At 38.3% G+C, this 144,179-nt stretch overlaps 1 long non-coding RNA gene and 1 pseudogene across 1 annotated transcript; one reads left to right on the forward strand and one right to left on the reverse strand.

Annotated features, from left to right (window-relative positions):
• Window positions 1-12,155: 12,155 nt before the first annotated feature.
• On the reverse strand, window positions 12,156-73,677 carry LOC113935354. Its single transcript, XR_003524027.1, has 4 exons — window positions 73,556-73,677; window positions 59,819-59,892; window positions 59,058-59,227; window positions 12,156-12,229 (listed from the first exon to the last, which is right to left on the reverse strand). It is a non-coding gene; the product is annotated as an uncharacterized LOC113935354 (long non-coding RNA).
• Window positions 73,678-89,975: 16,298 nt separating this feature from the next.
• On the forward strand, window positions 89,976-90,581 carry LOC113936611 (annotated as a pseudogene).
• The last annotated feature ends 53,598 nt before the right edge of the window (window positions 90,582-144,179 follow it).

The following is a 144,179-nucleotide window of genomic DNA, read 5'->3' on the forward strand; positions in this document are numbered from 1 at the left end:
AGATGGTTACCCATATGGATAAGTGCTGAAACTCAAATGAAAATGAGTGGTATTTATAATCATTTCATAGGGAAGGGCAGACAATAATTGAGAAGAGTAATAAAATCTGTCTTTTTTTTTTTTTTTTGGTGACAAATATTTGCTCCCTCTTTTACATGCAAAATACTTTCCTCTTTTCTTTAAAGAAAACACCCAAACACTCAGCCAATCACATTTCAAAACTCAAAGCACTGGATCTCATATGGATCCTCTTGGCCCAGACACTTGTGAACTAATAAGCGTAGTTACTTGCCCTCACATGCCCAATACATAGTGGTGGAAGAGGGAGGGGCAGGGTAACTACAATAGATATTCCCATTTAAAAGGGAAAGAATGGAGGAGCGTCTGGGTGGCTCAGGCATTAAGCGTCTGCCTTCAGCTCAGGTCATGATCCCAGGGTCCTGGGATCGAGCCCCACATCGGGCTCCCTGCTCCGCGGGAAGCCGGCTTCTCCCTTTCCCACTCCCCCTGCTTGTGTTCCTGTTCTCGCTGTCTCTCTCTCTGTCGAATAAATAAATAAAATCTTTAAAAAAAATAAAAATAAAAAGGGAAAGAATGGAAATCATAGAGCTGTCACTGATTCTCAACAATTTTGAGATTTTTGTGAGGGGACATGGTGAAGTACCCTTAGGGGTAGGGACTGTTTGTTACTTGGGCTCTTGTTCTGCTTCCTGGAGGAGCTTCCTAGTTCATTGTTCTCCATTGTTCTGGGCGGTCCCTTCCCCCCATTATTCTGAAAAATATGTTCTCTGTTGTGGCTTGGCCTGTTTTCTATAGAAGTCTGGGAACTTCAAAGTCATTTTTGTCATAATAGTCATATAAAAAACAAACAAACAAACAAACAAACAAACAAATGAAAAACTCTAGGGTGGTGGCTCTTTGGGAAGCGTTGCAGTCTTATCAATATTAAATCTTCCAATCCATGACCATGGGATGGCTTTCCATTTATTTAGGTCTTTAATTTCTTTCAAAATATTTTGTTTGTAATCTCTTTCAAAATATAGTTGGCTTTGTATCTATTTGATCCTGGGCAAATCTATATGTCAATAATCAAATGCTCAATTCTTTTTGAGACATGCCTCCCTCTAGACTTGATTACAGGTATCTTGAGCTCTGAGTTCCGTGGGAGAACCAGTAATTAGTCAATCCATGGATGATATCAGAGACCATGAACTGCCTGCTATGTTTTGAACATATTAGAAACATGAGTCTTGTTGTACAAATAAATACTGTCTCCAAAACATGGGACAGCTGAGCCTATTTGTAAAAATAAGAACCATTCCCTTTAGTCCAGTGGTTTCAATCAGGGGTGATTTTGCTCCTGAGGGGACAATTGGCAATGTCTAGAGAAATTTAAGGTGTCACAACTGGGGGATGTCACTGGCATCTAGTGGGTAGAGGGCAGCAAAGGTGTTAAACCTTCTAAAATGCACCGGACATCCCCCTTCCTGTCTCTTCTGTCTCCCCAGTAAAGAATTATTCAGCCCAAAATGTTAATAGTGCTGAAGTTGAGAAACCCTGTTCCTAACAGTACCATTCAAACAGAAGTCCCATTAATACTCCTGATATACCTCTCCAGAGCAAAAACAGATAACATATTTCTGTGTTTACCCCACCAGCCAGATCTATGTTCTTCAATTTTTTCTTCCCCAGAAGCAAAAAGTAGGATCAGAGAAACTATGAAAACCTACTTGTTTTGAGACTTGAAGGAATCACAATTTGTTTTTTAACTTTCCATTGTCTATTGACCACCACATCTCCATCCTCCATTTTATTTGTTAAGATTTTTTTTACACAATAATCTTTTGATCCCTTCCTTTAGCTACCAAAGATTGTCCATCATGTTAAAACACATTCTTCATTGAGATGGATTTTATTTCTCCTTTTTAAATTCTTAGTGCAGCCTTTCTTTAGCTACTTTTAGAAGGATAACCAGAGCTACTGGGAGGTCCTATTCTGGTTTATAGTAATGTCTGGTTTATCATTATTATTATCTAGCACCTCCGAGAATGTTCCTATTGTTATATAGTGTTTGTGAAGGCAAGCTATCAGGTTTCACACTAAAATAGGGGACACCATACTTGAGGGGGCAGGGGTTTCATGCTCAGGACCTTAGAGCCCTCAAGTACCAGGGAGGTATTTTAATAAAAATGTGCAGGATGTTTCAGACAGAGATTAGTTTAACAGGAGAAATTAGCAAAAGGGAAATTATAGATGCAAAAATCCCTATTAGGTATATCAGATCGATCTTTCCTCAGAGAGCAAGGTAGGCTGTACCCTCTAAGGATCTAGATTCTAGGAGAAGAAAAGGATATGCTGGTTTAGTCCTAGTTTTAGCTATGTCCCTAATTGAGAGCCTAGGCAGGATCTCAGTGACGACAGTGAGAATCCATGCTTGAATATGACTGAATTGTTCTAATACTTCAGATGAAAATATATAGAGAGAAACAGAGCAGTGTGACTTTTGCAAGCGGCGTTTGCTTTCTTGGCTAGTTTCAAATGTCTCTACCACTTTCCTTAAAGGACAATTCTGCCTTCTAATAGAATTCCTGACTAGGTAGATCACTTTGTTAGACAGATGTTCTATTAACATTTTGCTTTCCTTCATTTCATACCATTTTCCATTTTATTCCTTTGTATCATGGTTGAAAATGTATATGATTCTTATCTCTTCCTCAGGTTTTTCTTTTTTTCATTGTGACATCTGTGCATTAATCACTGTTTAGCCAAGCTGCAGAGACCTGATTCTTTTAATGGGAAGACAGCATGCTGCCGTGGAAAGCATGGCAGCTTTCAAGTTAGCCGCCTGGATGCTAGCTTGGCACCTGCCATTCTCTGGTTGAGTGTCCTAGGACAAGTCACTTCTCTGTTGTTTTAGTACAATTAGGGTGGTTCCTACAATTAGGGTGGTACCCAAATATCTCTAAGGGGTCACTTTTATCTCATATATTTTCTACATGTCTAATCTTTTGTATATGTGAAAACAGTAGCATGGTAGCTAAATTTTTTCTCTGCTTATTTTGCAACCATCTGTTAAGGTATAGTGTGTGTAAGCGTGTGTGTGTGTGTGTGTGTGCATATGTGTGTATGATGGTGGTGAAGGTGGAAGTGGAGAATGGGGAGAGAATGGACTAGTTAACCTTGGTAGACAATAACAAGGTGTAATAATCTGTAAACATAACTTGTGTTGAAGAAGATATGCAGGTATTTAAATACCTCTGTTAGAGGAAATATGTAAGCATTCATCATGGTTACAAAATAGCATTCTCAGAAATGTCATTCTCTCTCTCCCCCAGGACAGATAAAGCACCTGCAGACTTTGACTGGTCACTGAAACAGCCATGAAAACCCTCATGCTTTTATAAAGCAGGACAAGGCTTTGAAGCTTCAGCTTTAAATCGCCCCAGCATCTCCCAGCTATAATGAGGACAGCATTTCCCTAGTCAAAACATCCTGGTTCTATTTAGAGGCATTCACTTATCCGAATAATAAACAGAAATAGCAGGCTATTCTTATATCATTTTCCTTCAACTATCCTACCATTTAATACAATGACAACAATTTTAAAAAATTTCAGAACCACAACACGTAACAGTGGGTTTTAGTTAATTACCTTAGAGAAGACACTGACCAATGTATATTTGAATAGCCGAAGTCTTGCAATAATGTTTGATTGGCCTTTGTTTACCAGGGGTTTCCAATATCTCCCTTGCTATTTCATGGGGGAAAATGTTTCAGTCCTTTAAATGGTTCCAGAAATATCCAGTCTCCCCAGGTGGAAGGGAGGCTGTGTTCATTTGCTAGGTACCTCCCTTGGCTGATGTTGCTTTAAATAAGGACGGCAGACAATACAGTATCCACGGAGACAGCCACAATTCACTTCTATTCTTTCTCCAGTGTAAGTTTGTATTAGGTTATTTAATGGACCACAATAGATTCAGTAGGTACAGAATCCATGCCCCCAAACGGCTGGTGCTTAATTCCATCCCTGCAGTCTGTTTTAACTAAGACGTTTTCTCCTGTGCATATAATCTTCATTATCATAGAAGTTATTTTTAATTTATAATTAACATAGTTTCCTTCTCATTATGGACGCCTTGATCGACTTAGCCCCTCCAGACACATCTTGTCTGGCGCGGTGCAGGCTACGTGCTGCAGTTCTCTCAACGAACATTAGGGGTCTATCTTGGCCTTCCCTTCATCCTTCCTCCTCCTCTCGTCCCTGACGCTGTGATATAGTGCATAATTCCAAAATGGCAGCTTTTTGAAAATTCACCTTGATTATCAGACATTAAAAGTGACTCATCCCGCAGTGACTGTCTGGCAGAAGGGATGGGATCAGACAGCAAGACAATGAGGGGACTGGGAGCATTAGCGCACTAGATTACAGAGCCCATCAAAAATACCTTTGTTCTGTCAAAGATCCAATCATTTACTAGTTGTGTTCTGCAGAGGAGAAAGAATGAGAAGAAGAAGAAAAAAAAAATCCACCAAACAAACAAACAAACAAAAAATCCATCCAAGAATTTAAAACCTCCTCAGATCATTTTCTCCTAAGAAGGGAGGGAAGTGTCTGATCAGCCGTCTCAAGAGGAGGCAAGATGGGGATTGTACTTCGGAAATGGGAAACTACAGAAGCCTTTCTTTCAGTGGCTATCAAATTTTCTATACTAGATTCTGTTCTTTGGGTCTCGGTAAGAGGGAAATTGGCAAGTGAACAGGGTTTGGTTCTGCCCTTGGCTGTGCTCAGGCTAATCTACAGCAGAATATTTAGTAGACAAAATATTTCACAATTAGAACATTCATTTTCATTAAAAGAAAGCTTCTGATTTCTATCATATCACAATATAATGCTAACCAAGAAATGTGTGAGGGTGAAGGGAAAATATGTGTAAGGGCTGTTACTGATAAATATAAGCATCTAAACAAGCCCATATGAAAAGGCAGCAGGAATCTCTGAAAAGATAGAGCATATGAATTCTTGCATTGAGCATGTGTGTGTTTGTGTGCAAAGGGGAGGAGGGAACTGGAGGAGGTGGGGTGAGAGATGAGGGCATTCATGTTGAGCCCTGTGTGGGTGTATAACTGGGTGAGATGTGTGCTGAGTCGTCAGCATGACTGCAAGCCTGGCTAGCTTGTCTAATTCTCTAAGGAGACAAATAACCAAATGGGAGGTTGGTGCCTGGCTTTCTTCTTCTTTTCTTTTATCATTTTTATCATTTGCCTATGAACTCAGAGGAGCAGTTTATCAGTCTTGAAAAATGCCCCAAAGGGGCCCAGATCAAAGGCAGGCTTTACATTGTGTACTTAGGTGGATCTCCCTGCCAAATACGTTAATGCGATTAAAACACAAATTCCATAAACAATTATTTTCCATCTGTTTAGCAACAGCAATAGTGATGCTACGTGCCATCAATAGAATCCAGAGAGGTAGCAAGTGAATTCAAATGCTCTTCTGCACATGGATGCTGCAGCACTTTGGGAGGATTTGGAGGGTCTTATCCGCCCTCAGGACAGGAGAGTAGCTGCTGTTAACATGCAGGGATCTCTTGATAAGACTGTATTTTAACCGACTGTCATTTATTAAGATAGATTCATTAAAACAACTCAACACATTTCATCAATTGTGCATTATATTTGGAGGTTTGCCTTCATATTTATTTCTACTGTCAGGTACAGAAAATATATCCCCCTTTTTGCCCCTCTTAATTACCCCTAAATGACTTCATTCCTTTATTGTTGGAGGAAGGCAGATTCAGCAGGACTGCCTGCCTGGTCAGTGGGACTCCGTAACAGTTACACATTCAGAGACCCGTTAGTGTTTGTTTGGATTCACAACACATACTCTGAGTAGGAGAAAGAGAAATCTAGAAGCTTTAAAAATCTCTGCCTAAACCTGACCAAGAGATTAAAAGGGGAGGGCCCGGACCAATTTCCACACACCAGCGCTCGTAACAGAGGGATGGATTCATGAAAGAGAAAAGAGTTTTCATCAGTGGAATTTTAATGAGCCCTAAAGGTTAGCCTTTGACTTTGTTAACAAACAGCTCTAGAGATAATTTCCAATTTTCTGTGTTTATAAAATAGTGGTTCCTTGGTCATAATCAAATTCTGAGACTGTTGAGAACCCATTCTGCATATCTAGCTGATGCTGAAACACAAACCACCAGAAATTATTAAATGTGTGTTCAAAATCAAATGTGGAAGAAATAAAATGAAAAAATTTTGCAAATTAAGATGATCGCATTAATCTTCTCTGATGAAATCAGTCAAATGAAAAATACTTATTTTTTAAAAACCTGCACAGATATTTTAGCTGTTAAAAGGGTAATGGTTATTCTAATATTTGAATGGACGGAGACAAGAAAAAAAAAAAAGATGACTTCAAAAAACAAAAGAATACTTCTTTCCTAGGAATGAGAGACCAGAGTCCCTGGTACGTCGTGAACGGGTTTCAAAAGTGTAGGAGAAGGGGCGCCTGGGTGGCTCAGTCGCTAAGCGTCTGCCTTCGGCTCAGGTCATGATCCCAGGGTCCTGGGATCGAGTCCCACATCGGGCTCCCTGCTCAGTGGAAAGCCTGCTTCTCCCTCTCCCACTCCCCCCTGCTTGTGTTCCTGCTCTCACTATGTCTCTCTGTCAAATAAATAAATAAATAAATAAATAAATAAAATCTTAAAAAAAAAAAAAACCAACAGGAATTTAAAAAAAAAAAAAGTGTAGGAGAAAATATAGAAGCACAAATTAACAAGATTGACACTAGATTGGTCAGTTTTCTGGGAATGTGTCCTGTTGTCACCTCTCCTTCTGCCTCCCCCTTCTTCCCTCTCTCTCCCATCTCTACTGAGTGCTTGCAGAATTGCCAAAATTGTACCAGGAAGGGAAAAAGTACGACTAGGATTCCAGCCATATAGAATGAGAGAAAAAGGTAGTAAGACAAAGGGCCACATCCAAAGACTTGGCTTTTCCAAAAACTGATTGCAGTGGTAAATGGAAAGTGGACCACTTGCCCTGCAAGGATGATCAGTCTCCTAATGGTGGAGACCAACAGCGGGTGCTTGAGCTATAGATGCTGAGAGGAACATTCTAACATTGTGCTAAGTTTTATTTCCTCTAATGCAACAAATCCCTTTTCACTTCTCAGGCTTGCCACTTCTCTTCTTGATCTGCAGAGGGATGGAAGGGGTTTAAAAAAACCCAAAATAAAGAGTGGCTTGAGACTGTGCAACTCCAAGAGTGGGAGAGATTAAGGAGTGAGACGGCCAGCTAGGTGATGCTTTGTTCAGTTTTTGGCACATGGAAGGGCACAAAAGGCACAGCATTAGGGGCTCTGTAAGACCTGGGTTCCAATTCTGGTTTTGCCTCTTACTCCTTATTCCCAATGTAATCTTGGTGGAGGGGGTGGGTAGTCAAACCCTCTGAGTTACAGTTTTCTCCTAGGATAAAAGGGATTGGAAAATTCAGGCAATGTTAGAATTGGGAGGGAATTCAGGGATCATTTAGTCAATTTTCCTCATTTTATAAACAGAAACTAAACAGTGGTAATAATAATAATAACTAATATTTTCAAGCATTTAACATGTGCCAGGCACTATTCTTAGTGCTTTATAAATATTATTCCACTTTCAAAACAGCCTCATTTGTTAGGTGGTATTTTTACTCCCATTTTACAGATAGGAAAACTGAAGTCAGTAAGGTTAAATATCCAAGGTGTTATAGCTGGTAAAAATGGTGGAGCTGTTTCAAACCCAGACAGCCTGGCTCTGGAGGAATATCCTAGTAAGCTATGAACTCCTCATTGATTCTCACTTGCACTGGGGGTAGCACTACCTGAATTGGTGCTACACATGGTCCTGAAAGCATAGACCCTATAGAGAGGTGTTCCCAGTATCAAGGCAATGGCTGACAAGGGCCACTCTGTTTCCTCCAAGTTCCCTGAGATCACATGGTCCCTCCAAGCCAGGTTTTGTGCAGGTGCCCTGTAGTCCTCCTAAGATGCCCTGCCCTATATGCTGCCCTTCCCAAAGTCAGCCACCAGTCTGTAACTATCTGCTGATCCTTACTCTCTCTCTGACCATTTCCTTGAAATTCACTTGAGCTGCTATTACACCTGTATTTGAATATCCAGCATGATACTCTTTATTTCTTTGCTCTAGCATTAGCACTTGCACATCTTTTATTAGCCACGTGGATCAAAACTGCTTCTCAGAGCAGAAATAAATTGCAGGAAGAGAGATCATGGCAGAATAAAAACCACTGGTGGGACAAACACTCAACTGGGGATAGTATGGTAGAGCACTCGTTGGGTAAGACTGGTTACAGAGTGTTACACTGTTGCTCATTGGTTGAGAGAGGAGACTACAGTTTGTCATATTAGCTTTTGTTGGCTAATAGCACCCAGTGCCTGGGAAAAACACATTAACAGTATGTGGTAATGGACTGTTGTTGCTAAAAGGAGAATAATATTAATATAAAATTACTGCTGCATACAGAAGTGTTAAATAGACTATGTATACTCTGCACCCAAAGGAGCTTGTTGACTTGTTCAAACACCTGGATAAGGGTGTCTAGGAGAACTCTTCTGTGTTTTCCTCTTTTTACACTCATAACACTTCTGAAACACTTCTGACACCAGATGTGTGGGTTTTTCACACCAAACAATTCTCCAACACTAGATGACTGTCCTATAATTCAATTCAATTCTGACACTAGCCAAAGTTAGCACAGGCCCCACAGGTTAAGGGCTCATTCCCATAAGACTGTTCCTTTTTCTGAAGCCAACTTCAAGTAGTGGGTCCCTAGGTTACTCACAATTTCTGTCCAACATGGCTACAAGTTGGAGGCTGCTACCACCCCTTCCTCAGGTCCAGTCATTTGCTAGAATACCTCACAGAATTCAGAGAAACACTTACTTACATTTACTGTTTTATTATATAATAAGGAATATGATAAAGAATATAGATGGATTGCTAAATGAAGAGATATATAGGGTGAGGTCTGGAAATGTCCTGAGTACAGAAGCATCTGTTCCCATGGAGTTGGTATGTGGTCACCAGCCTGGAAGCTCTCTGAACGCCATACTTTTGGGATTTTTTTATGGTGGTTTTATCACATATGCATGATCAATCATTAACTCGATCTCCTGGAGGATGGGAGGTGGGGTTGACAGTTCCAAGCTCCTAATCACGGCTTGGTCTCTCTAGTGACCAGCTCCCAATCTGAAGCTACCCATGAGCCCACCAAGAGTCACCTCATTAGAACAAAAGACATTCCTATCACCTAGGATATTTCAGGGGGTTTAGGAACTCTGTGCCAGGAATCAGGAGCAGAAACCAGTGTATATATTTTTTCTGTTATTTCAAAAAGCCACATAAAATTCATTCTGATCTGGCCTCACCTGCCATTTTAGCCACATATTTCACACCTTGATGCCCTCACACCTGCTGTCCCTTCTGCTTGAGGCAACAACTTCCCCAATCCCATTTCAACATCCCCCCTTCTTCAGTTGTAAAGATCTGTTCATCTTTCAAGATCTGGACCCAAAGTTACTTTCTCTGTGCAGCTTCCTGACTTCTTGGCGTTTTCTGTAGTACACATAGTTAGAGCACTCATTGCATAGGATTATAATTAATTGGTTATTCTTATTTCTTCTCTTTCTAAGCAGGGAGTTCCTTGAAGACACAGACTATATTTCCCTTATCTGTGTACCTTTGGTGCCCAGCACAAGGCCTAGATCATCTTATTTCCTCAATGAATATAGAAGGAAGGGGGTAAGGAAGAGAGGGAGAGAGGGAAGATGTGCCCTTCTGAAACTACAAAACATTATGAAAATACAAAGAATCACTAACCAGAGAAAGATGTCTACTGTTTGAAGCACTCATACTGTGTAGGAATGAGCTTATTGTCTTCATAGGCACAATGCTTAGGCACAGAATGGAGGCCAATGACAATGCTAGCCAGAAGCAGACCTCTTATTCCTCATTTATCTGCTTGATGAAGAGGTAGGTACACAATTTTTCCCAAGACAGGATGAGTGCTCTTAACTAATGTCATTCACTAACAGTAATTTGGTTAGCTGACTAAGCACAAAACCTAAAGAACACAGAGACTTAAGGAATTGTTTAATTCATAGTACTAAGATATTTTATCAGGTGGCATGTAGTTAAGTGCACTTAAACACAATCACATCGCGTTTTGTTTGGTCATCCTCATCTGGGATATTAGAAGAACCAGTAGAGAAAAGAAGCCTCCTCAGGGATTCTTCCTTACAGTACAATATTTACAAAAAGCTGAGTGTACAACTTGCAAAATAATAAGCTTAGGTGATAGTACAAGCTTCAGCTACAATTATCACAAAGAGCAAGTCTGGCTGCCCATGCTCCTAACTTATCCTTGTGACTACAGAACGTCCAAAGTGTCACGTTCAAGTTGAAGTGACTGCGGTCAATTAGGTAATTTCCACCAAATTGGGTCCATTAATAGTTGGGCATTATCTTGAGGGAGAAATAGGAGTCTATGACAAGGTGCAATGTCGTCTGTGAAATATTAGTTTTGGACAATCGCAAATCAAGATCCAAGGTTGTGTTAAATTATTCAGCATTCTTGACCTCGTTATTAAGTGACTTCGTATGGGTTTTTGCTCATATTCATAAAATCTTAGCCTCCGAGGAGCTTGATTTTTTTCCTTCCCCTAGCCACTTCCCCATTTCATCTGTGTTTTGGCTTCTCCACTCTTCAGGTATCAGAAGTTTAATGTATATCTCTTTCTATTTTTTAGTCTGTTTAAAAATTTTATAAACTAAAGGAAAATGGCTAAGGTTTTGTTTGAGAAAGACACAATGGGAACACTTGCTAATACAAGGACACATTTCAGAAATATGAATATGAGTTAGGAATTGGGTTCCCATGCCTTTCTTTGCAAGTACACTACCTCAGGTAATATAAACATCTTCCAAATTAACATCTGTGTTGGTCCACCTTGTATGAAGCAAGAGTTATGATTTATGATGTATGGTCAGAACTTTATAAATGAATCAGAACTTCAATGCCAAGTCTGTTTCTGGAAGTGTTCAAAAATGATAGCAACACAATTATTTTCCAAAATAATGGGAGAAAGTCACAAAAACACTCCAGGAAGATCATGTACCCAAGATGTTTGTTGATTCCAATTTGTTTCAGAGATGTTTGGAACAATAGGTAGTTGATGCTGGCAGGATTTCTACAAACTGTAAATATGTTGAATGTTCAATAAAACTTTAAATTGGTGTTCTTATAGATTGTAAAGAACCAATTGCATAACTATCCTAAGAATATTTCTAGCAGATATCCTTTAAATTTATAAGTTAAAATACATCAAGGGGGCAAAGCAACAAAATGGACTTGGAATGTCAACATTGCTAGATAACGTGACTGAAATAGTGAACATCTGCCAAAAGGAAGTTTTTAGGCTGGTGATCTTTATGAGATTCACAAAAGAAATTAGGTAACATTAGGCTTCTCATGTTACAATGTGTATTAGGTATGTGTATTTTGTAATGTTGCCCATAATTCAAACAATAAAAAATACTCTGAAAGTAGAGACAGAGAATTCCATTTTATCACACCCTAACCAAATGGGACCAGAACAGGTGTAATCACTTTAAAGTGTTCTTCTCTATAAATCAACTTCTGATACTTTCCAGAGTGGAGCTGTCAGCCCTTACACACCCACTGAGGTTGAGAATTTTTGGAAAACTAAACACAGGCATTAAAATAATGTTTGAATTAATTTTAATCACAGTGGCCTATATTCTCATGCCTCCCAGGACCCTACTGTATCTCTTCCATGTGTGAGATGCATGGGAGGGCTGCACATGGGCAAAACTCACCAGAGTGCAGATCAGGAAGGAGAATTTAGGTCAATTATCTTTTGAAGTGTGATCCCTTTAAACAGCTACTCAAGGTAGTATCTTGCTAACTGTGCTGCCTATAATAAAGGTGACCTGTGCTGTTTCTTTAAATACTGCTTTTTGGTTATAAGCGATCAAAGTACTAAATTTGTGTAAGGAAAAAAAAGATCAAGAGAAGTGCCATCCATGTTCTTTCTGGAATCTATTGGAAGGACTGGGTGTATGTTTTACCTCTCTGAAGGCCTGGGCTTGAAAGTAGGTGCATCCATTTCAGTATCTCCCAGTTGGGTCTTTGTTTTCTTTACCTGTAAGTTAAGGAGACAAGTAATTTAGATGTTATTTCAGAACCTTTGGTAAATACTTAAAGAAATTTAAAAAAATCATGGAGTAAATAAATATATGGAGGGGAGGGAGATGGAGGCAGGGAGTATTTGGTATGGATCAATTCTCCAAAGCTTAAAAAAATATATATTGTGTGTGGATATGCATTTAATTAGTTCTTGGAGGGAAAAAAAGAACACTGAATAAATGGTTTTGTGGTTTAAAAAATTTTTTTTGATGTGGAAAAATCTTAAAGAGTCTTTCAATTAGTACAACACTTCTGCTGCTAGTATCATGGCAGGGCCTAAGAAAAAGCAAATAGATTCAAAGCAGTATAATGAATATAGGGAATACCTTCTATGGATCTTCAAAGAAAATGATTTAAAATTTCTAAAAATTACTGATAAAATTAATTGTTCTTGTGGTTATAAAAACAATACACATTTGTGGTAGAGAATTAGAAAAATATGCAGACATTAAAAAAATAAAAATCACCCTGGATCTTACGGTTTAGAAATAACAACTTACCAAATTTCCTTCTAGTATATAATCATACAAACATGCACACACACATACACACATTGAAAAAAAGCTTAGAAGCAGTTACATAGCTTGTGCATTAAAAAATTTGTTTAACTGTTTTCAAGGTTTTGTATCTAGCTACTTTTCCTTATTATATACTGTCAGCCAAAAAAAGATTTTTAATAAAGTGAAAAAAGTGAGTTCATTTTAGGCCTATGAAGAACTATACCAAAGAAATGATAAGAACCCGTTTTCTGTCATTGCCTTCTTCCAACAGGCTTATGCGTTATTAGAAAGTTTAAGATGGCTTTCAGAGATGAATTAGTTCCACATGGAATTTGAACAAATATCCAACAGTAAGAGCATAGCACAAAATCCATTAAGCCTTGGGACTGTTCATTATGAAATTCTGAATTTTAACAATCTAGAAATGTAATCCAAGCTTAGATTTATTTTTCATCCCTTAAGACTGTAAATTCCAAATAGAGCATGGACCTCTTTTTTGGACCTGAGAGGCTACAAGTGGGCAGAGGAGGAAAGAGCTCCTTTCCTTCCCCCTGGGTCTTCTGTTTCCATGCTTGCCCAGCACCACAGATCAAGCCTGTGGGTGGCTAGCAAATAGGGTTATCATCCCCCCCACACACAGGAATATTACACAGCCATAAAAAAGGATGAGGTCATGCCATTTGAGACAACATGGATGGAGGACCTAGAAGGTATTATGCTAAGTCAAATAAGTCAGACTGAGAAAGGCAAATACCATATAATTTCACTCATAAGTGGAATCTAAAAAACAAAACAAAACAAATGAATGAGTAAACAAACAAAAAGCATAATCAGGCCTATAAATACAGAGAACAAACTAATGGTTGCCAGAGGGGATGGAGGTGGAGGGCAAAATGGGTGAAGGGGAGTGGGAGATAATAGGCTTTCAGTTATGGAATAAATAAGTCACAAGAATAAAAGACACAGCATATGGAATATAGTCCCTGATACTGTAATAACAATGTATCAGTGTAGGTGGTACTGATACATATGCGGTGAACATAGCATAATGTATAAACTTGTTGAATAACTATGTTGTACACCTGAAACTAATATAACACTGTGTGTCAACTGTTATTAAAAAAACCTATGAATTAGTGGAGCATACATTTTAGCGAGGGGAACAGACAATAAAGATAACATTATAGAATGGAAACACCATAGGAAAAGAAAATAGCAGGGTAAGAAAAATTGGGAATAGGGAGTGGACAGTGTGTGGGATGATCATTAGAAACCTCACTGAGAAGGTGGCATTTGGGTCAAGACATGAGAAGGTGAGGGGATAAGCCATTTAGATATGGAGGGAGGGCTTTCTAGAGGAACAGCCTGTGTAAAGGCCCTGACATAGGATCAGGCCTGCAGGGTTGGAAGGGGGTGAAGGAGTGGAGATAATGAGATCCAAGACATAAGGAGTGCGGAGGGGGTATGCATGTGGGACCTTGAACTTTTGGCTTTCCACTCCGGTTTGAATCTTTGTACCACCATTTCTCAAATGTTACAGATTGAGTGACTCTGAGCTTCCATTTGCTTGTCTGTAAAAATGGGGATCTTATTGACGATACAGTTATTTTAAGGATTAAAATGAAATATCAAGCACAGTGTCTGGCATGTGGTATGTTTGCAACAAGTGTTCATTCTTTTATTCCTCTGGGTATCATTTTGTGTATTTTATATCTATTTTATAAATGTACACATAAACATAAAAGGGTGAGGTAACTGACCAAAAGCTACCAAGAGGTAGGAATCCAAGTAGATTTGAACTTTGTAAATAAATAACAATTATCCCCAAAACAATAAAAGTCACACTATCCCCTAATACAATCTGTATCACCAATACAAACTAATGGGTGGGTGGAGAACTCAAGTCAACCAAGGAAATAAATCTTGGATGTATTAGCCATTAGTGAGGACTGGTATATTAGCAGAAATGTACAGGCAAATCTCATTATTTCCTATTTCCATTGAGTGTCTATTTCAAGGTTAGAAAAAATGCTATCTATCCTTCTGGGGGGCATCTGAACATTCAAACAATACCAGATAAAATGGTCGCTTGCAAACTTTTGAAAACACCATTGCCTGCAAGGTTGAAAGGGCCTCTCTTAGACATCAATTTGCCCTGCGTTAACTTTTTTTATATGATGGTGGCAGTTTTTCTCTCATGTGGTGGTATCATTAGAGTTTCACCTGAGTTCACAGAAATCATTTTCTGGCTAAGTTTCCACTCAAACCCAGTTGCTATAGAAGTTGAACATCAGTAGGGGAGGCAATTAGTTAGCTAGTTATTATGACTTTACTTACTTAGTACATTTTTAGCAGAAAGAAAAATGACAAAAACCTAAAATAATTCTATAGAAATATACAAGTGACTTTTTTTACCCATGGATCATTAGCACAGTAGAGAGGATTTCAAAGATTCTACCAACACCTATAACATCCTCTCCTGTTGTATTATTATGCAGTTGTCATCTGTTAATAGGGCCAACAGGAACCATTCTAATAAAAGTTACACGGTACTTAGTGTTGGAGGCCTAAAACTATGAGACGAATTAAAGATGGATTCCTCTTTGTAGGTCAACAGCAACTATATGTAAGTTATTGCCGAGACAATTAGTTATACCACTTTTGGATATTCTGCTGGTCAAAGGCACTTCTGGGAGCTTTAAAAAATATTTGCCAAAGAACTTCTCCAGGGGAACATTAGTCTCTGTTGACTATCCTACAAAGTTTGCTCTTAAGCACTAATGTATTATTTGGTCTCTATCCTCTGGTCTGGATTCTGGAGTTTATAAAAATTCTGCATTATCTCCACCTAATCAGATAAGGGTTTTTCCTGAAAAATTTGTCTTACGATTTTTGTACCATATATTAGGAGCCCAATAAAATGCCTATTGAATGAATGAGTAGAAAAAAAAAATTCTTTTTCCTTCTCCTTGTTCTGTTACAAATTGAGGATTGAACACACATACTGAATATTTTACCTATTGCAAAGTATATGCATATACTAACATATACATAGATATGTGAAGTCTGACTTTTTTAAAAAAAACACACACACCAGAATTTATAGCTCAAATGAGAGTTGCTTTCTGAAATCATTTAAAGAGATAATCCATTTATTTCTCAGATGAAAGTAAAAGCTTCGGGAACTTTGGGTAGTTCTTTCCTGACCTCTGGTCATTACTTTGGACATTGATTTGTCAGCAAATGTTCACCACTTGATAGTAGATTGGATGTCTAAAAATAGCTAAAAGTCAGTTGGAACCAAACTTCTGAAATAAGGAAATGAGCAAGTTGGATAATACTATTCTTTATCTAAAAATATTGGGCAGGGGGTGCCTGGGTGGCTCAGATGGTTAAGTGTCTGCCTTCGGCTCAGGTCATGATCCTGGGGTCCTGGGATCGAGCCCCACATGTTGGAACACTGTTGGAGCCTGCTTCTCCCTCTCCCTCGGCCTGCCACTCCCCCTGCTTGTATTTTCTGTCAAATAAAAAATAAAAAAATCTTAAAAAATAATATTGGGCAGGACCATAAAGTAATGGGTTAATACTTTTTTTTTCATATGGCTCTTAAATTGCTTTTTAAAATTAAAGCATAATTAAGACACCTGGCTGGCTTAGTTGGTAGCACATGCAACTCTTGATTTTGGAGTTGTGAGTTCGAGCCCCATGCTGAGGGTAGAGATTACTTAAAAAGAAAAACAAACTGGATTTTTTGGGAAATAATTCACATACCATATAATTCACTCATTTAAAGTGTAAAATACAATTATTTGTCAGTATATGCACAGATATGTGCAACCATCATCACAGGTAATTTTGAAATATTTTCATGTCCACAAAGAAAAACGCTGTATGCTTTAGCCATCACCTCTCTATTTTCCTACCCCTCCCTCCCCATTCTCCTCAGCCCTAAGCAACCATGAAATTAACTTTCTGTTTCTACAGATTTGCCTATTCTGGACACTTCATATAAATGGGATAATATGTTGTCTTTGTGACTGTCTTCTTAACATAATATGTTCAAATTTCATTTATATTGTAGCATGTATCATTCCTTGTTATGGATGAATAATATTTCACTGTATGGCTATACCACATTTTGTCATTCTTTCATCTATGAATGGGCATTTGGGTTGTTTCCACTTTTTGGCTATTGTGAGTCAGTATCACCATTTATATACAACTTTTTGTTCAAATACCTGTTTTAAATTCTTTTGTGCATACACCTTGGAGTAGAATTGCTGGGCCATATGACAATTCTATCTTTAGCTTTTTGAGGAACTGTCAACCATTTTCCATAGAATCTACACCATTTTACATTCCCACTAACAGTGTCTGAGGGTTCCAGCTTCTCCATTACTTTGCCAAAACTTATTTTCCCCTTTTTGAAAAATTATGGCCATCCTAGTGGGTGTGAAGTAGTATCTCATTGTGATTTTAATATGCATTTCTCTAAAGGCTAATAATGTTGAGCATTTTTTCATGTACTTGTTGGCTATTTGTAGACTTTCTTTGGAAAACATTTTATTGCCTACTTTAAAATTCGTAATGGGCACTTCCGGAAGAGAAGACCCAAATGTTTTGAGCAATAGTAGCACTGTTGGAACAAATGCATAGTCTCATGGGGTCACTAAACTGATGTGTAACACATCTTTGATCATAAGAGTAAAGAAACAATTAATCAATCACATCACTTTAAGCTGATTCTTCATCTTACACTTAGCAGTACAACATCCATGGGTTTTTACAACAAATATTTACACATCTCTTGCACATTCATAGACAATATACTGCTTTGTGTACAGTAGGGACTTACTAAATAATTCTAGGGGCTGCAGAATTTCCTTGAAGAAAGGGTTTAGGGGCAGAGTCTAGTTGGAAGAAGGAGAGAAGGAGTACACTGAAGCTGTGTTTGTGTAATACTTATATATGACTATCAAAATATTATTAATCTACAACAAAGAATAGGGGAAGGCTGATGAAGATCATGGCAACTTAAAGCTTCTCCTTTTCCCTCGTGTCTATAACCAACTGAGAATCTAAGGAACTATAATTGGAGAAGGAAACATGCTTTCTCAGATTTACCAATGGCTAGTCACATTAATATAGGCACATCACTCTTCCCTCCCTTTGCTCCAAGCATGCATTTATATACAAGCAAACTGATGGATAGATATGTGAAAGGCCATGTGGATTAGTAGTAGGAGGGATAAGCAAGCCAATAAATGGATGAGAGACAGTAGCATGTTGATGGGAGAAAATGGACTGATAAGTGGGTAAAAGTATGGATGGGTAGTAGAGAGGACTTCTGCTTAGTGCAGCAACCCTGCTAGCAAATAGTAATCCAATATAAATCTTAATAGTCTAAGAGATTAGTGAGCTGAACCACAAAACCAGGTTCTGATGGAGTACTTTTAAAACATTCAATTTCATCTACCCTGGTGCCTCTGAAAGTTAAAAATTGCCTCACTGGGTCCAAATGGTTCTGACTAATTTTTCCCACTCAGTTCTCTCCAGATCTTTGGTGTGGATCAAAAGCTCATGAGAAAAAATGAGCAACAGGCTACACGCATTACTGGCAATCAATTACCTAAGGTTTTAAACTGGGGGCACAAAATGGTGGCAGCTTTTCCCAGGGCTGCTCTATGAAGAAAGGACAATCTATGAGAATAGAATAAAAACACAAACTGACAGAAGATGGAATTTGTGACCAGCTTAGGGATTTTCTCACTCCTCTCTAGGGTCTTCTGTTAGAAAACAAAATCAAAATTATGTAATATGATTCCTTCCATGCCTTTCTCTTGCTCGGAATTAAAAATCATCTACTGAGGACTTTCTCACTTCAAAACCCAGTCAGGCGCTTTCTACTATCAAGGAAGGTGCCCGAAGAATAAATTGCTCCTATCAGAAATAAAGCATTTTAGTTGTGCCACAAGCAGTGAGATCTGTGTTTATAAGTCTTTCCAAAGACAACTCCATTTTTGCAGCCCTCCTCTCATTTTCTTTTGATGCATAAAACCTGTAGACTGGAGCACTGTGATTGCATTCGGCTCTGGAGCAGTGTAATTGTAAATATTCATTGGAATTCAAGCTAGCTTTCCCAGGTCTCTCCTAGGGCTGTGCAGCTATGCAAACAGCAGCGGTGCCACATTAGCTCACAGCCCGGAGGCCACCTATTTCCCCACAGCCCCTAGGACCCTTTCTGTAGAGTGAGCGCATGCAGAGAAACTGGCCCTTAAACACCATCTCAATCTACGATTTCACTTGTTTCTCCCTTTCTCCCCATGACTGCTGACCCTTAGCAATTCTGTCTGTCAGTCCCAAATATGCGTTAAAAAGACAACCATGTCCTCCTCGACTAAAACTGAGTCTGAATGCTCTTACTGTGCCTGTGCTCAACCTATTTAGAAGATTAATCAGATTCTAGCCATTCTGTGAATGTATATACAAATATACACAGACACACAGATACACACACACATGAACGCACACACACACATACACAGAGGAAGCTATGTATATTATGCAGCAACTCCAGAAGAAAAACTAGGATAGATACCTACTCCCATTAAGATATAAGAGCATTCATGAGTTATTCCACCCTTCTCCAAGTTAAAATCTGAAGGAATCCAAAATAAAGTAATATGGGCCTAGGAATAGGCTATTAGTTATAACAAACTTACAGTAAAGAGTTATTTACATATTTACATATTTAAACATATAAATTGGGCCAGAAGGAACCTGTGTTTCACCATGCTGATTCAATTCTCAATGTATTGCCTATAAGGTTGAAGTTGAAGGTACAAGCTAGGCTCCCCAGACCACTCCCCAATATATCTTCTGAATGCTAGATGATTAGATTCCAACAGGATTTATGGCACCTGCAATATTAACTTCAAAATAATCCAAGAAATAGATGGATGCATAGAAAAATCACCTATAGAAAGTAATTTTTAGAGTTAAGAGGGAGATATGTTATTAATGTTGAAATATTTCAATGCAAAAGTAAGTCTAGATTGAAATTCTTTGGGCCTGGCCAACATTTTGATTTAATGATGAAAGTGAAAAACTACATTAAGTGGCAAAAAATACAAAATGGTCACAACATCATATCTATAAGGAAATTTATTTTAATTTTATTTAACTAAGTGAATTCATGAGCAAATGGCACTCTGCTAGGCATTTTGAGGGCTACAGAGATGAATGACATATGTATCTGATGTCTTGAGAGCTTTAGAATTTAGCAGCAGAGAGAAAATATGCATAAATAGCTATGCTATTAAAGAAGCAAAATACTGAGAGGGAGCGGGGAGGAGAGAGAGGGAGAGGAGAGCATGAGTACGTGCAAGCTAGTGAGCAAACTAGAGAGATGAGAGAGGGACCAGGAGAGAGACCCAGAGAAAGAAAAGAGGAAGCTGAGCTCTGTGAGGACTCAATCTCCAACTTGTTTCAATTCATTCATCCTTCTCTTCTCTCTGCCTCAGGGAAGTGACTGTGGCTCTTGGGGCCTTAAAAAAGATGGTGGAGGAGTAGGGGACCCTATTCCAACCGGTCCCGGAATTGAGCTGGATATCTACCAGACCACACTGAACACTCATGAAATCAGCCTGAGATATAAGAAGATAGATCTGGATCTCTACAAACAGAATATCACAGGCGGTTGGTTTCAAGGTACAAAGTGGGGAGCCATGATTTTACGGGCAGATATCGAAGGATAAATGGAAGGGTGAGGGAGCCGTGGGGATTCTACACCACTGGTGAGCAATAGCCTCCCACGCTGGGGACCAGGCACAGACTCGCAGACTGGTAGTGGCGGGGAAAGGACTTTAGGGCAGCCCCCCATTGGGAAACCTGAGTGGTGGGGCTGCGCCTGTGAACTGGGGGTGGTTGGTGGTTTTAGAAGCACAAAGGGCAGAGACGGGCCCTGACCTGGAGGCGAGGACTGGGAGCACTGCTGAGGGGCGCACAACCCAGGACGCTGCAGTTTATAGCAGCACAGACAGAAACAGAGATAGTGTGGCCTGGAGAGCTCACTGAAGAACAGACTGGGGTCTCTCTGCTCTGAGGCAGAAGGTTGGAAACGGTCTCTTCTGCTCTCTCAGAAGAGATGCAGAAAGACAAAAGACACCAGGGAAAGCCGCCAGAGAACAAAAGCCCCCCAAAACCGGTTTTCACTGAGCCCATCCCCCCCCCACAGGGGGCAGGGCAACTGTGCCCAAACAGGGTTGCCTGAGTAACAGCCTGGCAGGTCCCTCCCCCAGAAGACAGGCTGGGAGAACAAGAGACCAGCAACCCTAAGGTCCCTATAAAACAGGTGCATCTTGCTTGGGTTGTGGTCAATAATTTGGACTCTATACATTTCCTTAATCACCCCTCAATAGAATGACTAGGAGGAGGAACCCCCCAAATAGGAAAGATTCAGAAACTATGATTTATGCCACAGATTTACAAATGGATTCAGATATAACCAAGATGTCGGAGATGGAATTCAGACTAGCAATTGTGAAGACAATAGCTAGAATGGAGAAATCAGTTAATGGCAACATAGAGTCTCTAAGGGCAGAAATGGGAAAGCTGAATTAAAAATGCTATCAATGAGATCCAATCTAATCTAGATAATCTAACAGCTAGGGTAAGTGAGGCAAAGAACGAATTAGTGACCTAGAAGACCATTTAATAGACAAAAAGGGAAAAGAGGAGGCCAGGGAAAAACAACTCAGAATCCATGAAAATAGAATCAGAGAAATAAGTGACACCATGAAATGTTCCAATGTCAGAATTACTTGAAGGGGTGGAGAGAGAGAGAGGACTAGAAGATATATTTGAGCAAACAGTAGCTGAGAACTTCCCTAATCTGGGGAGTGAAACAAACATTCATGTCCTAGAGGCAGAGAGGACCCCTCCCAAGATCAAGGAAAACAGGCCAATACCCCAGCATGTAATAGTAAAACTCGCAAATCTTAGAACCAAGGAAACCATCTTAAGGGCAGTTAGGGGGAAGAGATTCCTTATGTACAGAGGGAGGAACATCAGAATAATGTCAGACCTATCCACAGAGACCTGGCAGGCCAGAAAGACCTGGCAAGACATATTCAGGGTACTAAACGAGAATAACATACAGCCAAGAATACTTTATCCAGCAAGGCTGTCATTTAGAATGGATGGAGAGATGCAGAGCTTCCAAGAAACTGGAAGAATATGTGACCACTAAGCTGGCCCTGCAAGAATTATTAAGTGGGGTTCTATAAAAAGAGAAAGACCCCAAGAGTGATATAGAAAAGCAATTTACAGGGACAATCTATAAAAACAAGGTCTTCACAGGCAACATGATAACAATCAATTCATATCTTTCAATAATCACTCTCAACGTGAACGGCCTAAATGCTCCCATAAAATGGCACAGGCTTGCATATTGGATAAAAAGACAGGACCCATCCATATACTGTCTAAAAGAGACTCATTTTGAACCTAAAGATACATCCAGATTGACAGTGAAAGGATGGAGATCCATCTTCCATGCCAACAGACCTCAAAAGAAAGCTGGGGTAGCAATTCTTATATCAAATTAGATTTTAAACTAAAGACTGTTGTTAGAGACACAGAAGGACACTGTATCATTCTTAAAGGGTCTATCCAACAAGAAGATCTAACAATTATAAATATCTATGCCCCCAAAATGCAGCCATCTACATAAGCCAACAGTTAACCAGAATAAAGAGTCATATTGATAACAATATGTTAATTGTAGGAGACCTCAGTACTCCACTCTCAGCAATAGACAGATCATCTAAGCAGAAAATCAACAAAGAAACAAGAGCTTTGAATGACACACTGGACTAGATGGACCTCATAGATATATACAGAACATTCTACCCTAAAACAACAGAATATTCATTCTTCTCGAGCACACATGGAACTTTCTCCAGAATAGACCACATACTGGGTCACAAATCAGGTCTCAACCGATACCAAAAGATTGAGATTATTCCCTTCATATTCTCAGACCATAATGTTTTAAAACTGAAACTCAATCACAAGAAAAAATTTGAAGAAATTCAAATACTTGGAAGCTAAAGACTACTCAGCTCAAGAATGTTTGGGTCAACCAGGAAATCAAAGAACATAAACAATTCATGGAAATCAATGAGAATGAAAACACATTGGTCCAAAACCTATGGGGTACTGCAAAGGTGGTCCTAAGGGGGAAATACATAGCCATCCAAGCCTCACTCAAAAAAATAGAAAAATCCCGAATTCACCAACTAACTCTACACTTTAAAGAACTAGAGAAAAAGCAACAAACGATGCCTAAGCCATGCATTAGAAGAGAAATAATAAAGATTAGAGCAGAGATCAATGAATTAGAAACCAGAAACACAGTAGATCAAATCAACGAAACTAGAAGCTGGTTCTTTGAAAGAATTAATCAGATCGATAAACCACTGGCCAGACTTATCGAAAAGAAAAGAGAAAGGACGCAAATTAATAAAATTATGAATGAAAGGGGAGAGATCATGACTAGCACCAAGGAAATAGAAACAATTATTAGAAATTCTTATCAACAACTATATATCAATAAGCTGAGCAACCTGGATGAAATGGATGCCTTCCTGGAAACTTATATACTGCCAAGACTGAAACAGGAAGAAACTGACAACCTGAGTAGGCCAATAATCAGTAATGAGATTGAAGCAGTGATCAAAAACCTCCCAAAAAACAAGAGTCCGGGGCCTGATGGATTCCCTGGGGAATTCTACCAAGCATTCAAAGAAGAAATAATACTTCTTCTCCTGAAGCTGTTTCAAAAAATAGAAACAGAAGGAAAGCTTTCAGACTCATTCTATGAGGTCAGCATTATTACCTTAATCCCCAAACCAGGCAAAGACCCCATCAAAAAGGAGAATTTCAAACCAATATCCCTGATGAATATGGATTCCAAAATCCTCAACAAAATCCTAGCTAATAGGACTAACAATACATTAAAAGGATCATCCACCATGAGCAAGTGGGATTTATCCTTGGATGCAAGTGTGGTTCAACGTTCGAAAATCAATCAATGTGATAGAACACATTAAGAGGAGAGAGAAGAACCATATGGTCCTCTCAATTGATGCAGAAAAAACATTTGACAAAATACAGCATCCTTTCCTGATTAAAACTCTTCAGAGTAGAGGGGTAGAGGGAACATTCCTCAAGTTCATAAAATCCATCTATGAAAAACCTACAGGGAATATCATCCTCAGTGGGGAAAAGCTGAGAGCCTTTCCCTTAAGATCAGGAACACAGCAAGGATGCCCACTCTCACCACTATTTTTCAACATAGTACTAGAAGTCCTAACAGCAGCAATCGGACAAGAAAAATAAATAAAAGTATTCAAATTGGCAAAGAAGAAGTCAAACTCTCTCTTTTCGCAGATGACATGATACTTTATGTGGAAAACCCAAAAGACTCCACCCCCAAATTACTAGAACTCATACAGCAATTCAGTAATGTGGCAGGATATAAAATCAATGCACAGAAATCAGTTGCTTTCTTATACACTAACAATGCAACTCTAGAAAAAGAAATTAGAGAAATGATTCCATTTATAATAGCACCAAAAAGCATAAGATACCTCGGAATAAACTGGAATAAACCCAACCAAAGAGGTAAAGGATCTATACTCTAGGAACTACAGAACACTCATGAAAGAAACTGAAGAAGACACAAAAAGATGGAAAAACATTCCATGCTCATGGATCGGAAGAATAAACATTGTTAAAATGTCTATGCTACCCAGAGCAATCTATACCTTTAATGCCATCCCGATCAAAATTCCAATAACATTTTTCAAAGTGCTGGAACAAACAATCCTAAAATTTGTATGGCATCAGAAAAGACCCCAAATCACCAAGGAAATGTTGAAAAAGAAAAACAAAGCTGGGAGCATCACGTTGCCCGATTTCAAGCTATATTACAAAGCAATGATCACCAAGACAGCATGGTACTGGCACAAAAACAGACATATAGACCAATGGAACAGAATAGAGAGCCCAGATATGGACCCTCAACTGTATGGTCAAATAATCTTTGACAAAGCAGGAAAAAATATGCAATGGAAAAAAGATAGTCTCTTCAATAAATGGTGCTGGGAAAATTGGATAGCCACATGCAGAAGAATGAAACTCAACCATTCTCTAACACCATGCACAAAGATAAACTCAAAGTGGATGAAAGACCTCAATGTGGGACAGGAATCCATCAAAATCCTAGAGGAGAACATAGGCAGTAACCTCTTCGACATCGGCCACAGCAACTTCTTTCAAGATACATCTCCAAAGGCTGGTGAAACAAAAGCAAAAATGAACTTTTGGGACTTCATCAAGATAAAAAGCTTCTGCACAGCAAAGGAAACAGTTGACAAGACAAAGAGGCAACCCACAGAATGGGAGAAGATATTTGCAAATGACACTACAGATAAAGGGCTGGTATCCAAGATCTGTAGAGAACTTCTCAAACTCAACTCCCAAAAACCAAATAATCAAGTCAGAAAATGGGCAGAAGACATGAACAGACACTTCTCCAAAGAAGACATACAAATGGCTAACAGACACATGAAAAAATGTTCATCATCATTAGCCATCAGGGAAATTCAAATCAAAACCACATTGAGATACCACCTTACACCAGTTAGAATGGCAAAAATTGACAAGGCAAGAAACAACAAATGGCAAAAATTGACAAGGCAAGAAACAACAAATGTTGGAGAGGTTATAGAGAAAGGGGAACCCTCTTACACTGTTGGTGGGAAATGCAAGTTGGTACAGCTACTTTGGAAAACAGTGTGGAGATTCCTCAAAAAATTAAAAATAGAGCTACCTTATGACTCAGCAATTGCACTCCTGGTTATTTAGCCCAAAGACACAGATGTAGTGAAAAGAAGGGCCATATGCACCCCAATGTTCATAGCAGCAATGTCCGAAATAGCCAAACTGTGGAAAGAGCCGAGATGCCCTTCAGCAGATGAATGGATAAAGAAGATGTGGTCCATATAGACAATGGAATATTACTCAGCCATCAGAAAGGATGAATACCCAACTTTTACATCAACATGGATGGGACTGGAGGAGATTATGTTAAGTGAAATAAGTCAAGCAGAGAAAGTCAATTATCATATGGTTTCACTTATTTGTGGAACATAAGTAATAGCATGGAGGACATTAGGAGAAGGAAGGGAAAAATGAAGGGGGGGATTGGAGGGAGAGATGAACCATGAGCGACTATGGACTCTGAGAAACAAACTGAGGGTTTTAGAGGGGAGGGGGTGGGGGGATGGGTTAGCCCAGTGATGGGTATTAAGGAGGGCACGTACTGCATGGAGCACTGGGGGGGTTGTATGAAAACAATGAGTCATGGATCACTGCATCGAAAACTGGTGATGGATGGTGACTAACATAATAAAATCTAAAAAAAAAAGAAGCAAAATACTGTGTTACTTAGAGGGAAGGGGTGAGGGGGATTTATGAACAACCACATGGCAGAGGTGAAAATCAACCAGACTCTGAAGCAATAGAAGGATTTTGACAGAGGGAGTTGGATGGAGGGAGAAATCCATCTGGATTTCTCCCTCCATCCAACTCCCTCTGTTATGAGATATTGTTGAAGTTCTATTCACCAGAAGTTGTGAATATGACCTCATTTGGAAATAGGATTTACAAATATAATCAAGTTAAGATGAGGTTGAACTGGATGAGGGCTGGTCCTAATTCAATGACCAGTGTCGATATAAGAAGAGGAATATTTGGACCCTCTCCTGGGTAGGGGAGAAGGCCACATGAAATGGAGGCGGAAAGAGACTGGAGCGATGCATTTACAAGCTAAAGGAACACCAAGGACTGCCAGCAACCCCCAGAGGTTAGGAGAGGCAAGGAAGGATTCTTCCCCTAGAGCCTTCAGAGAGAACATGGCCCTGCTGCCACCTTGATTTCAGATTTCTAGCCTCCAGAACTGTGAGAGAATACATTTCTATTATTCTAAACCACCCATTTTATGATGCTTTATTATAGCAGGCTTAGGAAACTAATATAAGAAGAAAGAAGATGTGGCTTAGCCGTGGGAAATGTGGGACTTATTCTGAAAGGTGAAGTTTGGATTGTCTGGAGAGCAGTGTATGTAAAGATTAACATTAGGAATTACACCTGGGAAAATAAGAAGGCCCAGATTGTGGAGTTTGGGCCACTATCTATAGTATATAAAGCATTATTAGGGACTGATGGAAGATTCAGGATGAACTGGAAGAGTAGACTAGGGAAGAAGTGGGAAGAGCTTATAGGCTGTTGTGGTATTTGAGATGAGAAGTGACATCCTGGGTGGTGGCAGTGGTTATGGAAAGGAAGCTATGGATTTGAGGGGCAGAGGTAGAATTGATGGAATGTGGGGACTAATTAGATGCAGGAGGCACAAAAATAATTTGAACTTTGAAGTCTGGAGGCTGAGATGGGAGGATGGAGATGCTAATATCAGAGGCAGGAAACCCAGGAGGTAGAATTGGTTTGGGAGAATGTCTTGAGAAGGAGTCTGGGTTTTAGTAAATGGAGAAGTCCAGCAGAATGATGGAAATGTGGACTTACAGCATGAGAGGTCTGCTGGGCTGAGAATATAGGTCGGGGGCCATCTGCACTGAGGAGATTGTCAAAGGCCTGAAAATGGTTGAGATCACCAAAGGAGATGCGTGAGCATAAAGGGAAGAGCTGAACATTGGGGGAGCACCTGTATTGAGGGAGATGGAAGAGGCAAAGACAAGTTAGAGAGGCAGAGGGTAACCAAGATCGACCCAAGTCAGGGAAGCCAGAGAATGTAATGCGTGAAGGGGAGGGTGATCAGAAATATAAGATGCTATAGGGAGACTGAGGAGGACAAGGAACCAGAAAGAGTCATTGGCTATAGGGATTAAAATGTCAAGGACAGTTTCAAGCTAGTGGTGTGAGAGGTCATTTTAAAAGGGTTTAGGAATGATGAAGGGGTGAAAGAAGCTAATATTCTTTTGACAGATTTGGTAATGAATAGAAGGAGACAGATAAGAGGTTTTTTGTTGTCCTTTTTTTTTTTTTTTAAAGATTTTATTTATTTATCTGACAGAGAGAGAGACAGCAAGAGCAGGAACACAAGCAGGGGAGAGGGTCAGAGGGAGAAGCAGGCTTCCCGCCGAGCAGTGAGCCCGATGTGGGACTCGATCCCAGGACCCTGGGATCATGACCTGCGCCGAAGGCAGACGTTTAACGACTGAGCCACCCACGCGCCCCGTTGTCCTTTCTGTTTTAAGGTAGAAAAATATATGAGCATATTAATATCCAAAGGGGAAGGAATCGAGAATTTGGGAGAACTGTAAAAAACAAAACAGAGCAGATAACTGATGGAGCAGAGCCCTGGAAGGAAGAGGGATGGATTGGGATCTAGATAGAGAAGAATTAGCCTTAGAAAGGAGATGGGATACTTTCCCCTCTGAGGCAGGCAAAACGATAACAGGAGGGATTATAAATCATTTGGATGTGCAAAGAGGAAGTTGAAGGAGTTCATGTTAGGGAGTCTCATCTCAATAAAGCAGAAAGCAGGTCACCTCCTGAGAGAGAGGTGTGGTAGAGTGGGTTGCAAGTTTGAGGGATGGGAAAGATGATATCTTTGGGGAATATGATAGAGAGTGAAAAAAAGGCTTGCTAATAAGCCTAGTTGAGGTGGTGGCAACAGTGCTAATTGACAAAATGACTTTTAATTGATAAGATGTAACTTCCTCTTGTAAGTTCTAACAGCATAGGAAAGGTAGGCAGGTGGAAAAGCAGATGGTAGGGAGAGGCCAGTACTGGTTAAGAGCCAGATAATGACAGGAAAGCTGAAAGCCAAGGGATCCAGGTTATAGTAAAGGCTAGAACAAGCATTTTTTTTTTAAAGATTTTATTTATTTATTTGACAGAGAGAGACACAGCAAGAGAGGGAACACAAGAAGGGTGAGTGGGAGAGGGAGAAGCAGGCTTCTCATGGAGCAGGGAGCCTGATGAAGGGCTCGATCCCAGAACCCCGAGGTCATGACCTGAGCCGAAGGCAGAGACTTAATGACTGAGCCACCCAGGTGCCCCTAGAACAGGCATTTAAAAGATGTTTTGAGTAGGTATCAGTGTCCTTGTGCTTCAAAGTTATCTAAAAATAGTGATGGAATAAAGAATCAAGAAAAAAGGAAAGTAAAGGATAAAAATTATGTTCCTTTCTTCCGTTATACATGCCTTCTTTTCTCTCGTTAATTCATTCAACAAACCCTTGCCGAATGCCCATCCATGACCAGGCATGGAGAAAGAAGGCAGGTGTCAGGTCTGTAGATTAGGTTTCTTATCCTTGGGAGTCTAGAATAACAAGAACAACGGGGCACCTGGGTGGCTCAGTCGTTAAGCATCTGCGTTCAGCTCAGGTCATGATCCTGGGGTCCTGAGATCAAGTGCTGCATCAGGCTCCCTGTTCAGCGGGAAGACCACTTCTCCCTCTCCCACACCCTGCTTGTGTTCCCTCTCTCGCTTTGTCTCTCTCTGTCAAATAAATAAATAAAATCTTTAAAAAAAATAAAATAACAAGAACAACAACAATAACAAAAAAACCACAACCAAAAAAACCCCGAAACCAAAAACCAAAATCAAAACCAACAAGAACAATAAGCACTCAGCTCACATTGTCCACCAGGAATCACCTTAAGTGCCTATCCACATATTAACCAGTTGGTACCTTGACCCTCAGATGTAGGAACAATTCTTATGTCTAATTTCACTGATGAGGGTATTGAACTGCAGAGAAGTTAAATGACTTGTCAGGGTCACACAGTTAGTTGCCAGCAGAGCTGGGATTTGAACTTAGTGAGTCTGGCTCAAGTCTCTGCCCTTAACGACTATGCTATATGAACTAAAAAGATTTTGAAATGGGTTATAAGTAGGATGATTACATATTCCAATCCATTTGGGACAGACCCACTTGATGGCTATTGTCCCAGTGAAAGTATTCATTGTATCCCCTTTCAATCAAAATTTTGAAGGATAAAGTATGTAGTTCTCCCCAATTTTAAGAGAAATTAAACAATTGCTGGGCTTTTCTTTAAACAATTAATTGTTGGCTTACATGATGAATATAGACAAAGAACTGAAAGTCATTTAAGGAAAATAAATGAAATGGCTATCTCTTACTACGATGCACAGCCTCACAGCCCGCAAAACCCAGCTTCTTTGATCCCCTTGGTAAGACCACAGCCCCTGTTCCATTCCTAGTGCCCACCCTGTCCCTCTAAGCACTTTAACCCTACTGCTGAAGGAGTTAAAAGAGAAACACAGAAGGGTGCATTCTCCAAGCTGCTACCAATTGGACTTCTGCACACCCGTTCTTTAAGCAGTAATGGAAATTGAACCACAAAACCCTAGAGTGAATTTGCTCTCCCTATCTATCTCTTTCTTAATTCCTTTCCTTACCTCCACCCCCAAGTGAGTACTCCACTATTTCTTCCAAACCAGGCGTAATGACCACGTGTCATGGGGATATGCAGTCTCAGCTAGAGCTGGTATCAGGCTGATGCCAGGCCATTTGCAATGATGTTGGTTGCCTTGTGGCTGTTGGTAATGGCTTCACATCATGAGCTACCTCTCCTTATTGTCTTCAGCCTCCAGTGGGAAGCAAGGAAACTGGTACCAGCCAAGGTGGATCTGGTACCCCATGAAAAAATGTGCTCTTGTCACCGCCAAATTAATCCCCTTGGAAGATTTAGAGATGTACACTCAACTCCCTGTGGAGAAAAAAATGTATGAGTTTTCTAATGCTCACTGATGATAGGCACTTATACAACATTGTGATTGGCTCTTAGTTCAGTAATGCCGTTTAAAATGCTGCAATGTGCAAAAATGATGGTAATGCCTAGGACAGAGCAAGCAGAGAACCAACTCAGCAAACTCAACAGAAGACATCCATCCAGGGTTTTCAATATCCTGCTGAGCGGCCATTGTTTTGTAAGGCTTTATTATTCTCTGAGGTTTTAATATGCTGGTCCACAGAATGCTCTTATTTCTCTGACTGTGTTTTCTATTGTTTCCTCTGTTATCGGCCCTCTGTTTTTCCTTTCTCTAGACTCACTTGTGCAGTAAGTTTATGCATTCATAGTGATTTCAACTACAATTTAGATTACAAAATGTTCCAAATATACGTTGAAGCTGCCTGAAGGGCATTTTACTCTTTCTCCCTTCCTTCCTTGGTAAGCTCATCCTCTAATATGATTTCAATAATAGCTAACATTTATCATGTGTCAAGTACAAAATTGATGTTTGGAACCCTGCAAGGTAAGTACTATTATATCTTTGTCTCTCAAAGAAGGAGCTAGTAAGTGGTAGAACTGAGATTTGAACCCAGAAATTCTTGCTTCAGCCCCTACGCTCTTAACTACCACGCTAGGATGCCTCTTCACAACCATTTGGTTCTCTCCCTTGTGACGAGATATGCCAACAGCTTCCTAGTACTCTTTCTGACATCAGCAAAACTCAACACCATTTTTCATATGAAAAGTTTACTGTGTTCTCTACTGATCAAATATATTTAAAGTCCTCCAAAGTTTTCTACTCACTTCTCTGTCACCCAAGCCCATTCAGAATCGATTCCAGCTAAGGAGATTTGTGTGCCAGGCAAAGTGTTTTTACCATTTCTTTAGGCTATTTCTCTACCTAAAACAGTCTTTTCATCTCCTCTCTGGGAAATCTTTTACCTCCTCCTTTAGGATTTACCTTTTTCAGGGAGGAAAATAAATCTAATCAGGGATGCTGTGTTCTATTTCTTTATTTGTCCTGCAGAGTCTAGTAATGTTTATCATCCATTGATATGCAGTAAAGATGGTTAATGTACCCCGACATAACCATCCTAACCAACACTGGAAGGAACTCAGGCCTGATAGCTGAGAGGCACAGCTTAGTAATTACTAAAGATCAAAGAGTAGGTCTTTATCTATAGAGAGGCTTCTGTTTTGTTTCTAGGCTGTTTCCTATTTGTGTTCACTTCCATTCCTCATTCTTCCCTTGTTCTGCTCTGTGTAGCTGGGAGCTGAACCCCCTGCAGGTTGTATTTCTAGGCTCCAAAGTCAAGTGGTTTACCAGCTAGGTTTGGCCAATGAGAGGAGCTGGAAGGAGAATGGAGTGTGGGAGGGAGAAACCAAGCACATTTCCCTCTTCTTTCTGCTTTGGGATGGGACTCCAGCAGCAACTGTGTTTCCTCTGTAGCTCCAGCTCTACTCCATAGGCTTGACATGATTCCAGTCCCTGGACTCTGATAGCCCGACCTCCTCCCTTTGTCTCTGCAGGAGGGTAGTGGCTTCCTGCCGTTGTTAACTGCCCCACCCCCACTGGTGTCTCAGTTCTCCCATGTAATTCCTTGCATTAAATTTCCTCTTGTGAATACTTGAAGTGCTTTGTTTTCCTGGTTAGACATTGAAAGAGCAAGCGACCTTTTTTTTTTTTAATCCTAATAGAATCATGGAAAAATTCTCCTGATAATCTTTTTTTTTGGAGAAAGAGAGAGCAGAGCAAGCGAGAAAGAACACTAGTGGGGGGGGAGGGGCAGAGGGAGAGGGAGAAGCAGGCTCCCCACTGAGCAGGGAGCCAGATGTGGGGCTGGATCCCTGGACCCTGGGATCATGTCCTGAGCCAAATGAGCCACCCAGGTTCTCTTCTCTTGGTAATCTTAAATCCTTGTAGAGCTGTCCTCTCATTGTTTAGGAAGTGATAACTGGCCACATCTAGTAAGTTAATGGAGGAAAAGATGAAAGTGATGTGGTTGTAACAATGGCATTAAGCTTCTAAGATAGTGCTGATGCAATGTGTTTCAAACTTACAACTCTTCCATTCTTGACATTCTCTATTATAAATAAATTTTGAATATACACCACAAATACATAGCTTTGTAAGTAGTAAGGTAAGAAAAATGATTTATTTATGATTTCATAGGTAAATGAGACTAGCTCAACACTATCATATTATTTTATTGGTATATTTAAAGGGACTTGTTTAATATTTAATGTTTGTTAACAAGCATTACAAAGTTAACAAAGCATGTGTTTACATTGCTATAGGAAATGGGACACTTTTAAACTTAATGCAAATGTCCAAGGTAAAGCCTGACCCTAAGATGAGCCATAAATTCACCCTGTGCCAATCTAATTAGAGCCATGTGGTGAGCAAACAGGACAGATGTCATCTGTTCATTCTTGTTCATCCATTCACCCATAGCCTCAGTCTGTCCTGTCCCCAACTCTTTTCTCAACTATGATATCTGAGGGATCCTTGGGAATTTCTTTTTGAAGTTCCTGTCTGGATATAAGTTCTTTGATATGGAGGAAAGGAAATAATCAATTTAACTATTTGATGCCCCTGAAAGTAAGACCTCCCATGAACCAGGAGTCCCAGCTACAGCAGAATTTAAGCTATGATCTCAAGCCGAGCTCCAAGCCATTATAAAGGATTTTCAAGACCCAAAGAAGGATCAAACTAAATTTATAGAAGAATTTAGGATTCATTTTGGAGCTTATGACCCTGGGCTCCCTGATTTGTACCAATTGGTTCACATGGTGGTAAGTCCAAGAGATGCCCAAAGATGGCTCCATGCAGCAGATTAGAAGGACTCCTCTAGAGACTTGGAGGACCCCATCAAGTAGTCCTCAAAAGATGGAATAAAAAGAGAAAGAAAATTAGATTAATTGCTCCATGAAGCTATATGAGAGTTTTTTTTCTGTGAGAATTGATTGGCTATAATATAATCCTATAAACACAAAAGGGATGAATCAGTTGCAGACTTTCAAATTTGCTTAGCAGAAATATTTAGACAGCATTATGGTCTCAGGGACTCTGAAGCTAATATTGCCTTGTCTGCTCATTTTGTTAATGGGCTTTGCCCTGAGCTTAATGATTTATTAAAGAAGTATAAATTAGAATGGCAGATCACTCCCCTTTCTAAGCTCCAACATCTTGCTGAGTATTTTGAAAGAATTTTTAGACAGTGGAAGTCATCAAGCAAATAAGCTCATGACCCTACAATTATAGCAACTATAGGGGCCTCAATAAAATTTTAGAACTAATTTTGCCCCTGTTGACAAAGATATCTGTCAATACTGCAAACAGAAGGGACAATGGAAAAAGACTATACCTTCAAACAACATAATTATCCAACTAGAGGGAACGTTCAACCATCAGTCTCCAAGATGATTATCAACAATGACAGGACTTGGAGGAATTGCCCAGTAAGCTACTCCTGGTGATTCCTAAAAATCATCGGGGTGAAATAAAACATAAAATAAATGGAGAAATCTGTACTGTGCTAGTACATACCAGAGTAATTTTAAACCCCACCATGATACACCAAGAACTTCCTTGGAGTAATAAAAATGTTTCGGTGGTGGGTGTGTCCAATCAAAATCAAAAGGTTCCTTTATCAGAGCCCATACTGTTACCCTTGGCCTCTTCTCTGAAAATCTTGCCTTTCTATTATTTGACACGGCTCCTCTAAATCTCCTAAGAAGAGATTTACTTTCTAAATTAGGAGGCCAAATAAATTTTTGCCTCAGGAGAAATAACCTTGGAATTTCCAGAGTCAATAGATCCTGAAATATTATGTGCTCTACAAGCCCAAACTGATTATTCTGAAGGGGATAACAAACCCCATAATGACATAAATATTATACACTGCTCCAAACTCCCTAACATTCTGATGGGCCTCTTCTTTCACAGATATGGGAAAAATTAAGAGTGCTGAACTATTAAAATTCAGATCAGGAAAACAGTGTGGAGAGTCCTCAAAAAATTAAAAATAGAAATACCATATGATCCAATAATTCCACAACTGGGAATTTTCCCAAAGAAAACAAAAACACTAATTTAAAAAGATACACACACCCCTATGTTTATTGTAGCATATATATGCATCCCTATGTTATTCCATTATTTACAATAGCCAAGATATGGAAGCAACTTAGTGTCCATCAGTAGATGAATGGGTAAAAAAGATGTGGTATATATATATACAAGGGAATATTACTCAGCCATAAAAAGAATGAGATTTTGTCATTTGTGACAACATGGATAGACCTAGAGGGTCTTATGCTAGATGGAATAGTCAGATGGAGGAAGTCAAATACCATATGATTTAACTTACGTGTGGAATCTAAAGAACAAAACAAATGAACAAACAAACAAAAAGTAGAACTGACACATAGATACAGAGAACAAACTGATGATTGCCAGACAGGAGGTAGCTGGAGGGATGGGCAAAATGGATGAAGGGGAGTGAGAGATACAGGTTTTTAGTTTTGGAATGAATATGTCACAGGGATGAAAGATACAGCATAGAGAATAGAGTCAATGGTATTGTAGTAGTGTTGTATGGTGACAGATGGTAGCTACACTTGTGGTGAGCGGAGCGTAACCTGTAGACTTTCAAATCACTATGTTGTATACATGAAACCAATGTAACACTGTGTGTCAACTGTACTCCAATTTAAAAAAAAGAAAAAGAAAAGATGATAAACTAGAAACAAATAAGAGATTATTTGAATATATTTTGGCACAAACATAAACAAAATTCAGATTCATCCTTCTAAACTGCTTCCAAAATTGCCCCAAGACCCTTTAAAACCTGGAGCTATACAAGGGCTCATCCCCATAATAAAAGATTTAATAGATCAGGGACTAATTATTCCCTGCACCAGTCCTTGCCACACTCCTATCTACCCATAAAAATAGCCCCATGGTCGAGGGTGGAGATTTGTACAAGATGCTAGGGCTATAAATAAAACTGTATTCCAAGGTTTCCTGTGGGACCCAACCCAAACATTCTGGTGTCAAATATTCCAACTGAATGTAAATGGCTTACAGTTGTAGCTCTGTTTTGCCTTCTTTAGCATCCCAATAGATAAGGAAAATTAGTATTTGTTAGCTTTCACTTGGAAAAATCAACAGTATACTTGGATACTATATTCACTCAAGGATTTACTGAGGCCCCTTCATATTTATCACAAGTTCAACATTGGGATTTAAGTACACTACAACTTCCCTGAAATTCTACCTTGATTCAATATGTAGATGACTTACTTCTTTGCTCCTCATCCAGAGAGAACTCAGAAACTGACTCAAAATATCTATTGCAACAGCTAGCTTATAAAAGCCATAAGGCCCCTTGAGATAAAATTTCAGTTTTCGTAAGAAAAAGTACATTACCTTGATCATGATTTATCAGCAAAAGGAATCATTCTGCCTCCAGAAAGAATAAGTACCATCCAAAATTACCCCAGACCTAAGACTAAGAGACAACTTAGAAGATTCTTTGGACTTTCAGGATATTGCCAATTTTGGGACCCTAATTTTTCCTTATGGCTTCTCTATGAACTGACTAAAAGTAACATTTAGGAACCTGTTCCTTGGGAAACAAAATATGAGGAAGTGTTTACTGAAATCAAACAAGCCTTACAAAATCCTCCTGCATTGGGACTTCCTGACTATACCAGGCTTTTGACACTGTTTATGAATGTAACAGGCAGGCATTGGGAGTCCTTACACAAGAACATGGAAAAAAAAAGTCCTATAACTTTTTATGGCTTATAATTGGACACGGTAACCAGAGTATAACCAAATTGTTTAAAGGTAGTTGTTGTAGCTGCTAAAATTGTAGAATCCTCTTTAGAGCTTGTTCAAGAAGTGTATTAAATCTGAAGTTTCCGGGGGCGGAGCAAGATGGCGGAGGAGTAGGAGACCTAGATTTCGTCTGGTCTCAGGAATTCAGCTGAATAGGGATCAAACCATTCTGAACACCTACGAACTCAACAGGAGATCGAAGAGGAGAGTAGCAACAACTCTCTGAACAGAGAAGCGACCACTTACTGGAAGGTAGGACGTGCGGAGAAGTGAATCCGAGGCGATATTCAGGAGGATAGATGGCGGGGGAGGGGCCTCCGCCGGCCGCTTCTGGCAAGTGCTAGAACCGCGGAGCACAAAATCGGACCTTTTAGAAGTCGGCTCCGCTGAGGGACGTCGCTCCAGTGGCTAAGCGGGGGGTAGAATCCTCCCGGGACAGTGTGGTCTCAGGACCCTTGGGGTCACAGAAAGACCGGGGGTGCCTGAGTGCGGCAGAGCTCCCAGGTATCGGAGCATGGAAGCCGGCTGCAGAGAAGGAGCTGAGGCGCGGGCTCTCAGCTCGGGGTTGCCATAAACTGTGATCCGTGGCCCAGTCGGGCCACTGCTCCTCCAGCAGGGACCCAACAAGCGGCAGAGCCGGGGAGACTCCCCTTCCTTCCCGGGGAGGAGCGGCGCGGGAGCGCACCGCAGGGATCTGCTGGGTTTGGAGACTCCACACGGGGTTGGGTGCCAGAGATAGCAACGCTCGGTCACAGGCTGGGTGAGCACGGAGTGCGGCCGGAGACTGGGGAGACGGGAGTGACTGCTTTTCTCTGGGGGCACACTGAGGAGCGGGGCCCCGAGTTCTCAGCTCCTCCGGGTGGAGATTGGGAGGCCACCATTTTTGCCCTGGTCCTCCAAAGCTGTACCGAGAGCTTGCAGGGAACAAAATCTCCTGAGAGCAAAGCGGAGCAGCTTCCTTAGCCCGGACTGACAAGGGCGGGGCAATTCAGCCTCCGGCAAAGACATTTGGGAACCACAGCAACAGGCCCCTCCCCCAGAAGATAGGCATGAACAGCCAGCAAGCCAAGACCAAGTTTACCGATCAAGGAGAACGGGAGAACTCCAGCGCTAGGGGAATACTGCACAAAGAATTCATGGCTTTTTTTTACCATGATTCATTAGTTCATCAAAGTTAATTTTTGTTGACTGTTTTTTTTTTTTATTTTTCTTTTTCCCTTTTTCAACCAACATCTTATCAATCCCTTTAAAAAAAAAAAAAACAACATTTTTTATTTTTCATTTTTAGAGTCATATTTTATCCCTTCATAGTAGTTACCCTTATTTTTGGCATATATATATAAGTTGTTCTCTCTTTAAAATTTTGAGATACAGTTTCTTCTAACAGATCAAAATATACCCTAAATCACTAGTGTATGGCTTTGTTCTAGTCTCCTGCCTGATCACATTCTCTCCCTTTTTCCTTTTTTTTTTTCTTAAATCTTCTTTCTTTTTTCAAACAACTTCTTATGAAGTCCTTTTATAAAATCTTTTATAATTTTCATCTTTACAGTCATCTTCCATCCCTTCATTGTATCAACCCTGATTTTGTACATATATGTCTTTCTTCCTTTAAAATTTTAGGAGGCACTTTTTTCTAACAGACCAAAATATGCCCAAAATCTATTGTGTGGCACTGATCTATGCACTAGCCTGATCATATTTGATCATATTCTGCTTTTTTTGTATTGTTCTGTTTTTCTTTTTATCTTTTTTTTTCTTTTTTTTTTCTCTTTCTTTTTTCTTTCTTTCCCTTTCTTTTCCCCTGGTTTCAGGTCTTTTCTGATTTGTATACAGTATATTTGCTGGGGACGTTGTAAACCTGTTAGCATTTTGTTCTCTCATTCATCTATTCTCCCCTGGGCAAAATGACAAGACGAAAAAAATCACCTCAGCAAAAGGAACAAGAGGTAGTACCGTCAGCCAGGGACCTACTCAATACGGACATTAGTACGATGTCGGACCTAGAGTTCAGAATCATGACTTTAAAGATACTAGCTGGGCTTGAAAAAAGCGTGGAAGTTATTAGAGAAACCCTTTCTGGAGAAATAAAAGAACTAAAATCTAACCAAGTCGAAATCAAAAAGGCTATTGATGAGGTGCAATAAAAAATGGGGGCACTAAATGCTAGGATAAATGAGGCAGAAGAGAAAATCAGTGATATAGAAGACCAAATGATGGAAAATAAAGAGGCTGAGAAAAAGAGAGAGAAACAACTACAGGATCACGAGGGCAGAATTCGAGAGATAAGTGATACGATAAGACGAAACAACATTAGAATAATTGGGATCCCAGAAGAAGAAGAGAGAGAGAGAGGGGCAGAAGGTATATTGGAGCAAATAATAGCAGAGAACTTCCCTAATGTGAGGAAGGAAACAGGCATCAAAATCCAGGAGGCACAGAGAACCCCTCTCAAAATCAATAATAATAGGTCAACCCCCCGACATCTAATAGTAAAACTTACGAGTCTCAGAGACAAAGAGAAAATCCTGAAGGCAGCTCGGGAGAAGAGATATGTAACCTACAATGGTAGAAACATTAGATTGGCAACAGACCTATCCACAGAGACCTGGCAGGCCAGAAAGGACTGGCAAGATATCTTCAGAGCACTAAACGAGAAAAATATGCAGCCAGGAATACTATATCCAGCTAGGCTGTCATTGAAAATAGAGGGAGAGATAAAAAGCTTCCAGAACAAACAAAACCTAAAGGAATTTGCAAACATGCAACCAGCCCTCCAAGAAATATTGAAAGGGGTCCTCTAAGCAAAGAGAGAGCCTAAAAGCAGCAAAGATCAGAAAGGAACACAGACAACATACAGTTAACAGTCACCTTACAGGCAATACAATGGCACTGAATTCATACCTTTCAATAGTTACCCTGAATGTAAATGGGCTAAATGCCCCAATCAAAAGACACAGGATATCAGATTGGATTAAAAAACAAGACCCATAAACATGCTGTCTGCAAGAGACTCATTTTAGACCCAAAGACACCCCCAGATTGAAAGTGAGGGGGTGAAAAACCATTTACCATGCTAATGGACACCAAAAGAAAGCTGGGGTGGCGATCCTTATATCAGACAAACTAGATTTTAAACCAAAGACTGTAATAAGAGATGAGGAAGGACACTATATCCTACTTAAAGGGTCTATCCAAAGAGAAGATCTAACAATTGTAAATATCTATGCCCCGAACATGGGAGCAGCCAATTATATAAGGCAATTAATAACAAAAGCAAAGAAACACATTGCCAGCAATACAATAATAGTGGGGGACTTTCACACCCCCCTCACTGAAATGGACAGATCATCTAAGCAAAAGATCAACAAGGAAATAAAGACTTTAAATGACACACTGGACCAAATGGACTTCACAGACATATTCAGAACATTCCATCCCAAAGCAACGGAATACACATTCTTCTCTAGTGCCCATGGAACATTCTCCAGAATTGATCACATCCTACGTCACAAATCAGGTCTCAACCGGTACCAAAAGATTGGGATTATTCCCTGCATATTTCCAGACCACAATGCTTTGAAACTAGAACTCAATCACAAGAGGAAAGTCGGAAAGAACTCAAATACCTGGAGGCTAAAGAGCATCCTACTAAAGAATGAATGGGTCAACCAGGAAATTAAAGAAGAATTTTAAAAATTCATGGAAACCAATGAAAATGAAAACACAACTGTTCAAAATCTTTGGGATACAGCAAAGGCAGTCCTGAGAAGAAAGTATATAGCAATACAAGCCTTTCTCAAGAAACAAGAAAGGTCTCAAATACACAACCTAACCCTACACCTAAAGGAGCTGGAGAAAGAACAGCAAATAAAGCCTAAACCCAGCAGGAGAAGAGAAATTATAAAGATCAGAGCAGAAATCAATGAACTAGAAACCAAAAGAACAGTAGAACAGATCAACGAAACTAGGAGCTCGTTCTTTGAAAGAATTAACAAGATTGATAAACCCTTGGCCAGACTGATCAAAAAGAAAAGAGAAATGACCCAAATCAACAAAATCATGAATGAAAGAGGAGAGATCACAACCAACACCAAAGAAATAAAAACAATTCTAAGAACATATTATGAGCAACTCTATGCCAGCAAATTAGATAACCTGGAAGAAATGGGTGCATTCCTAGAGATGTATCAACTACCAAAACTGAACCAGGAAGAAATAGAAAACCTGAACAGACCTATAACCACTAAGGAAATTGAAGCAGTCATCAAAAATGTCCCAACAAACAAAAGCCCAGGGCCAGATGGCTTCCCAGGGGAATTCTATCAGACATTTAAAGAAGAATTAATACCTATTCTCCTGAAACTGTTCCAAAAAATAGAAATGGAAGGAAAACTTCCAAACTCATTTTATGAGGCCAGCATTACCTTGAGCCCAAAACCAGACAAAGACCCCATCAAAAAGGAGAATTACAGACCAATGTCCTTGATGAACATGGATGCAAAAATTCTCACCAAAATACTAGGCAATAGGATCCAACAGTACATTAAAAAGATTATTCACCACGACCAAGTGGGATTTATCCCTGGGCTGCAAGGCTGGTTCAACATCCGCAAATCAATCAACGTGATACAATACATTAACAAAAGAAAGAACAAGAATCATATGATCCTCTCAATAGATGCAGAAAAAGCATTTGACAACGTACAGCATCCTTTCTTGATCAAAACTCTTCAGAGTATAGGGATAGAGGGTACATACCTCAGTAACATAAAAGCCATCTGTGAAAAACTTACAGCGAATATCATTCTCAATGGGGAAAAGCTGAGAGCTTTTCCCCTAAGGTCAGGAACGCGGCAGGGATGTCCACTCTCACCACTGCTATTCAACATAGTATTAGAAGTCCTACCACAGCAATCAGACAACAAAAAGAAATCAAAGGCATCCAAATTGGCAAAGAGGAAGTCAAACTCTCACTCTTTGCAGATGATATGATACTGTATGTGGAAAACTCAAAAGACTCCACCCCAAAACTGCTAGAACTCATACAGGAATTCAGTCTAGTAGCAGGCTATAAAATCAATGCACAGAAATCAGTGGCATTCCTATACACCAACAACAAGACAGAAGAGAGACAAATCAAGGAGTCGATCCCATTTACAATTGCACCCAAAACCATTAGATACCTAGGAATAAATTTAACCAAAGAGGCAAAGGATCTGTACTCAGAAAACTATAAAATACTCAGGAAAGAAATTGAAGAAGACACAAAGAAATGGAAAAACGTTCCATGCTCATGGATTGGGAGAACCAACATTGTGAAGATGTCAATGCTACCTAGAGCAATCTACACATTCAATGCAATCCCCATCAAAATACCATCCACTTTTTTCAAAGAAATGGAACAAATAATCCTAAAATTTGTATGGAACCAGAAGAGACCCCGAATAGCCAGAGGAATATTGAAAAAGAAAAGCAAAGCTGGCGGCATCACAATTCTGGACTTTGAGCTCTATTACAAAGCTGTCATCATCAAGACAGTATGGTACTGGCACAAAAACAGACACATAGATCAATGGAACAGAATCGAGAGCCCAGAAATGGACCCTCAACTCTATGGTCAACTTATCTTCGACAAAGTAGGAAAGAATGTCCAATGGAAAAAAGACAGTCTCTTCAACAAATGGTGTTGGGAAAATTGGACAGCCACATGCAGAAGAATGAAACTGGAACATATCCTTACACCACACACAAAAATAGACTCCAAATGGTTGAAAGACCTAAACGTGAGACAGGAGTCCATCAAAATCCTAAAGGAGAACACAGGTAGCAACCTCTTCAACCTCAGCCACAGCAACTTCTTCCTAGAAACATCACCAAAGGCACGGGAAGCCAGGGCAAAAATGAACTATTGGGATTTCATCAAGATAAAAAGCTTTTGCACAGCAAAAGAAACAGTCCACAAAACCAAAAGACAACCGACAGAATGGGAGAAGATATTTGCAAATGACATATCAGATAAAGGGCTAGTATCCAAAATCTATAAAGAACTTATCAAACTCAACACCCAAAGAACAAATAATCCAATCAAGAAATGGGCAGAAGACATGAACAGACATTTTTCCAAAGAAGACATCCAAATGGCCAACAGGCACATGAAAAAGTGCTCAACATTGCTCGGCATCAGGGAAATCCAAATCAAAACCTCAATGAGATACCACCTCACACCCATCAGAATGGCTAAAATTAACAAGTCAGGGAACGACAGATGTTGGCGGGGATGTGGAGAAAGGGGAACCCTCCTACACTGTTGGTGGGAATGCAAGCTGGTGCAACCACTCTGGAAAACAGTATGGAGGTTCCTCAAACAGTTGAAATTAGAGCTACCATTCGATCGAGCAATTGCACTACTGGGTATTTACCACAAAGATACAAATGCAGGGACCCGAAGGGGTACCTGCACCCTAATGTTTATAGCAGCAATGTCCACAATAGCCAAACTGTGGAAAGAGCCAGGATGTCCATCGACAGATGAATGGATAAAGAAGATGTGGTATATATACACAATGGAATATTATGCAGCCATCAAAAGGAATGAGATCTTGCCATTTGCAACGACGTGGATGGAACTGGAGGGTGTCATGCTTAGTGAAATAAGTCAATCAGAGAAAGACATGTATCATATGACCTCACTGATATGAGGAATTCTTAATCTCAGGAAACAAAGTGAGTGTGACTGGAGTGGTTGGGGGTGGGAGGGATGGGGTGGCTGAGTGATAGACATTGGGGAGGGTATGTGCTATGGTGAGCGCTGTGAATTGTGCAAGACTGTTGAATCACAGATCTGTACTTCTGAAACAAATAATGCAACATATTTTAAGAAAAAAGAAAAAGAAGAAGATAACAGGAGAGGAAGAATGAAGGGGAGTAAGTCAGAGGGGGAGACGAACCATGAGAGATGATGGACTCTGAAAAACAAACTGAGGGTTCTAGAGGGGAGGAGGGTAGGGGGATGGGTTAGCCTGGTGATGGGTATTGAGGAGGGCACGTTCTGCATAGAGCACTGGGTGTTATGAACAAACAATGAATCATGGAACACTGCATCAAAAAAAAAAAAATCTGATGTTTCCTCATGCTGTAGAGTTTGTTAAATACTGAATGCACTCAGCAACTCTCAGTTAGTAGAGTAACATGACATTCTACTCCTGTCTCCTTCAAATCTGCACATTCTTTCCTGCAACTCCTTAAACCCTGTTACCCTTCACTCTTACCCGACAAAGGATAAGCTCACAACTATGTTGAATTGGTCTCTCAAAATCCAACTCCTAGATTAGATTTACAAGAAACTCTAAATTACCCAATCTGGATTTAGTACTCTATGTTAATAGTTCTTATGTCGAAAATTCTGAAGGGAAATATCAAGCTGGGTACACTGTAAGTACAGTTTAACTCAGCTAGCCAGCAGAATTATTTGCCCTCACTCAAGATGTGAACCAGCAAAAGGAAAAACTGCAAATATTTATACAGATAGCAGGTATGTTTTTGGAGTGGTCTTTGCATTTGGTATGCTCTAGAAACAAGATTTTTAATATCAAATGGTATGCCCATAAAAAATGGACCTCGGGTTGCTGAACTTCTCTATGCTGTTATTATTTTCACAAATAGCTATTAGCAAAATTGAGGCTCATACCTGCCGATCAGACTCTGAATATCAAGGAAATGTTATGGCTGATGTTCATGCTAAGGCTGCTACTCAAGAAATTCCTAATGTACCCAAACTCTGTACTTCAAATGAATTTTGTAAGATAGATCCAAATCTGGTTACTCATGACAACTTGTGTAACATACAAAAATTGTGTCAAACACTGAAAAACAAAAACGGCACCAAGAAGGATGTAAATTTAACAACAATAACAACAACAACAGGCTCTGAGAAGGTCCAAATGGTCTTCTGATACTTTCTGAATTTCTCAAATTGTCACTCTGTGAGCACTTCACATGACTACCCATCATGGAATTGATAAAAGGCCCCAAATTATGAAAAAATATTCGTGGAGTGATTGTCCTAAATTGTCATGACAGATTTATAGTCAGTGTTTAATCTGTCAATCACATAACCCAGGTAAAATTAGTTAAGTAGCTCCAGGGGTTGTTCCCCTACCATCCAGACCATTGGAACATTTACAGTTGGACTTCATTCAATTGCCTCTTTCTAGGGGTTATCAATATGTATTTGTAATTGTATGTCTGTTTTCTAGATGGGTAGAAGCTTGTCCCTGTTGGAAAGCTGATGTAGCTACTGTGGCAAAGAAATTATTAGAAAATGTTTTTCAACTATGAGTTCCAAATGAAATTTCAAGTGATCAAGGGACTAACTTTACTAAACAGGTTATAAAACAATTAAACAAGGTTATTCGAACATTGTGGCACTATCATTGTTCCTATCATCTTAAGTCTTCAGGGAAAGGTGAACATACCAATGGTATTCTGAGATGGAAACTGGCAAAACTGACTGAAACCACAAGATTACCATGGCCTACAGTGTTAGCCTTCACTTTTATGATTTTAAGGTTAACACATTTTGTGGGGTGCCTGGGTGGCTCAGTCGGTTGAGTGTCTGCCTTTGGCTCAGGTCATGATCCCAGGGTCCTGGGATCGAGCCCCGCATCAGGCTCCCTGCTCTGCGGGGAGCCTGCTTCTCCCTCTCCCACTCCCCCTGCTTGTGTTCCCTCTCTTGCTGTCTCTCTCTCTCTGTCAAAAAAAAAAAAAAAGAAGGTTAACACATTTTGGGAACCATAAACTGACACCTTGTGAAATCATCAGTGGGTAACCTATGTCTTTAAAGATAGAACCCCATGCATATTTTGCCCTTGTAAATTCTGATATGACCAAATGCTGTAAAACACTAATACAATATTCAAAAGCTTATTTTCAATAGCTTGATGTACCCCATATATTGGAACCTGGAGACTGGGTATTCTGGGAGGGACATCAGTGAAAAATGGTACTTGAATCTTGATGGAAAGGGATGTAATAGGTTCTTTTCACTTCTTACACAACAGCTAAATTGCAGGTTATTGAATCTTGGATCCATGTCTCTCATTTAACGAGAGCTCCCCCAGACTCTCGGACTTGTCAACCTGAAGCTGACTTAAAATTAAAGATTTCCAGGAAAAAGTCTTCCCCTGAAGCAGATGATAGCACAATATAGACAACTTCTGCCCAAGATCATGGAACCAGATATGCAGAGTTCCTTATTTATTTTCAAGACTTTATTTTATAACAATTGTGTGATTAGTGTCTTGCAAACTAACTCAAAATGTTTAAACTTATGGATCTCTTTATGTTGGGAATTTTCCTCACCTACACTGAATACTCACTAAGGTCCACCATCCAACAAATAACTTCTTTTACTAATCAAAATGATTTTTGGTTACTTAGCCATTTTTTTTAAAGATTTTATTTATTTATTTGACAGAGAGAGAGACAGCAAGAGAGGGAACACAAGCAGGGGGAGTGGGAGAGGGAGAAGCAGGCTTCCCGTGGAGCAGGGAGCCTGATGCGGGGCTCGATCCCAGGGTCCTGGGATCATGGCCTGAGCCGAAGGCAGACGCTTAACGACTGAGCCACCCAGGCGCCCCTACTTAGCCGTATTTTAAGAGAGAGAGAGCACACACAAGTGGTGGTGGTGGGGGTGGGAGGGGTAGAGGGAGAGAGATAATCCCAAGCTGGCTCCATGCCCAGTGTGGAGCCGGGGCGGGGCTGGATCTCACACCCTGAGATCATTACCTGAGTCAAGTGTTGGACTCTGAGCCACCCAGGCATCCAGGATACTTAGCCATTTAAATGCTCAGAAGACACCCAATTAATATTAGAACCAGCTGCTATACATGCCTAGATTGACTAATTCAGGAAAATGGCTTTATGAAAAGGTCTGGTATTCTTCCCTTGGCCACTCAACTAATACTTATACAATTAATCTGGCATTGGGAAGAAGCTTTAGAGGCCAAGGACTGGCTCATAACCACTGTAAACTTAATTGCTGGTAACCTATCACTATGCATAGAAAACCTTAACAGTACTGGACCTCATTTGGGGGAATGTTCCAGGCTCACTCCGTATTTGATTCAGATGAAGGAGAGTAGACTTCTACATACATTGATACGGATTTAAAATTAGATAAAGATAATGATACCCTTAATTATATCATCAAGGAAATGACTGAACCTGTACACTGGTTCAAAGAAAAATAAGTAGGGAAATGGAATGCCTCCATAATTCCATAATGTAAAGCAAATAACAGTTTCACTTATTGGATAGACCAATATTCAGGGCACCACTGAAAAAGAAATCAATCATTTATGAACCATGATATGATACATGGACTGCTAAACCAAATTCATAGGAATGTTTTTTGTTCCTATCCAAATTTAAACCATAGCCATTCAAGATGGGAATGTGCTTGTGCTTATATGGTGAGGAATAACCATGATGCCCACCTAATTGGTGGGTCACAGGATCCACCCTAACTCTCTTAATAATATTGGGTTATTCATTCTCTGTGGTAATAAGATATACAAAGTTTTCCCACCCAAATGGTCTGGATACTGGTTTAGGATAACCTCGCACCCAAAGGACTAAATATAACCCCTTGAATACTAGCCAGATTTTAAATTTAAAATGATTTGTACATAAAGCAACAAGGTTCCTGTGAGTTTCCAAATCCTGTTGTTCAAAACAGCTCTGGTTTTCATATGTTTGTCGGGATGTTTTTTCCTTAATTGGGAGTTAATGAATTAGAAAAATCACTTATTAATATTTCTGCAACTATTGAGAAAAGCTTTAATGATACCCTAAATGTTCATCAAGCAGTACAAACTGAAATAAATGGTGTATTTTCAGCAGTACTCCAAAAGAGGAGAGTCCCTGAAGCCCTGATTGCTCAACAAGGAGGTGCATGTGCTGTAATTGGAGAAAAAATGTTATTTTTATGTTGAGAAATTAGGCATTGTTACCCCAAATCTAAAGGATCTAAAAGACCAGATAAACATTTTTCATCAATTGAGTGACACCTTCTTCAAGGACCTGTTTTGCTGGTTAAAACTTGGCTCCTGGAAATCTCTGCTCTGGGAACCTTTTCTATCCTTGACTATTGTTCTCCTTAGAGTTGTCATATTATCCTTGCTAGTGAGTTGTATACTTTCAAGCATTTAAATACCTGTTGGCAGCCACTTGTGTGCCAAGTGGTACCTATAAGGATCAGGCAACTGCATGAAATCAACAATAACTATGTAAACGATGAAGATTACAAGACCCTCCAGACTGGCAACTCTTCCAGTGGAAACAGAGAATATGTGACTCTTAGACCTGACCTGACTACATCAGCAGTGGTAACCGGGAGTAATGCTACTGCTCTCAGAGAGCATGACCAAAAGTGGGAAACTGTCAAAATCAAACACAAAGACCAGACTTGAAAATACCCTGAGCAGAATTTAGTTTGTTTTGCAAGACAAGTGAGGTTAACTTGACCTGGGTCACTTCTTGCTTATGTCTCTGAAAATCATAAGTGAAACTTAAAAATTCCCCCAAATTGATATGAGGTAATCGCTGACCAATTCCCTTTCATTTAAGAAAATTCTAATATTGTAACCAATCCCTGTAAAGAATAAACACTCACTGCCTTCCTACTATACAAGTTGCTCCATAATCATATACTTCTGAGCCTCATTCCATGTTTTGGTTTGAGGGCTCCTGGTTTACAAACTGTCTTTTTTATGTGTACACAATAAACTTCTACTAATTACTACTTAAGTGATTCGTTGGTTTTACTTCTTCTTTTTTTTTTTTATGAACTTCTGGCAGTAAAATGACACAGTTGCATCTTATGGTGGTCCTCAAACTTTTGTATCTCATATCCCATCAACTATTGAATGCCGTCCATACAAGCCAGTTTCCTTCCCACTCTGATCCCCTTCACCCTCCCACCAAAGAATGGTAGGAGCAAGCAAGAAAATTTCTTTTCCAACCATAACATTAAATGCTGTGGGCATTCTATTGCCATGTTTATAATTTATGTTTTTAATTTTTTTCCTAGGGTGTAAGAAATTTTAGAGAGTATATTTTATCTTGAATCTGTCAGTATTCTAAAAATCTTGCAGTCCACTTAACCTATGTTGTTTTCTTGCTGATTAAGAAACCTTCTAGCATCTTGCTCCATGCTCCTCTTGAACACTCAATGTCATGGCCTTATTGAACTTCAGGCATCTTGCCCTTTTCTAGTTCATATATAACTCAGGCAGGCAAAGTGAAAAGGAGAATAACTTGCACACTGGAACTAATAAAAGCAATTGTAGAGTTGATTGTAAATACCAAGGGCTGAAGATGCATGTAGTAATCAAATAGCTTTCCCTTTGGGACAGCTGGAGGAGGAAGCAGTCAAGAGCCTTCAGGGCAAAAAGGGGCCTACAAGCCTAGGTCATGAACCTTTTGTTCGCACTGGCTTGTTAAAGAGAAGAATTCTGGTACTGCATCTGGCCACTGTTGGTTGCAAAGCAGTTAATAACTGAGGAGCAGACAGCAGAAGTTCTGGGTTTGATCGTAAGGTTTACAGCTCCCTCAACTTCTCTGCACCCCAGTTTCTTCAAATGTAAAAGCAGAACTAATGGCTTCACAGGATTGATGTGAGGGTTGTATATGGATGTTTAAATCTGAACTCTGGGAAAATATTCAAGAAGTAGTATAAAATAGTAAGAATAGAAGGGAATAGTCAGCTGACCATAGCTGTCTGGCAGTTAAGACCAGGTTTTCAGTTGTGAGAGATTCCAAGAGTTAATATATATATATTTAATGTATATATTATATAATAATATATACTATATATTATTATAAAATTATATATTTTTGTGTTCTATTTTTCATACATATTTATATATGTAGATATGCATATATACTGTAATGAAATATAAATATTTTGGGGGGACTTCACTGAAGAAGAGATCAAAGTCTTGGAAAAAAGGATAAGTAAGGATATGCTACCTAATTGAATCAAATTACTCAAAAATCCTTTTGGAATACCTAAATCAGGAGGCAATGAGAAGTAATATTTATTTCTCTTTTTAAGGGAGATAAAAATCCTTACTTAGTTTTCTGAGATCCAGAGGTCCCTTCCATCCGTCTCTCCACAGCCCTGGCTCTCATTCCCCAAAGCAGTAAGAACAGAGTTCTCAGCCTCTACATTGATGATTTATCCCGGTCACAGAGGGGACACTCGGCTAACTGAGGTTAACAGCTTTCTCGGTTTCATTTCAAAAAGACATTAGCATGGAGGCTCTATGAAATGCTGATATGCCAAATACTGATTCATTCACCTGCAGAGTTCGCTATAAGGCAGGGACCTATTTGACAGGCAGGGCTGAGCTCCCAGCCTTTTCCTAAAGGGCAATCCCATAATTCATTTCCCAGGGCTAAATTATACCTGACACCTCACTGAAGACTTCAGGTGCACTCACCCAACTGCAATAAGCCTAATGTGGAAGAAGAGGGTTGGGAATGAAAAAGGTATTCTTTTTGAATATAATATAACTAATTCAATTGTATGTGGAAATACCCGTGATGTAATTACATTTCCAGGCAGGGTTGGGTTAAGGCCAGTAATTGAGTAGATGTGGGGATGTGACAGTCATGTACACAGCTGGACAGGGTGGCCCTGGTTAGGTCCTTTCCTTGGCCGCAGGCCTATTCATGGGGACCTCCATGTTGTACATTGCTACCTAAGCTACATGCCCCTTGACATGACCTTACATTTGGCCTATTCACCAAATGAGTGCCAACCTTCCTATAATACTCTATTCTCCTTCCAAATTTGCAGGAAAGCAGATTGTCCAGAAGCTGCAAAGCAGTGGGCTCTTGTTACTCCTCAATGGAGCTTTCTGTGGAGAGGCTGAGCAATGGGTACAGAAGCAGAATGTCTGTCTCCCACCCTTCAGCAAAAGGTGTTCTAGTAGCCAACTGCTTTACTATGGTGGTTAACTTGTCAGACTTGGCTATAAGGGCCACAGAGGTGATATGGTAGAAGAGAAATAAAAACAACTTGACAAGTGCATTCATAGTCTAGCCTCCTCATTCTCTTATCCAGGACTTTTCTTTTAGTGTTTGCTGGGGTCATGGACCATTTTACTTCATGCTACATGAAGAAGCTAAACAGGAACATAAGCCTGGTCAAAGCTCAGGGGAACTCTGGAGCGGTGAGGCAACATGTTTTCTCTCTAGCTCAGGAAGTTTACCTGATTATGTGCCAGATGTTGGGGACACTGCAGTGAATGGACAGACACAGGGTCTTCTCTCATGGAGGTTTTGGTCTCACTTGGGAGACCTGAGCTTCAGAGGAAGGATTAAGTTGACTAAGAAGGACTAAGATGTGCACAGCTAGACACTGCACACCCTCACTAGGTGTTTGATAACTGCTTGCTGAATGAAGAAACTGTAAATAGGGTGAAAAGCAAAGAAAAGGAGCTAAACATTATTAAGTGCCTTTCATGTCCCCGATTCTATGCTAGGTCATTTTCATCACATTATCTGATTCATCACAGGATGAACAGTCAAAAGTCAAGGTCAGACCCTGGTATATGGCTTCTGAGATAGTCTCTTCCATGGCATGAACATAGGAAACTGCTTTTTGGTAGAAAGACTGCAAGATTAGTAGTTCCTAAAATTGGGGCTTTGGTAATAACTCTTGTTTGTTAATGGCGTAGCCTTAGACAAGTCATTTATCCTCTCTGGGCCTCAGCTTCCACATCAGTAAATTGGAGATGATAATACCTCCCACCTAGGGTGGCCAAGAGGATTTGATGAAATGGAGAATGTAAAAGGGCTTTAACTATAATTAAGACCCTGCTTTCTGTAGAAGGAAAATCAAATTTTATCCAGTTCACTTTTTAAGAGTTCATTATGCTACTAAACAATGACATTTTGTAGGGTTTTAATTCCAACAACAACATCAGAAACAACAGTAAGATTGTCCTGACAGTTATCAAAGAGGTACTTGGGAACATTTGTGTCAGAAGGAATCTTTTAATAGGTTGAAGTTTTTTTCAAGGTGGTTATTTGCTCTGTACTTATCACATATTTGGGAAAATTACCAATGCCCCAATATTTAGGCACATACGTCAACATAATTAAGTTCTTTCTTTATAAATCTACCTCTTTTGCCCCTTCATCATTTCTTTTTTTTCTTAAGATTTTATTTATTTATTTGAGAGAGGGAGAGAGTGCGTGTGCATTCCTGTGAGTGGGGGGAGGGGCAGAGGCAGAGAATCTCAAACCAACCCGGCACTGAGCACAGAGCCCGCCGTGGGGCTTCATCTCACAACCCTGAAATAACGACCTGAGCCGAAAACAAATGCCGGAACTTACCGGCACCAGTAGGGCACCCAGCCCCTTCACCATTTCTAAGAATTCTTTAGATGAATTAAAATTTGGAGAACACAGGAGAATAGATTTCAGAATCTCACTGAATAAAGGACTACCCTATTTAATGACAGGAAGTACACTTTCCCCAGTTAGCATTTTAATAATGAAAATGAAAATTGTATGTAACTCTTTTCTTAGCAATCCTTCGTTCTTTTAGTCATAAAAAGAGGTTAAGTATCACCTCTGTTTAACTTGACTTTTTTTTTTTTTCCTGTGCTCTAATCTTGTCTTGGTTTATGATACTTCCTATGTCAAAATCTGTGAATTCTATAATTTCCTTCCCCTTCTCAAGATCATTAGTGAAGTGATTATATTCTACCAAAATTGGCATCAGTCCTCAGAGATGCACTGGACACTGTCTTCCACCCTAAATGTGAGGGACCACCATTTGTCATTACTCCTTGTTTATGGTCCTTCAGCCAATTTTCAATCTATGTGACCATGCACATATTCTACCCAATTTGAATTAATTTTGCAAGTAGAAATTCATGGAGCAGTGTATCAAATGCTTTAGTAAAATCCGTGTATTTTACCTCTAGTGCATTCCCCTCATCCATTAATCTTGTAATGTGATTTAAAAGAGTGATCACATTTGTCTGGAATGATTTGTCCTTTTTCCATCCCTAAAGCTGCCTCCTGCTCTTGGTTCCATTATCCCCTACATCCTTTCAGTTCTCCCTCTTTGCATTTGAGTCATTATGTTATCAGGCACAGAGGTTACATTTTAGTAGTTGATAATTACTAAGAACACCTTTTTTCTATTTTGAAAATATTTATAATATTCAAATCTTTAAAGTGAGGATTATTGAAAATAATCTCTATCGATCGTTAAATTCCTAAGCAAATTGCTTTATGCAATCTCTTTATCTCAAGCTATGAGTCTGTTAACAATTTGCCCAGGTCCTTTTTTTTAATGTAAGTTTTTGTTATATGGTATGGTATTTAAGTTGTCTTTCCTGTTCCGCTTGCTTGAATTGTTTGGATTGTTTGAATTGTGTTTTCAGAACCATATTTTCATTTCTGCCTGGGAAAGATGTCTACTGTGCTGCATAAACTAAGGGTGATTATAAATATCAAATTCTTGCTGTAACACTAACATAATCATATCAACTATGAATGCCTATATTTATTTGCAAAATAAGTCTTGTCCTATGTTTTCTTATGTGTATCTAGATTAATTTGCCTGCCTGCTAAAAATATTCCTCACCTTTTAGATTTATGTAAACTTTTCTTCTGAAGAACTTAAGGATTATATGCCAAATCAGTAAATTTGGAGCAATAGTGAACTAAAAATATAAGATGTTTCAAAAGAGTTAGGAGAGCAGAAATAAGAATAATAATAACAAAAGAGAAGAATGATACAATTAGGGAGAAGTAGGTATGTAACAGGTAAAAAAGCGTGCAATAAGCAACGGACCTTTAGAAACCTAGTGACAAGAGTATCAATTAAGGCTATGTGCGGACTTCCTTTCAAAAGGTGAGGAAGCTCAAATATGGACTGATGCTTTGAGATTGATTCTTTGACCCACAGTTCCAATGCAAGCTACTTCTCTCTATCTATCATCATAGTCACTGTCCAATCTTTCCTCTTTGCTCCACCAACACTCTGTTTAGGAATGGAGGACTCAATACTGCTTTTTCAACTTTCTGCTTCAGTGGGTGAAGGTAAGTGAATACTGAAACAAGGGTCAGGTCCACAGGATATTTAGGCGTCTACTCCATAGACACTCACCACTGACCCTGATAAGATACCACTTGTAGGATACGTGTAGTGAATATGGATCAGTGTCTTATTAAATGATGGGGTGAAGTGAGCTTTACCCAAGACAAGATCTTAGTACTTTATATTAAATCAGATTCAATTTTGTAATCTAAATTTGTGGTTGACTAGTATATTTCAATAAGATATTCTATAGAGGTGTATTGAAAGCCATTGAACTGTTAACCAATGACTCAGGTGCAACATGTGCTCATGCACAAGAATATTGATTGGAAGACTAGACAATAAAAATGGCTATAAATTGTCTTCCAATTTTATCTTCATTTTGATCTCTATCCTCTTCCTCCTGTAATAAACAAGTCCATTGTAGATAAAAATCAACTTGGACCCAAGAAATATGCAGCCTCACAGCAATATGTGAATACCCATTCATTTGGGTAGAAATAGCAAGTATTTATTACTGGGAAGCAAGAGGTGCATACAAAATCATGTCAATATGCATGAATAAATTCTGATTTTTATGTGACATTAATATTAAGAAGTTGAGTGCATGTCTGAAAGTACCTTACTATGTATAAGCATCTATGCTTATTCTACACAAAGCATTTGTATTGAGGACTTAAGAGGCTTTTATTACTAATGCTCTAGTTTTCAAGGAAATTTTCATAATCATTTTCAAATACATAGAGTTTTAGGGGGAATTTACACATTTACATCTGTGCCTTAAAATAAAAAATATTTTCCCTGGCTTTTTAAATTTGAGAAAGCCTGAAAATCTCAGGATGTGAAGAAAGCCCTCTATCTCCATGCCCATCCTGACTTTCCCTTGTCTGTACTAACAAAAACCTAAAAACTGGGTCTGAAACTAGGATATTATCATTATTATATCCTTAATATAGGATTATTATTTTTTAAGAAGCTATAAATTGAGAGTTGCACTAAAAGGGAAGTAGAACAGGGTCCCTATGGCCATCTTTACTGCCTGGGATATGAAGGTGCCACTGACAGAAAATCTGACTCAAGTAAACATTCAACCTACTGACTTTAATTTTCTATTAATTTTAATTTTCTGTGATATATGGCTCCTTGTCTTTGAATTTTCCTTCCTCCTCCTTTTTAATATCTACTGCACCCCTGCTATGTGCCACACATCGTGGTAGGTGGTGGAAAAAAGCCATGGGCCATGCCCTCAGGAACGTGCACTCTTTAGGAGGGACAGGCAAGTAAATTGATGTGAATCCTGTGGTGTGCTAAGTGTTAGAGAGGTTGTGGGTGCACTTAAAGCACAGAAAAGTGGCAGTTTATTCCTCCTGGGGGAAGGCTGGTGAAATTGTTTAGAAGAGATGATGCTTCAGTTGAATTTTGAAAAATGAGTAGGAAGTAGCTAAAGCAGGGGTTCTTAACCTGGCATCCACTGATTCCTAATAAATCCATGGATAGAGTTCAGTGGGTCTATAAACTTGGATGGGACAAAAAAAAAAATCACACCTTTATTTTCACTAATATTGAACCACATTTAGCATTTCCTTCAATTATAACTGTAGGAAACAAACCACAGTAATATTAACGGTAGCAGTGACAATGTCATCAACAAAATTCACAGCTATTTTCATATCACACCCGTATCACATATTGTAGGTAATTTCAAAATATCCCTAATGTTCATCACTACCTTAAAATTATAGCAGTAGATCCTCCAATGGATCTTATTCACCCCAAAATTATAGTAATAGATCTACCAGTGGACCATATCAATATTTTAATAAAAAATATATGTATTATCATATCAGAAATTGTTTTTAATGTTTAAATGATTTTAATCTTTTGATAACTCAATCTCAATATAAATTGGTTTCTTTTGTAATTCTATACATTTTATTTCATATGTTTAAAAGTATTATTTTGAGAAGAGGTTCATAGGCTTCAGGGCTATGGCAGTCTGGAAATAGGGTCCATGACACAGAACCCCTGAATAAGTAACAAGTTTGGGGAAAGGGATAGTGGTTATTTCAGGAAGAGAAAGAAGTTTATGGTTGATTTTAAGTGTTTTATTTTGATATTTCAAATGATACATAATGTTTCTTTAAAAGCAAATGTTGGTGGTATGAAGACTAAATATGTGCATGTCAGTTCTGTGAACTGAGTAATATATACTCACTGTATTTTCATAGGGACATATTCCTGGGGAGCAAAACTATTGATTGGGTATATTAATAACTCACAGAATTTCTGAGTCTAACAAGAAAGGTCTATCATGGCGTCAGACTCTGTAGCCAGTAGTGGTGTGATAAAGGCCAAAGAAAGATGCCTGAAATACTTATTTACTACCTTTTCTTGCATGAGCAGAATGCTAACGATCATTTATTTTCAACCAACGTTTGCCTTATATGCATTTCAATGGTTGTGATAGGTGCTGGTACAGAATATGCTAAAATTTTATCAAATATTAATGGAGGCAGCTGGTAACTTAGGAAAGAGCACTTGACCAGGGGTCCATACCCCCAGGTCATTAGCCCAAGTCTGATATACATATCTGTGTCACCTTGTTCATGTTTATTATTGGTAAAATGGAGGTAATGACTTTGCTCTAACTTATCTCATAAGTTTGCTCTAAGGGTCAAATGAGTATGTCAAGATGCTCAGAAAGGCTTGAAACATAATACATATATTTTTCTATAGAAATAATAGTGAAATATCAGTATCATTATATTTTATGTTATGAATATAGAAACAAGAGTGAAATGTTTCTATCCTTGCATTAAAAATATACTGAATATAGAACCTTTTAGACAAATGGGATTGAAAACCATATATGTATAAAATATAAAAGGCAGATGTAGCACATAACATATATCTATAACATAGGAGTTAAATTCTTATAAGACTGAAGACACTGAAGCTTGCCATCCTAAGCCACTGGGTTATTCCATCATAATAATTATTTCCCTATGGCTGGTAACAAGCTTTCAAATATGACCTGTAGGAACAGTAGCACAAGACAGCAATGAATTTATGTATGTGCTTTTTAGATTTAGTGGCACTAAGATCACACAGAAACACATTTAATTAGTGGAGTGAGTTCAGTTCTAAAATTTAGATCACTTTCTCCAAATAAGCTTGTTCTTCACAGGAATCATGTAAGCACATGTTGACAAATATTGCAAACAATGGGAGAAAGACACGAATCTTAGGAGTTTTCTTCCAAAAAAACATCTAGTTATTAATTATGCTTTTCGTTATAACCTAGCAGAGAAGGATTTAAGTACTGACCCAAGTCTTCTATTCTTTAGGTCAAGGTGGAAACTTTATTTCTACAGTAAAATACACCTTTCACATTCTGAGTGTCGCCATATAAATCAAACAAAGAGAACTGCATTCCAATTCTCTCCATTACCACAGAGCCATACAAGTTACTAAACAGAACATTCTTCCATTTTTAGCTTGAAGTATTTTTCAACCTCAAGTATGCTTAGAAACATTCTCAAGTCAAGCCTGTTGCGATTATACCTGTTAGACTTTTATTCTGTGTAAATGATCTAAGCCAAATGGAGTCTAAAATACGGACCCTTGCCTGCCAACTGGAATAGTCCTTAACCCTCAATCATTTGCTAAAAGAGACAAATGAGCTAGATTTGAGTTCTGAAACTACCATTTCTGAACAAAAAGAAAAAAAGAGCAAAGCTTAATATGCATCTGGGAAAAACACAGTTAATGCAAATGCAAGAGAAACATGGGGCACCACTCTAACCTGCTTACGTTCATTGCTTCCCAAGTACAGACAGCTGCACAGAGATGCACAGACATACACTTACTGACTCACACAAATGGACTAGAGTGACTAAATATTCTGAAATGAGGAGACGTAAAACCCAGTGAATTCTCCTCGCATCCTACACAGTGCATACGCACCCACCAACACACCTCCTCAACAAGAATAAGATCCTGAAGTCCTTAAACAGTTTTGTAGGCATCAATTACAAATTAATGAAACCTGCTGAGGGCAGACACACAAAGATACACAGTTCAAGATATAAGCACTGAAGCAAGGCAGACACCTGATAAAAAGTTAGAAGTTCCAGAACTGAAAAGATTGTATCCTGGATATCAAAGAAACGATGGATTCAGGGTGAACAGATTTGTATCCTGGACACTAAAGCCAATGGTAGGTTTAGGAAGCACAGTAAATGACTTCGAAAACCATTCTCTATACTACTCAAATTTTAAAAAACTGAAGTCAAATGGTTTCAATCCTTTATAAGGTTGTCCTTGCAGTAGACAAAACTTTGGTCAATGGTCTTGGTGTTTCCACTTGGTTTCAAGGGCTCTGCCTCCAAATAAGTCCTCAGCATCCTTTCCCCCCATTCTCCTGGGTAAGGGATGCTCTGGTCACTTCATGTGAGCTTAGATTTATGAGGTCCTGAGAAATAGGAGTGTGAGGGCCTTCAAATTTTTCTTCTAGATTTAACTGCAAGTGAGCCAACACAGGATCTTGGCATTGGTTAACACATTTGTGTTAAAAAGCTGTTTGTTACTGGATCCAATCTGATGCCCCAATGGAAGCAAGAACAAAGCAACAACTAAAGAAGTCTTCCCCTTACACCCCCCCGCCGCCAAACAGCCCATTCCTTTCTGAGTCCAGGCTCCTGAATGCACATGAAACTGTCTAGCGTTGGCTGCGGGGAGCAGCACTCCCTCCTCAGCTGGAGGCTGCATTCAGAAAGAATAGATTTTTCCTGGCTTCTGATAGTCTGAGACATTGTGCCTGTCACTCAGAGGGTGAGCAAAATAGGGTTCAGAAGAGAAAGCAGAGGTGAATAAACAGATGCGAGAGTGGGAAGAGCGTACAAAGTACGGAGATGGCAGAGACTGATATCACACCTACCCTGGGATGGGCCACTCTCCCTGTGCCTGGAAGAGGCTCCTAGGCTATTTTAATTATAAATATTTATATCATGGAAGCAAATTCAGGAGGATTTATATCCCAGGGGAGTGCAGATCAATAGATGTGAGCAAACCTCATCTCCAGGCTGACCACTTAACATTGTTATCACCAATTAGGGCTGCCTGGCCCTCTGGGAGGGTGTCGGTTCTCCTCCTGTCCTCTGTAGGTCCACCCCATTCTTGGCCCCAAGAGGAAATCAATATCAGGAGGCAGGGATCAATACCCAGGTCATCTGCTTGGCTGCAGTGGCTCTCCTTAGGACTGGAGTTTGGTTAGCCCTCACCTATCCCGCAAGCTCCCTCACAACCCCTCCATCCTCCCAGGTCTGCTGAGGGCATCCCAATTTTGATCTTTAGCTCATTAACTGAAATCAGCAAAAATGCTGTGGACTCTTTTGAGAAAGGAACGAAAGACTTGGTTATCATTTGCCTCACTTCCCAAAAGTGAGGAAACTTACCAGACCTCAAGGATTGGGTAATTTCCTGCCTCATGCTTCCTGCTGCTGACTCTCTGGCCACCAAGTACTGTCGGAGCGGCTGGAGCTGGCTGGGTTTCTGTTCCAGGTCTGCCTGCGTCTCCCTATGCTTGGTCTGCAGTTGATAGATCCTCTGCTCCTGAAGCATCCAGCTATTGACCCGCCCAGGGAAAGAAAGAAAAAAATGGAAAAAAAATCAATTAATACTAAACGGCTTAACAAAACACTGCATAGCACAGGCCTGAAGCTCACCGGGTAGGAGTTGGGGTGGTCTCAGTGGCAACAGTGGTTGTGGGGACAGGCTCAGCTAGCTCGAAAAGCTGATGTCCCAGGGACAGGAAGCCAATATGGTAGGCGTGATCACACATACAAACACACACACATGCACAAGCACACACACATGGCAGCTCAGTCTGACATGCCCTAGTCTGGGAGCAAAGAGGACTGTGCAGGTACACGTTCATTGTGAGCTGGTGGAGGGTGACACATACACCAAAGCAGAAGAATGGTTGCAACCAAACTCATAGAAAGGGGCGGGTATTTTTCTGTGTTCTGGGTTTTTTTAGGGGGGAGGGGAGGAGTGGAAGGGGAGGAGAGATGGTTTTGTTCTGAAAAGGTAATACCATTTATGTGTTGCAGAGAGTTACCCCAGGCATTTCTTCGTGCGGCTCCCTATCACACGACCACATGCAGACACACATGAAGCTTTTTAAAGGGGGGCAAAAAATGAGGGAGCACCATACCTCAGCTGCCAGGCCCTCTCTCTTCTGCAGGAGCTGGCTTTGAAGGTTCAGGATTTTGCATCTCGCTGTTCCAGCTGTAAAGAGTTTACATAGGGAGGGAGCAAGGAAGGATCATGAATGTCAACCAATGAGCAATTAGCATGACAAGACTAAAGTATTGATCCACTAAAGCTCACTGCACTGCTGTAGCCCCAGATGTAGAGCAGCTCCCCTGTCACTAACTCCGACAGTGCATTTCAGAAGCCCGTAATGTAGGGCTGGCTACTTTTGTAACCCTGACCCTTTCTGGGGCAGGGGAGGATGGCATCCTCATGCTGCTCATCTGCAGCTCTCACGGTGGTCCCTCTCCAGGAGCAGAAAGCTGCAGAGAAGAGTGTAAAGAACAGAAAGATTTTGGCTGTTTTACTTCATTCATTTTTTTAAATACAGCTCCCTCCCGATGGCACCAGGCAGCTCTATGTATTGATTGGAGAAGGGCTAGGGAGAAATCCTGGCCTGACAGCTGGGGCTGGAACTAGTGTGGTTTACCATTTTGCATGGTCAGGGGCAAAATGCCTTCTGTAGTACTAACTTCTGGCCAGGCCAAATACATACTTCCTGGGCACATTTTATGCATTGTAAACACTAAGGGTCAAAAATGGGAAGGGAAAAGGTGCTATCTCACTAAAGAGGCATCCTTATTCCTAGGAGTAAGTCTATAATACATCAAAAGAGAAAACAATGGGGTTTCGGATTCGGCAGACACAGTGTTTTGCTACACTAGCCAGGGGAGGCATTATCCCTGCTAGTTTCTCCAATCTCCATTGATTCCTTTCCTTGTTACTCTTAACTATACACATACTAACATTTCTTCACCATTTCTTCTACTTTTTTCCCTCATCCATTCCATGCTTTCACAAATTCACTTCTTAAATTGCTTTTCCAGTTTCATTCTTTACCCTCCTTTGATGATATACTAGCAGTTTATCTCCCTGAAATCTTCCGAGTAGTGGTGATCATTTATTCTTGTGTGAGTTTCTACTATGTGCCCCAAACTTTTCTCCCATGATGGGCGATGCAGATATGGTCTCTATACTCAAAGAACTTAAAGAATAGCTGAATCAATGAGCTACCCATTGACAACAAAACTATCCATCCATTCTCCATCTGTCCATCTGTCCATTTGCTGATTCATTCAATCTGCATTTGTTGAGAACTTCCTATTGTATGGGACTGCTCGTTGCTAAAAATACAATGGGGTGGCAGAGACTTGAGTGCTTGCTGATAACCATTTTCTCTTCATCTTCCTGGGCAATTTACAGGGCGTTGTGACTGAGCTTTGGCCAAGAGAATGTGGGTGGAAGTGAGGTATGCCTGGTCTGGCTCATAAAAACCTTCCACCGTATTCTTTGTTCTCTTTTTCTTCCACTGCAACCTAGAAGGCAATATGTTGAAGACGGTGGTGCAACCTAGGTCTCTGGGATCCAGTTGGAAAAGAGTTGCCTGACCCATACTGGACTACGATATGAAGAATAAATCTTTATGGTGTTAAGTTACGGAGGATGTTTTTGTGTTAACACCAATGTAGCAGTTAGTGTTACTCGTACTAATAAAAATGTTAAACAAGAATAGACACAGCACCTGCCTTCACAGAGCTTGCAGTGCAGGAGGTGAGAGAAATATTAAAAAAAATAATTTCAAAAATAAATGTAAAAGCACAATGGTGATAAGTATAATAGGGAGAGGGTATCTGAGCCAATATACACATATATCAGAGGAAAGTTACCTAGACGACTGCCATTGCACAATTACGTTGAGATCTGAAGCATAAGTGAACTGGGAAGGCATGAGGGTATTCCAGAAATAGGGAACAGAACTAGCAAAGTTGCTAAGGTAAGAAGGACTGAGGTACATTCTAGGAACTGAAAGAACCCTCATGTGAGTAGAACACAGAGATGAGAAGGGAAATGGTGCAACATGAGGATGGGGAAGTAGGTAAGGTTCATTCAGGGCCTTGCAGATTATGGATTTTAGTTTCCATCCTCAGATCATTGGGAAGCCACTCCAGTGTTTTAAGTAAGACTGATAACAAAATCATATTTGTATGTTGTATGAAAAGTTCTCTCTGGCTGCAGTATGAAGAATGAATTGGTATTTCAACTTCCAGCCATATGGTAGAACAGAAATGCTCTTCTCATCAAAAATGTTAAGATATTCCAAATAAAGTAGAACACATGTTCTTTTAAATAAATGGCTAAGTTTTCAAGGATACAAATCCCGAAATGCCAGGTACAAAGAGGGAACTGAAATAAGAGTAGTAAGCCATGGAACATGAATCGGCCTTGAGGAGTACTGCCCAGTCTCAGTGACTGCAGGGATTAGCTTTTAACATTCATGTGGGGATAGGGGCCCATGCAAGTTAGGAAGTTGGAACTGATATCCCCACATAAAACCAGGACCCTTAAAAGGATGGCTTAGGGGGAAAAAAACACAACCATCTGTTGTTCCAAGGATGCTTGACTTCTCCTGCCCCATGGGTGAGAAAAAGTCTCCACTGAGAATTTGTAACTATTTCTTACAGGTTTGAGGATCTATCTTTACTATTTATCAAGTTCAGGGACCTCTAAGCTGAAAAATTAAAATCAAACTTGGTCTCAGGCTAGTAACATCCCCATAGCGTTTGGCAGAAGCAAACCCCAAAATACTCTGGAGGGCCACAGCTTCATATCGGTCACCTGGGATTTTCACAGAGAAAACTCTGCTGAAGATATAGCCACGTTACAAAACTAGAAACCATGCGTGAGAGTAGCAGACAAAGGAAAACAGCCAATTTAGAGCTCTGAGAATTTCAGATAGAGCAATCTGGTGGAGACTGCAGAGTAAGTGTGCTTAGAGTGATTAAAAACATGAAAGAAGATATCAAAATCATACAAAAATAGAGAGACATTATGAGAAAATAGAATGAACTGGAGAGAAGTCATAGGAGTAATGCATCAGGATCAAGAATGCAACCCTCTTGCCAAATGTGCTGGACTCGGTATATATCAGGGCTTAGGAAGCAGTGATTTTTATCTTTTTCTTTTGCTCCTTATTTTAAGTATGTTATTTATATAAGACAAACCTCCCACTTGCTTTGTTAGTGACATCTAAAATATAGGGGCATAATGACTGCCCCAAAGCCAGGAAATATTTTTCATGTTTAAAACTGATGGTCAGCTCATAAGACATTCTCTGTTATGATTGTTGAAGTATCTCATAAAGGAAAATATCATCTCAGTGTGATTTCTTTGCTTCTTTGCACTCTTCAGCTCAATGGTCTCTTTCCAGCTGGGCACAAATTGAGGACACTGGCCTTTTCAATGGTGGACAAAGAACCATAATGGGAGGGAGGTGGCAAGCATCAAAGGAAAGCTCAAAATAAGAAAGGCTCATTATTTTATTGGAAACTTTTTTTCTTGCTACTGTTTCAAAAATTATTCCTATACCTCACAAAAGAACTAGGAATAAGTAAGACAGTGACACCAAGAGGTTACCTGGTCAGCCTGAGCTGGTGCTGTGGAAGAACCAATATTGCTTTTCAGATCCCAGGATATTCCTTTATAGACCCAGGTTCGAGTCATAATAAGAGTTTTTGGTAGTGGAAAGACTTAGATGGAATGAGATGATCACAAGCTGGTGAGATTGGGTCCATTTCTCCCACCTCTAATCTCCTGAGACACTGATCACCATCACTACCATTGTTAGTTTTTACTGAAGTTCAGCTAGTTGCCAAGCCATGTATTATTCCATTTAATGTCAGATAACCTCTGCAGGGTGAGCATTAATATCCCCATTTCTCAGATGACAGACACAGAAAAATGTAATAATCCAAATTCTCTTATCCTATACCAGAATCAGGGGTAGGATAAATGCCCTTAAGCCTTCCTTAGTGGATTTAGAAAGAGGCAAAGCCATTCATGGCCCTAAAAAGAGCAGGGGCTCATAGACAATTCCTTTCTTTGTGTACCTTTAAAGAAATTCGTGTTCTGAGCAGCTGAAATGAGACAACTGAGCTCAACTACACTGGTCTCTGTCTTCCAGTAGAAAATGCAGATTTACTCCAGTGGGACAGAGATATTTGAACAACAGTGATTTGTAGAATTTGGTGTACTAGTGGGGCTGCTTTCAATCAGAGCTGTTTATGATGAAAAGAATCAGGTTATCTGAGCTCTTTTCTTCTTCCCTCAGCCAAATATCTCATCTATCCATGAGATAGATGTCCCTTCAGATGTGTCTAGGTCTATCTACACCAGTACCCCAAGGCCATTTTTGTCCAAGCCACCATCCTATTATCCCTAGAAACCTCCTAATGGGCCTGCCTGCCTCCACTTTTACAACTTGCGTTCTCTTCACAGCAGCCAAAACAATTTACATGGCTGCTCATCCTGTTCTTTAGGTATTGGCTCCAATATCACCTTCTCAGAGACCACCCACCTCAGAGGCCACTCCCCCCATCACCTTATCCTGCTTTGCTATCTTGTTTTTGGACACTGAATCTCAGTTAGCAAGCACAGTGCCTGGCATATGGACATTATTAATATTTACAAGAAGGAATAAATGAGTCCCATATCTTCATTGACACCCATGATCTTCTAAGATAGAGGAAATGAGATACCTAATGACTAAGAAAAGTTATTAATGAGTCAACCTTGGAAAGAAAGTCTTTTGGGAATTTTCTCAAGGTAGATAATAATTTATATAGGGAAATCAGAAGGATAATTTTCTTATTAGGAATATTGTTGTGGATGAAATTAGGCTCATAAAAATAAAAGTCTGGGCTGGTGACTATCTGGATTTACTATTTACAAAGTTGCAATAATAATAATCAAATGTGCATTTACATAGTATTTTCTAGTATAAATAGTACTTTTGCACATACTAACTCATCTTTTAAAAATAACACTTTATGAAGGAAACAGGTATTATTCTCTGCATTTTACAGAAAAAAAAACTGCTAGAGGCATTATAGCTAGTGAGTATCAGATCACAACATCGTCTGGTAAACCTGAAAACCCAAAGATCCACCTTAAGAGAATATTTACACTTATAGCCTACTTTGAAGAAGGATAGATGGGATACACAGAGGAAAAACTTTTGTTTAGGGTGGTGCATTAAGTTCCAATAGGGTGGTATGTGCATTTCCTGGGGCTGTTGTAAAAGATTAACACAAACTGGGTGGCTTAAAAGAGCGGAAATCTATTCTCTCACAACTTGAGATGCTAGAAGTGTAAAATCAAGGTGTTGGCAAGGCCACACTCTTTCTGAAGTCTCTAGTGGAGGACTCTTCCTTGTCTCTTTTAGCCTCTGGTGGTTCCTGGCAATCCTTGGCATTTCTTGGCTTGTAGCAACATCACTCCAATACCTGCCTTCGTCTTCACATGACCTTCCCTCTGATCCTGTGTATTCTCTCCTCTTCTTATAAGTAAGGATACCAGTCTTTGGATTTAGGGCCCAGATTAATCCAGTATGGCCTCAACTTAACTAATTACATCTGCAAGACCATTCTGGGATTCTGGGTGGATATGACTTTTGTGGGGGACACCATTCAAGCCACTATAGATGGGAAGTATCAAACTGTAAATGCCTCCCTTTCCTCTTCACCATCAGTTTCCATCTCTTCTTTAAAAGAGTGGTTATCACATTCAATACAATACCTATCAAAATACCATCAACACTTTTCACAGAGCTGGAACAAACAATCCTAAAATTTGTATGGAACCAGAAAAGACCCCGAATAGCCAAAGGAATGTTGAAAAAGAAAATCAAAGCTGCTGGCATCACAATTCTGGACTTTAAGCTATATTACAAAGCTGTCATCATCAAGACAGTATGGTACTGGCACAAAAACAGACACATAGATCAATGGAATAGAACAGAGAACCCAGAAATGGGCCCTTAACTCTATGGTCAACCAATGTTTGACAAAGCAGGAAAGAATATCCAATGGAAAAAAGACAGTCTCTTCAACACATGGTGCTGGGAAAATGAGACAGCCACACACAGAAGAATGAAACTGGACCATTTCCTTACACCATACACAAAAATAATCTCAAAATGGATGAAAGACCTAAATGTGAGACAGGAATCCATCAAAATCCTGGAGGAGAACACAGGCAACAACCTCTTTGACCTTGGCTGCAGCAACCTTTTGTTAGACACGTCTCCAGAGGCAAAGGAAACAAAAGCAAAAATGAGCTATTGGGACTTCATCAGGATAAAAAACTTTTGCACAGCAAAGGAAACAATCAACAAAACTAAAAGGCAACCTACAGAATGTGAGAAGATATTTGCAAATGACATACCAGATAAAGGGCTAGTATCCAAAATCTATAAGAACTTATCAAACTCAACACCCAAAAAACTCAAAAAATCCAGTCAAGGGCACCTGGGTGGCTCAGTCGGTTGGCCACCAACTCAGTCGGTAGCTGAGTTGAGTATCAGATCACAACATCGTCCAACTCATTTCCTGAGTTGGATCCCAGGGTTCTGGGATCAATTCCTGCGTCAGGCTCCCTGCTCAGCAGGAAGCCTGCTTCTCCCTCTCCCTCTGCCCCTCCCCCCGCCTGTGCTCTCTCTCTCTCTCTCTCTCTCTCTCTCTCTCTCAAATAAATAAATAAAATCTTTAAAAAAAATCCAGTCAAGAAACGGGCAGAAGACATGAAGAGACATGTCTTTATGGTGTTCTTCCTCACACTAAAGGAAAGTATATTTAAAAGACAATGCTCTACCCTATGATTCAATAATCACACTCCTGGGTATTGACCCTAAAAATACAGGATACAGACACCCCTATGTTTACTGTAGCATTATTTACAATAGCCAAATTATGGAAGCAGCCTAAGTGTCCATTGATAGATGAGTGGATAAAGAAGATGTGGTGTGTATATACATACAATGGAATATTATTCAGGCATAAAAAAGGAAATCTTGCCATTTGCAACAACATGGATGGAGCTAGAGAGTAAAATGGTAAGCAATACAAACCAGTCAGAGAGAAAGGCAAATACCATATGATTTCACTCATATGTGGGAATTTAAGAAATAAAACAAACAAACAAAGGTAAAAAAAAAGAGACAAGCCAAAAAAACAGATTCTTAACTATAGAGAACAAACAGATGGTTACCAGTGGGGGATTGGTGGGGGTTGGATTAAATAGGTAAAGGGGATTAGGAGTGCACTCGTCTTGATGAGCACTGAGTAATGTATGGAACTACTGGCTCACTATACTGTACACCTGAAACTAATATAGCACTATATGTTAACTATACTGGAATTTAAAAAAAAAAGACACCTTATTTTAAAATCTCTTAGTAGTGATCCATTTTGAGCCCATAAGCATTATTTCAAGTGAATGTTTACATAGTGTCTATCACCACTATATTTTTTTTTAAAGATTTTATTTATTTATTTGACAAAGAGAGACACAGTGAGAGAGGGAACAGAAGCAGGGGGAGTGGGAGAGGGAGAAGCAGACTTCCTGCGGAGCAGGGAGCCCGATGCAGGGCTTGATCCCAGGACCCTGAAATCATGACCTGAGCCGAAGGCAGATGCTTAATGACTGAGCCACCCAGGCACCCTCACCACTATCTTTATATAGCAGCATCTCACTTTCATAGATATTGTGGTATGTGAGATCTCTCCTGTCATCTAGTTCATTTCCCTGCCCTGGTTACAGAGGAGGTTCATACCTATAAAGAACCATTTGTGTTTTCTTTGCTTGCAGCTTGAACTAGCTTGTCTTACTGAATATGATTATAACTAGTTCATAGTGATAGCAAGAGACTTAAATTGTTGAATGAAGATTTTTTTTTGTTTTCTTTACTAAAATAAGTTTCTGGATCTCAAGACTTAAAATTCTGTCTCCTTTCTTCTTAAAAAGGAAAATTAAAGGGGCACTTGGGTAGCTCAGTCGGTTAAGCATCTGCCTTCAACCCTGAGATCTAGACCACTTTGGGGGCTCAGCGGGGAGTCTGCTTCTCCCTCTGCCCCACCCCATGCTCGTACTCTCCCTCTCTCTCTCTTGCAAATAAATCTTAAAAAAAAAGGGAAAATTAAAAAGAAAACATTATGAAATTATGCCCTTGCACACAGTAGGAATTCAATCAATATTAATTTCATTTGGATATTTGGAGCACTATTTTGATTCAAGTTATACTGTAGGAATAAACAGAAATGACATTTGCTCAGTAAGGGAAAAATGGTGTTGGGACAGTACCCAACAAATGCACCAAAATTAATTCCAGATGAATTAAAAATATACAAATAAAAGCACAAAATTACTAGAAAAAATAATGAGAGAATTAAAAAAAAATAGTATGAGAGTGAGAAAAGTCCTTCCTAAATATGGCACAAACTCCAGAAGTCATAATATAAGGATTCACAACTTCATTATATTAAAATCAAAACAAATTTCTCTATAGCAAAAATCATCATTACCAAAGTAAGAGAGATATGACAGACTTGGAAATTTTATAATTCATATCATAAACAAATTGCTAACTTATATAATGTATAAAAAGCTTCTATGAATCAATGTATAAAAGTACAATAACCTAATGGGAAACCAGCAAATAGTTCAAAGGAAAAGGAATAAAATGACTTTTAAACATATAAAAACAATCTCACTCACAGTAAGAAATACAAATTAAATCCTCACTGAGATACAATTTTATACTGACTACATTGTCAAAACTCCAAAATTATTGATAATACAATGTATTAGTGAAGATGTGGCAAAACAAGGTTTTCTACACATTGCTGGTGGGAGTGCAAACTGGCACACTCTCTATGGGATGCAATTTTCTAAGATCCATTAAAATAATATGCACATACCCCTTGACCTAGTAAGTCCAATTCTATGAATTTATTCTACAGATATACTTGCACACATGTGAAATGGCAATGCACTGCAACTTTGTAATAGTAAAAGATTAGTTATTACCTGAAAGTCTATCAGTAGGAGACTGGTTAAATAAATAATGGTTTAGCCAACAATGGGATATCATGAAGCTGTAAAATGACTGAGGACTCTCCTACATAGAAATTCCTTCTCTGTATCCATGGCAGGAAAATGAAATAGATGACAGGAGAGGTCCAGAAAAACCATAAATACCTATAAACATTATATATATATATATTTAAAAAGATGCAGAGCAGGATGTTTGGTGTGCTATCTGTGTAAAAATGGGGAAGGGAGTATACACAAATATGTATTTGCTTGTATATGCATAAAATATCTTTAAAAGGACACACAAAACCTTGGTAACATGGATTGCCATTGGGCAAGGGAACTGAGTAGATGGGAGACAGAGAAAGAGGATTTCCATTGTGTACCTTTTGGACTTTTTGAATTCTGATAATATATTCCCTATTTAATCAGTTAATTAATTCATTAGAAATATCTCTCACATAGAGACACACCCATAAGCACACACACAGATCAAACATCATTTGTTATCACACCTCAGACCTAGAAAGATAAGTAAATCCCCAGCATGCTACGTTTTTGGCAACATTATCAGCCTACTGGGCCTTGGAATTTAATGACATATTATAATTAGGGTAAGTAGAACTCATCAGCCAAACATGTCCATCTCCTGAATTCCTAGCACTTATCATGCACATTCATTGAATGAGAAAATTCCAAAATGAAGGATAAACTACAAGTGAAACAGTTAATGGCCTTTGTGGATAATCTCAACTATTGATAAAGTAAAAATAAACATGGTTGTTATAACTGGTAAGCCTCGAGACTTGATTTCCACCACCTAGTTGTGAACTTGGTAAAGTCACTTAAATTAGGAGAGCTGGCTGCCACATTAGTAAATAGAGAGTGTGGACCAGATCATTTTTAATGCTTTGTCCAGGTGCATTTCTCCTAGAAGTATCCTAATTGCATTCTTCATCAGAGTGTATGACCAAGCTCTTTAGCCTAGGGTTATGTATAAGTCTCCAGCGTCTTAGACTGGTGAAGACCCCAGAGAGTTCCCCTACATTTCAGCCTGACCCTTTTCCTCTTTGCCTTAAAATATACAAAAATCTTCCTGTTAATCCAAAAAACCTCTTGGGAGCCAATAGTTCATCTAGCTACCTTCTTATTTCTTTCTTCCCTTTATCTGCCAAATTTCTTAAATATGGAATTTGTACCTGCTCCTCCCATGATTTAAAGCAACTGACACTTTTGTCTGTCTCTCTTATCAAGGTGAAATTCACATTACATAAAGTTAATCATAAAGGGTACAATCCAGTGGCATTTAGCACATTCACAGTGTTGTCTAACCAACACCTCCATCTAGTTCTAAAATATCCTCATCACCTTCACATCAGACCTCATGCCCATTAAGTAGTCACTCCTCACTCCCTCTTCCCCTCAGCCCCTGGCAATCATTTTCTATCTTTATGTTTCTATGGACTTAACAATTCTGGATATTTCATATAAATTGAATGTAACCTATGTAAACTTTGGTGTCTGGATTATTTTACTTAGCATAATTTTTCAAGGTTCATCCATGTGGTAGCATGTATCAGTGCTTCATTATTTTTTGTGGCTGATTAATATTCCATTGTATGCATATATCATATTTTGTTTATCCATTCATCCATTGGTAGAGATTTGGATTGTCTCCACCTTTTGGTTGGCTACTGTGAATAATGCTGCTATGAACACTTGTATACACGCATTTGTGTGAATACCTGTTTTTGATTGGATATACATTTAGGAGTGGAATTGCTGGGTCATGTGATAATTCCATGTCTAAATTCTTTGAGGAACTTTTTGTGTCTCTTTTTGAAGCAGTTTTCTTAGGCTCAAGGTGGAGACATTAGTTATAGTCTCATTCACTCAATAAACAATTAGTAAGTGCCTACTAAGTTTAGGCCCTTTATTCAGACACTGGAAAATTTGAAGGTGAGTAAGATTGTTGCCCCTTTGAAGGTTCTCATGGTCTGCCTGAAAAAGATACATGGGGAAATTAATAAAATGTAAACTGGATAATGTCTTTCCTATAATAAAAACCTTCCAGGAATTCATCTTTGTAACCAGAAGAATACCTAAATTCCTTACTGGGGCTTCAAGGCTCTGCCTACACATATGACTTAATTTAATCTCCATGTAGAAAAACTCAGTCTGTTCTCTGTTTCAGCCCAGCCCATATTTCATAAATTTATTTATTTATTTATAAAGAAGGCCCTTATTTAAATATGTGTGAAATAAATGAATATGTGAGTTTCATTCTGTTCTCCCCTTGGCTTCCAGGCTCCAGCCTTTGTTCTATATCTTGAATATGCTGACTCATTCCCTGCACAGGGCCTTTGTTACTTCTGGGAATGCTCATTACCCTTCTGGTCCTTCTGGGAATGCTCATTACCCAGATCTTTGCATGGCTGTTTCCTTCTCATCATTCAGGTCCTGACTGCTCTGGTTAATAGATCCACCCAACCACAGTCTCTTTCACATTATCCCATCTTATTTTCTTCATTGAACTTAACCATTCCTGAAATTGTCGTTTACCTGCATATTTTCTTATATTCTCTCCTAAAATGTAGCTCCTGCTTGCATCATTTGCTGCTATATCACCTGAACTTGGCACATAGTAAGTGACGGTTAAATATTCCCTGACTGATGAATAATTGTACTACAGTTGTGTCAAATACTAAAATGACAAGGCACAGTGTTGACTCCAAGAAGGGAGAGATCCTGGAGGGGTTCTGTTTGAGTTTCTTGACATTTTTGAGTTCTGGCTTCTAGTTTTCTACTTCCATGCCCACCTTCACAGTTATCACAATCATGTCTATACCCCAAACATACTTGTGTTCCAAGCATACTCATTTATTTCCAACTACCTAGTAGAAATTTCCAAGTTATCATTCTCCAGTCCCAGCTGATTCCTGAATTTTTTCCTGCAAACTTAGGATTTTAGGGCCTGCTTTAACCACTCCATCTTCTTCATCTGTGACATCCATCCTGTCAAAACACCAGTGTCTTCAATGCTTCTAGTGTTATGTTCTACCCCCTAAGAGAATCAAATGATTTATCCAGATTCCAAACACTTCAGAGTTAGCATTTTGTGATCCTTAACAAATACGGCCTCTCCTTTACCATTGTGTATCCAAATTTCCCTTATACCTGTATAAGGCTTTTGGTGATCATTGCTGTTCTCATTTATTTGTCCCTCACCTAACCTCCTAAAGGCCATAATATCTGTACCTCTCTTTTTGGTACTTAACAAATATGATCTTGTTTAAATGAAATCATTCACTGATTTATCCCAATAGAATAGAAAATTCTTGAAGTGCAGGTTGTTTAAAAGTTTTAAATAATATCCACAGCCTTGTACCCAGAGTTATGTGCATATCATACATATATAAGTAATATCTTAATGAATAAATAAATATGGATATTGAGAAACTATGACAAAATCTCTCATGGACTAGGAACAGGTTTCCAGAGAGGCGAAAAATAGAGATGATTTGTATCTTTGCTTCCTATACATCTTTTTTGCAGTATTCCCAAAATAGGCTGCACGTTAGAATCACATTGGAAGCTTTACCTCATAGAGATTCTGACTTAGCTTGTCTGGTTTTGGAGCATCAGTGTTGTGTGAAAACTCCCTGTGTTAATTCCAATGTATAGAACCACTGGGCAAGACTTTCAGAACCTATCATGTTCTATAAATATCTAATTATATATTTCCATGGTGCTTTTCTTTTTTTCTTGAGTTTGTGGGTTTTATGTATGACAAGTTTATGTGTTATATCAAATCACTATATGACCCACACAGTACAGTACTGCTGAAATGGGAACTTTCAGTTTAGAATAATCTCAATATGGTGTGTTTGGGGAAAACAGTAAGACATCTGTTGATAATACTGAAACAACATGTTGAAAAGGGGCAGACACTATTTGTTGGCCATTCAATAATATTTACAGCTTTTCTTCCTGGCTTACAAAGTCCAGATTTTGTTCAGGTGGCAATGTGCTCATCTTTGGTGGATGAACCATGATTGGCCTAAACCTATTTGGCAATCCCATTTTCCTTTCTTTGGTACTCAACTTCCCAGCCACTGAAGCTAAGGTAGCCGAAAAAGTCATAGACAATGATATTTTGGGGCAAGTCTACTGGAAAATTGTTTGCTTTTTATTTTATTTTTAAAAAATATTTTATTTATATATTTGAGAGAGAGACAGAGATAGCGAGAGAGAGCAAAGCGGGGAGGAGAGGGAGAAGGAAGCTCCCCGCTGAGCAGGGAGCCCAATGCGGGGCTCGATCCCAGGACCCTGAGATCATGACCTGAGCTGAAGGCAGACACTTAACTGATTGAGCCACCCAGGAGCCCCAATAGTTTCCTTTTTAAAAAAGACACTGGGCTTATGTATGCCACCTATTTTCCTTTCCTTTCCTGGCTGTATACTTTCTTAATCATTACCATAAAGTAACAAGCACAGGGACAAAAAACCAATATACTGAAGATGGCAGAACAGAAGGACAAAAAGGTTTTGAGTTTGTGATACTAATATTCTTCTTGAGTCTTTGGAACTACTAACATCTTAACATTCTCTTACTATGTGAGAGTAAATGTCTTTATTACATACTCAACTAATAAAAGTTGAGTTTTTTGTTATTTGCTGCTAGAAGCATTCCAAGTTGTCTTAGTCTGCTTGGGCTCCCGTAACAAAACTATAGATTGGTGACTTAAACAACAGAAATTTATTTTCTCACAATTCTGGAGGCTAGAAGTCCCAGACCTAGTTCCAGCAGGGTCTGTTCCTGGTGAGGGTTTTCTTTCTGGCTTGAGGTGGCTGCCTTCTCACTGTGTCTTCACATGGTTTCCTCAGTGTGTGTGTGGAGAGGGAGAACCAGCTCTCTTGTGCTTCTTCTTATAAGGACACAAATCTCATCATGAGGAATCTACCTTTGTGACCTCATCTGAGCCTAATTACCTACCAAAGATCCCATCTCCAAATATCATCACATTGGAGGTTAGGATTTCAACATAAGGAAGTTTGGGGCAGGGGACACAAATATTCAGTCCATATACCAACTGTTAAAAGATTCCTCTGTTCACAATAGGAATACTGTTAGCCTATGAACATGCTCAAGGTAAAAGAAAAGTGATGTGTATGTTTTTAATGGCATTCTTCAGGGTTTGGTTGAAAATTACAGAATTACCATAAAGGAGGTCACATAACACATAAAATGTGGCAAAAATACAAAATATACCCCCTCAAAAGTGTAAAACAATTACAAAAGTAGGAATCACCTATATATTCGCTAAATATTCACTGAATGCCTACTGTGTGCACTGTGCATTTGGGGGATTTAAAGGTGAAAATTTCAGGGTTCCAGGCTTGTATATAATCTATTAGGAGAGATAAGAGAAACATGAATGACTGATGAAGAAAGACTATAATACTCACTATACCTACAGAGATACAAAGTACTGCAGAAGTTCAGTGTTAGGAGAGGGAACTTCATTGAAGAGGTCAGATTTGGCATGTCCCTTAGGCTAGCAGGAGAATCTCTATAGAAACCAGATGTGAACTTCTGAAGGGAGCCACAGGAATACATTTTCTCATCTGCACTGGGCTGCCTTCTCTCAGAACTGATTCTCTTGCTGAAAATGGATAGCTGATCAACTTAGTCATGAATCTGGGGCTAAGTTTTAATCCTGCCCTTGCTGATGAAGAGGATTTAATAACTGCCTGAAGGAAAAGTTTCACTTTTAGCTAGGGTCCTAACATTTTTAGGATAATATTATTTAGGAACCTGGAAAAGTAATTAACCCACAGCTTCTGTTAATATACTTATAAAACATAAAACCCTTGTTTACTTTATCACCAGGTCCATCATTGGTACCCTCAACTATTGGGGACATAGGTACTTCAGTCTTTAATGAACTGTTGGGAAAACTGATGGAATTATGAAGGCCAATAAATAGTTTGGCCCTTTAAAGAGAGCTAATGGAAGGTTGTGACAATCTAGATTATACAGTCTCTTCCAAACTTTCATTCATCTCTACTATGTACACCAATGCTACTCCAGCCACTTCTAACATTTGCAGAACCTGTGGTGAGAGCTTAAATGGAGGTCCACACACCATATGTCTAAATATTTAAAAGTCACTTGTCAAATGGTTGCATAAAACAGGTTCCACCTTCCTACTCTGACAAATACGTACCTTCGTTAACATCCTGGGAGGCCAGGTTGTAGTGAGGAGTTCTCAGACTTTAGAGGAGGAATCCTGTGTGGGGAGTTAGCTCACAGCCTCCAGACCTCAAACCTGCTCTTGCCACCCTGGCTTTGTCTCTCACTATGAATGATTTCATGCATACGTGTGAACATTCTGCCTGCACATCCAAAATCCATTCCCCACTCCTGTAAAGTCACCCCTTGGGCTTGGTGGATGCAGACCTAGAGGATGGCCCTGTGCAGGTCTTGGAAGTGCACTTAAAATTCTAGAGAGCTGGTTGTAGAGCGTGGTCTAGAGGTGGGGAAGGCTGAGGAACGATGAGTGTGTACTCTCTCTTGATCTCATGGACTCCTCAAACAATGGTAAGGGATGAGATGCAGCCAGGATAAAGTCAGAGCAGAGAGCCCTCTAAAATGCTGCACCCCAGCACTCCTTCCTCTGCTGCTTGTGAGCAGTGAGAACTTGTGTGAGTTCTTTAAACTATATGGGCCTCAGTTTCCTGATCTGTATAAGGGAGCATAAAGCTGCTCCTCCTGCTACTACACCAAGGTTGTTGAAAGGCCTAAATAAATTTAACAATGTATGTACAAGTGCTTTGCAAACGTGCTATATACTCGCAATGTATTGTTGTTATGCTGGTCTTTGTTTGCCTGCTTGTTTTCCATTGTACCATGTACTAAATCAAAGGGCAAAGCAGCTGCCTGCTGTGCACATGCTCTCATGTTCTCATTAACATACAACCAAAGAAGCAAATATGGAGAATGGATGACAAAGGAGGCAAAGGTTATTAAATATCCTTCAGATTTTATGTTTCCTAAACATGCTGCCTGAATCCTCCAGGTCTTTGAGACCCTGAGTTTGTGGACATGTGCTAATTTGCATGGCTGATCTAGGCTCCCAGACTGATGACAGGTAAGGGACATTACTCTTCAGCTGTAAAGCACGGTAACTCCTGCATTAAGCAGGAAGCAGACTGATATCTCATCTGTTCAGCCTGCGCAGAATATGCAGCGTACCTTTGTGGCAAAAGCAGGCTACTGAACGAGCAGGGTGTGCCGGGGAATGAATTACACCCTGAGCTTCTGCATCCATAAAAATGAGGCCGTTCTGGGGTCAGGCGGGTGGGTGATGTGTCATGGAGGCAGGTTAAACTGGTTTGACCCTCAGGCTCCCTGATTTGAAGCTGACAAAAGGGGCTGTGCTGTGACTCTGGGCTCAGAATGATCTTACTTTGTCTCTGGCCATTTTGAACCAGGGAAGACTCTGGATTTCTCTTTCTTAGAATTGTGTTTTCTTTCTTCTTTAAAAGTTAAAAAAAAAAACAACACATATCATTCCTATCTGTACAGAAATCCAAATCAGTGTTGTTCTCAGGGTAGAGATTTTGTTATGTTTGGGGCAAAACCCCCATAATCTTTATCGCATTTTAGCATCTTACTAAATATAACAAATTGTGCTATTTCTGTTTTTTTTTTTTTTCTTTTCAAAAGCAATTACTTTCCTGTCATTTTTAGACATGCAGGCAGAGGAATCTGCCTTGATTACCCATCCTTCCTCCCCTCCCCCTTTCAAGTCCTTCGGCTTCTGCACTGTTAGGGAAGGATTCAATTAAATGAAGTGTCAATGGAGTTACAATGGTTTCAGGTCAGAGACGTCAGTAAAAAGCTGCCGGGCTGTGCTACCCCTGTGTATGTAAATGTATATATTTATACCAGGGATGTCAACTTTCAGGACTCTCCTCCTCTGCTCTTCCCTGATCAAAGATGATTGCTGAGGCAATTACTGCAAAGGAAAAGAAAATCAGGGCCTCTCCTTCATCCTTGAGCTGTTGGAGTTTAATTGCTTGGAATAATGGAGCAGGAGTCCCTTCCCTTTGCACACGGCCACACTTAGGCACACACAAACTTTTACGCATGGCTGTGCTAGGACATAAACACACGTGATAGCAATGCAGGTAAACATGCATGTGCCCCCTAGTTCTGATGTACATCCATGTACAGGGCTGCCAGCACTGCAAAGAAAAACACTGCACTATGCTAATTCAAGAAAAGCTAATTCAAGAAAAGCAATGCACGGTACCTGGTTCACAGTAAAAACCGTGTTTTTATCTTCTTTATGAAAGACTTAATTTTTATTCCCTTACCGAAAGAGAGAGCTAAAGTTAAAAAAAAAAGAGAGAGAGGATAGAATGAGAAGATACAGCAACAAAATACACAAATACTTCAAACTTCTTTTGTTGTTTAATTCTTCTCTACACACAGTCACAGAAGTCCTAGGTTTCCACACAAACACTTCACATGTTAAAACCCCTCTCAGACCCTTTTTGCTTTGTGTAGGCAGTTACAAGGACAAGTTGAGTATTCTGCACTATTCACTGTGTTCTAGGCTCTTCTGTTTTGTTCTCCTAAGACATGGAGAGGGATTCTAACTTGCATCAACAAATACAAGGAATGACATTCAGATGCAGAGAATTTGAGCTTTCTCTCCAATTAGTTCTGCTGTGTGCAGGCACTGGGAGTGCACGCAGCTTCGAGCTAGGGTGAGTCCCTGGTCATGCGTAGAACACAGGCTCTAAAGCATCCATATGGCAGCTATAGTTTTTCATTTCAGGCTCCCGAGGCCTGTCAGATTTTAAATATTATTATTTGGTCTAATTGATTCCTCCTTTGATGGCAAGAGAGTAAATAAAGACAGGGAAAAAATACCCTCACAAACCCTGTCATCAACACAAAGACACACTGCAGACGCTTGGCTTTGTGTTACAACCACTGAAAATTTTCCTTTTTCTTTTTATGGATTAAACTGTTGAGGCTGTATGCATGAAGCACATGTCCATCCTTCCTAGGACATTTGAGAATACACACAGCTTTTCAGAAAAAGGAATTTAGATTTTTTTCCCACAGTTGTGATTGTTGAAAGTAAGAAAAAAATATTTTCTGAAAATTTCAGAAAATGGTGATGATAGGTAACAAAGTACAGGCTAAAAATGATCCCAAAGCACCTTATTTTATAGGTTTGGAGATAAAATGTGACTATGTGGGAGGGCCCCCCGAATATGCCAAATGTTACAACTGAACCCCTGAGAATGTCTGTTATTTTTGTTTTCCTTGCTCTGGTTCCTAACTGAAGTCTGGGCTTGGATTTTATATTTCTGATTCCCTTCTCTAATGGCTCTCAGTGCCTCTTTACAAACGTATGTACCTCCGGCTGCAGCCTCAGAGCTGCACTGATGCTAATGAGCTCAGACTCTGCCCAGCCCTCTATGTTAAGTCTAATAGGAGAGGCAGAAACAGAAACAGACGATTAGAATATGGGATAAAGGCCATGATAAAGGTAATGGGAGAGTACCCAGGAGGGGCACAAAATCTATTTGGGAAGGGAAGAAAAGACATGGGATCCTGTTCTGGAGGAGATGGTTCCTGGGCCAGAATTAGCCAGCAGGGTATCAGTTGTAATGCCCAAAGCAGCCAAAGTCACCTTGCACTTGAAATTAATTTTTTTCAAGTGATTTGATCTAACTGTCATTTGATGGGAAGCCCAATGCCCTTTTCCAGAATTTTGTAAACTCCTGGGTTCAGGTGGCTTTTAGGCCAGATCCTATTTGTCATAGGCATTAAACTTCCTTTGGTCTGTTTCTTCCGTCTGGTCTGTATCAATCCCGGTGTGGTACTTGGTACTACACAAGTACTTGGCACTTGATTTGTATAAACAACCTACACAGGTATTTGTGTGAACACCTTGAATTTTGGAAGGATGGGGATTTTCCATTACCCTATTCTTAGCTCTTTCTTGATTTTCCAACTCCTTGCCTTTCTTTTCTGTAGCTCCTTCTCTCAGACTCCCCCCTCAGCAGCTCAGCTATGCTACTTCATTCTGGCAAGCAATAGAGTTCTCTACCTCCTTCCCTGCTCCAGCCTGCCTCTGTATGCCCAATGTGCATATCCACTGTCTTTTAGAAATGCATTTACATATGTGCACACATGCACACACACACATACACTCCTTTGGCAGAGGCTTTGAAATTTTAGAATTCTCCTCCTTCTTCCTCTACTTGTCTGTGCAGAGATGAATTTCCTCATGCTGAGGATTATGGAAACTCTCCTCGTCACCTCCCCAACAAGGTCGGGTCATTCCACAAAGAGTTACTATGCATCAACAGTGTGCCTGGCTCTGTTTTATAGGCACGGGGGACACAGCAGAAAATAAAAAGAGTCCTTGCCCCGACAGGGTCAGCATTAATTTCTAATACCATTTCCTCCTGTTTTTCCAGGAGGTAAAATGTATTTAATAAATGTTTGCTGGGTGAGAGTTCTCATTCAACTTTCTTCTGCCGCCTTATCTCTCTTTACTCCACTTCACCAACCTTGTGTTCCAGTCTACTATCCACTCCCCAAAGGCCACCAGTCCATTCTTGCTGATAGAACTTTGCAAGGGGTATTTTTAAAGCTAACATTTTTTGTGTTCTTCTCATGAGCTTTGCAAAGTGCTTTATATTCATTCTTTCATGTAATCCTCACACAAACCCAATGAAGTAAATAATATTAGTTTCATTTTATAGATGAATAAACAGGAGCTTAAAGCAGTTACTTTTTTTTTTTTTTTCTCAATAGCTGGTCTCTACCTATTAAAATCCTACCCACTCTTAATATCCAATTCCAAATCGTATGATATCTCCCACCTTTGAAATTCTACATCACTGTGTTTCAGCTCTGACTAACCTAATTTACTAATGTATTAAAAATAAATATTTTTTTACTATTAGACTGTAAGCTCTTTGACTGTAAGGGGTAGATACAGATCATACTTGGATCCATTCTTTTCCTTACATAAGGAAGCATCAGTAAATGTTTTAAAAAGATTTTATTTATTTATTTGACAGAGAGAGAGAGCATAAGCAGGGGGACAGACAGAAGGAGAGGGATAAGCAGGCTCCCTGCTGAAGCGGGGAGCCTGACATGGGGCTTGATCCCAGGACCCTGAGATCATGATCTGAGCCAAAGGCAGATGCTTAATTGAATGAGCCACCCAGGCACCCCAGTAAATATTTTTGAATTAATTTAAATTAAATAATCATAGCAAATGGCTTATCTCAAAAAAGGAGCTGAAGGTTACTCGAATTATCTGTATCTATGAGAAAGTTCAAAATACTGTTTTGGATAGAGCCAGGATTTTGAAATAATTTTAAATAATATTATATAATACCTGTATAGTGAGAATTAACATGGCTCTAAACTATTTGCGACCATTCTGCACTGTGGCAGGAATAGAATAATACTGCAGAAATTAAAAAACTAAAAACAAAAGTTAAACCAATTTCAGAATCACTAAATAATGAGGGCTTACAGTTGCTACTATAAACAACTTAATTATGTTTCAGTACAGATAAGTTTTGTACATTGCCTAGGCCAGAAAAGACTTATACCTAGAAGAGAGAACCTGTTCCAAGTGCTCAAGGTCTATAGTTGGTGGAGCCAAAGACAGTGGCTATTTGTGCATGTGTCTAATTTTCTTCTCTTTGTTTCCTGACAGTGAATCTATGACAAAATGTTTTCTCAAGGGTTACCAAGAACCCATATAGAATTCCACTATAGGTAAAAGCTAGAAGGAATTACATATGTCAAATCCATTTCTTTGGGGGTAAAGCTAAAGTCTATTTCTCCTTCATGTCACATAATCAATATTTATTTTATATAGCTACAGATAGCAGGCAGAATAAATAGATACCAAAGCCTAATATAGGTGAAGATATGAGGAAATAAAGGTAAAAAAGAAAAGAGAGACTTGACTTCTGGAATAGAAGAATATTAAACAGAAGTGGTAGAATATGGACAGTAGGACTTAATAAAGAGAATATAGTTCATTTTTACTGAGGTTATTACTCATTTCAAAAAAACGGCTTTGCCTCATTGATTTTCACTGGTCATTGAGTCATCTATTTGCTGGCTGGTACTTTGGTTCTTTTTTTTTTTAATGTCTTTATTCAGCTCCTTTGAACCTCTGCAATTGTGTGTTATGTGTTGCACTAATCAAATGCCAAATCGAGCAATGTTTTCATTATGAAGATGTGGTTAAAACAGTATCATAAAAAGGATGTAATTTGTATGCAGTCAGGAAAAAGCTTCCATGTAAGATTTCTCAACTATACAGATGATGACCTTTATGAAGGGTACTCAAGACTTTCTAGCAAGTTTTCAGGATTATCTTAACCTGTGTGCTGAGTACTTTCCATTTGTCCTTCCAGATTTACTCTACATCCCTCTTCACCTGGTTTGTGCTGAGGCTGACCTTTATGAACTGTATCAACTGGCCCCCTTGCCTCTGGCTTCCATTGGTTCAGTTAAATAGGATCAGTGGGAAAAGGGAGATGCATTCCCTCTCTGAAGATCAGTTGAGGGCAGCTGTGTTCTTTGATTCAACACTGCAACTCTTCCCAAATGTCCTCTCTATACAGCTCTCTCTCCTTTCTCACCTTCAAGGTCAGGGGTGGTAACAGCTCCAGGGGGGTCAGGGGTGGTTACTAACTCCAGGACACTGCACCATCTCTTGCTATTTCTTCTTCTTTTTAAATGTCTATTCATGTCTTCTGCCCATATTTTAAAAAATTCTTTATTTAAGTTCAGTTTAATTAACAGATACTGTACTATCAGTTACTGGGGTAGAATTTAGTGATTCATCAGTTGCATATAACACCCAGTGCTCATTATATAAAGTGCCCTCCTTAATGCCCATCAACCCCAGTTATCCCTTCCCCCCACGCACCTCCCCTCCAGGAGCCTTCAGTTTGTTTCCTAGAGTTCAGCATCTCTTATGGTTTGTCTCCCTCTCTATTTTCATCTTATTTTATTTTTCCTTCCTTTCCCCTATGCTCATGTTTTGTTTCTTAAATTCCACATATGGGGGGTGCCTGGGTGGCTGAGTTGGTTAAGCATTTGCCTTCGGCTCAGGTCATGATCTCAGGGTCCTGGGATCTAGCCTTGCATTGGGCTCCCTGCTTGGTGGGGAGTCTGCTTCTCCCTCTCTCTCTGCCTTTCCCCCTGCTCATGCTCTCTCTCTCTCACTCTCTCTCAAATAAATAAATAAATAAATAAATAAATAAATAAATAAATAAATAAAATCTTTAAAAATTTTTTCACATATGAGTGAAATCATATAGCATTTTTCTTTCTCTGACTAATTTCCTTTAGCATAATACTCTCTAGTTCCATCCATGTCATTGCAAATGGCAAGATTTCATTCTTTTTGAGGGCTGAGTAATATTCCTCTGTGTGTGTGTGTGCGTGTGTGTGCGTGTGTGTAATTAGTGTCTTTATAAGGAAAAGTACCCAGGAAAGGTCATGTGAGCATACAATAAGAAAGTGGCTGTCTACATGCCAGGAAATAGGTGTCTTATCAGACACCAAATCTGCTGGCACCTTGATCTTGGACTTCCCAAACTCCAGAACTGTGAGAAATAAGTTTATATTGTTTAAGCTACCCAGTCTCTGGTATTTTGTTATACCAGCCTGAGGAGAATAAGATAACACCTCTTCCCCAGTTGTGACAACCAAAAATGTCTCCGGACATCTCCAAATGTCCCATGGGGGCAAAAACACCCCCAGTTGAGAACCATTGAATCAAAGTATCACATAAATTGTTGTCAAATTGTAAGTACGATAAGTACTTCCTGCCTTAGTAAATGGTGCTACTGAATGCCTCGGGCCATAAATCTTCTTGACTCCTCTCTTGCTTTCATACCCACATCTAATTTATCAGCAAGTCTTGATTCACCAACAAAATGTATCCTGATTCTAATTCTTTCAACCACCTCCACGCTACCATCCTAGTTTAAGCCACCATCATTTCTCACTTAGATAGTATAATACCTTCCTAACTGGCATTTCTGTTTCCACTTTTGCCTCCCCTATGCTCTTTTTCCCACATAGTAGCCAGAATTGGCCTTTTATAATATAGATCAGATAATGGCATTCTATGTTCAAATCCTCTAATGATTCATTACTCTTGGAATAAAATATAAGTCCTTACATGGCCTGCATGGTTCTAAATGGCCCCACATTATATAGTCCCCGGCTACCTCTCTGAACTCATTTTCCACTCCTCTTCCCCTTACTGCACTTCAGCCACACCAACCTCCTTTCTGTTTCTTAAATATGCCAAGCACATGTGAATTGTGCAAGACTGTTGAATCACAGATCTGTACTTCTGAAACAAATAACGCAACATATTTTAAGAAAAAAGAAAAAGAAGAAGATAGCAGGAGAGGAAGAATGAAGGGGAGTAAGTCAGAGGGGGAGACGAACCAGGAGAGATGATGGACTCCGAAAAACAAACTGAGGGTTCTAGAGGGGAGGAGGGTAGGGGGATGGGTTAGCCTGGTGATGGGTATTGAGGAGGGCACGTTCTGCATGGAGCACTGGGTGTTATGAACAAACAATGAATCATGGAACACTACACCAAAACAAATGATGTAATATATGGTGATTAACATAACAATAAAAAATTAAAAAAAAATATGCCAAGCACAGCCCTGTCTTTGAGCTTTGTACTTGCTGTTCTTTTAGCCAAAATTTTTTTTTCTGTGAACTCTCTGGTCATACACTTTTCCTAATTTTCTGTTGGGCTGACGGTATTCTTCCTTTGAGTATTCTATTTTGATTGAAACTGTTATTTCAAAAAAAAATCATGAGGTGTATACTGATAATCCATACTCTGGTATGCTTTCACTTCTAACACTGGTAGAGAAAGAAGACAGAAAGAGGGACAGGTGCTTGAAATACAGGCAGCCTTAAAGGAGGGAAAGGAGTTCTCTGATTGTTGGCAATATCTTCTGGGATTTTTTTTTTTTTTGCATTACTTTCATTTTTGTCATCTGATGGTTCTTTCAAACCATTTTTCCTTCTAATTCTAAAATGCTTGAATTTTGGGGTGCCTGGGTGGCTGTCAGTTAAGCATATGCCTTTGGCTTAGGTCAGGATCCCAGGGTCCTGAGATCAAAGCCCACATCAGGCTCTCTGCTCAGCAGGGAGCCTGCTTCTCCCTCTCCCTCTTCTTGCTGCTCTGGTTGCTTGTGCTCTCTCTCTCTGTCAAATGAATAAATAAAATCTTTTAAAAAATAAATAAAATAAAAATAATAAAATGCTTGAATTTGATGAAAAACTGTTATGTGAATACCACTAGGACTTGGTGCCTTTCTGACCTCAGCTTGTACTATTCCCTCTGTGGTTCTCCCACTCCAGTCACCTGACCTCCTTCTGTTTGATGAATAGAATGATCCTGCCTCAGAATCTTTGTATTTACTGTATCCTGTGCCTGGAATGCTCTTCCTCTATCTAAATAGGTGTCTTCCATTTAATCAACTTCTAAGTGACATCTTCCCTGACCACCCTACCTAAAATTTCAATACTTCTCTACCAAAGTTTCCTATTAGTCCTTGATTTATTTCTTCTCCTTAGCACTTATCATTATCTAACATACTAATATTTTTACTAATTTTTCATTATATCTTTTTTTTGTTTACCTCCTTTAGAGTATAAGCTCCAAGAGGGCAGGGATTTTTGCCTGTTGTATTCACTGCTCTATCCCTGAAGAACAAAAACTCTTTAATGAATTAATAAATCTCAAAGTGAAAGGTAGACTCTTTGACCTTCTCTGAGTTTATACTCTCACTGACAAGAACAACTAAAAATACTCATCCAACCATATACAGAACAACTAAAGATATACGTGTCTAGTGATGATAGACTCAGGTGCTTACAGTAACATATGGAGAGATTAGTAATTTTGCTTTGGAATTAGTTAATGAAGAGGAGTTGACTCCTGAACTGGATCTTAAGGTATTGATGAACCTGGACTAGAAGAGAAAAGTATGAAAGCATTCTAGAAAGACAGAGTAATATAAGTTGGGTTAGATATACCAATCAGGCTGTTCTGGTTGAAATAGAGGGACCAGGTATATCAATCAAGGTCTCAGCAAGAAACATCTGTCACACTCAGAATAAGAATTTAAAGAGGGCTTACTTAAGCAGCTACTTACAAATATTTTGGCACAGGTGCAAGCAATAGCAAGGGAAAGTCAACCAGGAAATTAAAGAATTTTAAAAACATATGGAAGCAAATAAAAATGAAAACACAACAGTTCAGAACCTTTGGAATGCAGCAAAGGCAGTCCTAAGAAGGAAGTATATAGCAATACAGGCCTTCCTCAAGAAACAAGAAAAGTCTCAAATACACAGCCTAAAGGAGCTGGAAAAAGAACAACAAATAAAGCCTAAATCCAGCAGGAGAGGAGAAATAATAAAGATTAGAGAGAAATCAATGATATAGAAATCAAAACAAAACAGTAGAATGGATCAAGGAAACTAGGAGCTGGTTCTTTGAAAGAATTAATAAGATTGATAAACCCCTGGCCAGACTTATCAAAAAGAAAAGAGAAAGGACCCAAATAAATAAAATCATGAATGAAAGAGGAGAGATCACAACCAACACTGAAGAAGTACAAACAATTTTAAGAGAATATTTTGAGTAATTATATACCAACAAATTATGTAATCTGGAAGAAATGGATAAATTCCTAGAAACATATAAATTACCAAACTGAAACAGGAAGACATAGAAAAGCTGAACAGACCCATAATAAGCAAAGAAATTGAATCAATAATAAAAAATCTCCCAACAAACAAGAGTCCAGGGACAGATGGCCTCCCAGGAAAATTCTACCAAACATTTAAAGAAGAATTAATACTTATTCTTCTGAAGCTATTTCAAAAAAATAGAAATGGAAGGAAAACTTCCAAACTCTTTCTATGAGGCCAGTATTACCTTGATCCCAAAATAGACACATAGATCAATGGAACAGAATAGAGAACCCAGAAATGGACCCTCAACTCTATGGTCAAATAATCTTCAACAAAGCAGGAAAGACAGTCTTTTCAATGAATGGTGTTGGAAAAATGAGACAGCCACACGCAGAAGAATGAAACTGGACTATTTTCTTACATCATGCACAAAAATAATCTCAAAATGGATGAAAGACCTAAATGTGAGACAGGAATCCATCAAAATCCTAGAGGAGAACACAGGCAACAGCCTCTTTGACCTTGGCTGCAGCAACCTCTTGTTAGACACATCTCCAGAGGCAAGGAAAACAAAAGCAAAAATGAGCTATTGGGACTTCATCAGGATAAAAAGCTTTTGCACAGCAAAGGAAACAACCAACAAAACTAAAAGGCAACTTGCAGAATGGGAGAAGATATTTGCAAATGACATACCAGATAAAGGGCTAGTATCCAAGATCTATAAAGAACTTATCAAACTCAACACCCAAAAAACAAAAATTCCAGTCAAGAAATGGGCAGAAGACATGAACAGACGTTTCTCCAAAGAAGACATACAAATGGCTAATAGACACATGAGAAAATGCTCAACATCACTTGGCATCATGGAAATCCAAATCAAATCTACAATGAGATACCACCTCACACCAGTCAGAATGGCTAAAATTAACAGCTCAGAAAACAACAGATGTTGGCAAAGATGTGGAGAAAGGGGAACTCTCTTACACTGTTGGTGGGAATGTAAGCTAGTACAGCCACTCTGGAAAACAGTATGGAGGTTCCTCAAGAAGTTGAAAATGGAGCTACTCTATGACCCAGTAATTGCACAACTAGGTATTTATCCAAAGGATACAAACGTAGTGACCTGAATGGGCAACTGCACCCTGATGTTTATAGCAGCAATATCCACAATAGCCAAACTATGGAAAGAGTCTAGATGTCCATCAACAGATAAATGGATCAAGATGTGGTATATATATATATACAATGGAATACTACTCAGCCATCAAAAAATGAAATCTTGCCATTTGTGATGACATGGATGGAAGTAGAGGGTATTATGCTAAGAGAAGTAAGTCAATCAGAGAAAGACAATTACTATATGATCTCACTGACATGTGGAATTTAAGAAACAAAACAGAGGATCATAGGAGCAGAGAGGAAAAAATAAAACAAGACAAAACCAGAGAGGGAGACAAACCAGAAGAGACTCTCAATCATAGGAAACAAACTGAAGGTTGCTGGAGGGGTGGGAGGTGGAGGGATGGGGTAACTGGGTAATGGACATTAAGGAGGGCATGTGATGTAATGAGGACTGTGTATTATATAAGACTGATGAATCACAGACCTGTACTTCTAAAACCAATAATATATTATATGTTAATTAATTTAATTTAAATTAAAAAAGAAATAATGATGTTAGTATTAGGATAATTTTGAAACTTATATATGAAATAATGGATAAAGTAAATGAGTAATTATGGCTATTCTAATTCTATCATCCCATATGTCCTTGAGAACCAGAAATTATGGTCTGTAAGAAAAAAAGATGTAGGTTTAATAAAGAATATATAAATTAACCTGATAGTCCTGAATTGGAATTGGAGATCTCAACATGAATTTATGAGGTATTTCATCTCTCTATAAAGTAAATATAGGCTATATATGTATAATAAAATAATATAAATATATGTAGTTAAATATACATACATATAAAGATAAAAATATATGCTTATTTTCACACACATATATATGCATACACAAAACATATACATATTTATATTTCCTAGTTTAATCCACTGAAAAGGCCTAGAAATAATGACCAATTCAGTAGCATTAAGAATCCCTTAGTGCCGACACTATATCATACTTAAAGGGTCTATCCAATAAAAAGATCTAACAATTGTAAATATCTATGCCCCAAACATGGGAGCAACCAATTATATAAGGCAATTAATAACAAAAGCAAAGAAACACATTGACAACAATACAATAATAGTGGGGGACTTTCACACCCCCCTCACTGAAATGGACAGATCATCTAAGCAAAAGATCAACAAGGAAATAAAGACTTTAAATGACACACTGGACCAAATGGACTTCACAGATATATTCAGAACATTCCATCCCAAAGCAATAAAATACACATTCTTCTCTAGTACCCATGGAACATTTTCCAGAATAGATCACATCCTAGGTCACAAATCAGGTCTCAACCGGTACCAAAAGATTGGGATGATTCCCTGCATATTTTCAGACCACAATGCTTTGAAACTAGAACTCAATCACAAGAGGAAAGTCGGAAAGAACTCAAATACATGGAGGCTAAAGAACATCCTACTAAAGAATGAATGGGTCAACCAGGAAATTAAAGAAGAATTTTAAAAATTCATGGAAACCAATGAAAATGAAAACACAACTGTTCAAAATCTTTGGGATGCAGCAAAGGCGGTCCTAAGAGGAAAGTATATAGCAATACAAGCCTTTCTCAAGAAACAAGAAAGGTCTCAAATACACAACCTAACCCTACACCTAAAGGAGCTAGAGTAAGAACAGCAAATAAAGCCTAAACCCAGCAGGAGAAGAGAAATAATAAAGATCAGAGCAGAAATCAATGAAATAGAAACCAAAAGAACAGTAGAACAGACCAACAAAACTAGGAGCTGGTTCTTTGAAAGAATAAATAAGATTGATAAACCCCTGGCCACACTTATCAAAAAGAAAAGAGAAAGGACCCAAATCAACAAAATCATGAATGAAAGAGGAGAGATCACAACCAACACCAAAGAAATACAAACAATTATAAGAACATATTATGAGCAACTATATGCCAGCAAATTAGATAATCTGGAAGATATGGATGCATTCCTAGAGATGTATCAACTACCAAAACTGAACCAGGAAGAAATAGAAAACCTGAACAGACCTATAACCACTAAGGAAATTGAAGCAGTCGTCAAAAATCTCCCAACAAACAAAAGCCCAGGGCCAGATGGCTTCCCAGGGGAATTCTACCAAACATTTAAAGAAGAATTAATACCTATGCTTCTGAAACTGGTCCAAAAAAATAGAAATGGAAGGAAAACTTCCAAACTCGTTTTATGAGGCCACCATTACCTTGATCCCAAAACCAGATAAAGACCCCATCAGAAAGGAGGATTATAGACCAATATCCTTGATGAACATGGATGCAAAAATTCTCACCAAAATACTAGCCAATAGGATCCAACAGTATATTAAAAGGATTATTCACCACGACCAAGTGGGATTTATCCCTGGGCTGCAAGGTTGGTTCAACATCTGCAAATCAATCGATGTGATACAAGACATTAATAAAAGAAAGAACAAGAACCATATGATCCTCTCAATAGATGCAGAAAAAGCATTTGACAAAGTACAGCATCCTTTCTTGATCAAAGCTCTTCAGGGTATAGGGATAGAGGGGACATACCTCAATATCATAAAAGCCATCTATGAAAAACCCACAGCGAGTATCATTCTCAATGGGGAAGAACTGAGAGCTTTCCCCCTAAGCAGGAACATGGCAGGGATGTCCACTACCACCACTGCTATTCAACATAGTATTAGAAGTCCTAGCCACAGCAATCAGACAACAAAAAGAAATAAAAGGCATCCAAATCAGCAAAGAAGAAGTCAAACTCCCACTCTTTGCAGATGACATGATACTTTATGTGGAAAACCCAAAAGACTCCACCCCAAAACTGCTAGAACTCATACAGGAATTCAGTAAATTGGCAGGATATAAAATCAATGCACAGAAATCAGTGGCATTCCTATACACCAACAACAAGACAGAAGAAAGAGAAATTAAGGAGTCGATTCCATTTATAATTGCACCCCAAACCATAAGATACCTAGGAATAAATCTAACCCAAGAGGCAAAGGATCTGTACTCAGAAAACTATAAAATACTCATGAAAGGAATTGAGGAAGACACAAAGAAATGGAAAAACGTTCCATGGTCATGCACTGGAAGAACAAATATTGTGAAGATGTCAATGCCACCTAGAGGAATCTACACATTCAATGCAATCTCTATCAAAATACCATCCACTGGAATTTGGCTGTTGATTTCGACATGGGTGGACGCTAGTCCAGAATGGCTACCCTGATTTTTGTTGATAAGGGAAATGGAGAACCAGGCACCCGTGTGGCTCCCAAGGACGGGTTGAAGCCGGGGTCTAGGCCTCCAGTCAAAGCTTTAGATGGGAGATCTCAGGTTTCAACACCACATGTAGGCAAAATGTTTGATGCTCAAGCAGCCTTACCTAAAGTTGCCTGAAATTCTTTGGGAACTGTCAACAGAGCCACAGAAAACTCAGTAAAGACTAATGGATCTCTCAAACAGAAGCAGCTGACCTTCTCTGCCAAAAAGGTGACTGAGAAGACTATCAAAGCAAAAAGCTCTGTTCCTGCCTCGGATGACACCTATCCAGAAATAGAAAAATTCTTTCCCTTCAATCCTTTAGATTTTGAGAGTTTTGACCTGCCTGAAGAGCACCAGATTGCATGCCTCCCCTTGAGTGGAGTGCCTCTCATGATCCTTGATGAGGAGACGGAACTCGAGAAGCTGTTGCACCTGGGCCCCCCTTCACCTCTGAAGATGCCCTCTCCACCATGGGAGTTGAATCTGTTGCAGTCTCCAAGCATTCTGTCGACCCTGGATGTTGAATTGCCACCTATTTGCTATGACTTAGATATTTAAATTTCTTAGCACTCAGTAGTTTGTGTGTATGTTTTGTATTAATAAAGCAATTCCTTAACAGACAAAAAAAAAAAAACCATCCGCTTTTTTCAAAGAAATGGAATAAATAATCCTAAAATTTGTATGGAACCAGAAAAGACCCTGAATAGCCATCGGAATGTTGAAAAAGAAAAGCAAAGCTGGCAGCATCACAATTCTGGACTTTGAGCTCTATTACAAAGCTGTCATCATCAAGACAGTATGGTACTGGCACAAAAACAGACACATAGATCAATGGAACAGAATAGAGAGCCCAGAAATGGACCCTCAACTCTATGGTCAACTCATCTTCGACAAAGCAGGAAAGAATGTCCAATGGAAAAAAGACAGTCTCTTCAACAAATGGTGTTGGGGGAAATTGAACAGCCACACGCAGAAGAGTAAAACTGGACCATTTCCTTACACCACACACAAAAATATAAAGACCTAATGGTTGAAAGATCTAAATGTGAGACAGGAGTCCATCTAAATCCTAAAGAAGAACACAGGTAGCAACCTCTTCAACATCAGCCGCAGCAACTTCTTCCTAGAAACATCGCCAAAGGCAAGGGAAGCAAGGGTAAAAATGAACCATTGGGATCTCATCAAGATAAAAAGCTTTAGCACAGCAAAAGAAACAGTGAACAAAACCAAAAGACAACCAACAGAATGGGAGAAGATATTTGCAAATGACATATCAGATAAAGGGCTAGTATTCAAAATCTATAAAGAACTTCTTAAATTCAACACCCAAAGAATAAATGATCCAATCAAGAAATGGGCTGAAGACATGAACAGACATTTTTCCAAAGAAGACATCCAAATGGCCGACAGACACATGAAAAAGTGCTCAACATCGCTCGGCATCAGGGAAATCCAAATCAAAACCTCAGTGAAATATCACCTCACGCCAGTCAGAATGGCTAAAATTAACAAGTCAGGAAATGACAGATGTTGGCGGGGATGCGGAGAAAGGGGAACCCTCCTACAGTGTTGGTGGGAATGCAAGCTGGTACAGCCACTCTGGAAAACAGTATGGAGGTTCCTCAAAAAGTTGAAAATAGAGCTACCATACAATCCAGCAATTGCACTACTGGATATTTACCCCAAAGATACAAACGTAGGGATCTGAAGGGGTACGTGCACCCCGATGTTTATAGCAGCCATGTCCACAATAGCCAAACTGTGGAAAGAGCCAAGACGTCCATCGACAGATGAATGGATAAAGAAGATATATATATATATATACACACACAATGGAATCTTATGCAGCCATCAAAAAGAATGAGATCTTGCCATTTGCAACGACGTGGATGGAACTGGAGGGTTTATGCAGAGTGAAATAAGTCAATCAGAGAAAGACATGTATCATATGACCTCACTGATATGGGGAATTCTTAATCTCAGGAAAGAAACTGAGTGTTACTGGAGTGGTTGGGGGTGGGAGGGATGGGGTGGCTGGGTGATAGATATTGGGGAGGGTATGTGCTACGGTGAGCGCTGTGAATTGTGCAAGACTGTTGAATCACAGATCTGTACTTCTGAAACAAATAATGCAACATATTTTGAGAAAAAAGAAAAAGAAGAAGATAACAGGAGAGGAAGAAAAGGGGAGTATGTCAGAGGGGGGAGACGAACCATGAGAGATGATGGACTCTGAAAAACAAACTGAGGGTTCTAGAGGGGAGGGGGGTAGGGGGATGGGTTAGCCTGGTGATGGGCATTGAGGAGGGCACGTTCTGCATGGAGCACTGGGTGTTATGAACAAACAATGAATCATGGAACACTGCACCAAAAACTAATGATGTAATATATGGTGATTAACATAACAATAAAAAAATTAAAAAAAAAAAAAAAAAGGAATACAAGCAGGGGGAGTGGGAGAGGGAGAGGGAGAAGGAGGCTCTCCACAGAGCAGGGAGACTGATGTGGGGCTCGATCCCAGGACCCCAGGATCATGACCTGAGCCAAAGGCAGACGCCCAACGACTGAGCCATCCATGCGCCCCTATATTGTGTTTCTTAAGTGAAACAAAACAAAACAAAATTACCCTAATGTAGGTTAGGTTGCCTATGTAAATGTGTCTCTCAAAATACTGAGTGAAATACTTTTCCCTGTGGTTGGAGATCCAGCCCCTTTTTGATATGATTATGCTGATAAAGAGAAAAATGATGCAACGAAGAGAAGAATATAAAAAAGAGATGATATGTTGTCCTACAGCACAGTCGTACACAGTCCAGATAACTGTGTGTGCTTTTCCTGTTAAACGTCCTCATCAAATTCCTCATCAGTGTTGACTCAAGGCGACTATTCCTAACCAGCTCATTATATGTAAGTGGAAATGTTCAAGTCACAAAGTTAGATAAACCTTTGCCTTAATTTGAGATTCCTGGTATTGAAGAAAAGCAAAATCATGTTAAAACATTATCCAAATGTAACCAGATATCTTAGCAGACATGAAGTAACTTGAAAACAGATAAAAGTATTGAAGTTGTCTCCATCTCATAAGGGAACTAACTTAGGAGAGGAAGAAGTCGTTTGAAGTCAGGTAGGATTTTATTTATCTTAGACTAGATTGTTCCAACTCACCTTTGGTGTTAATCCAGTGTGTTTGCAATGGCACAGATTCCCAGCAGCTGGCCAAAGAAAATCCAAGCCTATTGTAGTACCCCTAACCCTGTGGGCTGAAGTACATAAGCTAGTTTGATATTGCTATACGGCTTGACGAGTGTTATTTGTTATGAGAGATAATTGGAAGCACAGTAATAGATGACCACCTTGGGCTGTCCAGTTCCAGTTCTCAAGAGGTGTCTCATCAGCTAGCAGGTATAATTCCAGGTGTACTTGACACTTTCAGACTCTTTGAAATGACGCACGGTCCACTGAGGGAGCTGGGGGAGAGATACACTGGAATGGCCTAAGATTCCCACAGTCCTGGCATGGCATAAAAGAATGTGATTCCCTTAGAGGATAGGAAGACAAGAGACTTTTGTGAGGTATGTTTAAATTTGCTAATGCTGTGGGTTTTGTATATCTTGGTTTTACTATGAACAAACAGTTTCTGATTCTCAGGAATATTTTATATGTCCATCTTTACAGCACAAGGACATTTCCTTCTTCTATATATTGTACAAAAAGAGTATAATTATTGGTAAGATTAATGTAACAGTATGGTACCATCTTTAAACTTCTTTCTATGTCTAAGAATTTTGAACCTTGTATTGCTTTGTTAGGATAACTCAAGGTTTCAAATGTTTGAGTCCTTGTGGGGGTGCCTGGGTGGCTCAGTCAGTTAAGCATCCCACTCTTAGTTTCAGCTCAGGTTGTGATCTCATGGGTCGTGGGATCAAGTCCCACGTGGGGCTCTATGCTCAGGGGGGTGTCTGCTTGCAGATTCTCTCCCTCTGCCACTAACCCCCTACTCACTCGCTCTCTCAAATAAATCTTTTTTTAAAAAAAAAAAAAAAAAGAAGAAGAAGATAGCAGGAGGGGAAGAATGAAGGGGGGAAATTGGAGGGGGTGATAAACCATGAGAGACGATGGACTCTGAAAAACATACTGAGGGTTCTAGAGGGGAGGGGCATGGGAGGATAGGTTAGCCTGGTGATGGGTATTAAATAGGGCATGTTCTGCATGGAGCACTGGGTGTTATACGCAAATAATTAATCATGGAACACTACATGAAAAACTAATGATGTAATGTATGGTGATTAACATAACATTAAAAAAAGAATCTCTTAGTGCCCACATTGTGATCTTTTTTTTAATTTTAATTTTTTTTTTCGTTGTGATCTTGATATACCATTTTACATGTTTTTAATAACCCAGAGTTTCTTAGAAAAATGATTGATTCTAGGTCTGTGGCAGGAAATATGAAAGATGAGCTGAAATAACATACTAGATAGTGCAGAAGCTATCAAAGACTACTTGGATCATGTCAAAACATTTAGACCAACTTGAAGAGATTTTGTCCCACAAGCAAAGATGGTATATATTGAGCTTCAGTAATTGCAAGAATTGCAATAAATTGAAACCTATGAAATATACTTAAATCCGTGAATTAATAATTATATATATATTTAAAAACAGTCAATTGGTCATTTTCTGAGGGTAATGGCACTAATTCATTATCCTGACAACAAGGTAAATAACAGAAAGTATCAAGTATTTATTTTGCCTCTTTCCTATGAACTGGCTCACTAGGTAGTCAAATAATAGGTGAGGGGGAACATCTCTTTTTAAAATTGTTCTAGTTAAAATATGAAAACAAAATAGAAAATACCACAATTTTCTAATGCTCAATTGATTAAGGGATTTAGTAACTGAGCATTAATGGCTTTTAATATTTAAAAACAAAACAGACATTATGTGTCTACTGATGGAAGACTACAATTTCTTGTTAAAGGGTTTGAACCTCCAGATGTCAGCCTCTGGATCTAGCTGCCAAGTTGTGGAAAATACAAAGAATAGAGGAATACATTGAACTGCACCATGAGTCTGCAATCAGCAAAATCCAGACTAAGAAGAAACTTTATGAGTCAAATAGCCTGGGTTCTTCAACAAATAAATTGTAAGAAAAGGAGAGAGATGGAAGGGAAAACTATAGAGACTTCAGTGACATATCAAGGTAAAAAAAAATATGGAGAAGACTAAACTATAGTGTCTAGAGGTGTATATTTGGGCAATGAACACATGAAGAAATATAAATATCTAATATCACAGTAGAGGAAGGAGGCTATGATTGTGATGGGGAACATGGAGGGACATCTGGGTGGATGGAAAAGTATGATTTCTTGATCTAGATGGTGGTTATAAGGGTGTTCACCTTATAATAATTCAGTTAGTTATATGCTTGTTCCATGCAGTTTTCGTGTCTGTGTGTTTTTTTTTTAAGTTTTTTTTTTTAGTAATCTCTACACCTAATATGGGTCTCAAACTCACAACCCCAAGATCAAAAGTTACATGCTCTTCTGACTAAGCGAGCCAGGAACCCCTGTGTGTTTTAGTCTACAATAAAAAGGTACAAAAAGTTAATAGTTATAGACTATACACACACACACACACACACACACACACACACACACACACACACATATATATACCCACACACACACATATGTATATACATAGGTAGAAAAATTTATCAGTAGTTAGGTTAAAAAAAAATCCAGAGATCACTGGGGCATTTTTGAACAATTACAAATAGCAGGACCTGGACAATTTACTAAAGAACAGCATTCTTGGGGCACCTGGGTGGCTCAGTTGGTTAAGTGTCTGCCTTCGGCTCAGGTCATGATCCCGGGGTCCTGGGATCAAGCCCTGCGTTGGGCTCCCAGGGAGTGTGCTTCTCCCTCTTCTCCCCACTCATGATCTCTGTTGCTATCTCTGTCTGTTTCTCTCTCAAATAAATAAATAAAATCTTAAAAAAAAAAAAAAGAACAGCATTCTGAGCCTAGTGGGGCCCTTTTTCTTTTCTCTGTGTAAATTAAGCATTTGTTAGCAGAAACTTGTTCTTTGGTCAGAACCTGTGATTGCTCTCTGAAGAAAGTAATTGATGTGCTCAGGGATGGTTCTTTGGAAACACTGGGTCTAAGAGAGGCAGAGCAGAGACTGAGTCTCTCTGTACCATGAAGCAAGACCTGGACAGGAGAAACAAAAAGGACAGTTCTACCTTCACAGGAAAGGCTTCCTGGCTTTTACCAGTTCTGGAGTCCCCAATCAGCCTACCTGCTCCTAGCTTGTCAGTCAAAACCTACAGTCATTACATGGTACTGGAAATCAGTCTTCCTTCTCATTGGTGAGACCTATTGGTCAAACATATACAACTACAGAGGCAACCGTGTTCCTGATTCATAATGATGCATGGACAATGAAAAAAAAACAACAAAACTTTAGCTACTTAAAGAAATCAATAAAATAAAGGAGAAAATCCCAAATACATAAAGAGTACAACTAATCCTGGAGGAAACAGTTATTGGAGAAAACCAGAAAAGACCTTTATATAAATGGTAATTAATACCCCCAAAAGATCTGAGAAACTATTATATTTTCCTCAAGTAGATCTGATAAGCTATTATGTTTGTTAAATAAGACAAGATATCATACTAAAGGAAAAATAGAAGAAGAAAATTCTTGGAAATTAAAAATATAATTTCAAAAATAAAGAACTCAGTAGTTGACTAATTAAATAGACATAGCTGAACATTACATTGGTGAACTGGAAGATAAGGTTAAGGAAATCTCCCAGAATGTAGAACGAAAGAACAAAAAGAAGAGAAAAATGTGAAATAAAAGTGAAAATACACGGAGGATAGAACACAAGCTCTACCATATTTTTAACAGAAATTCCAGAAGAAGAAAATAAATATAATGTAGAGAAGTAAAGCAATCATAAAAGTAAGGGACTATGATGAAAATTTCCCTGAGCTGAAAAAGACATAAATCTTTGGTTTGAAGGCACTACCAAATATCAGAGAGCAAGGGAATAATGACTCACATCTAGACATATTCTTGTAAAGTTTCAGAGCTTCAAGAGCTAAGAAAAAAATCCTAATAGAAAACAGTTAACAGAAAATTCTAATTTGGTGAAGGGGGGTAAGGTTATCTATAAGGATAAAAAGCAGACTGCTATCAAATCCTTGTTAACAACATCGGATGGTAATAGACCTTAAAGCAATGCCTTAAAAATTCTTAGGAGAAAAAAGAAATCTCTATTTAGCTAAACTATCAATTAAATATTAGTGAAGAATTAAATTTTTGGACATATAAGCACTCTGAAAGTTTACCACCCACATATTTTGTATGAAAAGATACTTAAGTAGATTATTTTGAGTACATGGCAAAGGAACCAAAATAAGAGGATTATATAGAACGCAAAAAACAATGGTAACCAAGTATGATACTGAAGGAGTAAAGGGAGCTAGAAAGATACTTAAAGAGAACTGAGTAGAGGGGCGCCTGCGTGGCTCAGTCAGTTAAATGTCTGCCTTTGGCTCAGGTCATGATCTCAGGGTCCTGGGATAGGGCTCTCTCCTCAGTGGGGAGTCTGCTTCTCCTTCTCCCTCTTCTACTACCCCCACCCCATTTGTGTTCTCCCTCTCTCTCTCTCAAATAAATAAATAAAATCTTTAAAAAAAAAAAAAGAACTGAGTAGAGATTTTGGTATTTTGGAAATTCTCCCTCAAATGGTAACCTTTCAATGAGGTAGGATTACACTTCCTTCTCTAGGGGTTCAATACATGGTTCATTGTGACTATACAATTATAATGTAAAAAGTGCATTTTATCTTGAATCTTTAGAATCACCCTATGCACGATGCATTTGAGACTTGTTACAGAAAAAACTATAAATGTTATAAACACTGGCAAAATAAAAATAATACAACTACCAAAAACTTGGTGGGATAATGGAGAGAAGCAATCAAAGGAGGGGTATATCCAGTATTTTCATAATCTTTTTTTTTAATACTTTCATGGGATAATAAATCAAGGGACAGGTTTTAAAAACCTATCATTTAAAATTGTAAAGGCAACCACCAGAAGAATTCAGGATATATAGCTAAAGAAAAGCATGGGTAGGAAAGAAGGTGTACATAAGATGGCAGGTAGTGTGAGTGGACAAAGAACCTCAGCCTGGAATCTATTAGGTATCACCTAGAGTTGCATGGAATCTATTCAGTATCAGCTAGGGTTGGAACACCAAGATAGAAGTATAGTGTTATTAACAGTTATAATGGCTGATTGGCCAAGTCTAGCTGGAAAGAGATTTGGAAAATGAGTGCGTGTGTTTTCTGCAGTACACCTAAAGAAGGGAGTTTAGGTGCTAGGTAGTTAAAAAATAAAATAAAAAAAAAATAATACACCATACATCTACCATGCTTTCAAGGTCCTATTTAAATATCTACTCTTCACTAACTTGCCAGGTAGAGGTAGAATGATTTTTTCCACCTTTCCTGTTAACCATAAGAGGGAGAACTAACACCAATTAAGTAGCTACCTTGTGCCGTCATTAGGCATGTCATTCTTTTACCTCATTTAATATTCAAAGTCACTTCATAAGGCAGATATTGCTATTCCCATTTTATAGGTAAGGAAACCAAAGCTTCAAGAAATTAAGACATTTGATCATGGATTTTTAGCGGGAGGCAGTTGAGTCTGTATTAAAAATCAAGGCTAGGTAATGTATGGTGATTAACATAACAATAAAAAATTAAAAAAAAATCAAGGCTGGGGTGGCTCAGTCCGTTAAGCGTCTAACTCTTGGTTTCAGCTCAGGTCAGTAATCTTAGGGTTGTGGGATCAAGCCCTGCGTTGGATTCTATGCTGGGCCTGGAGCCTGCTTGGGATTCTCTCTCTCCCTCTGCCCCTCCCAGCCCCCTCAAAAATCAAAGCTGTATGACTTTGAGGTTCATGCTTCTCCCACTTCTCCATGTTATATCTCTGTGTTAGTTTGTACTTCTGCATATGGTATTGCTTATATAGACTTTTGCACCATGTATGTTTTATCTCCCCAGATAAAGTGTCAGCACTTTAATAAAGGGTTTGCTGCTTTGAACAATTCTTGTATCTCTTGTAACACATGATGTCATAACTTTTATATAGAATGGGTTTAGTTGGTATCTATTAAATGACTCTGAAATCTTTATCAATAAAAAGGAAAATTATATTTTTGAGGTAAATTAGGTCTAATAAAGGATCAGTGTTATGAAACTCTATAATCCTTGAAGCATATAAAAATGTCCTTCATAACTTACAAGCCTTAATCTCTTCCCTTATTTTCCTAATTAAGTCATTTTCTCTAGATTGTGAACAATAACAAAAAACCAGCATGAAATTATTTTTCCTGTTTTAATTTCTAGTTTTCCTCCAACATTATTTTTTATTCATTTTCCTTGTGTTAGACTTACACTTTTGGTGTATTATTTGTTAAAAAGACCTTTGAAGGCTAGCTTGTGCTTCTCACCATCTGTAACAATATTTTTTAAGGAAAACCGGCTTAAATGGCTTAAAAATGGAATTTGGGATATCACACTTTTGTAAACAACAAGCTTTCTGTACACAATCGGTATTTCATAATGTCTAGTTCAATGCAAATGTGAATGCTAGTTGAATCGATTGTAAAATAAGGAGTAAATCTGTATAGACACATTCATTCTTAGTATAGGTGCATGTGAAATATGTCTGTTCCCACACCATTCACATGTTAGTCAGGATGTAAATGCTGCAGTGCTGTATTCTTCTCATTCATACGGTCGCCTACATAGCCCCTCCTGGTCGGAGGAGCACATATTCAATAATCACACTACTGGGCCTGTGTAGATGGATTTCAGTCTGTGTTTTGTTTCACTACAGTAGCAACTTGTTTCAATAAAGGCTGGCTCTCAGGCTTCTTGTGGCTTTTATGCCAAGCTGAGGATGCATGCTTACAAGCGGCCTGTCTCTTTGCATTTAGCTGGAAGTGTTCAACTGCCCCTCCCCCAACCACCCTTCCCACTGTTTCTGCTACCACTTTTATTCAATTCAACACTTGAGGGGACTGCAGATGAAATGCCTCTGAATCTAAATTGCCAGCAATGGAAATAACAACCTATTTTCTGACCTCCCCTTCCTCCACCCACACTTTTCGAATCTGAGTTTAGGAGCACACAGCTGCTCTATCTCTGTCTCTTGGGTTTAATAGTATAGTGGCTTTTCCAGGCTAGAAAAAGAAAGTACAACCTCAAATGAAAATCCATTAGGAAAAATATTTGGTGAGAGAGAGAAAGAAGTGGGTGTGCATAAGCTTATAGGGTATATACAAATGCCGCGAAATACATGATGTAGAACAAGGAATCAGATGTCATACACCACACCACCAAGTTGTCACCTTGGGAGATTATACACTAACTCCACCAGCACTAATTGCTGCTAACGCATTTTTGAAATTTCTCTTACAGAATTGCTCCCAGTGTCAGCACACAGGATGTATGAGAAAATAAGCCTCTTATCACCTCATTTTTAAAAATCCTAGACAGTATTACTCAGTTTAATCACTCACCATGTTACAAGGCGTCTCTATGAATGGGTTTTGCCAATTTAAAAAATATCAAATCCTTCCCTCAAAAAAGAAAAACTTAACGTGGATGAAATTTAAGAATGTGATTCCAGGTTTAATGAAAAACCTACTATGTGCCAGTGGGCAGTAGCCATAGCAAGTGGTAGTATTCCCATTTTACAGTTAAGAAAACTGGCTTATCAGAGAGATTAAGTAATGTGTCCAAGGCCACACAGTCAGTAAACAGATAAGGGGATTCATCCATTTATCCACTTTTCTGCTCAGCAAAACAGGGAAAAATGCCTGCTCTGTCCGCCAGGATGCTTGGGAGCAGAATTAGTCCCCTGGGGAAGGCTTCAGGGAGCCAAGGAGAACCCCAGGTACTTTGCTACCAAGGCTCCTGAAATGCCTATGTGGGTGTACATGGCTTCAATGTCAGCGTGTTGCAGGAGACCCAGGAGCTCCTCAGCCAGGAGCAGAGGTGGAAAGAGCAACTGAAGAAGCAGCCTCCTCCTGGGGGCTCAACAACTATGACTCATCTAAGAAAGTACAGGACCCCAGTTATACCCTTCCCAAGGGACCCTTCCAGAGGGACATGCTCCCTTCCTGGTCTCAGGTTGCTAGGCTGAACAGACTTAGGACTCCTGAGAAAGGGAGACTCTTATTCCTGAGGAGAAGAATGGATGTTTCATGTCATGCAATAAAGGACATTTTCCGGGGGGGGTGGGAGGGGGATGTATATACATGTAGTGGTATTTTAAAGACTTTGTCCAACTAGGTTATTAAATCAGTATCATTAAGAATTAATTTGCATTCTGATTACATTTTTTTCTATTTGTCTTAGCATATTTTTGTTTCTGACCTTTTGTTTGCAAGGTCTTTTGAGGGGAAGGGTTTTTAACTCTTTCCTTCTCTCTCTCCCTATCCTCCTTCCTGTCGAATGGTTTGTAATTGACTTCAGGCAACCCCTCAAGGGGCCCCAAGTTCAAAACCAAGACTTAAATTCGGGATTAAGGACCCTTGTACCACAGTGGCATTGGGGACATCACCATATTAGTCACTGTGTCAGTGAGAAGATTCATTTATTTTCTGGTACTGAGATCGTTTGCTCTCTCCTGAAGCTCCTGGCAAGAATGAGCAACAGCTCTTCCCTGAGCCACTGTTTAAATGGGCTGTGGCTCCCCACCTTAGTCCCTGGTGTCAGAAACTGAGTTTGGCTCCTGTTTCCCATCTCCTTTCTCACAACAACCATTTTGGACCCCATTACCCGCAGGGGCTGGCCTCCTAGGCATCATTGTTTTCATACCCAGAGCCCTCCCCATCCTTGGATTCAATCTTTTCTCCACTCACTAATTTGAGTTTTTGTTTCATTGGCCTCAGGGGTATTTTTCTTATTTGTGAATACAACCATATCTCAGTTTTCCTTTTTGGATTTAATTGTTGCTTTTGTGTGGAGTAGGGGAGGGGAGTTGCTCGAAAAATGAACCCATAGAGCCATTCTCCCCACTGAACTTGTCTTCTGAGATTTCCTTCAGGCATCTCAAATTTAACACATCTATGACTAAGTTCATTATCTTCTCTCATCAAAACCTGCTGCTCTATATTTACTTTTTCTTGATGAATGGTGTAACAATGGACCTGGCCTCCAAAATTAGAAACATCAGCTTCATTCTCAATTCTTCCTTCTCCTTCCCTCATCATTCCAAATCTGTCACCAAATCCTATAGACTCTATTTCAACAGCAACTTCTGAATCCATCCATCCTGTCTGACCCCACTGTAGTTTAGAATTCATCATCTCTCTTGCCTGAGTGTCAGCTATTATCTCCCTGCCATCAGTGTCTTTTCAACTCAGGTTCATCTTTCAACTGTTTCCAGATTTATTTTCCCAAGCTAACAACCCTAAATCTCTTTAAACACTTCATCTGTTTATTATCTAGAGAATAAAGTTCCAAATTGTTAGCAGGGGTGATGTTGGATGGTAGTTTGAGTCCGAAATATGTAATGTTGAGATGTACTGTGTGGCTGAAGTGTAGTAGTTTAGAATGAGGGAGAAATGGGACTTATGTTTGCGATGTTCTTATATAGTATTTGATGCTCTAACATGCAAACGGAGGGACGGAAGTAACTGTCTAAGGATGGTGTGCTGATTGTTCTGGTTACTATATTATCCATTCTTTGCTCTTCTCTAGCTCTGAGAAGCTAACCTCTATTTACCACAACATCTGGACTTCCTTGTGCACTGGAGGTGCCCGCAGGAGATGGAAGAAGAGATCTGGATATTTATTCATCTGACTCCATCCCTGTTTGCCACTGTTTCTGTTTTGGCAGGGATTAGGTCATTTATGACTAAAGCTCCCACCTAACAACCCCTTCTTCTATGCTCAGCTCTTAAGGATCCCTGGTAAACTCCATTCCTCCCTTGTCCCTTTAGGCTCAGGGGTGGGTGGGAATGGCTTCCACTGAAATTAGTCTCTGAGTACCTTCTCATTCCTTCTTGTTTCCTTTAACCATGCCCATAGCTCTCTATCTAGCCCATTCATTACATTATTTTTAGATAAACCCGTTTCCTGCTGTACTTGATAAAGACAATATGTTTGAGAAATAAACAAATGTTGAGTTTAAATTCATGCAAGAAAAAGAAAAAGAAAAGAAAAACCCTCAAAAACACAATGTCCTACCTTTTTAGGAATCAAGATTATTTTCAATTTTAATGAGCATTCAGACATTACAGCTCAGGAGTAAGAATGTGGGGGTATTCCTCTAAATTCAGCTCTGAAAGAAGAAGAGTGAATTTATTACTGAAATAATCTGACTTCTCTTACATTCTTGTTGCATTTCCAAGTAGTGGCTATAATATTTGGGGGAGCTATTAGAAAGTAGTTTATTGTAGAAGTGATATATTTGGACTAGCTTAATTGATAACATTTCAGCATTCTTAAATTGACAAATGCCTATCCATGAGACATAATTAATAAATCCACAGTACTGAGAATATGACAAAACACACCATCTTTCCGGGAAAGAAGCCAGTTTATGTTCATTTTTTCATCTAGGTGTGAAGGTCCTTCTGACACATGCATGCTCTTTCTTCTCTGACCTCTTTTCCAAAGTCAGAAGCACATTTTGTTTCTCCCATAGTGGTTAAAAAATGACACACTGGGACGTGTCTATAGGCTAAGGTATGAGCCAATTTCTAGGAGTTAAAAACCACTGACAAAACAAAAAACAAAAAACAAAAAAACAACCAACCAACCAACAAACAACACAGAGGGTGGCACCTCAAATAGTCCCTGGATACTGTCACTGAAAAATGACTTGAATTCTGTGTAGCAACCAGGAAGTGATGTTGTGTGACTCTTCCCTAGTCTCAGCCCTTCTCACAATCCCCTTTTGCCAATGCCCCAAATTTCATTCACATCACATCTAACACTGGAAAAAGTATGTAGTGAAGAGATGAGGAGTAAGTATTGGAATCATGTTCTTTGTTGGGGACATCTGCAAGCTCTAGCTGTTTCCACATGAATGGCATTTCATTTTGCCCAGTTCAATGTTTGCTGATTGTTCATGCTGTCTAGAAAAGCTTTGATTAAACATTCTAATTTCCACTAAGCTTTTTCTTTTCTTCAGGGAAAACCCTTGTCCTGAAAGTTAGAGAAATGTAGTCAAAGGGAAAACAACAAAGTAGGAGAATTGAAGGAAAGGAGTTAGGAAGCTTGAAGGAAGTATAAGTTTGGTGAGTGTAAAATGTTACACTAACCAACCAATTCTTTTGATACCTGTTTTACTAATTTTGTACACTCTATGATTCTGATGTGTAAAAAAATAAAATCTTCACCTATAAGACCCATTTTCCATTTCATTTATATTTTTCCAACAGAAATGATACAAAGCTATTCCTTGTTGGCTCCAAACCTGGATGCCTTTGCTTACAGAGTGTACTTTATATCTGATTCATGTGAGTAGAAAAGCAGAAGTTGCTTTTTTTTTTTTTTTTCAGAATGAAATTTCTGACTGTGCTTTGAATATGATACTTGTTCAGCCTGGTCCTTTGAATTCAGTATTATTAACTGATTTTAGATAATTGTGAGGCATCTATTCTGAAAAAGTCAGTTATTTACAGGCATGTGTGTGTGAGTGAATGTGTGTGTGTGTGTGTGTGTGTGTGTGTATGTATACACACGCATATATATCTCAATTATTTAGAACCTTGATATATATGCATATTGTTCATTATGAAAAAACATAGAGAATAATGTAACATCTTTATATATATTTTTATATTTACTACATCCCTCATCCTCCTTAGCCAAGTTCTGACTCAACTGAGAGTCAAAGAAGTTGGGCAAATGGAAATAAAATATGCTGTATAATCAATAAAATCTGTACTGGAGGATATGGCATAGGTGGGTGCAGCAGAATACAACACATCTTTCCTTCCAGGTTCTAAAAAACCAAATGAGGGAGACAAAGACAGGCAGATAAGGCTCTAAATAGCAACTTATTTCTGGTAAGTTTGAAAAATTTGGCTTGGGTAGAACAAGAATTGACTTAAGACACATGTACCCACCTGGTCAGAGTATTCCCTCATTTGCAACATTGCAACAGCAGGTCAAACAGAGCACAAGTTCTCTGTAGATGGGAAGATCTCATCTGTATTATTCTATATAGACTTTAAGTAGAGCTTGTTAAGTTTCATGAAAAGGCCTTTTTGTAATTGGTTTGGAATTGCACTGAATGCATACATTCATATAAAGAACAATTTAACCTTTGTAACAGTGGGACTTTCTATCCATAAACATGGAATATCTTTCCATGTATCCAGGTCTTCTAATGTCCATCAGTAATGTTTTGCCATTTCTTTACATTAAGGTTTTGAGATTCCTTGCTAGAAATTCCTAGGCACCTTATAGTTACGGTTTCTATTTTGATACTACTTGATAAAAAAAAGTACTTCAATTTTTAATTTAATTTCTTAAGTTGGTTAATATTGAGGAAAGGGAATCCTAGTAATTTTTGTGTGTAAATGTACCCACCAACCTTGTTGAATGATCTTTTTAGTTTCAGTATTTCTGTGTGCAATTTTCTGGGATCTTTTAAATAATTATATCATTTTCAAATACTGGCACTTTGTTTCTAAGGAAAAACTGGATTCATAAAACTGTTAATGAATGATCAAGATCAACAAAAATTAATTTCACTGGATTGAATGAACTAATGATAACAATTTTGTATGACTTTTATTTGAAACAGTGATGATTCAAACTTTTTCCAGATTTAAAACAATTTTTTTTCTCTTAAGCTAACTATGACTTATAGCAATTTGGTAAAGTATATCTTTATGAATAAAGATCAAACAATTATTTTTTCTCCCTGCCTGATCCCTCCAGAATTTGGAAATTCTCAGTGAGTATTCTTATTCTCAAGGCAATATGGTTATTTGCATAAGTTCAGTAAGTATCTGTTCTTGTAATAGGATCTAACTGGAAACAACGGTTATATTACCAAGGCTTTATTTAAAAGAGATATGCATAGACTCAGGTGACCAGACAGCTTTAAGGAACTAAAATTGAGTTTATGGAGCCAATAAAGCCCCTTGGAAAAATTAGCCTAATACCTTGCTTACAGGGTTCTCAGCAGCCTTACCTTAATAAGGAAGGTCACTTTCTGGAAGACCAAGGAACCTCAGGATATTTTAAAGACCTCAAGTCCAGAGAATTCACCCAAATCTATCAGTATTGCATGTGAAATCCAATGGTTGAGTTCTTGGTCTAAGTCCTGATTCTGAATTCTTGGCTTCTTAGTCTAGAGAGGCTTTTAAAAATTCAATCTGAGGGAGGAAAAAGATGGTGGAGGAGTAGGAGACCTAAATTTCATCTGGTCCCAGGAATTTAGCTGGATAGGGATCAAACCATTCTGAACACCTACGAACTCAAAAGGAGATCGAAGAAAAGAATAGCAACAACTTTCTGAACAGAAAAGCGACCACTTACTGGAAGGTAGGACATATGGAGAAGTGAATCCGAGGCGATATTCGGGAAGATAGACGGCGGGGGAGGGGGCCTCTGTTGGCTGCTCTGGCAAGGGATAGAGCTGTGGAGCACAAAATTGGAACTTTTAAAAGTCTGCTCTGCTGAGGGACGTTGCTCCAGTGGCTAAGCTGGGGGTGGAACCCCCGCTGGGACAGTGTGGTCTCAGTACCCTCGGGGTCACAGAAAGACCAGGGGTGCCTGAGTGCGGCAGAGCTCCCAGGTATCGGAGTGGGGAAGCCAGCTGCAGAGACAGAGCTGAGGCGTGGGCTCTCAGCTCGGGGTTGCCATAAACCATGATCCGTGGCACAGTCCGGCCACTGCTCCTCCAGCAGGGACCCAACAAGCGGCAGATCCAGGGAGACTCCCCTTCTACCCCCAGGAGGAGTGGTGCGGGAGTGCACCACAGGGATCTGCTGGGTTTGGAGACTCCACACGGGGTCGGGTGCCAGAGAGAGAAATGCTCAGTCACAGGCCAGGTGAGCACAGAGTGCAGCCAGAGACCGGGGAGACGGGAGTAATTGACTGCTTTTCTCTGGGGGCGCACTGAGGAGTGGGGCCTCAAGTTCACAGCTCCTCTGGGGCAGAGATTGGGAGGCCACCATTTTCACTCTCGTCCTCTAAGGCTGTACGGAAAGCTTGCAGGGAACAAAGGCTCCCGAGGGCAAACCTGAGCAGAGTACTTAGCCTGGACCCGGCAAAGACATTTGGGAACCACAGCAACAGGCCCCTCCCCCAGAAGATCAGCAAGAACAGCCAGCCAAAACCAAGTTTACCGATCAATGAGAACGGCAGAACTCCAGTACTAGGGGAATACTGCACATAGAATTCATGGCTTTTTTCCCATGATTCTTTAGTCTTTCAAAGTTATTTTTTTATAACTGTCTTTTTTTTTTAATTTTTCTTTTTCCCTTTTTCAACCAACATCTTATCAATCCCTTTTTTAAAAAATATTTTTTATTTTTCATTGTTAGAGTCATATTCTATCCCTTCATAGTAGTTACCCTTATTTTTGGTGTATATATATATATAAGTTGTTCTCTCTTTAAAATTTTGGCATACAGTTTCTTCTAACAGATTAAAACATACCCTAAATCTCTAGTGTATGGCTTTGTTTTAGTCTCCTGGTGATCACATTCTCTCCCTTTTTTTTTAATCATCTTCTTTCTTTTTTCAACCAACTTCTTATCAATTCCTTATATAAAATCTTTTATAATTTTCATCTTTACAGTCATATTCCATCCCTTCATCATATTAGCCCTTATTTTTGTACATATATAAGTTTTTCTTTCTTTAAAATTTTGGGAGGCACTTTCTTCTAACAGACCAAAATATGCCCAAAATCTAGTGTGTGGCACTGATCTATGCACCAGCCTGATCATATTTAATCATATTCTGTTTTTTTGTTTTGTTTTGTTTTTATCTTTTTTTAAAATTTTTTCTTTCTTGTTCTTTGTTACCCCGATTTCAGGTCTTTTCTGATTTTTCAGTGTAAAATTTCTGGGGATGTTGTTACCCTGTTAGCATTTTGTTCTCTCATTCATCTATTCTCCTCTGGACAAAATGACAAGACAGAAAAAAAATCACCTCAACAAAAAGAACAAGAAGCAGTACTGACTGCCAGGGACCTAATCAATACGGACATTAGTAAGATGTCGGAACTAGAGTTCAGAATGATGATTTTAAAGATACTAGCAGGGCTTGAAAAAAGCGTGGAAGTTATTAGAGAAACCCTTTCTGGAGAAATAAAAGAACTAAAATCTAACCAAGTCGAAATCAAAAAGGCTATTAATGAGGTGCAATAAAAAATGGAGGCTCTAACTGCTAGGAAAGATGAGGCAGAGGAGAGAAATAGTGATACAAAAGACCAAATGATGGAAAAGAAAGAAGCTGAGAAAAAGAGAGATAAACAACTACTGGATCATGAGGGCAGAATTCGAGAGATAAGTGATACCATAAGATGAAACAACATTAGAATATTGGGATCCCAGAAGAAGAAGAAAGAGAGAGGGGGGCAGAAGGTATATTGGAGCAAATTATAGCAGAGAACTTCCCTAATTTGGGGAAGGAAACAGGCATCAGAATCCAGGAGGCACAGAGAACCCCCCCCCTCAAAATCAATAAAAATAGGTCAACACCCCAACATCTAATAAAACTTATGAGTCTCAGAAACAAAGAGAAAATCCTGAAAGCAGCTCGGGAGAAGAGATCTGTAACCTAAAATGGTAGAAACATTAGATTGGCAACAGACCTATCCACAGAGACCTGGTAGGCTGGAAAGGACTGGAATGATATATTCAGAGCACTAAATGAGAAAAATATGCAGTCAAGAATACTAGATCCAGCTATGCTGTCATTGAAAATAGAGGGAGAGATAAAAAGCTTCCAGGACAAACAAAAACTAAAGGAATTAGCAAACACAAAACCAGCCCTACAAGAAATATTGAAAGGGGTCCTCTAAGCAAAGAGAGAGCCTAAAAGCAGCATAGACCAGAAAGGAACACAGACAATATACAGTAACAGTCACCTTACAGGCAATACAATGGCACTAAATTCCTATTTTCAATAGTTACCCCGAATGTAAATGGGCTAAATGCCCCAATCAAAAGACACAGGCTATCAGATTGGATAAAAAAACAAAACCCATCGATATGCTGTCTGCAAGAGACTCATTTTAGGCCCAAAGACACCCCCAGATTGAAAGTGAGGGGGTGGAAAACGATTTACCATGCTAATGGACACCAAAAGAAAGCTGGGGTGGCGATCCTTATATCAGACAAATTAGATTTTAAACCAAAGACTGTAATAAGAGATGAGGAAGGACACTATATCCTACTTAAAGGGTCTATCCAACAAGATCTAACAATTGTAAATATCTATGTCCCTAACATGGGAGCAGCCAATTATATAAGGCAATTAATAACAAAAGCAAAGAAACATTGCCAGGAATACAATAATAGTGGGGGACTTTCACACCCCCCTCACTGAAATGGACAGATCATCTAAGCAAAAGATCAACAAGGAAATAAAAACTTTAAATGACACACTGGACCAAACGGACTTCACAGATATATTCAGAACATTCCATCCCAAAGCAATAGAATACACATTCTTCTCTAGTGCTCATGGAACATTCTCCAGAATAGATCACATCCTAGGTCACAAATCAGATCTCAACTGGTACCAAAAGATTGGGATGATTCCCTGCATATTTTCAGAGCACAATGCCTTGAAACTAGACTCAATCACAAGAGGAAAGTCGGAAAGAACTCAAATACATGGAGGCTAAAGAACATCCTACTAAAGAATGAATGGGTCAACCAGGAAATTAAAGAAGAATTTTAAAAATTCATGGAAACCAATGAAAATGAAAACACAACTGTTCAAAATCTTTGGGATGCAGCAAAGGCGGTCCTAAGAGGAAAGTATATAGCAATACAAGCCTTTCTCAAGAAACAAGAAAAGTCTCAAATACACAACCTAACCCTACACCTAAAGGAGCTAGAGCAAGAACAGCAAATAAAGCCTAAACCCAGCAGGAGAAGAGAAATAATAAAGATCAGAGCAGAAATCAATGAAATAGAAACCAAAAGAACAGTAGAACAGACCAACAAAACTAGGAGCTGGTTCTTTGAAAGAATAAATAAGATTGATAAACCCCTGGCCGCACTTATCAAAAAGAAAAGAGAAAGGACCCAAATCAACAAAATCATGAATGAAAGAGGAGAGATCACAACCAACACCAAAGAAATACAAACAATTATAAGAACATATTATGAGCAACTATATGCCAGCAAATTAGATAATCTGGAAGATATGGATGCATTCCTAGAGATGTATCAACTACCAAAACTGAACCAGGAAGAAATAGAAAACCTGAACAGACCTATAACCACTAAGGAAATTGAAGCAGTCGTCAAAAATCTCCCAACAAACAAAAGCCCAGGGCCAGATGGCTTCCCAGGGGAATTCTACCAAACATTTAAAGAAGAATTAATACCTATGCTTCTGAAACTGGTCCAAAAAAAATAGAAATGGAAGGAAAACTTCCAAACTCGTTTTATGAGGCCACCATTACCTTGATCCCAAAACCAGATAAAGACCCCATCAGAAAGGAGGATTACAGACCAATATCCTTGATGAACATGGATGCAAAAATTCTCACCAAAATACTAGCCAATAGGATCCAACAGTATATTAAAAGGATTATTCACCACGACCAAGTGGGATTTATCCCTGGGCTGCAAGGTTGGTTCAACATCTGCATATCAATCAATGTGATACAAGACATTAATAAAAGAAAGAACAAGAACCATATGGTCCCTCAACAGATGCAGAAAAAGCATTTGATAAAATACAGCATCCTTTCTTGATCAAAACTCTTCAGAGTGTAGGGATAGAGGGGACATATCTCAATATCATAAAAGCCATCTTTGAAAAACCCACAGCGAATATCATCTCAATGGGGAAGAACTGAGAGCTTTCCCCCTAAAGTCAGGAACATGGCAGGGATGTCCACTATCACCACTGCTATTCAACATAGTATTAGAAGTCCTACCACAGCAATCAGACAACAAAAAGAAACAAAAGGCATCCAAATCGGCAAAGAAGAAGTCAAACTCTCACTCTTTGCAGATGATATGATACTTTATGTGGAAAACCCAAAAGACTCCAAAACTGCTAGAACTCATACAGGAATTCAGTAAATTGGCAGGATATAAAATCAATGCACAGAAATCAGTGGCATTCCTATACACCAACAACAAGACAGAAGAAAGAGAAATTAAGGAGTTGATTCCATTTACAATTGTACCCAAAACCATAAGATACCCTAGGAATAAATCTAACCAAAGAGGCAAAGGATCTGTACTCAGAAAACTATAAAATACTCATGAAAGAAATTGAGGAAGACACAAAGAAATGGAAAAACGTTCCATGCTCATGGATTGGGAGAACCAACATTGTGAAGATGTCAATGCTACCTAGAGCAATCTACACATTCAATGCAATCCCCATCAAAATACCATCCACTTTTTTCAAAGAAATGGAACAAATAATCCTAAAATTTGTATGGAACCAGAAGAGACCCCGAATAGCCAGAGGAATATTGAAAAAGAAAAGCAAAGCTGGTGGCATCACAATTCCGGACTTCGAGCTCTATTACAAAGCTGTCATCATCAAGACAGTATGGTACTGGCACAAAAACAGACACATAGATCAATGGAACAGAATAGAGAGCCCAGAAATGGACCCTCAACTCTATGGTCAACTCATCTTCGACAAAGCAGGAAAGAATGTCCAATGGAAAAAAGACAGTCTCTTCAACAAATGGTGTTGGAAAAACTGGACAGCCACATGCAGAAGAATGAAACTGGACCATATCTTTACACCACACACAAAAATAGACTCAAAATGGTTGAAAGACCTAAATGTGAGACAGGAGTCCATCAAAATCCTAAAGGACAACACAGGGAGCAACCTCTTCAACCTCAGTTGCAGCAACTTCTTCCTAGAAACATCACCAAAGGCAAGGAAAGCAAGGGTAAAAATGAATTACTGGGACTTCATCAAGATAAAAAGCTTTTGCACAGCAAAAGAAACAGTGAACAAAACCAAAAGACAACCGACAGAATGGGAGAAGATATTTGCAAATGACATATCAGATAAAGGGCTAATATCCTAAATGTATAAAGAACTTCTTAAACTCAACACCCAAAGAATAAATGATCCAATCAGGAAATGGGCAGAAGACACGAACAGACATTTCTCCAAAGAAGACATCCAAATGGCCAACAGACATATGAAAAAGTGCTCAACATCACTCGGCATCAGGGAAATCCAAATCAAAACCTCAATGAGATATCACCTCACACCAGTCAGAATGGCTAAAATTAACAAGTCAGGAAACGACAGTTGTTGGCGGGGATGTGGAGAAAGGGGAACCCTCCTACACTGTTGGTGGGAATGCAAGCTGGTACAGCCACTCTGGAAAACAGTATGGAGGTTCCTCAAAAAGTTGAAAATAGAGCTACCATATGACCCAGCAATTGCACTACTGGGTATTTACCCCAAAGATACAAACGTAGGGATCTGAAGGGGTACGTGCACCCTGATGTTTATAGCAGCTATGTCCACAATAGCCAAACTGTGGAAAGAGCCAAGATGTCCATCGACAGATGAATGGATAAAGATGTGGTATATATACACAATGGAATATTCTGCAGCCATCCAAAGGAATGAAATCTTGCCATTTGCAACGACTTGGTGGAACTGGAGGGTGTTATGCTGAGTGAAATAAGTCAATCAGAGAAAGACATGTATCATATGACCTCACTGATATGAAGAATTCTTAATCTGAGGAAACAAACTAAGGGTTGCTGGAGTGGTGGGGGGGTTGGGAGGGATAGTGTGGCTGGGTGATAGACATTGGGGAGGGTATGTGGTATGGTGAGTGCTGTGAATTGTGTAAGACTGTTGAATCATAAATCTGTACCTTTGAAAGAAATAATACATTATATGCTAAAAGAAGAAGAAGAAGGAGGAGGAGGAGGAGAGGAAGAAGAAGAAATCAGGAAGGGAAAACTGAAGGAGGGAAACCAGAGGGGAAGACGAACCATGAGAGATGATGGACTCTGAGAAACAAACTGAGGGTTCTAGACGGGAGGGAGGTGGGAAGATGGGTTAGCCTGGTGATGGGTATTAAAGAGGGCACGTTCTGCATGGAGCACTGGGTGTTATATGCAAAGAATGAATCATGGAACACTACATCAAAAACTAACGATGTAATGTATGGTGATTAACATAACATAAAAATAATAAAAAAATTACACATTTTCCAACACTCCAAAAAAAATAAAATAAAAATTCAATCTCAGATCTATTATAAGAAGTTCTAGCAAAGCAGACTTAGAAGAGCCTATATGGTCTATCACTATTCTTGCTACACTTATGTAAATAATCAGGCCAAGTTTATTGAAACTAGACTTTCATTTTTAGATTTTATTTATTTATTTATTTATTTATTTATTTATTTATTTATTTGAGAGAGAGAGGGCGAGAGTGCACAAACAAGGCGAGCAGCAGAGAGAGAGGGAGAAGGAGGCTCCCTGCTGAGCAAGGAGCCCAATGCGATGCAGGGCTCAACCCCAGGACCACGGGATCCTGACCCAAGCCAAAGGCAGACACTCAACCAACTGAGCCACCCAGCTGCCCTGAAACTACACTTAATTTGTAAACACATTAGTTTTGTAGTTATCTTTGATAGAAATGGAGGTGATTGTACAGAAAAAAATTATGTTTCAGTAGAAACTATAATACACACTTGTGATTATTAGATTCTAGTTCTGTTAATTGTTTTTGAGGTTTTTGTTTTCTACCTGTAAACTGGACTAGATACTGCTTTCTCATTTTCTCCAATATCTGGCTACGACTTTCCAAACTGATGTTTCCAGTTTTTCTTTCACCCTTCTGACTTGGAATCACTGAGAACTAAAACTGCCTTTTTTTCCCAATCCATGCAAACTAATGTGGGAAAACTCGATAAAGTTTCAGAGAAATCACCACAACAGCTCATGTATGAATAATCTCCATGCCTGTTGCTGTATGGACCACTCAGAAAGATCACCAGAGACATCCAAACTACAAATGAGGAAAATCTATCATCTTGCCACTGTCTGCCCTCACTCCATCTAAAGATGCTTCAAACCCAACATCTAGAAGTCTTTTGGACTGGCTGCCTCCAGAATTTAGAAATTGGGATTATAATCTGCTCCAATCATTAACCTTCATTTTTTTCCTTTTGTTTCCATGGAAATGTCTCTTATTAAATATCTGATGCAAATATTTGCACCATATAGGCCTAACTTGGGCAACCCGTCTTCATCAAAGCCTCCCGAAATGAGACACAACCCTTTCACTGAACTGACCTATTCTCAGGACTAAGACTGGTTCAGTGTGATATGGAGCATCTTACCAATTCAGGACAGAATCAGACCTGCTTAGACCAGATGGCCCAAAATGTCAAAATATTCCACAATATGACCCCAATCTTTTTTTTTTTTTTCTGAGAGAGAGAGAGCACAAGTGGGGTCAGGGTGCAGAGGGAGAGGGAGAGAGAAAATCTTAAATCTGACACGGGCTCGATCCCACAACCATGAGATAATGACCTGAGCTGAAATCAAGAGTCAGATGCTTAACCAACTGAGCCACTCAGGAACCCCAATTTGACCCCAATCTTTGAACAGATTCCTAAGTCCTTCAAGATCACTGACTTAGTTTCATTGCCAGCCTTCAAGTTTGGGACAGGGCTATGGGCTGGATTTTAGACTATTGCTGGTATAATTATTATAGGATTTGCTACTATAATCCTATTTAGATGTGTAATTTCTAGGTTACAAAATGCCCTACCCCTGACTTTTGGCACATCAGATACCTAGGCAGTGAAGATCTCCACCACTGACTCTGATGCCTCTGGTATCAGAGGGTAAATTATAGTATAAGTCCTGACAGCTACTTTTTTTTATTGTAATACAAGTGACTGATTTAAGCTTTGATTTCCAAGGCATCCATTTCAAAAAAGCATCTACTTCAAAGATAGCTATCCCAAATAAGCACATTGCCACCCACATGAGTAAAGTGCTAGGCCTCCTCCCCCAACCAAGGCTCTTTTGTTTTAGAAATTTTGGTTGATTTTAATAACTGACCATTTGGTTCACTTGTTTTTTCTTTTCCCATGCTTTAAATTCCTGCTCTTATGTTTTAAGTTCACCAATTAAGAGTGAGCCCACAAAACCCTAGGCCCCCCACTTTCAACCCCAATAAGCAAAACCCCAGGCCCATGCTCTCTCTCTCTCCCTGCCACTTTGCTTTTTGTCCCCAGGTGTGCCGCGTAACTGCCAGGTTTCTAAAGTAATAAACCTTTATTTTTTCAGTTTCCTAATGGCTGCCGCTGAAGAACATCTTGTAGTCATATTATGAACCACAAGGGCTGGTCGAGCTACATTGCTTACTGTTAGGCTGAGACAACACAAAGCACTGTACACTTAAAGCTATACATTTATGTCTATCATTTAGCTCTAGTACATGAAATTTAACATGTACTACTTTAATTTTAATTCATATCTAGTATTTTAAAATTTCCTTTGTGGTTTTGCTTTAAGTCACAAAATGAGTAATCTATAGATTTTTAAACATATAAGCTTTTTTTGCTATTATTTGTAATTGTTGATTTCTAATTTAATTTCAATGTAGAGATTAAAAAAACCTGTATGAACTTTGTTGAGGTTTATTTTGTTTTTTTTTATTATTTTATTTTTATTTTTTTAAAAGAATTTATTTATTTATTCATGAGAGACAGAGGGAGAGAGAGAGGGAGAGAGAGAGAGAGAAAGAGGCAGAGGGAGAAGCAGGCTCCCAAGGAGCAGGGAACCTGATGTGGGACTCCATCCCAGAACCCCAGGATCATGACCTGAGCTGAAGGCAGACACTTAATGACTGAGCCACCCAGGCGCCCTGTTGAGGTTTATTTTGTGACCTAATAATACATGTTCAAATTTTATAATTCTTCTGTGCATACCTGAAAAGAATGTATGGGGAGAGAAGCATCTGTATTTACCAACCAAATCAAGCTTATTCATTTTGTTGTTTAAATTTCCCATATGCTTTTTATGTTTTGTCTCTCTGCAGTGCTAGTTTTTGACAGAGATGTATTAAAATCTCCCACTATTACTATAGTTTTGTTAAATTCTTGCTCTTTGGTAATTTTTCTCTATTTCAAGTTCATGATTGCTATATCTTTCTGAGTATTGTTTCTTGTATTATTGTGCTTTGTTCCTCTTAAGGCCTTTTACCCAAAATTCTATTTTATTGTTATTAATCCGGTAAAACCAGCTTTTAGCATTTACCTGGTAAGTCCTTATTACCCTTTTATCCTCAACATTTCTATGCATTTTTGCTTTAGATATATATTTTGTGATCAGTAAATAGCAAGATTTTGTTATTTTATCTGATCTGACCATCTCTATTAAAAATGTGAATAAATCTATTTACATTTGTAGTAAGATATTAACTGGAAGCTTTTTTTTTTTTTTTTTTTTTGGTCTCAGAAGTGCAGCCAGGGGCAATGGGTGGAGAAAAGCTATATAATAAAGAAAGGAACTAGACCCACCTGTAAGACTTTCTTAGAGATAGCAAAACTATTCCTGTGCACCAGCACACAGACACACCCACACCAGAAGGCAAAAAAGCTGGTTCTGCAACTTGTACCCCATTATCTTTCTCCAGCATATTTATAAGAAAGCTTGAGGGAATGAGAGGAGGGGAAGAGAAAGAGGCAGAGAGAAAAAAAGGAGAGAGAGGGAGAGAGAGGAGAGTAATTAGTTGGCCTGGTGGGAGAGTATTGTCTTCCCCATCCCATCTCCCAAGTCAATAAAGATAAGAGCAGGGATGAAGTGCTTGCCGGGGGGATCTTGATGTCTCACAAACATCTCACCTGTGTGCATGCTGAGTGAAGACTCTCGCAGACTTGATGCTGCCTTGAGATGGAGCAGAGAAGAGAAAGTTTCTAGAGAACCTCAACTTTAGCTCCTGACGTTGGCAGGGCCAGAGGGACTGGTGCCTGAAAGTTGCCCAGATAAGTTCTTCTTCTCCCGCTCATCTTCCACTGTTTCCTTCTTCTTCTTTTAAACGAGTTCCACAATTTATTTAACTCATTTCCTGTTATTAGATATTTGGGTTATTCTTTGCCTCCCCCTTAAAAATTAGCTATTGAAATAAGACAATATTCTTTTTCCTATTTGATTATTTTCTAAGGACAAATTTTTAGAAGTAAATATTCTGGGCCAAGAGGCTTGCATATTCTATTCTATTCTATTCTATTCTATTCTATTCTATTCTATTCTATTCTATTCTATTCTATATTTTTTCTAGTTTCTTTAAAAAAATTTTTTAATTTAAATTCAATTTAGTTAACATATACTGTATTGTTAGTTTCAAGGGTAGAATTTGGTGATTCATCAGTTGCATATAACACCCAGTGCACATCACATCAAGTGCCCTCCCCATCACCCAGTTACCCCATCCCCCCACCCACCGCCCCTCCAGCAACCCTCAATTTGTTTCTTATACTTTAGGGTCTCTTACGGTTTGCCTCCCTCTCTGTTTTCATCTTATTTTATTTTTCTTTCCCTTCCCCTATGCTCATCTGTTTTTTTTTTTTAACAGCTCTATTTAGATATTTTTGACATATATAAATTATATATAATTAAAGTGTACAACTTGATGATTTGATATGTGTACACATTGTGAAAAGATCACCACATCAAGCTAATTAACATATCCAACACCTCTACATCTCATAGTTACCATTGTGTGTGTGTGCACATTGAGAAGATTTAATTTAAGATCTATCCTCTTCACAAATTTCAAGTTTAAGATATGGTTTTTTTTAACTATCCTCACCATGCTGTACATTAGATCTTCAGAACTGACTCATCTTGCATAACTGAAATTTTGTACCCTTGACTAGTATTACCCCATATCTCCTTCATATAGTCCCTGGCAACCACCATTCTTTTCTCCGCTTCTATGAGTCTGACTATTTTAGAGTCCACATAGAAGTGAGATCATACAGTAGTTCTCCTTCTGTGTCTTCCTTATTTCACTCAGCATAATGTCCTCTAGCTCCACCCATGTTGTTACAAATGGCAGAATTTCCTTTAAAGCTAATATTCCATATATATGAATGGATAAAAAAAAGTCTATCCATCAAAGGACATTAAGGTTGTTTTCATATCTTGGCTATTGTGAATAATGCTGCAATGACATAGGAGTGCACATATCTCTTCAAAGTAGTGATTTTGTTTCTTTAGGATATATACCCAAAGTGGGATTCCTAAATCATATTGTAGTTCTATTTTCATTTTTTTGAGGAAGCTCCATAGTGTTTTCCATAATGGCTGTACTAATTTACATTCCCACTAGCAGTGTACAAAGGTTTTCTTTCCTCCACATTCTCACCAACACTTGCTATCTTTTTTCTTTTTGATAATAGCCGTTTTGCCAGGTGTGAGGTGATATCTCATTGTAGTTTTGATTTGCATTTCCCTGATGACTACAGATGTTGAACATCTTTTCATATACCTGTTAGCCATTTGAATTTCTTCTTTGAGAAGTGTCTATTTAGGTCTTTTTCTCATTATTTAATCAGGTTATTTGTATTTTTGGCATAGAGTTGTATGATTTCCTTACACATTGTGGATATTAACCCCTTATTGGATATATGATTTGCAAATATTATTTTCCCATTCCATAGGTTTTTTTTTATTATTATTTTAATGTTTCCTTTGGGGTGCAGAAGCTCTCTAGATTGATGTATCTCTGCTTGTCTTTTTTATTTTTATGGCCTGTGCATTTGGTGTTGTATTTTGGTGTGGAAAAAATCAGTGCCAAGACCAATGTCAAGAAGGTTTTCCCCTATGTTTTCTTTCAGTAGTTTATGGTTTCTTATATTTGAGTCTTTCATCCATGTTTAGTTGTTTTTTTGTGTACAGGCATAAGAGAGGTCTATTTCGTTCTTTTGCAAGTAGCTATTCAGTTCTCCTAGCACCATTTGTTGAAGAGACTATCCCTTCCCCATTGTGTTTTCTTGGCACCCTTATCAAAGATCAGTTGACCATAAATGTTTGCATTTTTTCTGGGTCCTCTACTCTGTTCCACTAGTCTATATATCTGTTTTTATGCCATACTGTTTTGATTACTATAGCTTTGTAATATAATTTGAAATCAGGTAGTGTGATATCTCCAGCTTTGCTCTTCTTTCTCAAGATTGCTTTGGTTATTTGAGGTGTTTTGTGGTTCCATCTGAATTTTAAAATTGTTTTTTCTATTTCTATAATAAATATTGGGATCTTAATGAGGGTTGCATTGAATCTGTGGATAGCTTTGGGTAGTATGGACATTGTAATAATATTAACTCTTCTACTTTATGAACACAAGATGTCTTTCCATTTATTTTTATTTTTTTATTTTTAAAGATTTTATTTATTTATTTGACAGAGAGAGAAACAGCAAGAGAGGGAATACAAGCAGGGAGAGTGGGAAAGGGAGAAGCAGGCTTCCTGCCCTGCAGGGAGCTCGATGCAGGGCTCAATTCCAGGGCCCTAGGATCATGACCTGAGCTGAAGGCAGACGACTAACAACTGAGCCACCCAGGCGCACCTCCATTTATTTTTAAATGGAAAATTTTAAATTTTCTTCATCAATGTTTTATAATTTTCAGTGTACAAGTTTTTCACCTCTTTGGTTAAGCTAATTCCGAAGTATTATATTTTTGTTACTAATGTGAATGGGATTACTTTCTTATGTTCTCTTTTGGATAGTTTGTTGTTAGTGCATAGGAATATCACTGACTTTTGTATGTTGATTTTGTATGCTGCAATTTTACTAATTAGTTGAACATATTTACTAATTTTTAGAAGTTCTAACAATATTTTGGTGGAGTCTTTAGGGTTTTCTACATACAGGATTCATGTCATCTGCAAACAGAGATAATTTTACTTCTCTCCTTCTGGTTTGATTGCCTTTGTTTTGTTTTGTTTTGTTTGGCTGCCTCTTATTTTTTTTTTAAAGATTTTATTTATTTGACAGCGAGAGAGGGAACACAAGCAGGGGTAGAGGGAGAGGGAGAAGCAGGCTTCCCGTGGAGCAGGGAGTCCAATGTGGGGCTCAATCCCATGACCCTGGGATCATGACCTGAGCCGAAGGCAGACACTTAACGACTGAGCCACCCAGGCACCCTGGCTGCCTTTTATTTCTTTTTCTTGCCCATTTGCTCTGGCTAGGACTTCTAGTTCTATGTTAAATAGCAATGGCAAGAGTGGGCATCCTTGCCTAGTCCTGGGTCTTAGAAAAAAAAGCTTTCCCCCCATTGATTATGATGCTAGTGGTGGGTTTTTATATATAGACTTTATTGTGTTGAGGTATGCTTCTTCTGTACCCATTTTGTTAAGAGTTTTTTTTATCATGAAATTATGTTGAATTTTGTTAAATGCTTTTTCTGCACCTATTGAGATGATCATGTGGTTTTATCTTTTATTTTGCCAACGTGGTGTATCACATTGATTGCTTTTCATATTTTGAGCCATCCTTTTCATCCCAGGGATAAATATCACTTGGTTGTGGTGTATTATTCTTTTAATGTGCTGTAGAATTCAGTTTGCTAATATTTTGTTGAGGATTTTTACATCTATGTTCATCAGAAATACTGGCCTGTAGTGCTCTTTTCTTGTATTTTCTTTGGCTATGGAATTAGGTGATGCTGGCCTCATAAAATAAGTTTGGGGGTGTTTTCTCTTATTCTTTTTTTGGAAGAGACTAAGAAGGGTTGGTATTAGTTCTGCTCTGAATATCTGGTAGAATTCACCCATGAAGCCCTCTGGTTCTGGGCTTTTCTTTGTTAAAAGGTTTTTGATTACTGATTCAATCTCCTTATTTGTTATTCTATTTCTTTTTTTGTATGTCTCTAGGACTTTATCCATTTCTTCTAGGTTATCCAATATGTTGGTATGTAATTGTTTATAATAGTCCCTTATATGATCCTTTTTATTTGTGTCATCCATTGTAATGTTTCTTTTTATTTCTCATTTTACTTAGTCTTTTTTTTTTCAGTGTAGCTCAGAGTATGTCAATTTTGTCTTTCCAAAACACAACTCTTAGTTTTATCAGTTTTTTTCTATTGTTTTTCTATTATTTCATTTATTTCCACTCTAATATTTACTATTTCCTTCCTTCCTCTAATTTTGGGTTTAGTTTGCCCCCACCTTTCCCCTAGTTCCTTGAGTTGTAAAGTTAGGTTGTTTATTTGAGATCTTTCTTCTTCTTAAATGTAGGCATTGATTGCTATAAAATTCCCTCTTAGTACTCCTTTTGCTGCATCCCATAACTTTTGGTAATTTTGTATTTTTGTTTGTCTCAATGTATTTTTAGAATTCCTTTTTGACTTCCTCTTTAGTCAATGGTTGTTCAAGAGTATGTTGTTTAGTTTACATGTTTGTGAATTTTCCTGTTTCCTTTCTGTTATTTATTTCTAGTTTCATTCCACTGTAGGCTGAAAAGAAACTTGGTAAGATTTCAATCTTTAAAATTTATTAAGACTTGCTTTGTGACCAACATGTGATTGATCCGCTGCTGTTGGGTGGGATGTTCTATACATGCCTGTTAGGTCCATTTGGTTTATAATATTGTTTAAGTTTGCTCTTTCCTTATTGATTTTTTTGCCTGGACATTCTATTCATTATCAAAAGTGGGGTATTTAAGTCTCCTACTATTATTGTATTGCTGTCAGTTTCTTCCCTCAGATATGTCAATATTTGTTTTATATATTTAGTTACTCTGATCTAGGGTGTGTATATATTTATATTGGTTATATATTCCTGTTGAATTGACTCTTTTATCATTATATAATGTCCTTTGTTTCTAGTGGCAGTTTTTTTAAAGTCTATTTTGTATGATACAAGTATAGTCATCCTTGTTTTCTTTTGGCTATCACTTGCATGGCACATCTTTTTCCATTGCTTCCCTTTCAGACTATGTGTGTCTTTATATTTAAAGTGAATCTTTTGTCAATAGCATATCACTGGATCTTGTTTTCTTTTAATCTATTCACCCCCTCTGTGCCTTTTATTGGGGAGTTTAATTTATTTATATTTAATGTAATTACTGATAGATAAAATGCTTTCTATTGCCAATTTGTTAATTGTTTTCTGTTTTGCACTCCATGTCAAAAAGGCAGCCTTCAGACATTTCCCATGGCAATAGATGTATGATAGTTATAACAGAATTCCCTATTACCTTTTCCCACATCTCTCCACTGCAACCCTGGAGGAGCTAAGGTAGCTCATAGAATATGGAAGGAGAACAAGAGCAGAGAGGAATCTAAAAAGTAAACCATGAAACTACTTCCCCAATTCAAGTTCCCATGGCTTGGTCAGGTCTGAGCTGCAGGAGGGATAGGGGAAGGGTAGAAGCTTTAAACTGCATGAGAAATTGAAATTTGTATTCAGAGTGGGCTAGACTTTTAATACCTGAAAATGAAGCATGTTTATTAATACTTGAAATTGACAAAAGGCTATGGGATCTTTCTGGGAAAAAGGAGATCATACAGAAGAAGTCTGAAGGGGATTAGTGGGAAGAAAACAAGTCTATTTCTTGACTGCACTTAACTAGTTCAACATGTTCAATAAACATGTTACATATTTATTGTGATTACTGATATATCTAGTCTCATTACTAAATAGTTATTTTGTGTTTCTATTTACTTTGTTTTTCTTTTTTATCTCAATACAATATTGATTAATTTTCCATATTCTGCTTTTTCCATTTTAGGTTTGAAAACTATAAATTATTTAAGGCCTAAAATATCAAGTTATTAGATATGTTTCTCTTCCTTTTGCATTTGACATAGATCTTTGGGTACTTTGGATAAAGTACAAATGGTACAATCTACCATTTTATTACTGTCAGTATATACTTTCGGATTAACCTCTTTAAAATCAAAATATTACTAAACCTTTCTATAATTGGCCATTAATAACATATTTATCAATTTTTATGCTTGCTGTAATTTTGTATGTCCATGTCTTCTTCTGGGTTATCTTTGTTTCTTATTTTCTTATATCCTTTTCTGGTTGTGTAGTGAGCATCTGTAGTTTTGCTCTCCTTGAATGCTAGTATAGTTGAGTATAAAATTCAAAATTGATCATTATGTCTCTCCAACACCATTATATTCTGGCATTTATTGTTTCTGTTGTGAAGATTTTTGAAAGTATAAAACGTCTTTCCTTTTCAAGGTAATCTATCTTTGTGGTAGTTTTTAAGATTCTTCTTTATCCTTTATGTTTTACAGATCCATTATAATGCAACTTGGTATGATTTTACATTTATTTATCCTGCTCACTATTCAAAGTGTGTTTTAAGGGTGCGTGGGTGGCTCAGTCGGTTAAGTGTCTGCCTGCAGCTCAGGTCATGATCTCAGGGTCCTGGGATCGAGTCTCACATCAGGCTCTCTACTCAGCAGGGAGTGTGTTTCTCCCTCTCACTCTCCCTCTGTGTTCTCCCTCTCTCTCTAAAATAAATAAATAAAATCTTAAAACAAAAACAAAGTGTGTTTTAAATGTGAAGGCCACTAACTTTTGAATTCTGGAAATTTCCAGGTTATCATCTTTTCAAATATAGTTTTTTCCCTTTTCCTTCCATTCATTTCCTGTTGATCTATTTTTATTTAATTTTATTATTTTTTTATTTTTCAATTTTTTTCCTGTGGATCTATTTTTTTTAAAGATTCATTTATTTTTTAGGGAGAGAGTGTGGGGAAATGCAGAGGGAGAGGGAGAGTCTCAAGCAAGTTCTCCGTGGATTGTGGAGCCCAATGTGGGGCTCGATCTCACTCCTGAGATCAGGACCTGAGCTGAAACCAAGAGCCAGATGCTTAGCCAACTGTGCCACCCAGGTGCCCTGAATGTGGATCTATTTTTAGACCTGGTTTGGAAACTTTCAATATATCCTTTATATCTTAACTGCTTTTACTTATTTATTTCTTTGTCTTTTTGTGACTTTCTCACCACTGCCCCCCACATACTGATTATTTCTTCATTGTATATAACCTAGACTTTAGTCCTTTTGAATTTTTTTTATTTCCACCTATAGCTATTAATATGTTATTACAGTTCTGATGCAGAATAGACTTTTAAAAGATAATCATTCTGAGGTTATTCCAAGTTTGAGGAGCAATGTGCACTCCAGGATGCATGGATAGAGATTATTTCTTAGAATGTACCAATTACATTACGGGACACAACTGGGTGGATATGTTATATCTTACCGAATAAAGCCTGTTATTGTTTTTTTCTTATGATACATTATAAGAATAATATACTTATAATGCTAATAACTTTGGTTATTCTTTTTCTTTAGTGGTCTGAGTTCTCAGCTCTCTAAGGAGATGAGATATTTTGTGATTATTTAAAAAGAACAGTGACAAAACAATGGTATTTTCAAAATAATTTATGCAAGAATGTTTGAAGTCAGTTTTCATAATTCAATACATTAAAGAGGACTGGATAATGAGCACATTTTAAATATTTCAATTCAAATAAAAGACAGCTAAATAGGTGCTCTGCCAAATTTCTCCAGACAAAAGACTTCAGAACCCATCCAAAGCATGTAATCCTTTTGTCTAAAAGGGAAAATCTACAGGACATGGTAAGAGATTAGAAACAGAGAATTTTAATGGAGAATATCTGGTTTTTTTTTTTTTTGGCCATTGTAATATAGTAGTTACTATGAAAGTTACAATGGCAAACTTCAAGTCTGTTTAAGTTAATGGTTATTCCATGTCAAGTGATTAAATGAAGGTGGTTTGAAATGTGATGATGTATTAATTAGTTTTCAACTGAACTGATTAGCTATGGAAATGTTTTTCCTTCTTCTGAGGAGCATATAAAATTTATTAAAGGAAACAAAAAGCTAATGCCTAATAAATCTTCTAATTAATATAGCATCTGTACTACTTCTTCAAATATATTCCACAATAGCAATATAAAATGGGTAATAAGAAAACAAATTTCCTCTGGATTCTTACAGACCGTTAGAAACTTGTTCAGTCTTTAGCATTTGAAATTGATCAGGTATTCCTTTAAATAAAGATTTCATTTTTTTGAATCCCGTTTCTATTCCTTTCTTCCTCTATGTCCTCTATTGTTGTCTTTAACCCTCAGTTCTACTCGATTTGCTGTCTCTTTCACAATTTCATTCAAATTATTAAACTGTTCTCAGGACATCAAATACTGTTTCTTTCTGATAATCAAAGTCTACTTCTACAGTTCTGATACCAATCTAAAATGTCCATTGTGTATTTCCAGCTGCCTACTAAACACTCATATTTGGCTATTCAATGAGAATTTCGATATAACATTGTTAAAATTTATTCTAAAGGAATGCTTATGGAAGACTTAATTTTTTTTTAAAAGATTTATTTATTATTTATTTTGAGAGAGTGAGAATGAGAGAGAGAGAGAGTACATGAGAGGGGGGAGGGTCAGAGGGAGAAGCAGACTCCCTGCTGAGCAGGGAGCCCGATGTGGGACTCGATCCCGGGACTCCAGGATCATGACCTGAGCTGAAGGCAGTCGCCCAACCAACTGAGCCACCCAGGTGCCCTGGAAGACTTAACTTTGTCCAGACCACAGTCCTGGGTGTTGGGTCTATATAAATCATGATGCATAAGGAACTAGAATTTAAGGGGAAGAAAGACCCATAAGCAAATAGTTACAGGTACAATGTGATGAGGGCTGGGAACAGAGAAATGTGCACAATGTGTTATGGGTGCCAAGTGAAGCTGGCTGATCCCCTAAAATCCTCCCTCCCTACTTCTGCTCATTCAAGCTCAAAATGCTACCATCATCTTTGACTCACTTTTCCTACATTCCATACTACCAAATTAGTTATCAAATCCCATTTGTGATTTTTTTCATTGCAAAATCTCACAGAAATCCTGTTCTTCTCTATTCTCAACTCCTTGCTATCCCCATTGTCACTGTGCTGGTCCAATCTCTCTAAATTTCACATGGATTGTTTTCATATCCCATTAACTAGATTCCCTGTTTAAATCTCTCCTATTTAAATCTCATTGTGATAATGTTAGGTTATTATCAGTGTTGGCCACATGATTAGATGAATACCTGACATCAAAAACACCTAGAATTAAAAAAAACAAAAACAAAAACAAAAAAAACCACCCAGAATTACCACTTTGGTGTCAACATCACCCAGAATAATTGAATTATACTAGTCAATATTAATAATTTCAAATGAAGCCAACAAACAATTGCAGACATTGTTTGAATGTCTCTCCCAGTCTTTTCAGTGTTGAGGTGAACTTTTATCATTTCATTATCTCACTTATTGAACGCAGGTCTACCACCTAAAAGCTGTAAACTTTATTCAAGTTGTTTAACTTTTCTGGGCCACTTTTCCTTATCTGTACAATAGATTATTTCCTAAGGTTTTGTTTTTTTAAAAATACATATAAGTATGAAAACTAGTTCTTAGCACATAGTAAATCTAGCTGCTCTAATAATCCTTATTATAACCCATTCTCTCCAAGTCTTAAGACATTTTGCCTCTTACTAAATTTATAACACTTTTGTGTTATAGTTTTTTGTATATTTTCTCCATCCTATTGAACTACATGCTCCATGAAGGCAGGGATTGAATCTTGTTTGTCTTCAGGCATGACTTGTGAACCAATTTTTCCTTGGCCTATGATTTGTCACCCAATGGGATTTGACAGAATCCTATTTGATTCACAGTTGATGGGGACAAAAGCACCAGAGCTCAATTAAAATGATACTTGAAAGATACCTGGTATCACTAAAATCTATGGGATTATGTATTAAATGGTCCCCAAAGAATCAACTATTTCAAAAATTAAAAATTATTACAAAGAGATTAATATATCATGTTATATCATATATCATGTGCCATAAAAATGTCAAAAGTAGCTTTATTTTACATTACTATATTTCTTGATGGTGCTCTAGCTAGACAAGTAAGGCTTGCTGAATTTCAACATGGATAATAAAGCTCACACTCTAAGAAAATGTTTAAAATATGAAATAGAACGAGGGATGGTGGTAGAGAACTCCTTGGGAGAATGCAGTTAAGGGATCTTTGAATCTCAACAGTTTGCAATTCTTTTCACAGCATATAAATGATTTAACAGTAACACAGAGTAGCCAGAGTAAATTATTTCCATTTCTATCACTGCACAACCTATAATAAGTAACCAGATAAGATGCTGAATGATTATACTGTTATGATGTATGCTGATCTGATCTGAGTTTTCGTTTTCTTTTTTATTTTGTTTTGATTTCTGATGCCTTGGATCCTTGCCAAATCATTAAACAAGTCACATCCAGCTGAAGCTGGCTTGAACAGCTTCAGCATAACTTGCAAAGGCTAGTTCATCAAAACCCTAAGGATCACACAAATAAGGGGAAAATACCAAGGGGCCTCTCCTATTTGTCTTCCTGGCTATCTGTGTTCCATGGGAAGGAAAGAAAATAACATGAACAGTATTTAAATGCTCTCTTTTGACTGATTATTAAGATTCCTTCTACAACCTGTCTGCTCCCCTCTGAACACGCCAAGTCCAGAAACACAGCAGAATATCTCTAAAGCAGCTACACATATATATAAAACAAAAAATGCTAGAAAAGAAGGGAGAATGGAAAAATCAGGCCATTTGATTATTTTGGTAGAGTTGTGGGGGGTTTAAAATCAAGACACATGCTAGTGTGGTAGAGTTTATCAGAGTAGTTGACTGGTGCAAAATTTCTTGCACAGAATTTAGTTACTGGTAGCTCAAGTGCTGTCAATCTCACCTTTTCTACTATGTAATCAATAGTTCCAACCAAGACCTCCATGGGAGGCCAGGTTCTTATCCTCTGAAATGAGAGCCCACCCTCTGTATGAGATTTCCTACCATGGGGCCAGCTCTGATACAGGCAGTGGGGCACCAACACTGACTACTTTAAGTCTCTTTATAAATATTCTTCTAACGACAAAAATTTCACTGTGATGAGCACAGGCTTGGATCCCTGTCTTATACTCTTCTCTCTAAGGCTGAATTGTAAAAAAACATGGGGCTTTCCATAGTGAGGGACACTGGGGAATCCACACTAGACATAAAATTAAGGAGATTCTGAGAATTACAGGAGATAGAACACTCCAAAACTACCTAGACTGAGTTATGTCATAAATAACTATCTTTGGTATAGACCAAGGATTGGCCAAACTACACCCTGTGGGCCATTTCTGGCTTTGAGTTTTTGTAAATAAAGTTTTACTGGGACATGGTCATGCCCATCCATTCATTTACACCTTGCCTATGTAATGCTTTGTTTTGATCTAACCTGTCAGAAATGAGTACTGGCAACGGAGACTGTATGGTCCTCAAGCTTAAAATATTGACTGTCTACCACTTTATAGAAAAAAAATTTGCTGACCCTGATATAGAGTAACTGAGCAAAATCATCTAGGCTCAGTTCTTCGTAAATTGTGTTTATTTTGGTGGGAAATAACATGCACATAGATGAAATTCAGAGAGGCCTAAGAGAATAGGTCATAGCAACAATACCCTCCAGGAAGGCACTTACTGGTATGTCTATTATGACAGGCCGTACATATGATGTTATGAGAGTTCAGTACAACTTGAACTGCAATTTGACCCATAGTTCTACCATTTAATGGACCTAACAAACCGTGCCTCACAGGGTTATTATCAGGATGAAATGTTATGGCTTATGTGACAACACTTGGTACTCACAAAACTGTTGTGTTTTTTCCTTCCCATCTTCCTGTCTTCACAGTTGCTGGCACAGATCTGAACACATCACCCACACCTGACTTTGACACATTTTGAATAAGGAGTGGCACTTGTCTGGAATTGCATCCTGACTCTCACTGGTGCTTTTCCTTTGGGTGATGCAGAGCTTCCAAATCCTTTAGGATTGCCATTGTGTGTATCTATGACAGTCACCTATGGCTTTGAAATCTTTGCCTCCTTTCTGGAACCTAGAAAGCATAAAGAATAAACCTCATATACAAAAGAGAAGCAGAAATTATATGTCCATAATTAAGTATAGGTTTAAATACTCATTTAGCACTCGTGATGATAGATTATTATCAATGTTAGTCATATGATTAGATCAATATCTAACATCAAAAACACCTCAAATTACTACTTTGGTGTCAACATCACTCATAGTTACTGAATTATACTAGTTAATATTAATAACTGCAAATGAAGTCAACAGACAGTTGCAGACATTGTCCAAAGTAACCCAATGTAAATTCAAAAATTATTTTTGTTTGTTGAAAATATAAAAATACATTTTATATTGAAAACAATGTTTAATAATTGTAATGCTGTATTATTATTAAAATGATAATAGCTAATATTCATCAAGCCCTCTCTCAATGTCAAGCAGAGTAATAGATTGCACATTTATCATCTTAATCTTTAATACAACTTTATGAGAAAGGTAAAATCATTATTTTCATATTATAAGAGTTTAACACTTAGGAAAGTTAAAATGACAACCAAAAAATATAAATTGGCAATAGCATTTCACTGACAAATTACACAATATTTAATTCACAAAAAGAATATGTTTTAAAAATATTTGTCTTAGCAGACGAGATTGGGTGTGTTCAAGGTGGTATTGCCATAGACAAAATATTTGTTGTAACAGAAGAAAATCCTGGGCATGTCAAGTAGGACAAAAGCTGCTGCTCTGGGCTCTATATCTCCTCACTGTATTTTTGTGTGCTGAGTCCTTTGTATATCATTGATCTTGAGTTAATTTGATTACACATCATTTCCATGATGATTAGGTGTCACTAGTCAATTGCTTTTCCAGATTGAATGTGATTTTTGAATATTTATTTAAATTTTGTTCTCGTCAACATTTTTAAGTAGCTTTTTAAAAAGTCAAAGTATTCTATAAATTATAATAGAAAGCAGCAGCCCCCTCCCCATTCCATCTCTCCTTAACTCCAAGTTGCACTCTTAACTACTTTCAAATTTTAGCTGTTTTCTGTGGTATTTGTCTTCATATTTCCAAATAACATATGCTGGTATTTGCAAGATCAACATTTTTCTGTTTTAGGCATGACCTGCTGATCTGTAAAATGGAAAATGAGGATTTAGCTCTCTTATACTTCTCCTACATGCAATGCCTGTGCACAGACTTCCTTGTACATATACATCCATTTCATCCATCCTCCCAACATGATTATGAAACAATTTCTTACTAAAACATTATTCAGTGACACATTAATATGACTATGGAATATTTATTCACAGCTGAGTCATATAGTATAGTATGATTATATTTCTACAACTTTTTGTTTTCCCGGGAGTCAGTAATCTCATGATTTTTCCTCTGCATAGTTTTCAATAACAATCTGCTCTCAAACTTGGACAGAGCTGTAATTTTCCTCCCAAATAGGTCAAATATGTCAATTGCCTGATCTGTTCCATTTCTTCTGGAACGCTCTGGCCTTCTTGCTCCAATCTGGACTAATTGCCACAAAGCTGTCATCTTGAGAATTCTATTGTATCAGGTTTATTCAGACCTCTGTATTTTTACTTGTTTTTGTCTATGTTAGCTATAGATTTCTGAGAGAAGTGTTTAAAAAATCTCTCACTCTGCCAAAAGATTGGTTAATTTCTTGTGAACAAAGAAATAAATTACACTTGTGGTTTTGTCTGAATACTTTTTTGCTCTTGTATTCCACGTTTTCCTCATTCTTATATTCCTTTTGTTTAGCTGCTATATGTCCTTGAAAAATTATTTCACAGAGGGTTTTGGGTAATAAAAATGTCTGTCTTTCAACAGCTGAAAAGAAGGACCCTATTTTGCCCACTCATGTTAATTTTTGTTTTCTTGGTTACATGATTCTTATTTCACAAAATGATTTTCCTTCACATTGCTTTGTGTATCTTAATTTTTAAACTCTTCTGGGTAAACCTGATACAACATATAGATTTCATCATAAAAATTACAAAACAATCCTATGTATTATAAAAAAGGGTCAGCAGACTTTCTTTAAATTGCCAATACATTTGAATTTGTTTATATAGAATATTAATTATATAATAGGTTACACCAAAACTAACATATTAGGGGCCATTGTCAATAGAAGATTAAGTAAATATGAAATTATAATTTAAGTCATTATTAGAATAAAATTGAAAGTTAAATTTATAAAATTTGCATTAATCTAGAATTATAAGAATAATACTCATTATATAAAGTGAGGTATGAGGTAGAGACTTTGTTCTGCAGGGGAAACCTGAGAGATCATTATAGAATAACCCTTTTATTTTGCAGATGAGAAAACAAAAGCCCAGAGACCTGCTGAGGGTCATGCAACTTGTTAGTGATCGAGTCAGGACAAGAACTCCTAGACCACACTGGAATGTTATATTAACTGTCTTTTCCTAACTATCATCTTTATTCATTTTTCCTCACACACCCCCAACCCCCAACACCCTTATAGAATTCTACTCCTCTATTATTATTCTTGCTACAAAGAACTTAATGTTAAAGCTATTTATGTATGTCTGTTTTTTTCACTAGAACATGAACTTTTACTCCCGGAAGTCTAGGACCATGTCTAATTTATCTTTGTAGTTTTGCACATAGTAGGTGATCAATAAATATTTGTTTAATAAATATTCTTTCTCAGTTATTACCTTTATGGTATTGCCAGTTTGCCATGAAGGACAATATATTTAAAATAATTTAGCACTTAGATTTGTTATAGCTCTAATAATAAAGCAATAGAACTATTTAATATCTAATCTTCATTTTAGAGATGACTCGATTCAGGGAGCTGAGCCATAATGTCTCTGTCATGTTTTTTGATATATACATTATAGAAAAGATGTGTCTCGAGCAGCTGAGCTTGTCTTATCACCCTAATGGTCTGTGACTCAATATAGCATAGACAGGCTTTTCTTAGAGAGGTGAGTTTGAGTGACCCCCCCCAGTTCGCCCCAGCACCAACTTAATCTTGTATTTCTCAACATTCAGCCCACATTTAGCCCCTGTAGCTGGTGCATGTTTAAAAGATTTTCACTCACACTGTTTTGCCAGTGTGATAGATTTTATTCACCAGCTGGGATTTTCATGTGTTCCGTAGCTTCCTACAGCTTTTCACTGGGCTTGGGTCTCTCTGCTTCCCTCATATTAGTAATGATTCTGGAATAATGGAAAAGGGCTCAGATTCAAGCTTCGCAGCAATTTAAATATCACTTTTATCGTTTTCTTCCTCACATTTCTACAGCATCCTGTCTACTAATATTAACACCACAGCTTGAGGCAGGCACAAACCAATTTGTCTTTATGGATTCTTTGACCCCTAAATGTCCTTGCTCTGTTTCTGAGCCCTTCCAACACAAGTTGGGCCTTAGTCCAATAAGGTTATATCTATTTGTCCCCTACAAAGGCAAGTAAAAACTAAGGCAATATTTACCCTTTCCCTCATAGCAAACAGGCTGTACAAGTTATAAATGTACATAGATCCCTGCTTTCTTTTAGTAATTCAAGTAGGAAATCTATATATTTTGAGGATGTATAAAGTGGATTTTTTATTGAATGAGAGTACCAAGTTCATGGAATGAACTGGATACAAATTTATTTAAATTACTGTGGTTGACATTATAAAAAACTTGGATTCCTAGTGAGGTCTTTATGGAATCTAAGTTATGTTTTTAACATTTTGTTGAGGGGATGACCAGAAAAATAATGCTTATTTCCTACTGAATTCAGAGAAAATAGAAGAGCATTTTGTATTGAATACCTTTCTCTATCTTCTCAGCACAAATGAATCACTAAATCTGTTATATGAAAACATCATAGCAGATGGTCTTTTCCATTAATGACTTCTAATGAAATAATAAACATGCTGAAGAGAAAGACATGAGAGATTGCAGATCAGTTGTGCAGTAAGTAATTTATCTCAGGACCCAGAGGTCAACCAATGAGAACGCTGCCATGAGAGTAAACATAGAATATCCTCTTCTTTCTCGATTTTGCTGGTCACCTCTAATACCCTGAATGATCTGTTCAAATTATTGAGTCTTCATTGTGAAGTGTTCCAGAAAAATACTCTGTGATTCACACAGATGAATATAAAAAGGGTAGTCTCATTTATGACTATATGCAAAAGTTATAAGGTAGTAACGAATAGAATTCAGCAATGTTTCATGATAATAATGTGGTAGTTCCAAGTAGGGTTTATTCTAGGAATAGAAGAGTATTTCAATATTAGGAAATCTATCAACACAATTGATTACATCACCAAATTCAATAAGAAAAACAAAATTATGACACCAGTACATGTTGAAAAGGCATTTAATACAGTTCAGAAGTCCATCCTAGTAAGTAATAAGTGGAAGGAATCTACTTAAATAAAATAATATTATTTTAAATATTTTAAAATAAAGGCTATTTTCAGGAAACCAATAGAAAATATCATTCTGAGTAACAAAACTCTAAAATCATTTCAATTAAAATCAGTAACTATTTAGGAAGATCCACTGATAGTAATTATTATTTTACCACTGTCTTAGAGATTCTAGTGACTGAAATAAGCCAGGAAAAGTAAATAATATGAATAGGCATTGGAAAAGACACCACTAAGACAGGTGTGCTGAATTGTTCGAATGTTAATTACAAAGAGAACTGTTTTTCAAAAGCCCTTCTTCCCTGTGATTTTGCACAAGAGTTGGCCAAAAAGTGAAAGTCACATGAGACTTGAGAGGTGAACATAGGGCAGTAACCACTATCTCTGAAGATCTTCTGAGTCAGAGATTATGGACAGATGCAGGGTTCCCTAGTGAATTCCAGTTTGTCATTATTTTTCCCTCCTCCACTTCCAATTCTACTTCCTGCCTGGCAGATCTGCTGATCCAAAGTAGGCCCAGGCCCTCCACCAGAAGCTTGACTAAAGACCTCAGAAGTGGGAGCTGTGCAGAGGTGTCAGCTTTCCAGAAACTTTCCTACCAATTTCCTTTAATGTTCCCTCTCTTGCACCTGAATGTGTAGCTTTCCAGATTTTCAGGAACACACAGTTAAGAAGGTTGGGTAGTGACTCTTCTCTGATCTTCCAACTTCCCCTTGTGGGTCTTTACTTCCTAACAGCTCTCACTGTTATGTAAGGCCTTGTTCCTATAATTAAACCTTATTTCATACCAGTTGTTTTGCTTCTCTGACAATTCTGACTGATAGAATTAATAATCTGTTAAGTGTGTGGATATAGATAAATGCTAAAAATAGATGTATTTTAGCAATATGGACCTAGAAATAAAAATAGAAAAATAGTAGTGTTTTTTCACAATGGTGACAAAAACTATAAAATAACTAGGAATAAAATTACAGAGGAACAGCATTATCTGAAGACAATAAAAAAATCTTACTGAAGGACAATGGAACAAAATCTAAACAATTAGGAAGGCCTTTTATGTTCTTGGGTGGAAAACCAAAGATGATAAAATGGTAATTCTCCCAAATTAATCTAAATTAATCTAATTAGGATCCTAACAGAATTTAACAAAAATGATCTTTATTATTATTTAAAAATTCATAGGTAAGAACAAATATCCTAGAATAATCTACAAAGATATGAAAAAGAAGTGTATGTGGTGGGAGTTCTTTACTATATATAAGAACATACACAGCTTTTGTAATGAAATCAATATGGTATCAGCATAAGAACAAATAGGTCATTGGACAGAATAGAAAAATCCAGAAATAGATCATTATATATATGAGAACTTAATATAGGAAAAATCTGTAGCTCAATTTGGTGAGGTAAATTATACTTTACTTAATAGTGTTTGTTCATGGAGTGATCTATGAGCGTGAAAAGAGAGTTAGAAGGATACATAGGTTGTTAATGCAAGTTATCTGTAGGGTGGATGTGGCACAAAAGGCAGGAGTTGGGAAGAAGAAAGAGACAAAAAGAAAAATAAATCACTAAGCTAACTTAGAATGTATGATTTATACCATGCCTAAATAATTATATTTTCGTGTGACTGTGTGCAAATATATATGGAGAAATGGATAGGAGAGAGAGATGTACTGACCTGTAAGAATATGGATGATATGTCAGTGAAGAAAGCAAGTTGAAAATTAACATGTATAATTTGATTCTGTTTAGATAAAAACAAACAGGTGTACTGTATTAATCAGGGTTTAATCAGAGAAGCAGAACTTCTGGGAGACATATACAAGAAGGAATTTATTATAGGTATTTGACTATAATTTGAAGCAAGGTCAAAGCTGTTGCTTCTGTGGCCAGTGTTGGGCCTGAAGTTTTCAGGGCAGGCAGCTGGAAAGGAAAGAACATGAAGAGGCATGCAGTTCCAAGGGTAAAGTGGGGGCTAGGAGGACACACTGGAACCCAAGAGACTAATTTCCTCCAAACCTCCAACTTCGATGATGTGGGTGACTTGCAGAAGCTGATGCCCTTGGTTATGGAGTGGAAAATGCAGCTGACCCAGGAGTAGAACATGAAGGAGGAGATCCTCTGTGGGAGCTGGAGAATCTGTGGCAGAGGTGCCACCTGTTGTCACAAGGTGAACCGGCAGACCCATAAAAGTGTGTATAAGCTGCCATAACATCTGATCCTATACTAATCTCCTCAATTTAATTATTCCTGCAGGTTCATTTTTGCCTTCCAAATATGCAATTTTTGGCCACTCTTAGCCTACAACCACATAAGGAAGGGAATTCTAAGGAAAGGAATTCTGGTAAAATGTAGCCACTACAAACAGACACACACACACACACACACACACACACACACACACACACACACACACACAACATCCCTATGTTAAGTGTATGTATACCTTTATGTTGGTATGAATACGGAGAAAGGCATGGAAAGATACACCCCAGGCTTGTTAAGCCTAGTTCCATGGGGAAGTTGGTAGTAGAGGGATGTGACCAGAGGCTAAATAAAACATGATATACTTATGCAACACAATGCCATGCAGCTGCTGTAAAGAACAAGACGGGTCTGTATGCACCCTTAGGAAAAGATATTCCAGCGTCGTGATGTTAAGTGGAAAAAAGCAAGACACCAAAAACTATCTAAAATATAATCTTATTTATTGAAAAATAGCCCAGTATGTTTAGAGATAGAGATATAGGTCCACTTAACTGGCTATTTAATATCTGCGAGCAAGCTATTTAATATCTGTACACCTTATTTTCCTCATTTGTAAAATGTATATAGTAATAGTAATGATAGTATCTGGATTGTAGAGTTGTCATGAAGATTAAATGAGAGCCATAAAGTGCCTAAAATAGTGCTTGGCAAATATCCAGTGCTCAATAATATTAGCCATCATTATCATTATTTGGTTGTTATTTCTATCATTATTGATATATCTGAATGGAAATCACTTTCCTCCTTCTCCTATCCTATCAACTCAATTCTATCCTGTCAAATCAAGGAGAAAAGGAGGAAAAGAAGAGGATCTGATTTAAACGGAGCTGCCCCAGAAGATTGTCACTGGCCCATGGGTCAGTGAGTTGTAACCCTGGGTGGTCATTAAAAGGACGTCGATGGCTAAAAGACGCCAGGCCAAGCAATGCTTATCCAGAAAAAAGCCTGGGATTGAGACAGGCAGTTCTGGCTGTGTGGGTAAGTGTGTATGTGCACATGCATGTGTGTGTATTCTCACATTGTTAGCATAAACGTGCTTGTGTATACACTGGAAAGAACCAATACAACAACTGAGAATGAATGCACATAAGGAAAAGTTTTTAAACACTGCAAAGGTGAGGTCAGAGTGCTATGTAACCTTGTTTTCTGATCCACAAGAGAGTTAAAAGAAGAGACTGCCAGTACACTCATTTATACACCCTGAGCCCTGCAATTTATTTCACTGTATTTGATGTTAGTAGGGAAGCATTTATTTATTTAAAATTACTCAGAATACAGCACAAAGAGCTATTCTGTAGGAATGAAATGTGTCTAAACTGCAATAAAATCTCCCTCCTGCACTTTTGACACAGTGTGACCACAGTAAAGGCAACATGAGGTTTCTTTTGTTTCTAGATGTTGCTGGAGGAAATATAACAATGGGGCATGAACATGGTTCTCAACCTTTTTTTTTTTTTATTGGGGCACACGTGGCTGACTAATGTTCCTCAGCACAATGCTCTTCTAAATGCAATTCCCAGTCCACTGGCCGTTACTTCATCTCATTCACTGACACCCAAGAGAGCATTTCAAGATACAAATGAGTGAGACCGACATTGAAAAAGGATAACCTTGAAGACATTTTATTTTTTAATTAAAAATGTAATGCATGAATATATTCTTGTTGTAAAAGACTTAAATAGTATGGAAATATATAGAATATACTCCTGTATCTGCTCTCACACACCCAAAGTCCTCCTCTCTACAGACAGAAGTTAATAAATTATTAATAATTTGATGCGTCTCCTTCCTATATTAAATTTGCATTTGTCTACATTTATATGTATGCATGTGTTTATCTATACCTCCATGCACAGTGGGTTATTTTTCGATAAATAAGATTTTATTTTAGATATTTTTTCAGTGATTTGCTTTTTCCACTTAACATCATATTGTGTTGCATATACATACCATATTTTATTTAACCTCTCCCCAATTGGTGGACATTTATGTTGTTTCATTTTTATTATTAAAAACAATGTTGGACTGAGCATACCTGCTCATCCTTGAACATGCCTTTTTATGCACAAATGTATTTATTAAGAACAGATACCTAGAAGTGGAATTGCTGGGTCAGAGAATAACCACATTTTAGGTTAGTATTTAATTAAATGCAAAATGTCCTAAAAATCTACCAATTTACATTTTCTCCAGTAGCATATTTTTTTCCTCATTCAAAAAAGGCTTAAACAGTGGCTACTTACTTACCTACCTACTTACCTACCTATCTCCCTCTTTCCTTACCATCTAACATGTGGAGGAAAATAAAGGAGATCAAGAGGTATCAGGATTGATAGGGGCAGGTTGCATATTTAAATTAGGTACCTTGCTAAAAAGGTAATCTCTGAGAAAAGCCTGAAAGAAGTCCTGAAGTGAGCCACCCAGACATCTGAGAAAAGAGGATTTGAGGTAGAGGGAAGTGAAAGTATCTGAGATGGACAGATAGTGAATACTAGTAGGAAAAACAAAGAGGCCTGAAGTGTGGCAGGACTGAAGTGAGCAAGGGGAAAGTAGGAGAGAGATAATGGGTATATGAGAGTGTACATCTCCTCAGGTTATTACCAAGAATTATTCATCCTTGAAGTGTTAGCAAGTCTGCTTGCAAATTCACTCCCTTTTTTCAAATTTTTTCTGATTGATTACTAATTAGATGAACATTTTCACATGAACATTGGCCATTTTAGTGATCATTCTATGTTTGTCTTTTCATATCTTTTTCTCATTTTTGATTGGATTTTTCTTACTGATTTTTAGAATCTCTTTACATATTCTGATTATTAATCCTTTTTCAATTATATGTGTTACAAATACTTTCTCCCAGTTTGTCTCAATTTTTATGAAATCCAAACTGTACATTTTATTTATGACTTCTGGGTATTATTTTTAGCTTAAAAATAGAGAAATATTTTCTTATATTCTCTTCTGATAGTTTAATAAATTTGTTGTTTATTATGTTTCATTATTTAATCCATTTGAGATTTATATTTGTGAATGTCATAGTTAAGGTATAATAATATATGTAATATATGCATATATATTATTTTTACTGTTTCTATTTTGGAATATAGCATTTATATGTTAGAATCTCAAATATGTTAATGTTTCTGTACCCTCTATTCTGCTCTATTATTGTATTTTCCTGTCAATACCACACTGTTTCAATTATTTAAGCTTCATAATGTATTTAGATACCTGATATGGATCTCCTGTCTTTACAAAATATTCCTGGAGATTTCATTACAGATGAATCTGAGAATCAGCTTTTATTGCTATATTATTTAATTTTATAGATTAATTGAAAGAGAATATCTGTAAAATATTAAGTGTTTTCATCTAGAAAATAGAATATCTTCCATTTACTTAGATTTCCTTTCATAATTTTCAGTAAATTTTTACTGTTTTGGTCCATGTAGATCTTGTATATTTTTGTTAGGTTTGTTCCCTTGGCATTTTGTGTTTTGTGTTCCTATTTATAAATAGGGTGTATTAACTTTTATTCTTTACTATCCTGATTTAACTTCATTAGATAAATTCTGGGAGGAAACCCCACAAAACCCTGTAGTAAATAAAGATACAAGGGTAGTTTTTACTCTGATTGCAGTCATTTAATAATCTATTGCTAGGAATAGAGGATCTGAATTGATTCCCTCATCAGAAAAATCTCTGGGATATGACAAATCAAAGAGATTACCTTTAGCCTTTGCTTTGGGACATTTATTTACTCAGGGAGGAGGCAATTAGGCCAAGCCCTAAGGCTCATATATGTTCAATCATCCTGGAATTTGAGAACAAAGCAATCTGGCTGGGATTTCTCTTCCCTCTTTATACATTCACCCCTGCTGTGAATTTTGACTTCCTTTTGTTTCAAGTCTTTATTTTATACAACTAAAAATTTTTAAATTATGCAATATTTCATGCATATAGGAAAGCACATAAATTAATATGACCTTGATTTAATAGTAGGGTCATTTAATATGACCCATGTTTAGTAGCTGTTAACTGTTTGCTATATTTGATTCAGAACTATTTTGCTTTTTTAAAAATTGATTTTAAGAAAATAAACTATTACAAATACAGTTGAAAACACCATCCCCTCCCTTCCCATTCACTCTGATATTGCTGGGTTTCACTCTTATGAACATTTTAAATGTTTTTCCGATTTTTCTGTGCACTTCTAAGTTATATTTATTATCTGTGTTCTTAGCATTTACATAGTTGGTATAACATGTGTAGCCTTTTGTAACTTGATTTTGTGTGCTTTTGAAATTCATCCTGTTGACAAGGACAGTTCTCTGAAGTTGCTCATGATACTTCTGTTTGTATCCTATTAGTCAGATTTAGCCAATCTCAGCTACCCCTCATGGCCAGAGAAACTGGGAAATGTAGTTTTTATTCCAAGCAACCATGAGCCTGGCTAAAAATCAAGATATATATTACTTAGGGAAAAGAGGGGAACTGGTAATAGGGTACAGCTAGGCATCTCTGCCGAATGCTTTTAATTATAATATTTATTGTAGATTTCTGATGTATACCTTTAGTAGATTAAGGTGTTTGTTTTCCCTTTTTCTTAACTTACTAAAGGATTTTTTTAACATTTCTTTTCATTAGAAATAAGTGTTAAAAAGGTTTTTTGGCATCTTTTGAGATGATTATATGGGTTTTCTACTTTGATAATAAATTTTGATAAGTTTTCTAATGTTAAACTATCCTTGCATTCTAGAAATTAGTTTAATCAATCAATAACATGAATCTTATATCTGTTAGAAACACATTTTCTTTTAAAACAGTGTACTGTTTGATTTATTTAGGTTTTAATCATATGTTTATAGATTAAATTGGCTTATTTTATTGTTAAATTTCTTCTGTGATACTTTTCTGTCTCTCGTTGAGTCAATTTTTGTGATATATATTTTCTAGAAAAATTAACCTGTTAATTTAGATTTCCAAATTTGTTAGCATTAATCCATACATAGGTTTCTTTTATACTTAAATTTCTGCATCTGTATTTATGTCTCCTCTTTTTTTTTTTCTTGATCAGAATTGTTAGAGATTTCACAATTATGCTGGACTTTTAAAGAACCATTTAATGGTTTTATTAAGTGGTCCTATCAGGGTTTTTGCTTACTTCATTATTTTCTGTTTTAAATGTTCTCTGTCCAAATTGGGTTTATGTGTTTTTTTTCTTCTAAATTCATGCATTGGGTCATTATAATAGACATTGTTTATTGGCTACCCATTCTTACCTTCTTATCCTTTATCCACATCTAATTATAGAGGCTAAAATACCTAGATAGCCCATTTCCCAGATATTCTTGGAACTAGGTATAGCCATGTCTTCCACATTTAAGAGGAAGACTTTTATGGGGCATAGTGGGTTTTTTTTTTTTTTTTTTTTTAACTGCTCACAAAAGCAAAGAAACACACACCAACTTTCTTGTGGAGAAGGGAATGTAGGAGGAAGTTGTTGGAGTGGAAGGAGTGGCTGTATTCAGCAGAATGAAATAAAAGCAAGAAGATACAGAGGTACCATGAAAAAAGAAGAGAGTAGGGATTTCGGTAGAGATGACATTATTAAAAGATGATTGTCATGGTTTTCTTTAGATAAAAGAAATGTTGTATAGTGAAGCCCTTCATTCATAGATGAGAAAATAGGCCCAAAGAGGTGCAGTGATCAAGGTCAACCAGAGAGTTTATAGCAGAGCCAGAACTAAAACAATCTCTTCTAATTCTGTTCTAATATTCATTTTACTATTCCACATGCTTATCCTGGTTGTTTCAGGAAGCAACTGGCAATTCCTCTCTTATTTACACTTGCTTTACAAGACCCCTTACACCCTACTCTAGCTTTACCAAAAACAAAAAAAACAACAACACAAAAAACATTAGCCATCACTTGGGGATGACTCCCACTGCCTTGGAGGAGCCGCTCTCACAGTTTTTCTCAGAGAATTCATCTCTATGTTTCTTTCCTAAAACCCTCTTGGCAGAGTGCAGGCCTCTTTCTTTGCTGTAGGGCTAGCTGGAAACCTTGACTTTCTTGATATTATTTCTGTGGGGGAACAATAGTTTCCTGGTTCCAAATAAACTAAACTTTCAACAAAAAGTCAAATACATGGGTACTTTCCATAAATTTATCTGTGTATGTAGGTTTTTTCTGTTCTGAAGAGAAATTATATATGCTGCTCAAATCTAAAACTAAGACCTTGTATATATAAGATCAACAATATCATACACAACTCTCCATAGGTTCTGGTGAAAACTGAGCTTCTTCCTTGCTATAGCAGATCACAATTCTATTCCAAATTATAGAGAATGGAGCAAAGTGTCTCACTATCTGGAAAACAGGTAGTGTGTACGAGAAAAGAAAACTTACAGTGGAAAAGGCACTGGTGACAGGCACTGTCTTGATGCTATAGTTCTTTGCTGAAATGCAGCTTTTTTCAGGTGGCTTCTCTAAAAGAAAAAGGGCTACTTGGATACCAAGCTCAAGCCCACAAAGGAAATTCAAATTAGCATTACACCAAAGGTAGCACTTTCAACGTCATCTCTGGCTATTTTCACCGTAACGTTCTATGTTTAAAAGTATTTTTGAAATGTCTATATGCTCACAACACTATGCTATGGGGAATATTTAAAAAGTAAAATAACAAGAGAAAATAGTGCATGATACAGGGACAATTTGGAGACGTAAGTTGTAAGTATTGTAGGAATTTGGAATCAAGAAACAAAACTGTATAGAACGAGAAGGCTTCATGAAAGAAACTTAAGCCAAGCCTCAAAGGACAGAATTTGTACATATGGAGAAGAATAAGGAGCAGAGCAAATGTTCAGTTGGATGTTCTGCTACAGTGGCACCTGGCGTCTATTTTGTGTGACTGGTGAATTCATTCTGAATGGTCATTGTACCTGCCAAATGGGTTGTTAGATATTCTGAAGATCATCCCAGCAGACATTTCAGGACACAAATGTGAAGTGGCTACGAGGTCAGGGAATAAGTAGTTCAACTTGCCTGGGCCATCAAATGTAACCATTAAAGTGATCAGAAATAGAGATCAGTCTTTAATTGTTGCTGTGTTTCAGTTAAGTCTTACATATTGTGTGCACTCCCTTCTTCTAAGGTTATACAACTAATCTCTCAGTCATGTTGACATCAGTCTTAAACTTCATTATCATATGGCCATATGTATCAAACTGACAAACACACTCAATGGGTAGAGATGATGCTTATTATTCTTTACCAGAATAAGAACTATACTGTCACAACACTCAGATCCAATTTCAATCCTTTCTCAATACAAACTTTGAAGCAATCTCATCAAGAAATAGCAGAGCTGGCCAGTCTTCTCTAGCAGGTACTTCTGCTGTTTCACCTTTTGAGGTAAGTAGCCTCAGGGACATGGAACCAATTTTCAGCAGTGATTTGCTACGATATTGAATACACATCTCAATACCCTATAGATAGAAAAGGAGGATCTGATTCATCAACACTTTCCTTTAGGTCAGCAAACACTCAAGGAACAATTAGACTGTTTATAAAGCCTTGGTACCTGGAATAGTGCAAAGTCAATTTAAAAAATATATTGAATATGTGAGCTTTTCCAGATTGTCATCAACTGTTATGACAAGCTATTAAAGAAGCTATTGTAGAGGACTGAAGGAGCAGCTGATTTCAAAATAGTAAATCAAGTCTTGGTCAAGAGCATTGATGAAAAGAGAACAGGATTCTTGCTGTGTTTATGAGTAGCTCAAGACAGCTTTAATACACATCAATCACAGGTAGGCAGCGTGCTCTGGTCCGTGCCCCTGACTCTCAGTGTGACCTTTTGTGAGTCACCAGACGGCTTTCAGTCTCGGTTACTCAGCCGAAAACAAAGCCAGGGAGCAGAAACCTCAATGAAAAACAGGCGCTGCATCACTAATGAGATTTCCTGGGGAAATAAATTCCTCACCTCTACAGCCCTCTCTCCGTGACATTCCCCACTCTAGAATGCCACGTCCCACACATTCAAGAGAAGGTGGACAAAGCAAAGTGCTTGAGGCTTGTGGCTATGTGACACTCCCAGCTTCAGAAGTGTTTATCAGGAAGATTTCACTGTGCTTACTTAAAATAGGGAAGCCACCGAGATAAAGGGTCACACTATCTTGCTTTAGAAATTGGAGCACTAGCTTTGGATTCA

This window comes from Zalophus californianus, chromosome 17, assembly GCF_009762305.2.
Source record: "Zalophus californianus isolate mZalCal1 chromosome 17, mZalCal1.pri.v2, whole genome shotgun sequence".
NCBI lineage: Eukaryota > Metazoa > Chordata > Mammalia > Carnivora > Otariidae > Zalophus > Zalophus californianus.